Source organism: Muntiacus reevesi, chromosome 1 (genome assembly GCF_963930625.1).
Source record: "Muntiacus reevesi chromosome 1, mMunRee1.1, whole genome shotgun sequence".
In the NCBI taxonomy this organism is placed as follows: domain Eukaryota; kingdom Metazoa; phylum Chordata; class Mammalia; order Artiodactyla; family Cervidae; genus Muntiacus; species Muntiacus reevesi.
This window is the reverse complement of record NC_089249.1, coordinates 183,161,608-183,299,744: the sequence shown is the minus strand read 5'-3', so window position 1 is coordinate 183,299,744 and position 138,137 is coordinate 183,161,608. Positions and strand designations below refer to the sequence as shown.

At 53.8% G+C, this 138,137-nt stretch overlaps 5 protein-coding genes across 10 annotated transcripts; 2 read left to right on the top strand and 3 right to left on the bottom strand.

Annotated features, from left to right (window-relative positions):
- The first annotated feature begins 23,445 nt into the window (after window positions 1–23,445).
- On the top strand, window positions 23,446–57,355 carry UPF1 (UPF1 RNA helicase and ATPase). 2 transcript variants are annotated; one of them, XM_065917388.1, is made up of 24 exons: window positions 23,446–23,944; window positions 35,666–35,808; window positions 37,442–37,531; window positions 39,832–39,999; window positions 40,443–40,623; window positions 42,144–42,305; window positions 42,930–43,014; window positions 43,198–43,296; window positions 43,776–43,884; window positions 44,029–44,188; window positions 44,291–44,409; window positions 44,829–44,993; window positions 45,086–45,200; window positions 45,974–46,117; window positions 46,478–46,691; window positions 49,691–49,808; window positions 50,203–50,359; window positions 50,557–50,699; window positions 52,057–52,231; window positions 52,776–52,857; window positions 54,118–54,279; window positions 54,398–54,615; window positions 54,922–55,044; window positions 55,520–57,355. In XM_065917388.1, exons 1-23 carry the CDS (start codon window positions 23,723–23,725, stop codon window positions 55,039–55,041), a joined length of 3,351 nt encoding a protein of 1,116 aa, XP_065773460.1. In that variant the 5' UTR covers window positions 23,446–23,722; the 3' UTR covers window positions 55,042–55,044; window positions 55,520–57,355. The 2 variants fall into 2 exon arrangements, with proteins under 2 accessions (XP_065773460.1, XP_065773458.1); XM_065917386.1 differs by having other exon boundaries at window positions 42,930–43,047.
- A 983-nt stretch (window positions 57,356–58,338) lies between these two features.
- CERS1 (ceramide synthase 1) lies at window positions 58,339–79,062 on the bottom strand. 3 transcript variants are annotated; one of them, XM_065917383.1, is made up of 8 exons: window positions 78,624–79,062; window positions 76,241–76,400; window positions 71,102–71,282; window positions 68,915–69,076; window positions 68,120–68,267; window positions 67,795–67,904; window positions 59,138–59,554; window positions 58,339–58,528 (listed from the first exon to the last, which is right to left on the bottom strand). In XM_065917383.1, exons 1-8 carry the CDS (start codon window positions 78,861–78,863, stop codon window positions 58,477–58,479), a joined length of 1,470 nt encoding a protein of 489 aa, XP_065773455.1. In that variant the 5' UTR covers window positions 78,864–79,062; the 3' UTR covers window positions 58,339–58,476. The 3 variants fall into 3 exon arrangements, with proteins under 3 accessions (XP_065773455.1, XP_065773456.1, XP_065773457.1); XM_065917384.1 differs by lacking the exon at window positions 58,339–58,528 and having other exon boundaries at window positions 59,355–59,544; XM_065917385.1 differs by lacking the exon at window positions 58,339–58,528 and having other exon boundaries at window positions 59,468–59,846.
- A 2,628-nt stretch (window positions 79,063–81,690) lies between these two features.
- COPE (COPI coat complex subunit epsilon) lies at window positions 81,691–99,406 on the bottom strand. Its single transcript, XM_065917382.1, has 10 exons — window positions 99,231–99,406; window positions 92,396–92,458; window positions 90,555–90,655; window positions 87,287–87,439; window positions 86,080–86,133; window positions 85,576–85,657; window positions 84,363–84,518; window positions 83,162–83,230; window positions 82,035–82,109; window positions 81,691–81,884 (listed from the first exon to the last, which is right to left on the bottom strand). Exons 1-10 carry the CDS (start codon window positions 99,354–99,356, stop codon window positions 81,837–81,839), a joined length of 927 nt encoding a protein of 308 aa, XP_065773454.1. The 5' UTR covers window positions 99,357–99,406; the 3' UTR covers window positions 81,691–81,836.
- A 277-nt stretch (window positions 99,407–99,683) lies between these two features.
- On the top strand, window positions 99,684–107,487 carry DDX49 (DEAD-box helicase 49). The gene is made up of 13 exons (XM_065917378.1): window positions 99,684–99,849; window positions 100,955–101,078; window positions 101,731–101,816; window positions 101,906–102,027; window positions 102,600–102,787; window positions 102,929–103,069; window positions 104,035–104,110; window positions 104,397–104,473; window positions 104,627–104,724; window positions 105,917–105,991; window positions 106,621–106,709; window positions 106,817–106,888; window positions 106,987–107,487. The coding sequence occupies exons 1-13, from the start codon at window positions 99,735–99,737 to the stop codon at window positions 107,173–107,175; spliced, it is 1,452 nt and encodes a 483-aa protein (XP_065773450.1). The 5' UTR covers window positions 99,684–99,734; the 3' UTR covers window positions 107,176–107,487.
- Window positions 107,488–108,118: 631 nt separating this feature from the next.
- HOMER3 (homer scaffold protein 3) lies at window positions 108,119–116,496 on the bottom strand. 3 transcript variants are annotated; one of them, XM_065917380.1, is made up of 10 exons: window positions 116,250–116,496; window positions 114,522–114,603; window positions 114,280–114,436; window positions 113,690–113,821; window positions 111,924–112,031; window positions 110,718–110,839; window positions 110,058–110,214; window positions 109,614–109,724; window positions 109,418–109,504; window positions 108,119–108,584 (listed from the first exon to the last, which is right to left on the bottom strand). In XM_065917380.1, exons 2-10 carry the CDS (start codon window positions 114,533–114,535, stop codon window positions 108,393–108,395), a joined length of 1,080 nt encoding a protein of 359 aa, XP_065773452.1. In that variant the 5' UTR covers window positions 114,536–114,603; window positions 116,250–116,496; the 3' UTR covers window positions 108,119–108,392. The 3 variants fall into 3 exon arrangements, with proteins under 3 accessions (XP_065773452.1, XP_065773451.1, XP_065773453.1); XM_065917379.1 differs by having other exon boundaries at window positions 116,287–116,496; XM_065917381.1 differs by having other exon boundaries at window positions 116,318–116,496.
- Between the last annotated feature and the right edge of the window lie 21,641 nt (window positions 116,497–138,137).

Sequence of the window (138,137 nt, the reverse complement as noted above, 5' to 3'; positions counted from 1 at the left end):
TCCAGATGTTCAAGGTGGTTTTAGAAAAGGCAGAGGAACCAGACATCAAATCGCCAACATTCACTGGATCATCAAAAAACCAAGAGAGTTCCAGAAAAACATCTATTTCTGCTTTATTGACTATGCCAAAGCCTTTGGCTGTGTGGATCACAATAAACTGTAGAAAATTCTGAAAGAGATGGGAATACCCGACCACCTGACCTGCCTGTTGAGAAACCTATATGCAGGTCAGGAAGCAACAGTTAGAACTGGACATGGAACAACAGACTGGTTCCAAATAGGAAAAGGAGTACGTCAAGGCTGTATATTGTCATCCTGTTTATTTAACTTATATGCAGAGTACATCGTGAGAAACCTGGGCTGGAAGAAGCACAAGCTGGAATCAAGATTGCTGGGAGAAATATCAATAGCTTAGATATGCAGATGACACCACCCTTATGGCAGAAAGTGAAGAGGAACTAAAAAGTTTCTTGATGAAAGTGAAGGAAGAGAGTGAAAAAGTTGGCTTAAAGCTCAAGATTCAGAAAACTAAGATCATGGCATCTGGTCCCATCACTTCATGGGAAATAGATGCGGAAACAGTGGAAGCAGTGTTAGATTTTATTTTTTTGGGCTCCAAAATCACTGCAGATGGTGACTGCAGCCATGAAATTAAAAGATGCTTACTCCTTGAAAGGAAAGTTATGACCAATCTAGATAGCATATTAAAAAGCAGAGACATTACTTTGCCAACAAAGGTCCATATAGTCAAGGCTATGGTTTTTCCAGTGGTCATGTGTGGATGTGAGAGTTGGACTGTGAAGAAAGCTGAGCGCCTAAAAATTGATGCTTTTGAACTGTGGTGTTGGAGAAGACTCTTGAGAGTCCCTTGGACTGCAAGGAGATTCAACCAGTCCATCCTAAATGAGATCAGTCCTTGGTGTTCATTGGAAGGAGTGATGTTGAAGCTGAAACTCCAGTACTTTGGCCACCTCATGTGAAGAGTTGATTTATTGGAAAAGACCCTGATGCTGGGAGGAATTGGGGGCAGGAGGAGAAGGGGACGACAGAGGATGAGATGGCTGGATGGCATCACCAACTCGAGGACATGGGTTTGAGTAAACTCCGGGAGTTGGTGATGGACAGGGAGGCCTGGTGTTCTTAGGGTCGCAAATAGTCTGACAGGACTGAGCGACTGAACTGACTGACTCCCAGTTTGTGATACTTTGTTACAGGAGCTGCAGGAAGCTCATGCAGTCTCCTCTAATTCGGTCTTCCGTGCTCACCTTCCGGGCACATCTGGGCAGTGATTTGCAGTTACACATTTGATCTGAAAGTGGCTCTGCACCCAGCTTACTTCCAGGTGTCCATCTTACCCCTCAGGGACCTATTTTTTTCTCTCTTTTCTGGAAAAAATTTTTTGGGGTCACAAAATTATTGCATGTGAGATCTTAGTTCCCTGATCAGGGTTTGAACCCACAGCCCCTGCACTGGAAGCTCGGAGTCTTTTTTTTTTTTTTTAGTTGGAGGCGAATTACTTTACAACATTGTAGTGGTTTTTGCCATACACTGACATGAATCAGCCATGGATTTACATGTGTTCCCCATCCCGATCCCCCCTGCCGCCTCCCTCCCCACCCCATCCCTCTGGGTCTTCCCAGTGCACCAGCCCCGAGCACTTGTCTCATGCATCTAACCTGGGCTGGTGATCTGTTTCACCCTTGATAGTATACTTGTTTCAATGCTGTTCTCTCTGAACATCCCACCCTCGCCTTCTCCCACAGAGTCTAAAAGTCTATTCTGTACATCTGTGTCTCTTTTTCTGTTTTGCATATAGGGTTATCGTTACCATCTTTTTAAATTCCACATATACGCATTAGTATACTGTATTGTTCTTTATCTTTCTGGCTTACTTCACTCTGTATAATGGGCTCCAGTTTCACCCATCTCATTAGAACTGACTCAAATGAATTCTTTTTAACGGCTGAGTAATATTCCATAGTGTGTATGTACCACAGCTTCCTTATCCACTCCTCTGCTGATGGGCATCTAGGTTGCTTCCATGTCCTGGCTATTATAAACAGTGCTGCCATGAACATTGGGGTGTACGTGACTCTTTCAGATCTGGTTTCCTCGGTGTGTATGCCCAGGAGTGGGATTGCTGGGTCATATGGCAGTTCTATTTCCAGTTTTTTAAGGAATCTCCACACTATTCTCCATAGCGGCTGTACTAGTTTGCATTCCCACCAACAGTGTAAGAGGGTTCCCTTTTCTCCGCACCCTCTCCAGCATTTATTGCTTGTAGACTTTTGGATAGCAGCCATCCTGACTGGAGTGTAATGGTACCTCTTTGTGGTTTTGATTTGCATTTCTCTGATAATGAGTGATGTTGAGCATCTTTTCATGTGTTTGTTAGCCATCTGTATGTCTTCTTTGGAGAAATGTCTGTTTAGATCTTTGGCCCATTTTTTGATTGGGTCATTTATTTTTCTGGAATTGGAAGCTCGGAGTCATAACCACTGGACCATCAAGGAAGTCCTTTCTTTCTTCCATCCTCCCTACCTCCTTTCTTTCTTTTCTGGTGGTAAAATACATGACACAAAATTGACCATTTTAGCCACTTAAAGTGACAATTCTGTGCCACTTAATACATCAACTATGTGTACAGCCATTATCTCTTTCTAGTTCCAGAGCATTCTCATCACCCCAAAAGGAAACCCTGTACCCTCTAAGCAGTCACTGCTCATATCCCCTCCCCCAGCCTCTGGCAGCCACTGATCTGCTTTGTCTATGACTTTGCCTTTTTGGACATTTCATAGAAATACAGTCATATACTGTGTGGCCTTTCATGTCTGGTTTCTTTCACTTAGCCTAATGTTTTCGAGGTTCAGTGCATTGCAGCATGTATCAGAGCTTTGCTACTTTTTATAGCTGAGTAATATTTCACAGTATGGAGGCACCACCTTCTGTTTATCCATTCATCAGACACTTGGATTGCTTCCACCTCTTGGTGATTGTGCCTAATGCTGCTGTGAATGTGTGTATACAATCACCTCTTTGAGACCCTGCTTTCAGTGATTTCGCATACACATCCAGAAGTGAAATTTCTGGGTCATACGGCATTTCAGTGTTTATCTTTTTGAGGAACAGCTGAACTTTTCTGCAGCAGCTGCACTATATCTGTGAAGTGGGGAGAGTGACCAGGGCCGGGGCCCACTGGGAGATGTTATTTAGTTTCCCACCCCAACACCTTCTAAAAGAGCCACAGTGAAATTCCACCCCAAATATATCCCAGCCTGCAGCCTGATGTGAGAAGGGATGGGGTTCCCTGGAGGCTGCCTTCTTCCCCGGAGCCTTGCCACCCACAATAGCAGGCTTGAGTCTCTTTGGGAACTGGACCTTTGAGGCCGGGCCAAAACTCACCTCCTCAGACATCCCAGTGTATCCCCCAAAAAAGCAGCTTGTGGTTGAATCAGAATCAAGGTGACCGCCTGCTGTCCCCGCACCCAAGGCCTGCTATGACCCATCGTCACCTTCAAAGAGGCTGTTCAGAGAGCAGAGGAAGGCCATGAAATATATACACATGCCTATTTTTCTTTCCTTACCAGCATCGCCGGGGCTTTGGCCACAGGTCTGTGTCCCACAAGAGGCTCCTTTGAAGCAAGCATGGGGCTGCGAGGCGGGGGGGTGCCCAGGGAAACCCACAAGCACCCACTGTTCCTGGGGAGAGCCCCCAGTGGGGTCCATAGTCAGCCCAGGCTGGCCACATCTCAGCAAGCCATGGCTGGTGAGGGCCACTTCTGCGGGAGCCACGACCCCAGCAGATGGGGTTTCAGAGAGGCTGGGCTGGGGGAAAGCTAAAATCCTAAATGCCTTTTTTCCCCCCAAAGTCATGGAATTTCCCTGGAGCAGCCATGGCTGCTGCTTACCCTCGAGGGACCTCTCTTGGTATGAAAGAAGAATTCCATTTTCCTGGACTTGGAGGCTGGCATGGAACTCAAGGAGGAGCTTGACTGGGATGTGGGGCAGAGTTGTGAATTCAGGACTGGCGAGTGAATTCCGCAGTGTGATCTGTGCTGGGTTAAGTCACTGAGTGGGACAGCCCTGGGGTTGGCTGAGATCTACCTGGAATCCAGCCAGGGCTGTGGTGGAAGCCTGTGAGGACTTTGGCATGGTCTAAAATAAATTAAAAAAAAATTTTTTTTTTCTTTTTGGCCATACCATGTGACATGTGGGATCTTAGTTCCCAGACCAGGGATTGAACCTGCAGCCTCTGCACTGGAAGCACGGTCTTAACCACTGGACCACCAGCAAAGTCCTTTTTTAAAAAAAATTTTCAATGGTGAATTGTGAAAATGTAGACAAAGTAAAGAACAGTGAGAACTGGTGCTTGATGGCTGCTGGCCAGATATTGCCTTATGCCCTTTGAGTAACACACTGTGGGGGTGTTGAGGCCACAAGAGTCCCATTCCACAGGTGAGGCACAGAGAGGCCAAGATACTTTGGAGAGGTCACACAGCAAACCGAGAACAGAGCGGCAATGCAAACCCAGACTTGCTTTCGTTAACCCAAATCCATCGGCATGGGGGATCTAGTTCCCTGACCAGGGTTGAACTTGGACCCCCCTGCGTTGGGAGCGTGGAGTCTCAGCCACAGGACCACCAGGGAAGTCCCTGTATTATTCTTTTTATTTGAAATTTACCTTGTTCACAGGCGCAGTAGTTGTGGCTCACGGGCTTTGTCACTCTGCTGCATGTGGGGTCTTCCTGGATGAGGGGTCAAACCCTCATCTCCTGTGTGGGCAGGTGGATTCTTCATCACTGTGCCACTAGGGAAGCCCTCTTTTTAGACTTCTTTTTTTGTGGAAAAATATACCTAACATAAAATTCGCCATTTTATCTGAACAATTCAATGGTATTAAGTACACTCATGAACCGTAGTGCAAGCATCACCATTTGATACTTCCAAAACCTTTTATCTCCCCAAATAGAATCCCAATGCTGATTAAGCGATAACTTCTATCACCCCCTCCCCTACCCCCTAGTTAATCTCTAATGTCTGCTTTCTGTCCCTGTGGATTTGTTTGTTCTGGACATTTCATAGAAATAGACTCACGCAACGTGCAAGCACACCGCCTTTAGGGTCTGACTTCTTTTACTCAACATAATGTTTTTAAGGTGTATTTGTAATTCATTCCTTTTTATGGCTGAGTACTATTCCACTGTGTGAACAGAGCACAATTGCTTTACCCGTTTGTCCACTAATGGACAGTTGGGTTATTTCTACCCTTGAGGCATTGTGAACAGGGCTTCTATGAACATGCACATGCAAGTATCTGTGAGTCACAACTTTAAATTCCTTCGTTACATTTCTTTCTTTCTTTCTTTTTTAGTTATTTATTTTTGGCTGTGTTAGATCTATCTTCCTTGCTTGGCAAGGGCTTGCTGCAGTTGCAGCGAGCAGGGGCTCACTGGTGCACGGGCCTCTCACTGTGGGGGCCTCTCTTGTAGAGCGCAGGCTCTAAGCAAGCGGGCTTCAGTAGGTGTAGCATATGGGCTCAGCAGTTTCCGCTGTGGGCTCTAGAGGGCAGGCTCAGTAGTTGTGGCACCTGAGCTTAGTTGCTCTGCAGCATGTGGAGTCTTCCTGGACCAGGGATCAAAACTGTGCTCCCTGCATTGGAAGGCAGATTCTTATACACTGCACCATCAGGGAAGTCTCCTTTGTTATAATTTTTTTTCTTAACATACACATTTCTTACCACATACATTTTTCCTATAATACTCTCAAGGACATTGCTATTTAAAACAGCACTATTCAGTTAAAGTGGACATACAAAAACCTGCACATTTTTAAAGTGTACAATTTGATGTCTTTGATATATGCTTACACCTGTGAAGCTGTCTCTGCATCTAGTGAACACAGCCAGCACCCCTAGAGGTTCTCTTCTGCCCTTGACATTCCTCTCTCCCTCTCATCCCTTCCCCTGAAACCTCTGTCCTGTTTTCTGTCAGTTTACATTAGTTTGCACTTTCTAGGATGGGATATAAAAGGAATCATGCAGTATGTAGCCTTTGGCATCTGGATTCTTTCACTCAGCATAATGGGCTGGTGGTGCATCCCAGTTGCTTGAGTGTCGACAGTTCACACCTTTTCATTGTTGAGAAGTATTCCACGGTGTGTTCATCTCTTCCCTTGAAAGTGAAATTTTGGGTTATTTCTGGTTTTGTGTGATTGCTAATAAATAAAGCCACTGTGAGCATTCATGTACCAGGTCTTCCATGAACACCTGCTTTCATTTCTCTAGGGTAAATACTGAGGAAAGGGAGTGACTGACTCAAGTTAACTTTTGAAGAAACTGCCAAATCGCCTTTCCAAGTGACTGCAGCGGTTTGCATTTCCAGCAGTCTGGATGGGAGTTCCAGTTCCTCCCGAGATCCTCGCCAACACTTGCCGGTGTCGATCTTTTTCATGTTAGCCAACTAGGGGAGGGGATCATGGTGGGCACTGTGTTCTGGGCTGTGAGACTCCAGGTAATTTTATATTCTTTCTACTTTTCTATTTTGTCTGATTATCTTCTTTTCCAGCATCAAGAATATGATACTTTTATAGTCAAGGATCCTCTACCCCATGTATACATTTTGTTTTTTCCCAAATAGGAAAAACAAATAAGAGTTAAATACTGGGCTTCCCTGGTGGCTCAGTGGTAACGAATCTGCCTGCCAATACAGGAGACATAGTTTTGATCCCTGATCCCACATTCCTTGGAGCAAGTAAACCCATGTGCCACAACTACAGACCCTGTGCTCTAGAGTCCAGGAGCTGCAACTACTGAGCCCACCTGCCAAAACTACTGAAACCCATGTGCCCTACGGCCTGTGTTCTGCAACAAGGGAAGCCACTGCAATGAGAAGCAAGTGCACTGCAACGAACAGTAACCCCTGCTCACTGCAATTAGAGAAAAGCCTGTGCAGCAGTGAAGACCCCACACAGCCAGAAATAAACAAATAAGAAAGAAATTCAAGTATAAAAAAAGGATTAAATACCAATCAAACAGTTACTTAGTTTTGCTCCAAAGTTGCCTTGAAGGTATGTTTTGAGGTGATGAAAATGTTCTGCAACCAGAGCTGATAGTCACACAGCAGTGTAAGTGTACTAAATGCCACTTAAGAAAAATAGCCAAAGTGGTGAATTTTACGTTAACTGAACTGCATTTAAAAATCTAGAATAACCTGAGAAATAATGCTGCATCCAGCTAGCTGGCAAAAATTGCCCAGTGTGTTGGGAATGGGGCTTCTAGGAAACTCATAGAAAGCTATGAGGGGGCAGTCATGTTGTAGTGGCCACCCTGGATCTTCCTCCTCTAGTGGAATATTCACATGCCTTGTGACATGTCCTAGAGAAATTGCTAGGTGTATTGGAGATGTCCACACCCGGAATCTGCCTGAATGTTGGCTAGTGGTGATGGAATATTATACAGCCATCAAAAATCATACCTGGAGGGGGACTTCCCTGGTGGTCCAGAGGTTAAGAATCTTCCTGTCAGTGCAGGGGATGTGTGTTCAGTCACTGTTCTGGCAGCTAGGATCCCACATGCTCCTGGGCATATGGGCAACTGGGACCATGTGCCATCATTACTGAGCCCACTCTCTAGAGCTGCTCCTACTAAGCATGTGAGCTGCAAGCAGAGCCCATGCTTCACAAGAAAAAAAGCTGCCGATGAGAAACCCGCACACAACTAGAGAGTAACCTCAACTCGCCTCAACTAGAGAAAGCCCATGCAGCAACGAAGAGCCCATGTGCCTCAGCAAAGACCCAGTGTAGCCAAAGATAAATAAACAAATAAAAATAATTTTTTAAAAATGTATGCCCGGAGGGATGAATGCCAATATGGCCACAGCTCAGAAATAGAATCACCATGAGAAAAAGAGTGACCTCAAGATCACAGGCAGCCTGGCGCCTTTTATATAATTAAAATAAAGGTGCATATGTATTTTAATAATTATTAGAACTATGAAAAAATACAGTACAAGAGTTGAACAGGGGGTTTGAGATGAGGCTCATCTGGTGGAATTGTAATGTCCTGGGAGTCCTGTAACAAGCTACCACAGACTGGATGGCTAAAAACAACAGGACTTTTTATTCTCTCATAGTTCTGGAGACCAGAAGTCCAGGATCAGGGTGTTGGCAGGGCCGTACTCTCTCCAGAGGCTCTAGGGGAGGAGGCTTCCTTGCTTCTTCCAGCTTCTGGGGACTCCAGGCATTTCTTAGCCTGTGGCTACATCATTCTGACTTCTGCCTCCATTATCGCGTGGTCTTCTCCTCTGTGTTTCTCCTTTTCTCTCATAATACTTGTCCCTGGATTTAGGGCTCACGCTAAGTCCATGATGATGTCACTTGTAATCTTTCACTTAATTACATCTGCAAGGACTCTTTTATCCAAATGAGAGCATATTCATAGATTCTGGAGGTGAAGGCGTGGACATATCTCTTGGGGGAACACCGGACAAGCCGCTGGAGGGGCAAATACTAATGGCTGCTTGGTAGGCTTTTAAAAATGACTAATAACCTGATAAACAAAAGTGGCCATGGATACTCCAGTGCTGAGAATGTGGCTAGATCAAGTATTATTTTATTTTTCATCCTCTTCGTGTGATATTGTGAAGAAGTGCTCTGGGTAGAGTGTGTTTTTATATTGTAATACAGTTAATTAATAATGTTGTATTAGTTTTGGTATACAGTGAAGTGATTAATTTTTTTAAATTTTTACCTACTTGTTTATTTTTGCCCATGCTGGGTCTTCAGTGCCGCGCAGGCTCTTCTCGAGTTGCGGCAAGTGGGGGCTACTCTCTTGTGGTGCATGGGCGTCTCACTGCGGGGGCTTCTCTCGGAGAAGCTGTACCACATGGGCTCTAGAGCTCTGGCTCAATAGTTACTGCAGACTGGTTTACTTGCTCTGAGGCACGTGAGACCTTCCCGGATCAAGGATTGAGCTCATGTCTCCTGCATCAGCAGACAGATTCTCTGCCACTGAACCACCAGGGGAGCCCAAGTGCCTCAATTACACATGTACATATATCCATTCTTTCCCAGATTCTTTCCCCATATCGGTTATTACAGAATATTGAGTAGAGTTCCTGGAGTTGTGTTAAGATGTAAGTGCCTGGGTCTGCCCACGATCTTCTCAGGCTAAGTGTCTGTCAGAGGTGGTGGTTGGCATCCTCGGAGACTGATCTGAGATGCCTGCACCCATAGGGGGTAGCCCAGGTCCTTTTGAAAAGCCCCTTTGTCCCTTTTGGGACAGACTATCCTGGATGATTAAAAAAAAACACAAAACAAACCCAAGTGAATCCCACCCTCAGTGTCCCCTGGGTTTGCTTTACCTGCTCTGAACCTGTTTCCACTCCTGGAAGATGGATGACTCACCTACTCTTAGAATTTCTGAGGTGCTGGTTGTCAAGCAATGCTATCCCTGTGTCTGTTTCACACCAGGGTTTCTCAACCTCAGAGTTATTGACATTTTGGGTAAGATTTCTTTTCTTTTTTTTTTTTTTTTTGTGGAGGGCTGTCCCGAGTGTTAGAGGATGTTTAGCAGCATCCCTGCCCTGTACCCACTAGATGCCAGTATAGAGTTGCAGGATTCAGAAAATACAAATGCAGAAGACCCAGGTAAATTTGAATTTCAGACAAACGTAGAAAAAACTTTTAGCCTAATTTATCCCAATTATTGCATGGCATACAATTATACTAAAAAGGCATTTGACAAGGGTGCTCAGTGAAAAATGAACAGTCTTTTCAACAAAAGGTGTTGGGATAATTGGATACCTACAATGTGAAAGTATAGCGTTGGATACCTGCTGTATATGGGGAAAAATATCTATGACCTTAGAATGGAGTTGGGTGGGCTCATGCTCAGTCGGGTCCGGCTCTTTTCGACCCCATGCACTGTAGCCCTCTAGGCTCCTCTGTCCATGGAATTTTCCAAGCAAGAATACTGGAATGGGTTGCCATTTCCTACTCCAGGGAACCTTCCCAACGTAGGGACTGAACTAGCATCTCTTGCATCTCCTGCATTGGCAAGCGGGTTCTTTACCAACTGAGCCACCTGAGACTTTAGAATAGGCAATAGTTACTTAGCTATGATGGCAAAAACAAGGCAACAAAAGGAAAACCAGGTAATTTATACTTCATCATAATTAAAAAGTTTTGCGCTGCAAATGATATCATCAGGAAAATGAAGAAGACAGCCCCCAGAATGGAAGAAAACAAGCGCAAATCATACAGTTGACAAAAGACTTACATTCAGTATACAAAAATAACTTTTTTTATCACTCAATAATAAAAATATAAATAACTCAATTTTAAAAGGGCTAAGGACGTGAGTAGACATTTCTTCCTCAAAACAACCACCCTGAGATAGAAGAACAAAGTTGGAAAACCTCACTTTCTGATTACAAAAACTATTCCAAAGCCACAGTAATCATGACAGCATGGTATTTGCATAAGGATAAATAAACATATCAATAGAATAGAACTGGGAATCCAGAAATAAAGCCTTCCATTCGTGATCGATTGATTTTTTAAAAAATATTTATTTTTGGCCATGCTGGGTGTTCACTGTGGTGTGGGCTTTTCTCTAGTTTTGGTGAGCAGGGGGTGCTCCCTCGTTGGGAGGAGAACTAGAGCGACAAGTAGCTGAACTAGAACCACTCTCTGGTTCTCATTGCAGCGGCTTCTCTCGCCGCAGAGCACAGGTTCCAGCGCACAGACTCAGCAGCTGTGGTGCGTGGGTTTAGCTGCCCTGCAGCAAGTGGAACCTTCCTGGATCAGGGGTTGAACCCATGTCTCCCGCATTGGCAGGTGATTCTTTACCACTGAGCCAGCAGGGAAGCCCAATCAATTGATTTTTAACAAGGGTGCTATTTCAGTCTGCTTGGGCTGCTATAGCAAAATAACAGAAGACTGGGTGTCTTAAGCAACAGGCATTGATTTCTCATAGTTCTGGAAGTTGTTAGGTCCAAAACCAAGATGCTAGCCAAGTCAGTTCCAGGTGAAAGCTCTCTTCCTGGCTTGTAGATGGCTGACTTCTTTTTTTTTTTTTTAAGTCTTTATTGAACTTGTTACAATGTTGCTTCTGTTTTATATTTTGGTTTTTTTGGCCCAGAGGCATGTGGGATCTTAGCTTCCTGACCAGGGATGGAACTCACACCCCCTGCATTGGAAGGTGAAGATTCAACCACTAGACCACCAGAGAAGTCCCGTTGGCTGACTTCTTGCTGTGTCCTCACCTGGCAGATAAAGAGAGAAATAGAGAGACAGAGTGATCTGGTATCTCTTCTTATAAGGGTACTAATCCCCACTATTAAGCCCCATTCTCATGAATTCATTAAACTCTAATTACCTCTCAAAGGCCCCACTTCCTAACCATCATATTGGGGGTTAGGGCTTCAATTACACATTTAGGGGGGATACAAACATTCAGTTTATAAGAGGTGCCAAGACCATTCAATGGGGAAGGAGTAGTCTCTTCAGCAAATGGCACTGGAACTGGATATCCTAGATATCCACGTGTAAAAACAAAGGAGTTAGACCCCTACTTCACACCATACACAAAAATTAACTCAAAATAGATCAAAGACCTGAACATAAGATTTAAAGTCATACTACTCTCAGAATAAAGTCAGTTCAGTCACTCAGTCGTGTCCAGCTCTTTGCAACTCCATTTGGACTGCAGCATGCCAGGCTTCCCTGTCCATCACCAACTACCAGAACTTGCTCAAACTCATGTCCATACAGTTGGTGATGCCATCCAACTATCTCATTCTCTGTCATCTCCTCCTCCTGCCTCCCAGCTTTCCCAGCATCAGGGTCTTTTCCAATGAGTCAGTTCTTCGCATCAGGTGGCCAAATTATTGGAGTTTCAGCTTCGGTATCAGTCCTTCCAGTGAACATTCAGGACTGATTTCCTTTAGGATGGACTGGTTTGATCTCCTTGCAGTGAATTTCTTCTCCGTATAAGAAAACACAGAAGCTAATCTCCATGACCTTGGATTAGCAATGGTTTCTTGGAAATTACACCCACAGCACAAGCAACAGAGGAAATAAGTAGATCAATGTGCCTTCTTTTCTGAGGGGCCCTCAAAGCATGTGAAGGTGTTGGTGGATCTTGAGTTTGCAGGAGAAACGCGCCAGAGATAGCAGAGAACGGAAGATCTTGACAAAGCATGTTGATTCTTTAATCATCCCTTTATCCTATAACCATGGTAATAGGATTCCTCCCTGTTCTCCCCGAGTGCTAATGTGGACTGGTGACTTGACCACCAGAACGTTTACGGCGTACCTACTGTGTACCCAGCTTTGTGTCAGGCCCTGGGCATACAGCGGTGAATGAACAGTGAATGAGATGGACACAGCTCCTGCCTTCAGAGGACTGATTTTTGCTCCCACCTGGGTTGGGTTCTCAAGAAGCCGAGCCTGAGATGGGGATTCAAGGTTGGGTGGGTTTGGGAGAAACCAGTGAGGGAGAAGACAATGCAGGACAAGTTAGAGAAGGAGCAGGCAAGGAACTGGGCTCAGCTGGAGTCAAGACTCCACTTCTTTAGGGTGGACCTGAGACTGTGAAGAACAGCAAAGTTGGTCTCATTCTGCTGGTTCCCCACGCCAGTTGGTCGTTGGTGCGGGCTTGCCTAGGCTGTGTGTGTTTTGGGAGGTGTAACCTCCCCACTGAGGCAGTTAGGATGAGGGCGATTCACAGTGGGTGACTGTGAGCTGTTAGCAGACAATATTTGCAACAGCTGAGCTAGGTGCACTAGCTGGTAAAGGGGATCTGAGTGAGGCACTTACAGCATCCTGCACATCAAAAAACCACACTAACAATAATTTAGTCACAATTATAATCAATGCGTTATGGGACCAAACTCGGGTCCACTTGCCCACTCACAGTAAAACCAATCTACTGACACTGGGTTGTGATGAACGAAAGTACAGCATTTATTGCAGGGCGCCAAGCAAGGAATCCCGGCAGCTAGAGCTCAAAAGGCCTGAACTCCTTGATGGCTTTCAGGGAGAGGTTTTTAAAGACAGAGTGAGGGAGGGGAGTTTGGGGTGTGTGATCAGCTTGTGGACATTCTTTTCATTGGCTGGTGGTGAGGTAACTGGAAGTAAACATCATCAACCTTCTGGTTCCAACAGGTCTGGGGTCTATGTGCTTGTGGGCAGCATGCAACTAACTTCTTAAGCCTGGTGGGGGATCGGTATCTGCAAACTAATTCAAAGGACACAACTCAGAGTGTTATCTATAGCCCTTGAGGAAGAACTAAAGTTTCCTGAATCTGTTTACTGAACTGTTACTATTTTGTCTCCCTTGACTGTTTTCCTTTCTCGCTACATTTTCTCACTTCTCTGATTAAATGTATTTGGAACTTGGGCAAGGCCTAGGAGGCTAAAGTTATTACTATAGAGGAGAGGCAGATGAAGGACATGGGAAGTGGGGTCTGTCCTGTGAAGGCCCTATAGGGTACTGCTCAGTTACAAACTGTGGTTGTGAAAAGGGCTCCATAAGAGGAAGGGAAAGGAAGGTCTTGGGGTGACAGGGAAAAGAGGAATAAGGCATAGATCTGGAATTCTGGTGACCATGTTGCCAAAAAAGCTAGAAAACCAAAGTCCACTGGAAGGGCTTGGGGCTCAGCTGCTCCAGGTCACATTCTAGGGCTGGCTTCCCTCCTGAGGCACCTCAGTCAGGATATCTTCCAGCCCATGACAGCTGTGGCTGACCTACCTTTAGGGGTGTAACACCCCAATCTGAGGTTGGGACAAGTCATTTGTTACTACTGACGAACACTTAAGGTGTTTTGAATCTTTTGCTTTTACCAACTAACCTGCAATTAAATATCTTGCAGGACCTTCCCGGGTGTCGCGGTGGTAAAGAGTTTCCCTGCCAATGCAGGAGACACAGAAGATGTGAGTTTGATCCCTGGGTCGGGAAAGTCCCCTGGAATAGTAAATGGCAACCCACTCTAGTATTCTTGCCTGGAAAATTCCATGGACAGGGGAGGCTGGCAGGCTACAGTCCGCGGGATTGCAAAGAGTCAGACACAACTGTGCGACTGAGCACACGCACATGTAAATATCTTATATGTCTGCATCAGTTATCCATTGCTATGTAACAAATTATACCCAAAGTTAGTGATTAAAATAATAAACACTTGTTATCTCATAGTTTCTATAGGTCAGGAATTAGGAAGGAGCTTGAGGTCAAGATGGCGGCTAGAACTGGAGCTAAAGGACGCGCTCCTGAGGCTGCAGAGTTCGCCGCCGCACATGGGTGGCGCCAGGGGCTGGCTGACGGTTACTGTTTCTCAGTTGCTCCGTCATGTCCAGCTGTTTGCCATCTCATGGACTGTAGCACACCAGGCTCCTCTGTCCTCCCTTACCTCCTGAAGCTCGCTCAAACTCATGTCCACCAAGTCGGTGATGCCATCCAACCATCTCATCCTCTGTCACCCCCTTCTCCTGCCCTCAGTCTTTCCCAGCACCAGGGTCTTTTCTAATGAGTCAGTTCTTCGCTTCAAGTGGCCGAAGTGTTGGAGCTTCAGCTTCAGTATCAGTCCCTTCAATGAATATTCAGGATTGATTTCCTTTAGGATTGACTGGTTTGATGTCCTTGCAGTCCAAGGGACTCTCAAGAGTCTTCTTTAGCACCACAGTTCAAAAGCATCCATTCTTTGGTGCTCAGCCTTCTTTATGGTCCAACTCTCACATCTGTACATGACTACCGGAAAAACCACAGCCTTGGCTATACAGACCTTTGTCGGCAAAATGATGTCTTTGCTTTTTAGTACAGTGTTTAGGTTTGCCATAGCTTTCCTTCCAAGAAGCAAGTGTCTTTTAATTTCATGACTGCAGTTACCATCCACAGTGATTTTGGAGCCCAAGAAAGTAAAGTCTGTCTCCACTTGAGGGGTCTTAGTTTCCTCTTCCTGGTCCTCAGGATGTGGTAGCTTGTATAACCTAGAGTGAGTGACCAGGAGAGGGCAAGGCAGAACCCCCAATTCCTCCAGCTTCATGCAGTTACTTCTGTCACCTTCTGTATTGCCCTCTATTCATTAGCTGCAAGTCACTAAGTCCAGTTACACTCAAGGGGAGAGCAATCAAAAAGAAGTGTCAAAGAATTTGAGGACATATTTTAAACTTCCAAAATGTTGATGAGGGGGCAACTTTTAAATTGAAGTAAAATCCTGTAGCATAACATTTAAAGTAGACAATTCATTGGAAATTCCCTGGTGGTCCTGTGGTTAGGATTCTGGGCACAGGTTTGATCTCTGGTTGGCAAACTAAGACCCTACAAGCGATGCAGTGTGACCAAAACAGACAAACAAAACAAAACCAAAACACACAAAAAATAGGCAATTCATTGATTTTTCGTATACGCACAATGTCACACAACCACCACCACTATCTCATTCCAGACCACTTTTGTCATCTTCCAAAGAAACCCTATATATTTTGCAATTCCCCCTCCCCCATATCCTGGCAACCATCATTCTATTTCCTGTCTCTATGAATTTGCCTTTTCTCAGTATTTCACAGGAGTGGAATCATATGGTATTTGGCCTTCTTGGCCTGACTCATTTCAGGGTTAATATTTGTATGTTAATCTCATAAAAAAAATACCTTCATAGAGATCTAGAATAATATTTGACTGAAAATCTGGGTACTATGGCCTAGTGAAACTGACACTCAAAATTAACTATCACAACAAGTCCACCTCTTGTCAACTTGGCAATCATATACATCTCCTTAAACCATACTTAATTTTCAAAAAAAGATGCTAACCAGGTCATACTTTTACCTAACACAATTACAACTTTCCTGTGTACAATGAAAATATACTAACCCTTTCTCTTGCAGAGAATACAAAGTCCTTGGGTGATATTTACTTTTGTCCTTGATATCCTGTAAGTTAAATACTATGATGTGAAGTTCAGTTCAGCTCAGTCATGTCCAACTCTTTGCGACCCCATGGACTACAGCATGCCATGCCTCCCTGTCCATTGCCAACTTCCGGAGTTTACTCAAACTCATGTCCACTGAGTCGATGATGCCATTCAACCGTCTCATCCTCTGTCATCCCCTTCTCCTCCTGCCTTCAATCTTTCCCAGCATCAGGGTCTTTTCCAATGAATCAGTTCCCTACATCAGGTGGTCAAAGTATTGGAGCTTCAGCTTCAACATCAATCCTTCCAATGAATACTCAGAACGTTGTGCTATAAAGTCAATATACTGAATATTGGGACTTCCTGGTGATCCAGGAGTTAAGACACTACGCTCCCAATGCTGGGGGTTTGGGTTCCATCCAGTCAGGAAACTAAGTCCCACATGCTGCAACTGAGTTCACATGCTACAAATAAGTGTTCACATGCTACATTGAAAAGATCCTACATAAAAGATCTCGCATTCAGCAATGAAGTTTGAAGATTCCGTGTGCCAGAACTAAGACCTGGCACAGTCAAATAAATAAAGAACTATATCATTACATGGTCAGAGGATAAGATGAGGAAAGCAAAGATATTTGCTATATAGATATTATACACACATACACAGCAAAAAAATAAAGGAATGGTATGGCAGAAGCAACACAATGTTGTAAAGCAATTATCCCTCAATTAAAAATAAATAATTTTTTTTTTTAGAAAGGAAGAAGTACTCATGATGATTTCAGTCCTCATTTCTGTAACTGGTCATATGGTCATAGCTGGTATTAACTACCTTCTTCTACTACCCGTTCCATATTCCCTTTGCCCTCAGCAATCATCTGAGCGATCATGGTTCTTAACCTCATTGAGTGACACAAAACTTCATTCCTGAAGGGTCTGCACAATTAGTAGTCGTGACTGAGCTGGGTTGTTGTGGTTCTTTATTGACTTTAATCACACGACCACAATACTACTACTGTGAGAGTTGGACCTATAGAAGGCTGAGCGTCGAAGAATTGATACTTTTGAATTGTGGTGCTGGAGAAGGCTCTTAAGAGGCCCTTGAATTGCAAGGAGATCAAACCAGTCTAAAGGAAACTAAAAGAAATCAATCCTGAATATTCATTGGAAGGACTGGTGCTGAAGCTCCAATACTTTGGCCACCTGATGCAAAGAGCTAACTCATTGGAAAAGACCCTGATTCTGGGAAAGATTGAGGGCAGGAGAAGAAGGGGACAACAGGGGATGAGATGGTTGGATGGCATCAGTGACTCAAAGGACATGAATTGGAGCAAATTCTGGGAGATAGTGAGGGATGGGGAAACCTGGTGTGCTGCAGGCCATGGGGTCTCAAAGACTTGGACACAATTTAGTGACTGAACAACAATAACAACAAATGACAATGCTAACAGATGCCTTCATGGATCTGTTGTGGTCCAGACATATTCTTCCTCACTTCCATTGTGGAGTAGAAGGCTACTTTCCCTCTTGGACATCATGATCCATCATCTCAGTCAACACAGTAACCCCCTTCCTTGCCTGTTGATTCAGAGGCCTGAGGAACCCAAAATGGCCAGGTGGCCAGGTAACTGTAACTTCCAGTTCAATAGAATCATTATTTTTATCCCAGTCTAATCACTCCTCCCTTTGAAATAAAGACCTTGGGATTTCCCTGGTGGTCTAGTGATGAAGAACTGTGCTCCTAGTGCAGGGTTGAGGCTTCGATCCCTGATTGGGGAACTAAGAGCTCACATGCCGCATGAGTGCAACCAAAAAATAAATACAAAAATGAAATGAAGACCTCTAGGCCAGGAGAGCATAGGTCACAATGACAGGAAGCAAAAATTTTGTTAGGTGTCCCTAATGGTAATAGTGGATGATGCCACTCCCATATCCATACCTCGTTCCTGGGTTCATTCATCTTGGCTATCAGATTCAGACCATATGCAGCCTCCTGGACAACCGTGCCTCAGCCCTGCACCTTGCTGGTACTGTACCTGAGCCTTCAAATGGCCATTCTATAACTCTATCAAACCAGTTGCTCCAGGATGATGGGGAATATGGTAAGATCAGTGAATTCCTTGCCACACTTCATTTTCATTTGCTATGCAGTGAGCTTCTCAATCAGAAGAATGCTGTATGGAACACCATGATGGTAGACAAGACTTTCTACAAACCCACAGGTGATAGTTTTAATGTGTTCTATCTATTTATTTTTGGTTGTGCTGGATCTTTGTTGCTGCGAGTGGACTTTCTCTAGTTGTGGTGAGTGGGTGCTGCTCTTATTTGCATTGCATGGGCTTGTGGCTTCTCTTATTGCGGAGCACAGGCTGTAGGCACAAGGGCTTCTGTAGTTGCAGTATGAAGGCTCAGGGGTTGTGGTTCACAGGTTTAGTTGCCTTGAGGCAGGTGGAATATTCAAAGGCCAGGGATTGAACTTGTGTTCCCTGTGCTGGCAGGCAGATCCTTGAACTAAAGAGCCTCTTGATGAAAGTGAAAGAGGAGAGTGAAAAAGTTGGCTTAAAACTCAGCATTCAGAAAACAAAGATCATGGCATACTGTCCCATTACTTCATGGCAAATAGATGGGGAAACAATGGAAACAGGGACAGGCTTTATTTTGGGGGGCTCCAATTTCATGACTGCAGCCATGAAATTAAAAGATGCTTGCTCTTTGGAAGAAAAGTTATGACCAACCTAGATAGCATGTTAAAAAGCAGAGACATTACTTTGCCAACAAAGGTCCGTCTAATCAAAGCTATGGCTTTTCCAGTAGTTATGTATAGATGTGAGAGTTGGACCATAAAGAAAGCTGAGCACCAAAGAATTGATGCTTTTGAACTGTGGTGTTGGAGAAGACTCTTGAGAGTCTCTTGGAGATCAAACCAGTCAATTCTAAAGGAAATCAATCCTGAATATTCATTGGAAGGACTGATGCTGAAGCTGAAGCTCCAATACTTTGGCCACCTGATGTGAAGAACTGACTCACTGGAAAAGATTCTGACGCTGGGAAAGATTAAAGGTAGGAGGAGAAGGAGATGACAGAGGAAGAGATGGTTGGATGACATCACTGACTCAATGAACATGAATTTGAGCAAGCTCTGGGAGTTGGTAATGAACAGGGAAGCCTGGTGTGCTGCAATCCACGGGTCACAAAGAGTCAGACACAATTGAGTGACCAAATGGAACTGATAGTTGTGCCGGCCTTAGTGAATGGAAGTCCATGTGGCCGAGCTCGTGCATAACCTCTACTCCTGCCACCATGGTCACTGGTTGATGTGGTCCATTGTGTTGTGGCAGGAGTGACTGGGGAGAGAAGCTAACTTGTATTCACAGAATGGGTCACTTTGTCCTTTGATTATTGAACTCCTCCTCTGTTGAGTTTAGCCTTTGTGAACATTCATATCGGGTACAGATATCTTCACATCCCCCACCCTCTCATTCAGGGAGGTCTATCCACACAGTCTTCCCCAGACTTTATAGTCCTCAAAATTCCAATCATGTTCCTTCCAAATCCCTGACCATCCAACAAAACCACTGGCTGCAGCCTATGAATCAGTGTGCAATCATACATTTGGCCATTTCTCCCTCCAAGCAAAATAAACAGCTAAGTGCACTGGTTGAAGTTCCGCCCATTGGAAGGACCCCCCTTCATGGCTGTCCTTCAGGGCTGTCACAGAGAGGCTGTAGCTTTGCAGCTGTCCACTTCTGGTGGTATCTGCATATTTTGCAGGATCATCTGGAATCTAGGCCCAAAGAGAAATCTTGGGTCAGTTGAATATAAGAAAGACTTCTAAAAATATCACTGAGCTAGAAGAGCCCTGAATTTTTGCTGAATTTATTTCCTACTCTCTGACATACCAATGTCTTACCAGTAAGTTTGGAATCATTGCTACTTCTCGTTCATTAGGTCCAATCAGCATAATGTCATCAATATAATGGACCAATGTTACATCCTGTGAAAGGGTAAGTTTATCAAGATACCTGCAAACTAAATTATGACTTATGGCTGGAGAGCTGAACCCCCGAGGTAGGTCAGTGAAGGAATATTGCGGCCTTGCCAGCTGAAAGCAAACTACTTCTGGTCTTGGACAAGGATGGAGAAAAAGGCATTTGCCACCTCTGTAGCTGCATACCAGATACTGAGAATGTGTTTATTTGCTCAAGGAATGAAACCACATCTGGTGGGGCAGCTGCAACTGGAGTCAACTACCCAGTTACTTGTGATAACCCACTGTCATTCTCCACGCTCCATCTGTCCTCAGCACAGGCCCAATATCAGAATTGAATGGGGATGTGCACTCAATTGCATCTTTCAAGTCCTTAATGGTGACACTAATCTCTTCCACCCCTCTGGGAATGCAGTATTGTTTTTGGTTTACCATTTTATTAGGAAGAGAGAGTACTAGTGGCTTTCACTTGACCTTTCCCCCCATAATAGCTCTCACTGCATAGGTCAGGAAACAAATGTGAGGATTCTTCCAGTTGCTAAGTGTATCTGTTCCAATTATGCATTCTAGAACTGGAGATAAAACACAACATGAGTTCAGGGATCCACTGGAAAATGAACCAGATAAAATTCCATTGATAACTTGACTTCCTAAGTCCCTACTCTGACTGATGGGCCACAGTGATGTTTTGGGTGTCCTGAAATTTGTGTTGGTTCAGAGCCACTGTCTAGTAATCTGTGAAAGGCCTAAGGATTTCCTTAAGCCCAGTGCATGTTCACCTTGGCAAAGGGCCAAAGGTTCCATTGGAGAAGACTGGGAGAAAAGTTAACATAAGAATTTTTGGAAGTGTACTGGGTCTTTCCTCAAGGGGACTCAGCCTCTTCTTCATTAAAGATGTTCTGGGTTTGTGAACTGGATCAAGTCTAAGAATTGACTGACATGATACTCCATTTTTAAGATTCAAATTAGACTTTTATTCACATGATCTAGAACTTTTCTGCTTAAACAGATCAAGTAAGAATTTAGTAGGCTTCCCAACCATTTTACTTTTAAGAATGCCATGATCAGCTAGTCAATGCCATAGGGCTCTGTGAGTCAGACTCTTCTGATCGCTGCTTTTTTTCCCTCCTGATTGCTACTTTGACTCTGCTGTCCATTATGGTAACCACATCCATCTTCAAAAGCTTAGGGAGGTGAGTAGGTTTTAAATGATAAATCTACTCTAATGTTTTCATCTCCCTAAGCTTTTGACTCCTTTCCTTGAGAGTAAACTATAGTTACTGTTGAATTACTTCTCCTTTCAATTTATCACATTTTTCTTAATGTATTTTTGGGTTTTGTTGTTAGGTACTTTCATGATTACAATTATTTCTTCCTAGATTGAAATTTTATCATTATCATTATACAATATTCTTTGTCTCAAGTAACGGTTTTTGTCTTAATCTGTTTTACCTGATACTAGTATAGCCAATATAGCTCTCTTTCAGTTACTATTTGCCTGGAGTATCTTTTTCCATCTGGTTACTTTTGGCCTTTTTGCCTTTGACTCTAAAGTGAGTCTTTGGGGACTTCCCTGGCAGTCCAGTGGTTAAGATTCTGCACTACCAATGCAGGGAGCATGGGTTTGATCCCTGGTTGGGGAACTAAGATCCCACATGCCAAGTGGCAAAGAGAAAAAAAAAAGTGATTTTTTTTGCAGACCGCATAGCTGTACCATGATTAAAAGGAAAAAAAAAAAAAAAAAACCTCTGAAAATCTCTGCCTTTTAACTGGAGAGTTTAATTCAATTTCATTTAGTGTAATTACTGATAAGGACTTATTTCTGCCATTTTGCTATCTGCTTTCTGTATGTCATATCTTTTTTCAACTCTTCCATTACTAACTTCTTCTGTGTTAAATTGATATGTTTTAGTGTACCATCCACAATGTTATTTTGCAAATGTGAGGCTATGTAGGAAATAAAAGGAGATCCTTAGAAGTGGAATTACTAGGTCAAGGGCAGGGCAAGGCATGCACTGAAACTGCTAAGTTTTACCAGATTGGTCTTAAACAATTCTACCAATTCGACTGGATACTTTCCATACAGGGCTTTGCATTTTATTAAAAGCATCTGTTAGCTCGCTAGGATTCTCCCTTAAACTGTGTCTTCCTGTAGAGGGGGACCTAATTATTCATTTTTTATATTCCCACGTTTTCATGCACTGGAAGCCGGAAAAGATGTGAAGAAAGAAAAAGGAATCTTTTATCATGTCATGACAGGAATATTGGAAAATGAGGAACCATGCAGCATCTGGAACTTTAGGAACGGCCATGCAAACCGGGAGCCCTGTGAACTGACTTCAAGTACTTAGTCCCAGAATCTTGGGAAGTGGGGGGTTCTCCAAGACACTTTACAGAAAAGGAAGCTGTGGCTAGGAAGTTAGGAGATTAAGGCTCATAAACTAGTAACTAAACTTTTACTGAGCACCTTTCGTGCGTGGGCGGTTAGTCTCCCCACAGAGAAGACCATGTGATGAACAGTCAGCCCCTGTCCACAGGAAACTTCTCTTTGTAAATGCCCGGGATCATTTACTCCTCATCTCACCTTTTTATTTATTTATTTTCGGCTGAACTGTTGGGTCCTCAACGATTTAGCAGGGCTACTCTCTAGCTGTGGTACACGTGCTCCTCAGCGCAGTGGCTTTCTTTCTCAGAGCACTGGCTGCAGGGGGTTCGGGCTTCAGTAGTTGTAGTCCAAGGGGCGTAGTTGCCCCACAGCATGTGGGCTCACCCCAGACCAGGGATCAAACAGTGTCTGCTGCATTGGCAGGCAGATTCTTAACCACTGGACCACAGGAAAGTTCCCCTCATCCCGTCTTAATGGCTATTATTCCCCTTTCCCAGCTGAGGAAACGCTAGGCTCAGAGAGGTAAAATCGCTTGTATAATTAAAGTCACACAGACAGTAGGTGGCCAGGTTTGGGTTTCAACCCAGAGCAGTGCTCCCAATCGCTGTTATTTCATGCCTCTGAATAATACCATTGTCCAGAGCAGCAGCAACCACTTTTTCTGTGCGCTAGGCTCTGTGGTAAGGACTGTCCCCATTCACTTATTCAACCAGTGCAGACTGAGCAGCTACTATGCGCCACGCGCCCTCATCTTAAAAGATTTGGCGAAATTAGCCCCGGGAGTTTCTCCGAGTGAAGGGGACGCAACCACTCTTTCCTCGCCAAGCCTCCCCAGCTGGGTGTTCCACCTCGGGAAAGCATCCAGCTGGCGCTCAATTAACCCATGGCACTGTCGCCGCTTCTAGGGACACAGACGACCACGGCCGCACCATCCGCTGCCCGAGTGCCACAGAGAGCGGTGGAGGCGGCCCCAGGAACTCGTGTGGTCGCCGGGACGGCGGTTGGAAGCCCCGCCCCCCGCGCGTGCGCGCTGCGCGTCCCGCCTGCCCGCTGGGCTCCGGCAGTGCGGGCGCGGTTGAAGGCGTCCTCGAGGAGCGCGCGCGCCTGCGCCGTCGTCGGACTCGCGCACGCGCACCTGCGCCGGCGCCGGCCTCACGCACGCGCACGGCGGCGGCGACGGCGGCGGTGGCGGCGGTTCCTGACGGGGGCTGCGAGGGCGGGCGGCCCCGAAGGAAGCGGCGGAGCTGAGGGGCTCAGTGGCTCGGCGCGCGTGACTCTCAACCCGGCTCGCTCCGCGGCGGGCGTTTTGAGCCTGTCCAGGGGCGCGGACGCGGCGGCGGCGGCGGCGGCGACCCGAGGCCTGCGGCCTAGGCCTCAGCGCGGCGGCGGGCTCGAGTGCGGCGCGGAGCCGGCCAGAGGGCCCTACGCGGCGGCACAATGAGCGTGGAGGCGTACGGGCCCAGCTCGCAGACGCTCACCTTCTTGGACACCGAGGAGGCCGAGCTGCTCGGCGCTGACACCCAGGGCTCCGAGTTCGAGTTTACCGACTTCACCCTCCCCAGTCAGACGCAGACGCCCCCCGGCGGCCCCGGAGGTGGCGGCGCGGGGGCCCCGGTTGGAGCCGGCCCGGGCGCAGCGGCCGGACAGCTCGACGCGCAGGTGAGCGGCACATGGCGGCGCCGGAAGACGGGGCCGGGCCTCGGCGGCGGGGGACCTGCTCGGGTTTCCCCTCCGGCCCGGCCGGGGCTGATCTGCTCGGCTCCTGCTCCAGTCCCTCCTGCTCCAGAGTGACTTGTCCGGGGTATGTCCCGCTTAGTCCAGGTCCGAAGTAACCTGCCTCCAGTTTCTGCTCTCCAGCCGCCCCGGGTAAACCTCCTTCAAGACCTTCTCTGGTCTCTCTCTCTCAGGATCTAGTTCCACACTGAGTCTTAGCTGATCGGTCCCAAGTCCCCTTCCGGGCCTGTCCGAAGTGACCGGCCCTAGGTACGTCTCTGGCCTGGACGGGGGTGACTTGTCCCCGAGTTCTCCTTCAGCTGGGTCAGTGCCCCGCTCAAGCCAGCTTCTGATCTGCGCCGATTCCCCCTTCAGTCACATCCGACCGCTGCCCCACCCCCTTACCTGTGGTCGCAGTCTGGGCACCCCTGTCCTCATTCTTGCCCAGTGTCCAGTGGGTTTATATTGCATCGGGCCCACGGACGCTGGCGAGAGGAGGGCTGAGGCTTCTCCAGCAGAAACGGAATTTGTGCATTCAACAGAGAGCCCCAAGCTCGCAGACTTTTAAGATTATTCAGGAGAGTGTTTGCGTTTTGTTTTTTCTTCTTGAATTGCCTGTTGCTGAAACCGACCTGTTACGTAACTCCGCAGCCCTGCCTTGGAAAAGTTGGTTTTGAGTTTGTTCCTCCAGTTGGTGAGTGGTAGTGGGTTTTATATACGTGGCTCTGCCACGTCAGGAACTTTTGTTCTTAATGATGTCAACATTTAGCAAAGGCTGCTTGGTTATTTTAAATTTGGGTTTGTGTTATGAGAGTGTATCCGGCATACACTTCCTGGATCTGGGTCCCTGACCCGGGATGGGAGAGGGCGCTGGCTGTGGTCTTGGGCTAGGCTCCCCAAGGAATGTAGCCATCATCCTGTGGGTCTCAAATTCCGTTCCTGTGCCTGGCACCTCCCTCAGATTTATTTTCCTGAATTCTCAGCCACAGAGGAGCTATAGGCTTCACCTTGTCACAGGTGTCCCTTGGCATGAGGACCCACTCCCAGAGTGGGGGGACCCAACCCAGCCTCAGCCAGAGTAAGCTGAAACTGTCTCCTGGAGGAAGGGGCTTGCATTCTAGTTGATTGAGTCACTCCCTGTGGGTAGACCACCCACTTGGACTTTCTTTTAGCTCCTAATAGAAGCAGAAAACATTTGACTCATTCTAACCCCAGATTCCTTAAAAATAGAAGCTTAATGGGTGGGGCATCAGGGAGAACAGGTGTGCACATATCTGTGTTTTTTCCCTTTTGTTGACATATCATGGGGGCAGGGAGAGTTTGCTTGGGAAATAAGTGAGCCGCTGGAAGCTCATGTTAACACCTGTTATCAGAGTAGTTTCATACTCTGTAGATGCTGTTTCCACAGCTGTAACATGGGGGTAGCAGCTGTATTTTTGTTACTTTTAAACATACTGAAATCTGGACTCATGTATGAATGGATAGACCAGATATTACTGTCTGTTATTTGTATCCAGTGTGTCCAGAAGACTGAGGCTAAAGATCTCTTGGCTGAGCAGTGTGCCATGACCTGTGGCAGTTCAGGGTGGTTTTGTGGAACGTAATTGTTTTATTGCAAATCCTTTTTAAACTGTAGACTGTAAAACAGCAAACTTGGGTTCTGCTTCAGCTCTGAGTTCTAATTTTGTCCCTTGGGTTCTGTTTTTGATTAATTGTGGGGGCGTGTCTTTCTCTTTCAGTTGAAGTAATTGATTTCTTTTTTTAAAAAAATAAATTTACTTATTTTTTAATTGAAGGATAATTGCTTTACAGTAATTGCTTTCTTTTACTGCACCTGAACACTGAACTGTATTGAATAAGAGCATTAAAACACTTCACCAGAGGGAAACATTATGGTTGAGCTTACTTGTTATGACATCAAAAGGGTTTCTCCTTTTTTACTTTTAAGTAACTCTGGTGACCCACCCACCTGTAGCCTAACTCTGGATTTGTCTTTGGGTAAGGGGAGTGAAAAGTTGATTATCTCCTGTGTTAGTTGGTGGCATTGGCTGCCTGCGACATTTGGGAGGTTTTCCCTTATTTGTCCTCAAGACTTGCCTGTATAACCAGATGTCCGGTGGAGCTTCTATTATGAGTGCCTTTTGATTTTATCTTTTTGGATGAGTGGCTGTGAATTGTCCAGTGCCGTGCAGCGACTTTTGTTTCACAGCTTTACTGAGATAGAATTTATGTACCGTGCGCCTCAGCGTTCCCAGTGCTGCCCAGTGCCTTTAGTACAGGGCTGTGCAGCCACGCCCACAGTCGCTTTCAGGGCCTTTTCCTCACCGTGGAAAGAAACCTGGTGCCCTGGAGTCTGCCAGCCTCCCTTCTCTAACCACGGGCAGCCGCTGATCCGTCTCTGTTGACCTGCTCTGGGCTTTTCACGTAAGTGGACTGTATGTGGTCGTACTGTGCCTGTGGTCATTCGCTCTTTCACCGAGCACGTTTTCAAGGCTCATCCACGCTGTAACATGTATCTGCTGCGTTCCTTTTTATGACTGAATGATGTTCCACAGCATGGACAGACAACATTTTGTTTATCTACTTGTCTGTTTGTGGACCTTTGGCTTAGCCGCTATGGGAAGTGCTGCCCTGAACATCTGTGTACAAATTTCTGTGTGGGTGTAAGCCTTCAGTGAAATTCTGGGTGGTCTGGTAACAGCTGCCTGTTACCTTTTCAGGGACTACCAGAAACATGCTACCATGTTTTCTAATGTGTAGCTTTCTACGTCACTGATTCCACTTTTAATATCAGTCTTGACTGCCAGTTTTGGTTTTGCCTGAAGGTTTAGGTAACAAGTGTGTGTCACGGGACGGTGGGGAGAATGGAGCTGAGGTGAACTGAGTTGGTTCAGATAACACTTGCTTTCTTATTTATGAAATGAACTGATATTTTTCCCAGCCCTGCCAAATGTCCTTAAGATAAGGCAACAATTTTCTTTTGAGTATTTGACCCTTTTTTGGGCCTGTCTCCCAGCGTCTCAAAGGGCAGGGAAAGGTGATTTCAGAAGTCCTGTGCGTAACAGCTGGTGTTACAGACCTTCTGGCCTGCTTAGTTGTAATATTCCCCTTTGGTGCTGCTATCGTGTTTCCTCCAAACTTTGGAATTATGATGATGAAAATCTTGAGTTGGGAACACTACCAAACAAAAAAAGGATTGAACCACTGATGCACACAGCAGCATGGATGCATCTCAAAATAATTACATTGAGTGAAAGACACACTTTAAAAAAAAGGTATATACTCTATGACTTTTCTTATATAAAACTCTATAGAAAGTGCTGGGTAACCTATGGTGATAGAAGGTAGAACAGTGGTTGCGGGGAGGGGAGGAGAGGAGGGAGGGGATGACAAAGGCAGGAAGAGACTGGGGGTGATGGATGTGCTTGTTATCTTGATTGATGGATTCATGAGTATTTAGATACATCAATGTGTGTCAATTTTAAAAGCTGTAAAGAGCTGCTACCTTGTCTTAACTCTGGCTGCCTTCAGAAGTTCTGACATGTCCTTGACTATCTAGGTAAACAGATTGTCTTATGATTCCTGGCCCTTAGCTTATGATGAGGAGTGAGTTCCTTACAGTTCCAGGGTTCCTGAAAGTGGTGAGTTTAAAATTTGCGTGAACTTTTTTTGGTTGTGTGAACACTCGGTTAGTACAACTGTGACATAGTACGCCTTGAGAAAATTGGAGATGAAATCCTGCACACTTCACAGGGGCTCTGGCAAGTATTCTATAGCACTTGTCTTTTACTGGATTTCCGGGGTTTGAAAACCAAAAGGGAGGAACTAAGTGACTTAGTGCTGAATAGCCGAAATAGCTTCTGCCTCTGTTTACCCAGTTAATTTCTTTACCCAGATTTAGCGTGATTGGGGGAAGTTAACACTAACACAATAGCAAAATTGTCTGTCAGCCTAGGTCCCACAACCAAAAAGGAGACATCTTTCAAACAGCTTCACTGAGGTATGATCGTACACCATGGAGTCCTCTTGTTCTTCAGTGTTTGATTCAGTGGGTGTTTTTTTAGTAGCTTTACTGAGCTTGCAGCCATCAGACAGTCACTGTCTTCTCTTCTCTCTCATGCCACCGTTCTTTCCTCTTCGGTTTTGCTCCTGCTGATCTCGGTAGTCTCTGGTTAAAGCCCTGAGGTAGGGAATCGGGTGAACCCACACTTGGCCACTTGAGCCCGCACGTCGGGGACGTGTGCTGCCTGCCCTCTGTGGGCTTTCGTGCCAGGGTGCTGAGACTTGGCCCCCCGCTCAGTGACGAGCCTGTGCGCTCGTGTGTCTGTCTGCTGGTTCTTTGGTTCCTTCCACACAGGTTCCCAGGCTGCCCTCCCTGGCCTGATTCTCGATGGCTGCCCCTCGGTGCTCCCCTTTCCCCGTCCTGCTGTGCTCCAGGAGCGCTGTGGGTAGTGACTCCTGCGAGGAGGCAGAGTGAGGCCTTTGTCCGCTGCAGCTGCTGTGTTAGACATGGCGGGTGCTGCCCAGTCTGCAGGTGACCATGCGGACAGTGGGCGTCCAGAGGAGGGAGTGGTCTGCCTGGCAAAGTGAAAGCCTTTATGAGTGGTGCTCCTGGAGTCTGTTAGGAAGCTGCACCCACTTGGCAGGGAACACAGGGCTTGGCATGGAGGGCTAGTGGGTGCAGGCAAGGGCCAGTGTCTACACCAAGGGGCCTGGCTCGATCTGGGAACCTTGTGTTGCTACTGAGGGGTGCCGTGACCTCACTTGAGAGTGGGGCCCTTAGATGGCGGGAGGTCTGGCAGAGTGTGGCTGAAGCTGGAAGGGGGATTCAGACAGAGAGTGCTGGGGTCAGGTGTGTGTCCTTCCGTGTGTGTGACAGAGAATGCTCATGGTACCAGCTGGCCCTTCCTCCTCCTGGGGTCCCACAGCTAGCATCAGATCCTTTTGTGCCTTTTTAAACGTGTGCTGGTCCAGTAGCAGCTTGCGAGCTGGACAGCCAGACCCAGCTTCTCGGGGCCCCTGTGGACTGGACCGGGATGCCTTTAGACCTCCAGTTGGCTTAGGCCGCCTGGGGAGCTTTGGGGACCTTCGTCACGACTGAGGATAGCACCTTCCTGTCTACTGCAGCTCCTCTCGTAGCTCAGCTGCTGGGGTGACATGAGCCTGGCAGCGCCACTCTCCTCATCCCCAGGTGGAAGGCGTTTGGCTGTGCTCTCGTCTTCCATCACTCCTCTCAAGGGCGTGGCTCTGCAGAGCTGACACAGTTTCCAGGCAGCACTTTGTCCACCTGTATTGTATAAAAATGTATGTTATGAATTCTCTCGTGTATAAGTAAGTAAGGCAAACCCTGCCCTTCTTTTTTCTTGATTTGATGATTTTGAAGATTTTCCTCTCTCTTTTTCTTTTCCTTCTCTGACGTGTTTTAAAGCAAATCCAACCTATTTTGCTCTTCTGAGGTTGAGCCATATGAGTTAGTAATACTCAACCATTTAGACTTAGAGTATTTAGAATGCATTTCTAAAAACAGGAAAAGGGCATCCTCGTAGCCTCACTGCTGTTGTCAAGTGAGCAGCGCCAGCGGTGGTTGTTCGGGATCGTCTAACACATGGGACTCCCTTCCTCCACAGTCGCGCCGTTTACCTGGTCCTGAGCCCTGCCAGGTCTGGTGTTAATGGGACCGATTGTCGTGTCTTCAGCCCTGCTCTCCCAGGCAGCTCTCCTCTCTCCTTTCCCTGCCATGGAGCCAGAATCCTGTCCAGGTCACTGTCCTGTGAGGTGTCCCGCCTCCTGAACTGAACCTCTCACAGTCTGGCGTCTCCCTGCAGATGTGGGTGGACCCTGTTTCAACCTGTGAACTCTGAAAAGTGGCTGACCCCAGAGCTGGGTAGTTAGGGGCAGGGTGAGCCTCAGCCACCTCAGACAGGTCAAGGATACTCGTGAGCTTTGGAATGAACTGCAGGGGTGGACTCAGCCCTCGATGAGAACAAAAAACGGGGGAGGCAGGTGGGGCTCCTTTAACTCAGAGCTTAGGGACTGCTGTGTTGGGTGGGACCATGTGAAGTCCCCTTCATTGTAGGTCAAAAATGGTCAAATCGCAATAATTTCTTGTGGTTAAAACAGAATAAAGAAGGCTGAGAGATTATATCACAATGTGTAATCATTGGATCTTGAATTTAAAAAACTATAACATGTTATTAGTGCATTGGGGACATGTGTGTATGTGTGTTAGATAGCAGTATTATATTAGCATTATTCCTGAGTGTGATGCTTATATTGTGGTTATGTGGCGAAAGCTCTTGTCCTGGGGCCTGTGACTCCGAAATGGATCAGGAAAGTAAAAGTATGTGTGTGTGTGCATGCTTGTGCAGAGCAAGAGAGGGAGGGAGCAAGCCTGGTAAAATGTGAGTGGCTGGTAGATCCAGATTGAGGGATGAGTGGGTCATTCATTCTCTTTGAAACTTTTTCGAAAGTTGAAGAAGGGATCTTCTGTTAGGCTGTCCTGAGGTCTCAAAGACCCAGTAGCTCCTCTCTGCCTCAGGCCACCTCAGGAAAGGTGGTTTCCCATTCACTCTTTTTTACTTAGACTGTGGAAGAAAAGAATAAATGATGAGTCATTTTACATCACAACCTTTCTATCTTGGATGAGAAAATGTATTCATTGAGCCAGTACTGTGAGAGCATACTGGGGTGTGGGCTCAGTTCTAGGTGCTGGGGTCATAGCAGGACACAGAACAGGCAGAGTTGGCCCCTCTGGCACCCCCAGATGGGGTCAGGGGTGACCTCCCTTGGAGGTGCCCTCTGGATGGAGACTGAAGGACCAGGAGCTGTCTGTGCAGAAGCCACGGGGGTAGTGAGTGCAAAGGCCAGGGACTGAGGGCAAGGTCCATTTTATGGTGAGTGGTTGACGCTTACAAGGTTTGAGATAACGCGTGGTCTGAGAAAGTTCTTACCAACACATTTAGCGGTAATTTTTAATTCACGTGCTTTTCCTCCCGGAGAATGAAGTGACTTTTCTTCCTGCTGCTCTGATGTGCACAGAATTCTGCAGTGGGTCATAAGAAACTCTCTTGGCAGAAAATCCCTGCAAGGCCTTGATCATAGTGTCCAGAGCAGGGGTGGAGAGCAAACTGTTTCTTTGGCTTTCTAGACCCAGTGACCTGGTACCTGGGGGTGTGCGCAGAGAGCCCGGGGAAGGCTTAGGGAGGCCTTTGCCCACTTGAGCCCAGCAGGACCCAGGGGTCCTGGCTGTAGTTGAGGGGCTGATAACTTCAGTCAGTCCTGTGCCAGACAAGGACCTTCCCCTCCCTTCTTCTGTTACGTTGCCTGGCTTGGGCTGTGTGCCTTCTCTGTGCCAGGCACTCTTTAGTGCTTTAATTCAGTTAATTATAGTTTCTAAGGTCAAATGTATTTTTGAAGTTAATGTTTATCTTAAAACTTTCCAGAAAGTAGAGAGAGAAACTAACAACCCAGCTATGGAAGTCTGTATTGTGGTCAGGTCACAGTAGGGCAGGAGTTGGGCCTGGCAGGGGTTGAATATGCCCATGTACGTGTGCAAAAGTACTTGTAAGAAGGGGCACACCCACACTCCCAGCCACACAGCTGAGAGCCTGTTGGGGAATCTGGCCTCTTCTCTCTGGTCTCCTTGCCTTAGAGTGTGAGGGAGAGTTCATCTGACCTTGTGTTATTTGCATTGCATTCTCTCAAGAGGCTTCCTAGAGCAGACTCAGATTTTCTGCTCCTTATGAAGCCTGAAGGGTTCATAACAGTGATGCAGAAAAAAGATTGCCACTTTCAAGAGTCTCACACATCCCCGAAGCTGGTTCTCTCGGTGAGGGGAGAAGGGTGGGGTCTGAGGCCTGGGTGAAGCAGGATGGGCAGAGTGAGGGCCCCTGGTGGCACGCAGGTTTCTGTATTACTCCACACACTAATTTTGGTATTTCAGGGAAGTAAAGATTCACATCACTAATGTTTCTTTGAACAAAAAAGTTTATGCAGCCTGATGACATATTTTAGGAGCTCCTCCTCTAGGAGTTGGCGAGATTTTCATTTTTCTTTTCTTTAACCATTTTTAACTTGAGTATACTTAAAATGCTGTGTTAGTTTCAGGCATACAGCAGAGTGATTCAGTCACACACACGTGTATGTATATTCTTCTTCAGGTTCTGTCCTGTCACAGGCTATCACCAGATACTGGATATAGCTCCTTATGTCATAGGTCTCTGTTGTTTACTTGTTTTATGTACAGCCGTGTGTATGTGTCAGTCTCAGAATCCTAGTTAACAGCTTCCCGCTCAACCCCTTTGGAAACCAAAAGTTTGTTTTCTGTGTCTGTGAGTCTTTCTGTTTTGTAAATGAGTTCATTTGTTTCATTATTTGTTTTGTTTTGTTTTTAATATTCCAACATATAAGTGATATCATAAGATACTTGTTTTTTTATCTGACTTCATTTAATATGATACTCTTTCATCCATCCATGTTGCTGCAAGAGGCATTGTTTCATTCTTTCTAATGGCTGAGTAGTATTCCATCATGTGTGTGTACTGCATCTTTATCTGCCCTTCTGTCAGTGAGCATTTAGGGTGCTCCCGTGTCACGGCTATTGTGAATAGTGCTGTGAACATTGGGGTGGATGTATCTTTTCAGAGTTTTCTCCAGATATATGCCCAGGAGTGGGATTGCTAGATCATATGATAACTCTAGTTTATCCTCCATGCTGGCTCTACCAGTTTACATTCCTACCAACAGTGTAGGAAGGTTGCTTTTTCTCCACACCTTCTCCAGCTTTTATTATTTGTAGCCTTTTTAGTCATGGCCATTCTGACTGATGTGAGGTGATACCTCATTTGGTTTGCATTTCTCCAATAATTAGCGATATTGAGCATCTTGTCATGTACCTTTAGCCATCTGTATGTCTTTGGCAAAATATTGGCAAACATTTTCTTAAAGTGCTAGGTACTAAATGTTCTAGACTTTGTGGGACAAGAAGCAAATACCTACTATTAGGTAGTAAAGTCAACCGTTTAAAAATGTGAATACCGTTCTGAGCTTGAGATTGTGGCCCACATCCTTCTATCTTCTGTAGCATGATATATGTGGCTGTTCCATTGCCATTGACTGAAATCCAGGTACTGTAATCTGGCCACACACTTTCAGAAAACTAGCATTTGTGTGCTGAGGCAGTCATCCCGAGAGACGTATTGGTCTCTGTCAGCAGCCTCATCCCAATGTTGCCACTGTGCGTGTCAGGGGAAGTGTTGCCGGGAGGAGAGGTGACTTTTGGAAGTGGTAATCTGCTATCAAAATTTCAAACAAAGCCCAGCAAGAAAGTTAGCAACCTGATGAAAAATGGGCAAAGCGCTTAAATAGACTTTTCCTCAAAGTGAAAGTGAAGTCCCTCAGTCGTGTCTGACTCTTTGCGATGCCATGGACTGTAGCTTACCAGACTCCTCCATCTGTGGGATTTTCCAGGCAAGAGTACTGGAGTGGGTGGCCATTTCCTTCTCCAGAGTGTCTTCCCGGCCGAGGGATCGAACCCGGGTCTCCTGCATTGTAAGCAAAGAAGATAAACAGTTCCTCAAAGAAGATATACAAATGACAGACAAGCATAGGAAAAGATACTTAGCATCATTATAATCCACGAAAGGCAAATCGAAACCACAGTGAGTTACTGCCTCACACCCATTAGGATGGCCACTGTCAAGAACAAACAAAAATCACAAGTGTTGTCAACGATATGGAAAAATTAGGACCCCTGTGCACTTCTGGTGGGTGGGAATGTAACATAATGTAGCTGCTGTGGAAAACAGTAATAACTTCCTCACAAAGTTAAACAGAATAGCTATATGATGCAGCAACTCCATTTCTGGGTATATACCCCAAAGAATTGAAAACAGGGACTTGAAGAAATACTTGTACTATAGTAACATCATTCACAACAACCAAAAGGTGAAAGCAACCCAAGTGTTCATTTTCAGATGAATGGATAAGCAAAATGTTGTGTCTGTACAACGGAATATTTTTAGCCTTCAAAAGTGAGGAAATTCAGACACAGTTATGACATAGATGAACCCTTAACCACTTATGCTAAGTGAAATAAGTCAGTCACAAAAGGACAAGTACCGTATGACTCCACTTATGTGAAGTCCCTATAGTAGTAGTTAAATTCATAGAAACAAAGTGGAATGGAGGTTTGCCAGGGACTGAGGGAGGGAAAACGGACAGAGTTTCAGTTTGAGAAGATGAGAAAGGTCTGGAGATGGATGGCGGTAGTGGTTGAAGAACCATGTGGATGTACTTAATGCCACAGAACCACTTAAAATTTTTTAAAAAGGAGATCAGGGATTCAGAAAGAGGTGCTTGTGATGATGTTAACAATGTCATCTTCATGACTTTAAAACCCAAAAGTTGATATTGATTTTTCGTTTTTAAAAAAAAAACAATTTCCCCAAAGCATACAGTCTTCTTACATTTAACCTGGACCTTCTGAAAATGCAAGTATATTAAAGTGGTGGCAGGAACTGTGAAATGGGGTTCTGATCTGGGTGAGACCATTACAGAGACAGGGATTCCTGTAACGGGTTCTTGGCTTTCTTGACAACCCGAATACATCTTTGAGATTTCTGGGGTGCCCCCTCAGGAGACGTGTTGTTCTTCGGCTCAGATAGCTGACGGAGCAGCGGCTGGGGTGGCCAGGGCCCGCCCTGCATGGTGTGCATGTGGGTTATGGTATCTGTCTGCCAGCGGCGTGTGGCAGGGGCTCTGCGAGGGAGCCAGGTCAGTGTCCGACCCGTCTCACAGCTCAGAGAAGCCTGGGGCTCCTGTCACTCCCTGTCCTTCATCACAGGCCGCTCCTACTGCTTGATCCAGCTCCGTGTGGGCTGTGGCCCCTGGGGGTGATGATGGGGACAGTTGGCTTCCATCTGAGGGGGCAGTTACTGGAGGGCAGCTACTAGGAGTGTCTCTTCCCCTTGGATGAGCTGTCTGTGTACCCGTGAATGGATGTGTGAGCTCAGCAGAAGTGCCTGTGAAGTTCACTGGTTAGTTACTTAAAGTTACCTGTTTGTATGTTTTTGCTGTTACAACATGTAAAAGGTAGTATGTTTAGTACAATTGTATCCTGAAACTAGAAGATTGTCTTAACATTCAGTTTCTAATTCCTGCTTAAGGGCTGCCTTCTGGAGGGGGAGCTGACAGTGAAGAACATTTGTGGACTAGCAAGAGAACCACACTCCTACGTCTGCAGGAGTCACAGCCGCCTCTGGTGCTCAGGCAGAGGAGTGGGGCGGGGCAGGCCCTTGCCATGGTGGGGTGCCTCCCTGTGGTGTGGTTGTGCATCTGTCCTTGGGGACCACACTGGGCTTGTGCCATGTCACCTTGCTCCTTGTGGCCCCCCGCGCCCTGGTGGTTGTGGCTCGGTGGGGTTTGGCTAGGCTGTGCGCGTGGCAGGGCGGGTGACCTCGGCCACTCGTGCCCTGTTTCTAGCCAGGTAGGTCTGATGGGGAGGAGAGTGCGAAAAGTCAGATCAGCAGAAGCTGGACTGGCGCAGCAGAGAGCAGGCCAGTGCTTCACGGGAAGGTTGCCATGGCTGCTCACGTGGGGAGAAGCCAGGTGCCTGGGCTGGGCCCGGAAGCTGCCGCCTCTCATGATGGTGCTGCCCTTCTGCCACAGGTCGGTGGGCCCGAGGGCATCCTGCAAAATGGGGCCGTGGATGACAGCGTGGCCAAGACCAGCCAGTTGCTGGCCGAGCTGAACTTTGAAGAGGATGAGGAAGATACCTATTACACAAAGGATCTCCCTGTACATGCCTGCAGGTGAGTGCTTCAGCAGAGGGGGGGGCCCGCCTCCCAGAGCATCCACCATCCACATGCATGCTCTGACTTTACAGAGGCCCATCTGAGACCATGGACTGCTGCACTTGGAAACACTGTCCTTGGCAATAAGGTTGCTCACGCCCTTGTACGCACATAAATCCCTCACCCTGGGCAGGAGAGTGGGATCAGCACCCTCTGTCATCTCTGATTCTCCCAGCTGGAGGGAGAAAGAGTCCCCTTCTCTGCCTTCCTCAGGCCTTAAGGTTGTTTCCCGGAACCTGCCCCCTCACTCATCCGAAAGAACTCAGCACATCGGGTGAGCATCTGAGTCCAGAGGGTAAAGAGAGCAGCTGACATTTCGCTTACAACGAGGTTCCTGTAGGGTTCTTTAAAATAGCTGCCTTGGGGACTTGCATGGCGGTCCATGCTGCCAGTGCAGGGGGTGTGGGTTCCATCTCTGGTCTGGGAACTAAGATCCCACATGCCGTGTTGGGCAGCAAAAAAAATAATACTAATGGAAAGACCTGCGTGTTGACCAAATTTGGAATTCTGGTCTAGAGGAGGACCCATCCCTTGTGTTTGGACTTACTCTTGCTTTTTTGTTACACACACACAAGGAAATTGAGACCAAAAGAGGTGTAATAATCTTGCTCAGGGCACTCGGCCAGCCAGGGCCCTGGGCCTCTCAGCCCTGCCCACCCTCGGGCACGCTGCCTCTCCACAGTCGGCACCCACGGTGGCGCAGAGGGCTGCTCCTTCCCCGCTTGATGGGCAGGCTGTCTGACCTTGTTGGGTCTGTGTTCCCTCGCATTCACAGTACATTTTTACATCTGTACTAGTGTTCCTGTTCTCTACAGGCCCATGAAGTGGTCCTGGTGAAGGTGCAGTGGTTAAAGTCTGCACACCCCCTCGTACTCCTGCCGTCCACGTGGAGTGAAGGAGGGAGAGCTGTCCTGGCATGAGGTGCCGCCGGGAAGGTTCTTGGCCAGAGCACATTCTGGTTTGAGACGAAGTCTTGGCTTCATGCACATACAGAACTCTGTGCAGAGCCAGAGGCGGTGCTTTTGTTTTTGGCGTATTGATTTTCAGAAAAGGGAGTGCGGGGGCTCTCCCGAGGAGCTCCTTGCGGGACCCTCCACTGCTGGGTTGAGCTGTGTTCCCAGGAGCATGGCGCCCTCTGCCGGAGCGTCTGCAGCTCTGAATGCAGCGTGGTCTCCACTTACCTTCTGTGTGCCCAGAGTTAGGGATGTTGACTTCCTTGCTCACAAGTCACAGTTCCTGAAACTTGAGACCAAGGGAAGTGACCCCGTCACCTTGGGGGTGTTAGGTCTGCGTTGCTGGGCTCACCTGGCACCTTGCACTGCTCTCGTCCCCACTCCCCCAACCGTGCCTGCAAGGGTCTTTGCTGCCATCTGAGGAGCCTGCACAGCACCCTAACCCCTTCCCTGTGTTCACAGGGTCAGGAAGCCTCTGCAGTTAACTGGTTGGATTTTGTTAGTGGGATCGTTGGGTTTGAGTATGTGTTTAATGAAAAACTTAAAAATGTTGTAAGAGGAAAGAATTTTACATCCTGCCAAATTAAAACCAGAGAGCAATCTTCCAACTTTAACTGTTGATGTTTTGACTTTTTTAGTTACTGTGGAATACACGATCCTGCTTGCGTGGTTTACTGTAACACCAGCAAGAAGTGGTTCTGTAATGGACGTGGAAATACTTCTGGCAGGTAGATAACCAAACCGCGCATGTGTCTTTAATCAGTGCTGTGTCAGATGTGTGTGTAAATTATGGAAATGTTGAAGCAAAGCACAATATAAAATCATGCTAACAAACCTGGTTTTTTCCCCTCCTCTGTGACTGGTTTAACTTGAAACAGATGGTGGTGTGTGAATGCCTTAATGTATTTACCCTTGATTTATTCTCTGCGGTTCTTTTTATTATGCAAGTAGGGTTGGTTTAATTCTCATTCCCAGTTTTTATTTATATTTTTCTGCAAGATGAGCTCCTGGCACGCCCGTTCATCTACATTACTGGGTGCCTGGGGAGGATGTTCCCAAGACAGTCATGGGCATCCATGGGAGCCGCTTCCTGAGAAGGCTCTCCCTCTGGCCTTAGCTCATCGGAGCAGTCCTGAGGCTAATATGGGCCAGATCCTGAATCATCAGATTAAATTAAGTTCACTTGACCGTCGACTCTGGGCTTCCCTTCCTGTTGTTGATCAGCAGCAGCTGTGACAGGGTCCCTTTTTTTGGGTTTGGGTGAGACCCGCATGATGCGGGTACTCAGATTCCAGGGGAGAGTCTGTTTGTCTAAGCTCGAGTGGTGAGATTCCTCAGCCCCCACCACTGGCACGGGCCTGGTCCTGTTGGCTTCTCGGAGGCTGCCGTGAGGTGAGGACTCAGGCCATTGCCACAGAGAAGCAGAGCAGTCTCTGTGGGACAGGGCTCCAGGTCACCAGCATGGAAGCAGCATCTTCCTCTGAGACTCCTGTTTTATAGAAACAAAGTGACCAAATTCCGTAGGCAGTTTTTTTCGTACGGAGCCCCTACCCTTCCTATGTCTTCGGCAGCTGTGGACCCAGGCCAGGCTCACGATCTCGTGCAGGACACAGAATGGTCAGATCTCATGTCACCTTGGAGTTAGTAATGCAAATTATGGGCTTCTGAGTGAGGCAGGAGAGGGAGCTGCGGTTTTTTTAGAGATATGGAAGGAGAAGCATCTTTAGGGTACCCAGAAGAGATTGGTATCCCACTTTCCAAATGTTCTGGGTAATTTAAGTGTTCCTGTGTTTGCATTAGTTCCTCTGCTGCAGGAAAAGCAATTAAATAAAACTTTCCTTAGTTGGCAACCCCATCTTCAGGTCAGCAGAGCCCAGATCAGGGAAGTGAGCAGAAAACCTCTAAGAGAAAACAGACTTGGTCAGCCAGCACTGTGTGTTCTGTGCAAGGTCAAATTGTGGAGGTGATGGGGCAGCCACCCACGTTCAGGAAGCTTCCAATGTGATGGAGTGTTCTGGGCCTAGAAAAGACAGGAGGAAATCACTGAATCCGGTAGAATACCCAGGGGTGGCAGCTCCAGGAGGGGAGGAGAGGGGTGGGGGCTTTGGAGGTAGAGAGAGCTGTGGTGATTAGCTAGGTAATCTGACAGTCTTTGTGGGGCCAGAGAGGATCAGGATGTTGGCCTCTGAGCCACAGCTTGCACAGGAGGGGTTTCCCAGGGTGATGCGAGGGGAGCAGCAGGGAAGGCTGGAGGCCCAGCAGGCACGCTCAGCGTGTGACAAACCCCACAGCAAGGCTGGGAGAGCCTGGGGCGGAGCCAGGCCCTACCTGGGCCCCGAGTGAGGCTGGCATTGGGGAGGGTGAGTTCAGCCCTGGTTTAGGTGAACCGTGCCCCGGAAATGAGAAGGGCGTCAGAGTTCTGGCCACGCGCAACAAGGAAAGAGCTGGGACAGCGGGGCTTCCAGGCAGCTCAGAGCTGGCCCTGCGCTTCCCGAGAGTAGCCTTGACCTCCCCCTACTCCATATTTGTTTGCTGTCCTCAGGTTTCTAGTACATTTGGTTATCAGGTTTCCTGGCCTGCAGTAAATGAGAAGGGGTGTTGCTTCTGGAAGCAGGCGAGGGGGCCAGGAGAAGTGACTTTGAAAGGAGCAGCGGAGAAACTACATTGAGTGAATAGGAGCAGTGAAGGGGCAAGCCTTCCTCTCCAAGACAGCAGCCTTGGCACCCGTGTTAGATTCAGTCAGCCTCAATAAGCTGGATTTAAGAAAACAGGAATGGGGTAAGAGGGAACTGTGTGAAACATGTTAGGAAAGTTTTCCTTAGAAATGGTTCAAGTCGGATCAGTTTTTGCACTCACTGGGGAGCCAGTTCAGGGGCAGGCTGGTCCCTCTGGATGCCAGATGGATGAGGTGTGACCACTCCTGCTAATGGACCGTGAACGGTACCGGAACTTTTAACGGAGCTCGAAAATTGGAAGTGGTGAAAAGCCAAACTTTGGGTGTTAACTATTTATCATTTCCTGGTTTCAGCCACATTGTAAATCACCTTGTGAGGGCAAAATGCAAAGAGGTGACTCTGCACAAGGATGGGCCCCTAGGGGAGACGGTCCTGGAGTGTTACAACTGCGGCTGCCGCAACGTCTTCCTCCTCGGCTTCATCCCTGCCAAGGCCGACTCGGTTGTGGTGCTGCTGTGCCGGTGAGGGCAAGACCCCAGTTCCCTTGTTTGGCGGGGGGGGGGTTGCCTTTCAGGCAAAGACTCAGTCTCCATGGCTCCAACTTTCTGGAGCTTTAAAATAGTTTTAAATGGTTTCCGCCAACTGGTGAGGTGTAAGGAGGTTTGGAGGGTTGGGGCTTGTTACAGAGCTAGGAATGTCATAGGACCCTTTTGGGGTGTCTTCTGGTTAAATCATAAAATTCTGTAAAAGCAAAGTCTGTTCTGAGTTTTAAGAATTCAAAAAAAAAAAAAAGAAGTTCAGAGCTTAAGTGCATGGGGAGATGCAATTTATTGCTAACAGTTTGAAGGTACTCTGTCCATACCGTAAAATGTAGGGAGCACCACTCTGAGGTGAGAGGTAATAAGCCTCTGGGGGGCAGAGGTCATCCTCATCTGGGCTCTCCCTGCCCTCGGGGCTTCTGCAGGCAGCCCTGTGCCAGTCAGAGCAGCCTCAAGGACATCAACTGGGACAGCTCCCAGTGGCAGCCCCTGATCCAGGACCGGTGCTTCCTGTCCTGGCTCGTCAAGATCCCTTCTGAGCAGGAGCAGCTGCGGGCGCGGCAGATCACTGCCCAGCAGATCAACAAGCTGGAGGAGCTCTGGAAGGTGAGGGCCTGCCGGCAGTGCACATGCCCCTCCGTACCGAGTGTTGGTGGGGAAGGGGGCTTGGACCGGGACCGGAGTCCTCAGAAACAGGAAGGAGGGTACCCGGGATGCCTCCTGCCAGGCCTCTGGGAAAGGAAAGCTCTGGCCAGTGGAGTTTTTCTCTTGTCAAGGGCAAGGGTGGCTGGTGGGAAGGAGGAAGGTGGGGACTGGCTGTCAGTGACTGCTGGTGGACATGTCTGGAGGAGCCGGGCCTGAGGGGACAGATAGGACTGCAGTATACTGTGCAAAACCTGGTTGGGCTTGAGGCGTGTGATGTGTTGGAGCCAGGGTGACACCAGGTTAGGGGCTAGCAAGGTTCCTGCCCTGCCCACAGGCCGCTTCTCCACGGGAGCCCTTCTCTGGTTCTGGACGTGCGCACACATGCACACACACACACGCCCACAGGCCGCTTCTCCACGGGAGCCCTTCTCTGGTTCTGAACGCTTGCACACATGCACCCGCACGCACACACATACACGCCTACAGGCCACTTCTCCAAGGGAGCCCTTCTCTGGTTCTGGACGTACGCACACGCCCACAGGCCGCTTCTCCATGGGAGCCCTTCTCTGGTTCTCGACGTGCGCACACACACACACATACACACCCATAGGCCGCTTCTCCACGGGAGCCCTTCTCTGGTTCTGGACGTGCACACGCACACGCCCACAGGCCGTTTCTCCAAGGAAGCCCTTCTCTGGTTCTGGACGCTTACACACACACACACACGTGCGTACACACACACAGACACACGCGCGCGCGCACACACACACACACACACACATTTTATTTATTTTTGGTGCAGGATGTGGGATCCTGGTTCCCTGATCAGGGATTGATCCTGCAGCCCCTGTAATGGAAGCTCAGCATCTTAACTAATGAACGGCTGAGAACTCTAAATTGCTGTTTTTTAATTAGGCTAGAAATTTTAATTAGGCTAGGCACCCATATAGTTAAAAAAAATGTGAATTTATCTTCTCTTCAGCTGCCGGGCAAAATATTTTTGAAGCATTGGCTAGCAAGGAACCTTTCCACCTTGATTTTCAGGTTGCTGCATATCTCACTGTTCTTGTTTATATCCAAACAGCCCACTTACTGCCAAGAGAGAGTGGGCTTCTTTTGGCTCAGCGTAGTAGGATCAGGAGGAAATGGGGAGATGGGCCTGCCTTTCTGTTCACACAGTCAGGGAATCCAGTGCTCTTTCTGGCAGCTGGGAGGAACACACTCTCACATGTCGGGGGCGCCGTGTTTGTTGAAGAAGGTGGCCCTGGTGGGAGGAGTGTGTCAGGCTGTGTTCCTGGGGCGTGCACAGTGTGTGCCACGTGGGCTTCCTGACATGGGGGCTCGGCCGCTGGGTGCCCTGCTTGTCCTGAGAAGTGATGGCGGGTGTGCGCTGCGCCTCTGGAGACGGGGGAGCGCACAGACAGTGCGTTTTAAGTAGAGAAGGGAACGGGGAAGAACGTGGTCCCGGCCCTTGCCTCTAGGAGAACCCGTCAGCCACCTTGGAGGACTTGGAGAAGCCTGGAGTGGACGAGGAGCCGCAGCACGTCCTCCTGCGGTACGAGGATGCCTATCAGTACCAGAACATATTCGGGCCTCTGGTCAAGCTGGAGGCTGACTATGACAAGAAGCTGAAAGAGTCACAGGTGATGTGTGTGTGCAGGAGGGCTTGTTCATTTTAACAGAGCCTCTCTCCTCAGGTCTGGGGGGGGTGGGTTTCTCTGCAGACCGCAGATGCTGACTTGGGCCACGGTGCAGCTCCTGAGAGACGGAGCCGTGGATTAAGGACAGGCTGTGGGCAGAGGCCCCCTCGCTCAACGGTCAGACATCCACATGGGTGCTGTCTGATTTAAAATCCAGCAAACATTTCTTCCAGTTGGGTTTGTAGCCTTTGCTGCAGTGGGGAGAGTCAGACCCCAGGAGCCAACAGCACCCTGAGGACACCCCTGTGCCCATTCCTTGGAAACTGCATGGGAATCAGGAGCCCTGAGGCTCACGGGCCGTGTCCTCAGCCGTCAGCTTCCTTCTCTCCCCCCGCCGGCCACAGATCAGCTGTCTTCAAGAACAGACGTCGTGTGGGGGGGTCTTCTGGTCGTCCTCTGCAGGTTTTGGGGTCCTCACACCTTCTCTCCCGGATGTGCCCTTGTTGGCGTTTCAGGCTGTCGGGTGCCACTCGCCATGGGGCACCTGCCTGTGGAAAACAGACACGAGGAGCCCAGACCCATGTCTGTGTTGCGGGCTAACAGGGCTCTTATTTTTTATGTGCTCAGACTCAAGATAACATCACGGTCAGGTGGGACCTGGGCCTTAACAAGAAGAGAATCGCCTACTTCACTTTGCCCAAGACTGACTCTGGTAATGAGGATTTAGTCATAATTTGGTTAAGAGGTGATTTTAAGTTTTAAAATATTTGTGACTCTAAGTAGCATAAAATTCCTAGTTTCACCCTTGTAAAGTGTCCCTGAATTTGAACTGTTGGTGGTGGTGTCTGTGGCGCGTGTGAAAACACCGACTCTCCTGTTGTCTTCTCCCTGTAAGATATGCGGCTCATGCAAGGGGATGAGATTTGCTTGCGGTACAAAGGGGACCTGGCACCCCTCTGGAAAGGGATCGGCCACGTCATCAAGGTCCCTGATAGTATCCTTTGTGTAAAGAAGGGACGGCATAGGCACCCTCTGCCCCAGTCTCCAAAGGGCTTGACCTGTGTGGGTCACCATGGAGAGCGGTTTTGGGGCCTCAAAGGCAGGGGAGGGTGTGTGCAGCCCCGGGGGCAGCCCCTTTGACTCTGGTTTGTTTCCAGCCGTCAGGCTCTTCACTTGTCCTAGCTGATACAGAGCTGCTTAGACAGAAGCCAGGGGCTCCAAACTGTGTGACCGAGGGCTCTGTGGAACCTGGACCCTGGGCTTGGCTGTCCTTGCTGGGTGCCCCCCGGGCTCCTGGGGAAGGCAGCCTTGGCTGCAGTGGCCCGGACTTGCTCCCAGAGTCTGTCGTTGAGAACACAGGCCCCTCGCTACTTTTTCTGCGTCTGGTGCAGAGGAGGGGCTGTCTCCTCAGTGACTGAGTGAGGGCTCCTCATGAAGGCTTTGACAAGGGTGAAACTTAACTCGGCGGTGCAGATTATGGTGATGAGATTGCTATTGAGCTCCGGAGCAGTGTGGGTGCCCCTGTGGAGGTGACTCATAACTTCCAGGTGGATTTCGTGTGGAAGTCAACCTCATTCGACAGGTATGTCCGCCCCCTCCCCGCCCCCACTTGCCTGCGTCTGCTTGGCAGGCCCCGGCCCTTGGTGTGGCTGCTGCCTCCTGCGTCTCCCCACTGCTCCCTGGCAGCTCCAGTGTGCCCGCTGCTGACCCGGAGCTTCCCCTTCAGAATGCAGAGTGCACTGAAAACCTTCGCTGTGGACGAGACCTCTGTGTCCGGCTACATCTACCACAAGCTGCTCGGCCACGAGGTGGAGGATGTGATCATCAAGTGCCAGCTGCCCAAGCGCTTCACGGCACAGGGGCTCCCTGACCTCAACCACTCTCAGGTTCTCACCCGTCCCGGGGCAGGAGGGTCCCGGGCCTCAGGGCCTACGTGCTCAGCAGCCATCCACCTTGCTTGCACCCCTAACGGCCGCTTGTATCCGAAGGTTTACGCCGTGAAGACTGTGCTGCAGAGACCGCTGAGTCTGATCCAGGGCCCGCCGGGCACAGGGAAGACCGTGACCTCAGCCACCATCGTCTACCACCTGGCCCGGCAAGGCAACGGGTACGGCTCTCCACAGCCCAGGTTGGGAAATGGGGAGCCCAGGGTCCCTGGCGTGCTGCTTCCTGCGCCGTTGGTAGTAGATCTGGCCTTTGTGACTGCTTTTCACAAGGAAGCTTGCACAGGGTGTGTTCATCCTCAGTTGTGTTGTGCCTATGTGCTCCTCGGAGCTTGGAAAGTCTTAACAGCACAGTCAGGAAGTGATGGCACTGGAATCAGGAGTTAGCGGGGAGAGGCATGCACAGTGTGAAGATCAGGAAGCTCCAAACCATCTACCTTGTTGCTCCTTCAGCACCATGTCACTCCTGGCTTTAGTCGTAGAGCTTGAGTCGGCTGCCCTGTCACCTGTGATCCAAACAGTGGTCTTGCTGATTAGGCTCTTCCCTGGGTGAGCGCTGACGTTCGCTCACATTGTATTGAAGGCCCGTGCTCGTCTGTGCTCCGAGCAACATAGCCGTGGACCAGCTGACCGAGAAGATCCACCAGACTGGGCTGAAAGTCGTTCGGCTCTGCGCCAAGAGCCGCGAGGCCATAGACTCCCCCGTGTCCTTCTTGGCCCTGCACAACCAGATCAGGAACATGGACAGGTGGGTGTCGGGTCCTTCGCCTTAAAGCGAGACACGTCTCCTCAGGCAGGCCGTGGCGGCAGCCCCCTCCCGCTCACACGCTGTATTTGCAGCATGCCCGAGCTCCAGAAGCTGCAGCAGCTGAAGGATGAGACCGGGGAGCTGTCGTCAGCAGACGAGAAGCGTTACAGAGCCCTGAAGCGCACTGCCGAGAGGGAGCTGCTCATGGTGAGCTCCTCACCTCCCCTGCTGCCCGGGGACGGGCCTGGGCTTTGGGCTTTTGTCTTCTTCACTTGTTTGCTGTGGGCTTCCCTGGTGGCTCAGATGGTAAAGAGTCTGCTGGCTGTGCAGGAGACCCGGGTTTGTTCCCTGGTCAGGAAGATTCCCCTGGAGAAGAGGATGGCAACCCACTCCAGTATTCTTGGCTGAGAAATCTCGTGGACAGGGTCCATGGGATTGGAAAGAGTGGGACACAGCTGAGCAACACTTCCAGTTTCACTTGTTCACTTGGGCCAGGGGACCTGTTTGGATACATTAAGTCCATGTGAGCGCCTTTAGTGGGTTCTTTTCCATTTGAGAAGAGAACTGTAATACCGTTCTCCATGTGCTTTCTCTGAGGTCACACAGAGACAGCTTATTGTCTGAAATGCATGAATTTTTGAGGTAGATTCCACTCCCTGCCAGCCTCCCTGTTGCTGGAATCTTGGGAGCCTGGTCTGTGCCTGGGGCGGGGGCAGGTCCGGAGCACCGTCTCCCACTCTCGGTGGTTTCCCTGGCTCAGCACTGCCCCTCAGCGGCTGTCTTGAGGCACCACAGCCTCCTTTAGGCGTGACTCCCAAGCACGTAGGATCTTGAGAGTTGGTGTCGCCACAGCCTGGATTGAAGATGCTGTCAGGGAGGGTGTGGGCCACAGCGGTGTCTGTGTGTTGTCCTGCCTGCCCTATGGGTCTGGGAAGCTTGACCCGCAGGTGCCCTGAGGCCTGGCGCACTCTCTTCCCCAGAACGCAGATGTCATCTGCTGCACGTGTGTGGGCGCAGGAGACCCGAGGCTCGCCAAGATGCAGTTCCGCTCCATTCTGATCGACGAGAGCACGCAGGCCACCGAGCCAGAGTGCATGGTCCCTGTGGTCCTCGGGGCCAAGCAGGTGGGCCACAGCGTGCCCCTGGCGGCCTTGTTTGAGACCGCGCACTTGTGTTCCCATCCTACGCGGGGCTTGCTGCTGGAGGCCCGCCGCAGTGCCCTGTGCTCTGCTCCATGCCCTGGCAGAACACACACGGGCGCCTAGCAAGCCTTTGAGGGGGCTTCCCTCGGTGGGCGTGGCGCTCGCATGGCGGCTCTGAGAGCGCGCTTCGTGTGCATGCTGGGCGGTTCTCCCACCCCCGGTCAGTATCTTGCCGCTTGAATCAGTGTAGTTCGGGGGGTGTATGGACCCCAGTCCTCTTAGTCCCCGAGTGGCTGTGTGGGCTGTCCATGTTTGAACTGTGATGTGGGCCTCTTATCACAGCTGATCCTCGTGGGTGACCACTGCCAGCTGGGCCCCGTGGTGATGTGCAAGAAGGCGGCCAAGGCCGGGCTGTCACAGTCGCTCTTTGAGCGCCTGGTGGTTCTGGGCATCCGCCCCATCCGCCTCCAAGTCCAGTACCGGATGCACCCCGCGCTCAGCGCCTTCCCATCCAACATCTTCTACGAGGGCTCTCTCCAGAACGGCGTCACCGCAGGTAAGCTCGGCCCAGTGCCGGGAGTCTGGGGACAGTGCCTGGTCTCACTTCCTTCTCAGGGGGCCTTATGTGGTGACCGTTTGTGTGTAGGGGCCCTGCGGGAGGCGCAGTGGGCAGAACGTGTGCTCTAGAGTGCAGGACATTCTTGTGGCAAGGGCATGGGGGGAGCCCACATCTTGGTAAGATTTGCAGAGTCAGCTGTGAGGATTCCCACCAGTGGTGCGTCACACATAGAAGAGGGGTTGGCAGAGACAACCCCCGTCCCACTCCTTTCTCTGTCGGTGGTTCTCAAGGTCTGGGCCCTGGGGGTCTCAAAGACTTGTGCACACCCAAGAGCAGACTGCTTCCTCGGTAACCCTGGGGTGTCAGGCGCCTTCAGGCTGTGCTGACGCTTGCGGTGTGACCAGACTGTTGTGTATCATCTCCACCACACACCTGTGGCAAGCCCCGTCCTGAGTTCAAAGTGAAGAGTACCCCATTCCCTGGTCCCTGAGGCATGTGCTTGTGACTCTGTGTGGGGTGGGAGAGGATGGTCTCGAAGACACTTGGCAGGTGTGTGAGGTGCTAGAAAGCAGGACTCACACACTGGTTACACAGACTGGAACGGTTAGTAGGCAGTTTCTTCAAAGGGATCAAAGCTGGCCTGTGGCTTCAAGGAAAATAACTCACAGTATTCATCACCAGTGATAAAATCTGAGACTTCACACCGAAATGAGAATTTTGGAAAACACGTGTCCCGTAGTATGAGCTTACCATGTCTTCCAGCTGCTGAGTAAATTTTCTGATGAGGTCTGTGGTGGTGACATGTGTCAGATGTGTTAGCCTTTGGAAGCCCTGCCTGACAGGGTGAGCAGCATGTCCCATTCCCACAGGCAGCAAGGGTGCTTCCAAGTCCCTGGGGGTCAAAGGCCATGCAGGTCAGGGCAGGGTAGAAAGGCCATTGTCCCGGAGCTCCAGGGCAGCCTCCCATCCAGTTTTCAGATAGAACTGAGGTAATTCCACAGTGGTGGGAAAGGTCTTAGAAGATGCTTCCTGGGACTTCCCTGGTGGTCCAGCGGGTAGGACTGTGTGCTCCCAAGTTCAGGAGGCCTGGGTTCCATCCCTGGTCAGGAAACTAAGATCCCACATGCTGTGAGCAAGAGTTCACGTGCCGCAGCTAAAGATCTCAAGTATGCAACTCAGAACTAGCACAGCCAAATAAATATTTGAAAACAAATGTGTTTCCCTTTTCAACCACTTGCATCTGTGAGCCCTGTCCATCCTGACATGCTGCGAGGGCTCACAGGAGACTGGGGGCAGGAGTCGAGTAAGCTAGAGAGTGAAGTGGGTTGATATATATTTCAGTGAAATATTATTTTTCATAAAAATGTTTTAATATATTCATCTTTAAACAAATTTTTAAAATTATTTTACATTTTTGAGTTTTAAAATACAATAAATATCAGTAGATGTAATGCATAGAAATAATAGCTGTTTGGACTGCTCTGCTTGCAGAGTGTAAAGACACGCTGAGAGCAGCATTCGTTTGAGAACTGCTGGTTTAGAGTCTTGGTAACGCCAGCGGCCCAGTACATTGGCTTTGCTCAGCCCACTTTGTAGATGAGGAGACTGAGGCAGAAAGTGCGAGTGCCCGTCCAGGGCCACGCGGCTGCTCTGCGGTACAGTCTTGACACTTGGGGTGCTGCTGGCCTGCCGGGCGGTAGGGCTAGGAAGGCCAGGTCGTGAGGAGCTTGTAGGAGACGCAGCTGACACTTATTGGGAAAGCCAGCACTCAGCACTGGTGCAGACCCCTGCTGGCCTTGCTGCATCGTCCCCATGGCCTTGGCTCCACAGGATAGAGGCTGCTGGCGATGGTTCAGTGCTGGACCGCCAGTGTCTCGGGCTTGGCACCCCTGAAGGAACACTTTTAAAAACTCTGAGGAAGTGTAAAGAAGTGCCCAGATCCTGAGGGTCCGACTTAGTGAGTTTTCAGTAGGTGACCGTGTCTGTTACCAGCACCTGCCCCTGAAAGCCCCGCCTCACCCACACCCTGCAGCCCAGCCGTGAGCCTATTTGCCACCCCGGGGTGGCCGCCAGCAGTGTGGGGGGCGTGTCTACAGTGTGGAAATTAGCCGGCACTGTGTGCTCGCCCCTGCCCTGTCCCTCGCAGGTGGTTAAACATTTGCCAGCCTTGGGTTCCCGAGCTTGCTCTAGCCACTGCGCTCACTTGAAACATTGAGTCATTGCCTCAATTTCAGCTTGACTTAAGAGGGATCATAGCATGTGTCCTCATAGCTTAGGCTTTTCCTTCATCTATGGTAGTCTATTTTGGTGCAAAAATTCCAGTTTTCTTACATTAATCTGATTAGGTGTAACTCCAGTCAGAGATTCCCAAAAGAATGAGTGGACTGTCTGATTGGACAACTGATTTTCTGCATCGTAAGGTCTTGCAGATGACTGAGCACCTAAGATGAGCATAAAGAGCTTGAGGAAGGTGGCAGCTCGAACTCGGGGGTGTGACGAGTTACCATTCAGCTGCGGTCCTGAGACGCCGGGCACAGGGTCTGAGATGGAGGCCAGAGGCAGACCCCCCCTGTCCACACGCCCTGGTTTGGGACAAGACGGGTGGCTCAACAGTGTCATTGTTAAAAACCAGTTGCAGGTACACATAAGTCCCATCATAAACCTTCTGGAAGGAGATAGGACATCTTCTTTACCCTGGGGCAGACTTAGACCGCAGAGAACACTAACAGTGAGATCTGTTCAGTGAGTAAGCCAGCTTTGTACCAGGTAGAGTGCTAAGTGTTCCTGGGAGTTCCGGTCAGAGGACTCCCTCCAGTGGCCTCCCCTGGGACCCACAGACCTGGGTCAGTTGCCTGGAGCCTGCCGTTTCCTGCTCTGCTGTGTGCCTCTGCCCAGGATGGAATGGCCTCCAGTCTGCTCTCCGCCTCAGCTCACCCAGGCCGGCTGCACTCTCTTCTCTGACAGGATGTTTTCTTTTTTCTTCTCCACGATGCCAGCGGATCGTGTGAAGAAAGGGTTTGACTTTCAGTGGCCCCAACCAGATAAACCGATGTTCTTCTATGTGACCCAGGGCCAAGAGGAGATTGCCAGCTCAGGCACCTCCTACCTGAACAGGTAAGCAGAGACTTGTCTGTGGGGCCTGCTGGCTTCAGTGACAGCTTTTCTAGTGACTGCACACCTGTGGTCTTGTTTAACGTGGTGGTGAAACTTGTCCTCATTTTCCTTGTCCTTGTGTTCAAACACTTAAACCAGCAGCCTACCTAGGTCCAGCCTCACCTTGTCAGTGTGTATTTCCTATTGAACAGATCCTTTAGGAGCCCCGTGAACCTTTTCTGTCCCTCCTGACTCAGTTGGTAAATGCTGGGCTGCCTGACCCTGGGTGCACCACGCAGGGCCTCCACAGGGTTGTGCTGGAGGTGAGGCTGCCCCGAGCCTTCCACAGCCTCTGGCCTTGGGGGTCTCAGGAGCCCAGAGATGGAGCCTGAAAGTGAAAGCCTGACTTTCTTAGGACGGAGGCTGCAAACGTGGAGAAGATCACCACGAAGCTGCTGAAGGCGGGCGCCAAGCCGGACCAGATCGGCATCATCACGCCCTACGAGGGCCAGCGCTCCTACCTGGTGCAATACATGCAGTTCAGTGGCTCTCTGCACACCAAGCTCTATCAGGTGTGCCTGCCACCCCGCCGGCTCCCGCCCTGCCCGGCTGCAGGGCTGCCGGGAGCCCACGGCTGGACCCCGGGGCTCTGCAACTCCCGGTCCCAGGCACACCTGTGGGATCCCATGGCGCGTCTTGACACAGTTTGTGCGGGCTGAGGGCTCCTTGAAGGAAGCCTGTTGGCTGACCGTGATTATTGCCCCTGTAGGAGGTGGAGATAGCCAGTGTGGACGCGTTCCAGGGGCGTGAGAAGGACTTTATCATCCTCTCCTGTGTGCGGGCCAATGAGCACCAAGGCATTGGATTTTTGAATGACCCCAGGCGACTTAACGTGGCCTTGACCAGAGCACGGTACGGAGAACTGAGTCTTGCTGGGCCTTGCGGGGCGGCCCCTCCTGCATAGGAGTCTTTCTGAGGTGCCGGGAGGGGTTGGCCCGGGAGCTGCTCCCTGCCTGCTTCTCTTCCTGTCAGTTCTCGCACCCCAGGCACACCTTGGGCTGTGGCACACGGCACATAGAGGGGCCTCGGCAGTGCCCGGGGCAGAGGGCTCCCAGCAGCAGTCTGGAAAGAACCTCTCACCTGTGACTTGTCTTTGTATCTGTGTCGTGGCTTTCTATCCAGTTGCCTTGTTTAGCTCTGGAATGTAACTTTTGAAATAGGGACCCAGAGAATCAGGTGGACCCCGTGTCACCCCACATGAAACCAGACAACAGCCACCGTTGTACCAGCTGCAAGCGGGACTCAGATTCACATGCAAGCGGGACTCAGATTCCCTCCCCGGTGAGGGCACCTTGGCTTTCACTTGGTAGCCAGCGTAGGAGGGGGAGCCCTGAAACAGCTGATGAGTGTAAGCTTCCCCCCAGGGACTTGGCCTGGGCATCGAGTGCGTGCCCGGCCCAGCAGAGTGCCCCAGGCACTGTGGAGTCTGCCTCGCCATGACTTGGTGCCCGGGAGGCCGGCTCGTCTGGAGCTCATCTTCCCACAGAGATGTTTTGACATCTGGGCTCAACAGAAACCTGCCCTCACAGAAACCCAAGCGCAGGGTCGGCAGCTTACAGGATGGGCTCCAGGGAAAGTCACCTCAGTTTGCAGTTACCCAGCCATCCCCAGCATTCCCAGTGGGTGCTGCACAGGCAGGCCAGGCGTTTAGGCAGGGAGGTGGAGGGTGGCTCTCGATGCTCCTGTGTGGTGAGGAGACAGGGGCGTGGTGGGCAGTGCCAGGGGAGCTGCCTGGGCATCTTGCACTTTCAGTTCAGTTGCCCAGTCGTGTCCGACTCTTTGACCCCATGGACTGCAGCACGCCAGGCTTCCCTGTCCATCACCAACTCCCAGAGCTTGCTCAAACTCATGTCCCATCAAGTCAGGGATGCCATCCAACCATCTCATCCTCTGTCTTCCCTTCTCCTCCTGCCTTCAATCTTTCCCAGCTTCAGAGTCTTTTCAAATGAGTCATTTCTTTGCATCAGGTGGCCAAAGTATTGGAGCTTTAGCATCAGTCTTTCCAATTCAGGGTTGATTTCCTCTAGGATTGACTGTTTTGATCTCCTTGCAGTCCACGGGACTTTCAAGAGTCTTCTCCAGCACCACAGTTCAAAAGCATCAAATCTTCAGCGCTTAGCCTTTTTTATTATGGTCTAGCTCTCACATCCATACATGACTACTGGAAAACCATAGCTTTGACTAAACTGTCAGGGCCTACCTCTTGCAGATATGGGGTCATTATCGTGGGCAACCCGAAGGCCCTGTCCAAGCAGCCGCTGTGGAACCACCTGCTGAACTACTACAAGGAGCAGAAGGTGCTGGTGGAGGGGCCCCTGAACAACCTGCGAGAGAGCCTCATGCAGTTCAGCAAGCCCAGGAAGCTGGTCAATACCATCAACCCGGTGAGCGCCTGCCTCGGGCCGGGGGAGAGCTGGGAACCCCCCCTCCCCAGGCCACTGTGCTGGGCATGTGGTAGTGAGTGATGGCAGGTGGGACTTGTGACTTCAGTACCAGCTGAGGGCGAGCTGAAGTGTGTCAGTGTGTGAACATGAGCGATGCGTGCTAGCCTGTCCCCGCGGAGCTCCGCACGCCAGGCGTCTCGAGTGTTCTGAGGCTTTGCTTTTCTTGGCCCTTGTGGAATACCATCTCACAGGCAGCACCTAGCAGCTCGCAGTCAAACCCAGGCAGCTAGGAGCTTGATAAACCCATTGTGGTCTGGGGCTTAAGGAGTGGGTGCTGCTTGAGGTGAAGCTCAGAAACAGAAATGGTTGGCATCAAAGGCCAGCTCAGGCGAGGACAGCTGGGCAAAGGCCAGAGCGCACGAGTGGCAAGCCTCAGGGTTGTTGTCTGTGTGTGCAGCTTGGCCACCTCCCAGGCACCAGATGTTTGGAAAGTTCTTCTTTGTGTCAGCATGATAAATTCCTCACTGACCTAAACCCTTTGCAGGGAGCCCGCTTCATGACGACAGCCATGTATGATGCCCGGGAGGCCATCATCCCAGGGTCGGTCTATGACCGGAGCAGCCAGGGTGAGTCTCTGCGGGGGACCGCCTGGCCCCGTGCTTGTTGACTGTTCCCACGCCCACACCTGCCAGCCCCGTCAGTGCTGAGTGACCTCTCGTGCCTCTGTCCATAGCAACCTGTCTGGCAGGGAGAGTTCTTTCTCAGCTTCGCTTGCTAGGGATCACATAATTGGTCTTGGGCAATGTCTAGAGAGACAGATGTTTCTAAAATAACGCAGCTGTGTGCTCAGCGGTGTCTCAGCAGATCTTGTCAGTTTGCTTCCACGCCCTCACCCCACCCTGCCTGCCCTTCGAGCTCCTTCTCCCGGAGCATCACACCTACAGCCTCAGGCTGTGCTGCTTTCCCTGAGCTTCAGCTCCATATGTCAGACCTCGGAGTTGGGTGCACCGCCTCTTTAGCTGGGTGAGACTTCTGTGTACTAAGGCCAAGCCTGGCCCTGCTGCCTGGGGCTCCTCCTCTAGCCTGAGGCAGGCTGTAGCCGGTTCCCATTCATCCCACAGATCCCTGCCTCCCGGGACCTTTCCCTGTGCCAGCTGTCATGGAGGGCCAGCGCCTCGCCTGTGTACTCTTTGCCACCTGCCCAAGTCTCGCAGTTGCCTTTGACCTCCCGCCTGCTTGCCATTCCCCACCAGGGCAGTTGTACCCCAGCTGCTCCTCTTCCGCAGGAAATCGTTACAGACCCTGTCCCTGCCCCAGTGTTCTTCTGGTCCTTAGGCTCAGACTGGGGGTTGTGTTCTTAAATAACAGCAGATCTTGTCGTCATATCTGATGAGTCCTTGTGTGGCTGAGGGTGTCCTGGGTCCATCCCTGAGGCCCCCACGGATCTGCCTTTACCAAAGGTTGCCCTGGGGGTTTTGTCCTCAGTGAGATGCACTGGTCTGTCAAGCTGAGGCATTTTCTTGCTTTTGGTTGGGGGTGGCAGTGGTAGATGTAATATGAATATAACATTGGAACTAGAAAAGGCTGTTTAAAGAAATCAGAAATGCAGCATGGTTTCCGTCTTTCATACCCCCATAGGCCAGTGGTTCTCAGAATCCCCCAGGAGAACAGGTTCATTGGCAGACACCGGTCTCAGGAGGCTGTCGGGGGTGGGGAGGATGTGCTGTGAGATCCTGCAGCAGGTGACTGTGCTGTCGGAGCATTGTAGGAGACGCTGGGACAGACAGCAGCGAGAGGACAGGACAGACGTTTCCGCTGTGGGCCGGCCAGCGGGCGGTGGGCTCTGGGTGCGGTGTGACGCCTGCTGCTCATGTTGTGTCTTACAGGCCGGCCCTCGAACATGTACTTCCAGACCCACGACCAGATTGGCATGATCAGTGCCGGCCCCAGCCACGTGGCTGCCATGAACATTCCCATTCCCTTCAACCTGGTCATGCCACCCATGCCACCACCGGGGTATTTTGGACAAGCTAACGGGCCAGCCGCGGGTGAGCACTGAATGGTATCCCATGGGGAAACCAGCTTGGCCTTGGACTTTGTTCACATCCTGGGTTTGATATGAGGCTCAGAACCTCCTTCAGGGAACCCTGGACTGCTGTCTTTCAGGCCGAGGCACCCCAAAAGGCAAGACTGGTCGTGGGGGACGCCAGAAGAACCGCTTTGGGCTTCCTGGGCCCAGTCAGACGAATCTCCCCAACAGCCAGGCCAGCCAGGATGTGGCGTCCCAGCCCTTCTCCCAGGGCGCCCTGACCCAAGGCTACATCTCCATGAGCCAGCCCTCCCAGATGAGCCAGCCCGGCCTGTCCCAGCCTGAGCTGTCCCAGGTGAGCACACAGCCATGAGGTCGGCCAGCCCAGGGGCCCCCCTGACACACACAGGTCCTGGGGCCCTCTCCCCTGACGACCGCAGCTGGGGCTGTGGGTCTAGAGCACCCCACACACAGTGCTGCCCTGGGTAGCACGTTTCCGGTGGTGAGGTAACCAGCATGGGTTTCCTGCCACTGGGCTTCAAGGTAGGCTTCCAGATGATTCCTTGGGCTGGTGACGGGTTGGACACCGAGCAGGTTCTCAAGACTGGGAGGATGAGTGCGCCTCCTTGGCTCAGGGCTCATCTCTCCACCCTTGTTACAGGACAGCTACCTTGGAGATGAGTTTAAGTCACAGATCGATGTGGCGCTGTCGCAAGATTCCACGTACCAGGGGGAGCGGGCGTACCAGCACGGTGGAGTGACGGGGCTGTCCCAGTACTAGAAGGCAAGCTGGCCTCTGGAGGAGGGGTGGGCCTCTGGAGGAGGGGTGGGGTCTCGAGTCCTCGCCTGTTGCTCTGGGTCCCTGTGCCTCTGCTGTGTGTGGGGGTGTGAGCTTCACGCGCTCCTCTGCTGCAGTCTTCTCCAGAGGGTCTTAGCGCTGCTTCTGGTGGGCAGCCAGGAGGCTGAGGGTCCCCTCAGTCACAAGACCAGAGTGGCGTGAGAGAGGCTGTGGACCTACCCCCCCCCCCCCCCCCCCCCCCCCCCCCCCGTCTGGCCTGTGACCAGGAGCCGCGGGAGCTGGCGACGCAGGGAGCAGGGGCGGGCTGTTGATTGCACAGGCCCAGCAGCCGGGACTCTCCGGGTGGGAAGTCTGTGGTCTGGGCCCCCCAGCGGCCCCTGGAATGGGACCAGGGGGAACGGGGAGCTGCCCTGGCTCCCGCCTGTTCTGAAGCCTCTTGCCCTCCCTCTCTCCCTGGCAGGTGGCAGCGGAAGAGCTAAGCTATGTGGCTTAGTCCATCAGCATCTTATTCTGGGTAATAAAAAATAAAAATAAATGGATACCTGTTTTCCACTGCTAAAACTGAAGCACCACTGCGAGCAACAGGAGAGGGAGAGGAGCCCGAGGCAGAGCGAGCGCCCTCTGCTGGCGCGCGGCGGCACGGAGACCGGAAGGGAGAGCGGGAGGCGGGGCGGCCACGGAGGACCGCCCGCCAGCGAGCCCCGCCAGCCCCGCGCGCGAGGGGCCCAGCTCGCCCGCCGCGTCCACACCTGGGTCTGCAACCGGGGCGGAGGGAGGAAGACCCTCATCTCAGAGTAGCCCTTTCCTCTGTTCTTTTCTTTCTTTTCTCTTTTACTGAAAGGGGACTACGTTTTAGCAGGAAAAAACTTCGCGATTCTGTGCTGAGCAGGCTGCTTGCAGTGGCGGCCGTGCCGGGAGAGCCCCGCAGAGTGTGGGTTCTGTCCACACCGGCTCTGATACCGCTGCGCTCATGCTGCCTGCGTTTTAGGAGGGTTTTCATTTCAAGAAAATATGGTGGTTTGTGTTTTTCTGTTTGTTTTTTAAAAATTCTTTCTAAGGAGTACTGAAAAATATACTTTCCTGAGTTTGTCTCTCAAATCTTAGTGGTGGACCTGGGAGATGCGACAAGCTTCCAGAAACGAAGTATAAACATGCCAACACAACTCAAGATTAGAATCAACACCTGCGATGGGAGGAGGATTTTTTTCAGTTTTTAGCTTCCAGCAGCTTCTCCCAGCGCATCAGGGCAGTGAGGTAGCACAGTCCTGGGCCGGGCAGGCAGCTCCGAGGTCTCTGCTGGACTCCCAAGAAGCAGAGGGCTTCCCGTGCACCGTGGACTTGGCCCCACAGGAGGGGCTTCGGGCGGCACTGGCCATGAGGCCAGAAGGCTGGAAGGTGGCTGTTCCCTGGCCAGTTGCTTCTTCCCCAGGGTTCTTCCTGAGGATTTGGTGAAAGGCGGCAGTCAGGAGGACCTGTACCCGTTCCCAGGCTGCCACAACCCCTGAGGCCAGTTGGATTCACTGAACACCCCCCACCCCCACCTTGTTCCCCACCTGCCCTACTAGTTTGGAGCCGCTCTACACGCGGGCACAGCTTCAATGAGGTAGGGTCGTTTGTGGGGGGAGAAGGGAGTAAGTTTCCAAAATAAGTTGGTTCTGTGCTAAAGGGCTTGAAAGAGTTTGTCACATCAGGCGTTACATGGGGCCTCTGCCTGGGTCTGAACTGCAACTTGAAGTTATTGTTGCTGGCAGAGGCCCCCCACGCCCAGCTCTTCGCACACCCGTGGGGTATTAGCCTCCCTGGCCGGCCCTGGTTGGGGACCATCTAACCCTAACCCTGCCTGTCCAGGCCCTGGTGCCCCTGACCCTACCACCCTGCTCCCAGTGTGCCTTATCCCACAGCCTCCAGCTGGCACACGGGAGAGAGGGAGACGCAGGCCCCCTTCCTCTGGCACACAGGAGGGAGGGGGACGCGGGCCGCCTTCTCTGGCAGGCCTCTTATCACCTTCGCTGCAGGGCCTTCGGTCCCCACTTCTTTTGGTAGCTGCATAGTTTGGATAGGTTTCTGCTGTGACCCCTCGTGCGCCGTCCCCATGGGTGACACACCCACCCACCCTGTTTTGTTCCTTGGAATGCTTTGCCTCTGCTTTGTGCTGTTTGCTTTTTTTCTCCACCTTCTTAGCAGCAGTTACTATAAGTTCCCCAAATTAGAAAAACATCTGTACCAAGGCAATGTAACTTTTGGTTTTTGGTCAATTTGTTTTAAGCTCTTTTGTCACCAATAAAATCTTAATAAACATCTCTTGCTTTCACACTGGGGTTGGGTAACTGCAGGGGTGTGTGCAGAGCACTTGGCCTGGGGGTCTGGCTGGTTGGGGATGTGGGGTTCAGAGCCACCTTGATGACAAAGCTGAGATGGCTTGAAAAAGGGGGCCTGGGCCTGCGCCCGGCGGTTCCTAGGATTCAGACTCGTTCGATGTTGGGCTCTGGGACGGTTTGTCTGGTGGCATCACTGTTGGGAACGCCCACCCATTACCTTCGTGGTCAGCGGTGATGGTCAATGGCTGCCAGCATCCCCTGCCCCGCCCCACCCCCCCAATCCTGGCCACGTAATAAGACCAGAGGAGCCAGCAGAGCGGACGACGTAGTGTTTATTGTTACCCCACCCCAGCCTGCCCTCCCCAGTCAGCGACAGCCGCACTCATCCACCACCATGTCTTCGTAGTGCCGTAGGACTACGTTGTCGCTGTTGTCAAAGAAGAGCACGGAGATGGGCGACAGGCGCGCGGGCACGCAGCAGGGCAGGCCGGCGGCGCCAGGGGCGGCCGCGTGCATGAGCGTGCGCAGCACCGCGTGGTTGAGTGCAGGAGTCCCGCCGGGTTCAGACAACACCGCGGGCAGCGCGCACTTGCCCTGGCAGTAGTTGGCCAGGAAGCCGCGAGGCGCGATGACCCAGTGGTGCCAGCCCACTTCGCGGAAGCTCACATAGAGCCGCCGTGCACGACACGCGCCCCCGGAGCCGCCGCCCACTGGGGGCTCGGCCTCGCGCCGCGGCCGGGCCAGGGGGTGGCACAGGCGCTGGTCGAGGGTCACCAGCAGCAGCGAGGCCTCGGCCAGGCGCGCGCAGGCCGCGGGGGTCCGGTGACGCAGCGCCAGCGTCAGGCGGAGGCTGCGGGGCGCCGAGGCATTGCGGGCCCAGACGGAGCCCAGCAGCTCGGCACGCACCGGCAGTCCCAGCGTGGGCACCACCTGGCGGAGCCCCACCGGCCCGAGGCCTGCTCCCGCCGGCGCCACGCTCAGTTCCCAGCCGCCAGTCGTCCCCGCTGTCGCCTCCGCAGCCGCGAAGCGCAGCTCCAGGCGGGCCTGGCTCGGGCGCTCGGCTGGTTCCACGGCCGACAGGTCGAAGACGACGGTCCACTCAGGGCACTGCCCTGCAGCTGAGGCGGGTTCCGGGGGGCGGGCGGCCGCTCCTGGGAAGAAACGGAGAGGGCGTGGCTGGCGCTGGGGCCCCTCTCGGTGCTGGCTGGCCCACAGGGGGTCTGGGTTGAGGACTGCAGAGAAAGGTGAGCGTCTGGAGATGGGGCGCACCGTCTGTTAGAAGGCGTCAAGTGGTGTGAAGCACCAGGGAGTGGGGGCAGGGCATCACTTGCGAGGAAGAGGCCCTACCCATTTGGGGTCTGCCCGCGGTTGGGGACTTAGGCAGACAGGGGGCGGGCGGGGGCGGAGTGGAGATCGGCAAGTGGGGGGTGAACGAAAGCCCGCCTCGGGCCAGGGGAACCGATGTTGGGGCGGGGTGGCATCGGCAGGAAGACATCAAGTGGTGTGAAGCGGCAGAGGGGCTGCAGTGGAGTGGGGGCAGGGCTTCAGCTGCAAGCCAGGGGGCCCGGCTCAGAGTAGAAGAGCCTGGCTTTCGGACCGCTCCCTTCGCTGTCCGCCATCCCCTGTCCCCACAGGTGTCCACGCCCAGGACCGCATGGAGTACTGAAGCCCAGGTTGCTTGCGGGCTGGACGGGATGGGTGGGGATCCTCAGGGCTCTTCGGCCTCCCAGACCCACGCCGCCAGCGCAGACCCCACTCACCGCGGTCCAGGACGTGGCGCACGATGTTTCCGGCGACCCCCAGCTCCTCCACGTGGCATGGCAGCAAGGTGGCGCCCGGAGGCATCCTCTGCGGGTCCGCCCTGGCCTCCTGGTGGTCCCGACGGCGGAACAGGCGCCACATGACAGGGGGTACGGGCCGCGATCTGGGGGCTCCCCGGGGCACGTCGGGCAATCCGAGAGCCTGGAGCAGGGCGGCGGCTGGGCCCGGGGGCGCGGGAGCGCAGGCCGGGGGTGATGAGGGCAATAGCAGGGCCAGTAGGAGGAGAAGGACTCGGCGGGCCGGACGGCGGCACAGAGGTGGCATCTTCCTCACAGGCAGCGGCCGGGCGAGTGCTCAGGGCCTGTCGGGCTCCCTGACCTGTGGGCTGGGGGCGGGACCGGGGTCCCTGGAGAGATCTGGGCTGGGTCATGGTCCCGGGGGGTGTGGCCGCGATCCTGAAGCCGAATAGGGACCAATTGCGGGGGCGGGGTCTCTGGGGGGCGGGGCAGGGGTCTGGGGAGTGGCCAAGGCGGAGTGGGTTGGGGAGGGGGCGGAGCCTGGTAGAGTTAGGGTCCCTGGGGCGGGCTGGGGAGCCGCGTGGCCGGTCTCCTAGGGCGAGGTTGGGTGGGACTGGGTCCTGGGCGGCGAGGCCGGGGTGGAGGGGTTCAGAAGCGTTTGTCCTTAACCAGGCCATTCCTCAGCGGCTTCCTGTGAGCCAGAACCGGCCCAGGTTAGCCTGGGGACCCCAGGCCCTTAAGCAGCAACCCCCACCCCTCTCCCGCCCTCCTGGCCTTTCACATCTTTTTTCCCAGCTCCGCCTCCATTCTTCCTCCCAGTCCACAAGGCCAAAAGACCCTGCCATCTGCCTGCCAGGCAAGTGGTCCCTGCTCCTCCCCACAATTAAACCCTTCTCTCCCCTCCCCAACTCCTGAGCCACCCGCGGCTGCTGGAGGGCAAGTTACCTACCAACTCTACCTGAACCAGGACCTGGACCTCTGCCTCCACAGGAGGCAGAATTGACTAGAGCCCCCTGCGACCCCACTGGGGCAGGGCAGGCTCTTTCCCACCTCCAGGAGCCTTACCAAGAAAGGCTTCCCAGGCCACGATTCTCCATCCACTGCCCGCTGTCTACATCTGCCACAGCCCCTATTTTGCTTCCATGTCCTTAAAACAAGTTATGTGGTGTTTTAAAAAAGAATCAATACTATAAGTGCCCAGCTTGAGATCCCAGAGAAAGACCCCTAACTTCTAAACAATGTGCATGGTTTGCATCTTTCGAACTGTCTATAAAGATGTGTGCTCCTGCACTTCAATTTTCCAAATGGTGCAGCTGAGATGGCACCCATGTGCCCTGGTGCTCTCCTTAATTCCATCTTCCCTGCCTGTGTTCGTGGCAAGTCTCTGGGCTTCCCACTGGGAGGGGACCTGTGCTCTCAGCGGTCTACCCAGGCCCATCTTACTGGACCCAACAGGTCTGCCCCTGCTCCTCACCGCTACTGCCAGCCCTTGCTCAGAGTTACGCCCTGTTTAACTGCCAGTCTGCTGATGCCAAGATGGACCTTACTGCAGCCTAATGGTCACGGCCATTGGCCATTCCTGTTCCCACATATGAGAACTCTTCATGCTTTTGCACGTGATCGATCCATCAGTCTCTGCTGAAGTGAGTTCTGCAGTCCACTTACACACAAATGTATTTTTTTGAGCCAGTAATACATTCTTGGGCTTCCCTGGTGGCTCAGTGGTAAACAACCTGCTTGCCAATGCAAGAGATGTGGGTTTGATCTCGGGGTCAGGAAGATCCCCTGGAGAAGAAAATGGCAACCCACTCAAGTATTCTTGCCTGGGAAATCCCATGGTCAGATGAGCCTGGTGGGTTACAGTCCAGGGGATCGCAAAGGAGTCAAACACGACTTAGTGACTAAACAACAAATACATTCTCATGATCTAGACATCAGAAAGCACAGAAAACTCAGTTTGACTGGATGACTCCTAACAATCCACCACCGTTTTTCTGAGAATCCTGCCCTCTGGTTTGTGGAGCATTCTAGCCCACAGACCCTTCCATGTGAGGACACAGACTTTCCTGAGGAGGCTGTCTCAGTCACTGTGATTCGCTCTTCCCTTGGGCTGGAGCCCTGGATGCCCCTTCCTGGGAGCACGTCTCTCCCCCTCGGCCCACTTCTCCGTGGGTCACTGCTTCCTCTCACTGCCACCACAGGAGTCCTTTATCTAGGAGATCAGAGATAAGCCCCCCGTGGACGGCCCATCTGTCCCATAGCTTCTGGCTTTGCCTGTTGGTCCTTTAGACGGAGCATAGGTGGGATTCCTGGCTTCTCGAGGCTTCTCATAGTTCCGTTGTTGGACGACAGTCTCTCGTTTCCGCTTGTTTGACTGCACATCTTTCATTTCTGCACCGACATCTTTGATCTTTTGGAAGTTTGTGCTGGGGGCTGATGTGAGATAAAGATGGTTACCAAGGAAGCGTCCCACTGACACTTCTTCCCTCCCGGGGGTTCCTTCTTTGTTAACGTTTGATGGGCTCAGCTCTGTTCCCGCTGTTTTTAATTCCTATACTTTTATAGGTTTAATACCTCCAAGGATCTGTATCCCCTGCCCTGGGCCTTTTTATCAGAGCTTTTCTGGGGTTATTCAGGTTTGTTTTTCTGCGCAAGCTTCCAAGTGCCCCCTCCTTCCTCAAAAACCGTGTTAGTATTTGTGGGGGGAGGGGAGTACCCAATTCTGGCAGGATGGCCTCTCTGCAGTATCAGATTTACACATTTTTAGTCTCAGTGCAATACTGCAGGGAAAGAAAAAAATCAGAGTGAGGGTGGAAGCTGGAGGGAGATGTGGACAGGCAGAGACCCAGGTGGTTTCTGGATATCTCCTTGAGGATAAGGAGAAGGGAGAGAAGGGGGTCTCTCAAGGGTTTTGGAAGGCTTACACCTTGAGTTGCCATCCGCTGTGATGGGCAAATGTACAGGAGAGGTAGTTTGGGAGTGGGGCTGGGGGATGATTTTGGATATTTGAGGTGGTGAGAATGTCAAGCAGACACTGACACAGAGGATGGCGCTCAGAGGGGCCCTGGGAGGTGGGAGAGACACCGGGAAGTGGGGTTGGATTCAGTGACGTGGGAGGCGGGAAGCCAGGCAGATGAGCAGGAAGGCGGCAGGAAGTGAAGCGGGGAGCAGGAGAGCCCGGTGATTGCAAAGGAGGGCTGGGCTGGGTATGGGGTTTCTTTTGGGGGGGTTGACAAAAATGTCCTAAAACCATGGTGAGGGTTGCACAACCCTGTGGATGGGCCAAAAACACTGAATTCCACATGGTAAATGGGCAAACTGCATGGTGTGTGAATTCCATCTCAATAAAACTGTTTTTAAAAAGGGGAGGGGTTTAAGTGGCCGCCAGGTTTGTTTAGCATCAGTGGAGCAGACAGGAGTGGTCTCGGGGTGAGGGGGGCAAGAGCCCAGAGGGAGCTGGGTTTGGGAAGGGAGGGGAGGGGGGTGCTGTGCTGTAAAGGGGGGTGGGGTGGGGAAGAAGCTGGCCAGACTGGCAGAGAAGGGCAGAGAGAGAGGCGGCTTCTCTCCTTGATCAGAATGTCCCTGAGCAGGAAAGGGGGTGGACATCGGTGGCCCAGACGGTGGCTTCAGGAGACAGATCAGCTACCAGACAGCCAGCCAGGCAAGAGGGTGGACGTCCTCCTCCTGGGGACACAGGGGCCAGTCATTGGGGGACGATGGTGAAGACAGCTGGTGGCCAAGGAGAAGGGAGAGTCCCAGGAGCGCAGGCACCACCCCGGCATCACTAAGGACCCTTGGCCCACGTGGCTGCTGTAGCCAGATGGGGGGTCTCAGCTCTTCGGATACTGCAGGGCCTGCTGAGAGCGCGGCGAACACCAATGTCTGGGGAGGTGGGGCTGGCAAGTCAGCAGAGCCAGAGTGGGGCAAGGGGCCTGGATGAACGGGGGTCCCAGCAGCCTGAGGGGATGACGGGGGCTTCAGGCCAAGGTTGTGCGTGCCCAGGGCGCGGGGGCCACTGCAGGGGCCGGGAGGTGGAGGCCCAGGAGGGGTCCCGTGGAGGCGGATGAGAAGAGAGAACCAGCAGGAGCCAGGGAGGCATCGGTGCTGCCCTGCCACATGATTCCACTCCGAGTCCTTCCAAGTGATTCTCAGCTACCGTTTTCTTACTGTTTTCAGACCTAACTGAATTTTCTCATCATACATGGTCTGTGTGATTCTGGTTCTGAGCAACGGAGGTTGCTCCCGTGGCCTGTTTTTTTTTTCTTCAATTTTGAAAAGTGTTCTGTGCTTTAAAAGAGCATCTGTTCCTGGGCTTCCCTGATGGCTCAGCGGTAAAGAATCCTCCTGCCAATGCAGGAAGACATGGATTCGATCCCTGAACTGGGAAGCTCCCACATGCCTCAGGGCAACTGAGCTCATGCACCACGACTAAAAAGCCTGTGCGTTAGAGCCTGGAAACGGCAGCTACTGAGGCTGCGCGCCCCAGGGCCCACGCTCTGCAACAAGAGGAGCCAGTGCAACAAGGAGCCCAAGCACCACAACTAGAGAGTAGCCCCCGCTCGTCGTGGCCAGAGAAAGCCCCAGCAGCAACAAAGACCCAGCATGGACAAAGATACGTCATAAAAATCAAGTTTAAAAATACAAAAAGGAACATCTTGTTCCTGCTTCTGAATCGCCTGCTGAGGAGCACGGACTTAACCCCCCAGGGTCCCCTCTTGCCATGGTTTAGGGCTGCATTGTGCAGATTCCTCCAGATCAAAGGTCACACCTGAATGTCTCTTCCTGTCCTTTAGTTGCAACTTGCATTTATCCTGGAGTTGAAGTCTTTAACCAGGTCAGAAGTGGAGAGTCTGCCTGCAATGTAGGACACCCGGGTTTGATCCCTGGGTCAGGAAAATCCCCTGGAGAAGGAAATGGCAACCCACTCCAGTATTCTTGCCTGGAAAATCCCGTGGACCAAAGCACCTGATGGGTTACAGTCCACAGGGCTGCAAAGAGTTGGACACGACTGAGCGACTAACACAGATTACCCGAAGGTAATCCCCTGGGACGCGCCAGGTGGCGCTAGTGGTAAAGAACCCACCTGCCAATGCAGGAGACATAAGAGATGCAGGTTTGATTCCTAGGTTGGGAAGATCCCTGGAGGAGGGCATGGCATTTATTTTTATTTTATTTATTTTATTAAGCTTGACCCAAACATGGCATCTTTGTGATTCTTTAACATTTTTTTAAATGTTTGGCTGTGCCGCGTGTGGGACATTGGTTCCCAACTAGGAATCAAACCTGCACACCCTGCAGTGGAAACTGCAGAGTCCTGACCCCTGGACCGCCAGAGAAGTCCCAGTTCTAGTTTTTTTTAATCTCTGAGATGAGGCATTTAAAAGAATTTTACCCAGATACGTGTCAGTTTCTCTGCTTATGTATCTCTTGGGTATAGTTTTCCTGTTTTCTGAAATATTCTTGTAGAGAAGGTCAGCAAGTGGTAAGCATTCTTAATTTTTGTTCCTGTGGATATTCTTTTTTTTTTTTTTTTCTCTCTTGATGGGGATACTGGGGACAAAACCCAGGATCTCATTTAAGCCAGCAGGTATCTTCTCTCTTGAGTAACTGTTTTCCAAGTTGTATACAAGAGTCCTGGTTTCTTGTTACTTTATTTCCACGTTGGAGGTGATACCTGACTCTAGTCTTCCAGTTTCCCTTGTTGCTGTTAGTCTGTCACTGTTTTGTAGGTTGTCTCTTCTTTTCTGTGGTTGTTTTACATTTCCCAGGCTCCTCTGCCCATGGGATTCTCAGGCAAGAACACTGGAGTGGGTAACCATTCCCTTCTCCAGGAGATCTTCCCAACCCAGGGACTGAACCCAGGTCTCCCACACTGCAGGCAGATTCTTTACCATCTGAGCAAGCAGGGAAGCCCCATGTTTGGGGCAAGGATGCTTTCTTCTTCATCCTGCTGATGACTTATGGTTTGATATTTTCTGGAAGAATTCTCAGTGTTATGTCTTCTCATTGTTCTCTCTCCGTCTGTCTCTTCTTAGAACTCAGCCAGATAATTCTTACCATTTGAGTTGTCATATTTTCCATGTGTTTAGCTGCATTCTGGATAATTTCTCCACAGCTTTCAATTTACTGATTCTCCTTTAAGCTGTATCTAATTGTTGGAGACAACTTCTACAGTAGGTTGAACCGTGGTCCCTAAAAAGATACGTTCCCATCCTAATCTCTGGAACTGTGAATGTGACTATTTGGATAAATAGTCTTTATAAATGTAATTAAGTGAAGGAAATTGCAAAGAGATGATAGTGGTCTAAATCCAATGACAAATGTCCTTATAAGAGAAGAGCTGGAGAGAAGAGACCATGTGAAGACAGGAAATGGAGACTCGAGTGATGTAGTCACAAGCCAAAAGGAACACCCAGAAAATGGAGGAGGCAAGCGGATCCTCCCCTAGACCTTCAGAGAGAGTTTGTGGCTCCTGTTGACACCTTCATTTCAGATGTCTGATCTCCAGATCTGTGAAAGAATAACCTTCTGTTGTTTTAAGCCCCCTGGTTTGTGGCACTTTGTTACAGCAGGCTCAGGAAAGTAACAGAACATCCAAAGCTGTTTTGGCTGGTCTCTCATGTCTTTTACATTTTTCATAAACTTACAACTTTAGAATAATTTTTAGATTTGCAGAGATAGCATAAAGAGTTCCGGGGCAGACCTTGTCCAAGCTTCCCCGAATGCTGAGATTTTATATCTCCACAGTGTACTTGTCACAACTAAGAAACCAACGCTGGGGACACTGCTATGAGCTAAACCGTAGACTTTATTTGAATTTCACCAGTTTTTCTACAGATGTCTCTTCTGGTCCAGGATTCCACAACTGCATTCAGTCAGTCTGAGCTAGGACAGCTCCTCCATCTCTTGTTTTCCATGACCTGACAGTTTGGAGGTGTCCTGACCAGCTCTTTGGGGGCATATCCCACATTCTCATTGCTTTTTATCCCCTTGTTTGTACTCAACTGTGCTAATTCTAGTTATCCTCAGGGATTAGGTTCTTCAGGTGGTGCCCACGAGGCAGCATTCCCTGATTCCCTGTCATCTCTGTATGGAGTTTGTTCTTTGCCATCCTAGTGGGAATGCTGCCATTTGGGGCTGGAGGTGCCAGCCTCCCAACCCACATTCTGGCTGGACATTCCTGGGGGAGACAGAACAGGGAACGGGGTGTGGCTAGGGGGTCTGAATTTCTCTTTGCCTTGGGCTCTCCAGGAGTTCACCGTCTTACAGCAGAAAGAGCTTTCAGAGTTTTGGACTTGGCCAAGCAAGTGCTTCCCTGACCTCATCCCTGAAGTTATCTTTAGTCCCTGCTTCTTCCAGAAGCCTCTGAGGGTTGGTCAGACTCCTTGGTGAGACCTCACCAATCTCTATGTTCAATCCCCAACTCAAATTCGCTGGACATGGACAATCCAACATCCTCAGAACTAGACTCCCAACTCCCAACCCCACGGGTGCACACAGCCCTGCCCCGAGTCCCAGCTTGGTGAACGGCAGCTCAAGCCAGAGGGCTTGGATCGTCTCTGATTCTTTTATTTCTGTTTCACCTACATCCAGAGCAAGCCTGGTTAGTTCTCCAACACCGCTGGGATCTGACCACTGGGATGACCTCACCTGAGGTCCAGCCTTCTCGTGTCCACCGTCCCCACTCCCTGGCCTGACCCCTCTCTCGACCCTGGGTGCTGGCTTTCTGGCCTCTCTGACCATCGCCCAGTTCTCTGCTCCCCTTCCCACATCTGTTTCTCTCTTCTTCCTCACTGCCGATGCTGACCCACACGTCACTGCACTCTGAGCCCACTGCTTCCTGGAAACCATCTTCCCCAGCCTGGTGCCTCATGATCTCCCAGAGGCCAAATCAGAGGGTCTGCAGGGAAGCACCCTGGGGGCCTTCAGCGGCCCCCCTCCCCCACCTCACTGCTGCTCAACCACTCCTCACACTGCCTGTGGGGTGCTGCATGCCTTGGACCTGGCTGGTCACCCCAGCCTGCCTCCATTCACCCCTGGGGCCCCTCTAGGCCAGGGCTTTGGGTGCCATCTGGCTCACATCCCAGGGCTGGCAGCCCCCAGGCCCACCTCCAGAATGCTTCAAGAGGCCCCTTTTGCTCTCCGTCCCTATGGCTCCCACCTGGGTCCAAACCCCAAGCCCCGTCTCCTGCTTGGCTGACCAGTGGTTGCCTCAAGGGATCTTGAAGCCAGGGAGTATCAGCATGAACAGAGTGCAGGCTCTCTGGGCCGCCCACAGCAGCCCCTGCTCCCCACTTAGAGGTTGTTGTCAGGCCTGGCCAATGGCCACCCCTCACCACTGGACTTGGCCCTTACAGCTCCCACACTGAGACCCTGACCTTACCCCTCACCCCTCTGCCCCGACCAGGCACCTCTCTGCCCCCACCTTCCTCCCTGTCTGTTCTGACAGCGTCTAACTCTGTAGCTACATCGCCCATGCCTTTATTGCAGTCTCTCTTTTGAATGGAGTCTCCGGATGCGGGGCAGCGTCCACCTGGGCTTCATTGGCCGCCGCGTCTCCGGGGCCCGCCCCTCAGCGCGCGAGTCAGACAGAAGTAACTAAAGGAATGAACCAGGGCCGCCGGCCCCTCCACACTCACTCAGCTTTGCGGGGCTTCGGGCTCAGGGCCTCTGCCGTGTCATATTCCCGCACATCCTTCAGCTCCCGCACCTGGCCCGTCAGCACCTTGGCAGCAAAAGCCACGATGTACTGTGGGAGGGGAAGGCAGAGGTGAGACGAGAGCCCTGCGCCTCCTGACCGCCGTCTGCTCCTGCCACAGGCCCTCTGCCCCTGGCCTAAGGTGGCCCTCTCACTGGGCCTGTGAGAAGACAGCCTGCGCCTGGAGGGCTCCTCGGGGACGGGGACCGGAACAGGACCGCGTCTGCGGAGGGCCGGGCGGTGAGGCGTGGCGGGCGTCCACTCACCAGGAACCAGTAGAGGTTCATGAGGGTGAGCAGCAGCAGGAGCGCGTTGAAGAAGAAGTAGAAGGGGATGTCAGGCACCGACCGCAGGCTGCAGTAGCTCGTGGCGTACAGGACCTTGAGCGGGAACCAGTAGAGGCGGAACCAGAACCTGCAGGAGGAAGGGGCGGCTCGGGGAGGCTGTGGGAGAGAAGCGGAGGACGGCCCCACCCCGTGCCTGACCTGTCCCGGCTGGACTCTTCCATCTGTCCCCGTCTCCTCACCCCACCCTTGTTCATTCCTGCCCCTATGTTTCCATTCCTGCTCTGTCCTTTCCGGCCCACTGGCTTCTTCCCGACTCGCACCGCCTACTGCCCCGCCAGGCCCTGCCCGCCCCCACCAAGCCCCACCTGCTTCCCCGGCCAGGCCCTATCCCGTTCCCAACTGGCCCCACCCACCTCACCAACCCTACCCGCTACCCGGCCGGACCCACCTCCTCTCTGGGACCCGCTTACTTCCGGCTCGGCCACGCCCACTCATAAACCCCACCCCTTCCCTGCCGGGCCCACCCCCTCTCTGGGACCCGCCTTCTTCCAGCTCGGCCACGCCCACTCCTCTAAACCCCACCCCCTTCCCTGCCGGACCCACCCCCTCTCTGGGACCCGCTTTCCTCTGGCTCGGCCACGCCCACTCCTCTAAACCCCACCCCCTTCCCTGCCGGGCCCACCCCCTCTCTGGGACCCGCTTTCTTCCGGCTCGGCCACGCCCACTCCTCTAAACCCCACCCCTTTGTGGCCTGGCCCCGCCCCCTCCCCGCACCAGCTGAGGCAGAAGCTGAGGCAGCCCAGGTCGGCAGCCAGGGCGTGCAGCCTGTGGTGGGCGCCTCCGCGGGACTTGAAGTAGACATTGAGCTTGGTGAACTCCAGCTGCACGTCGCTGATGTCATGCAGGAAGAGCACGAGGATGCCCACCTTGTGGTACCTGGGGAGCAGAGCGGGAGAGCAGAGGGCCAGTTACAGGGGACCCCTCCCCAACATCCAGGCTCCCAAGCACAGGCCCCCTGGCCGCCCCCCAGGCCTCCTGTGGGCCGTTCGCAGTCATCCTCCCTGGCCCGGCTGCCCTGCCCATCCCTTCACGCGGCTAGGTCAGCAGGAGCGCCCAGACCGCATCCACCCTGTGGCAGCCCCACCCAGGCCCTCACCCTATCCCTCGTGACTCAGGAACCTCTCTGCAAGTACTTTCTCTGATCCTTCCTTACCTCTGTGACCCCTCACCCCTCTGTAACCCCTGACCCTGACAAGTCCAGATCCCTCAAACTTTAAACACGACTGCCTCACTGATGTTCCCAGGTTTATACATTTAACCTGAACACGGCCACAATCTGCAGGCTTGCCTGAGACGGGCTGGGTCCCCACCAGGATCAGCAGAAGCCTGGAGCCCCGCTCCTGACCGCTCACTGCTGTGTGGGCCAGCGGCCTGAGTCCAGCCTGGACGTGGCCGTATGCCTTGGTCACATCTCCGTGCCCACTCTGTCCTCCTGACAGCTCAAGCTCCCGAGTCACAGGCTGTGCTCACCACCTGGCATCCCTGGTGTTCCTGGAGCCTTCCTTCACCGCCCTTCAGTCTCTGCTCACCTGTCACCCCCAACCCCCCACCTAACCTCACCACCTTGGTAGTCCTCATCTTTCCACTCGAGTTTTCCAGTTATCACCTTCAGATAAGTGTCAGTTTTTTTGGCGGGGGGGGATGAGGGGATGTTATCTGACTCTACCCTCTAGATCAGGGCTGATAGAATTTTCAGGAATGGTAGGAATGTTCTAAACCTGCACTGTCTGAGACCCAGAGTCACCAGCTACAGAGTCACCAGCGCTGAAGTACAGAATGTGTGACTTTATTTAAGTTTAATTAACGTTAACAAGGCCACCCGTGGCCAGCAGGTACTGTGCTGGAGGGCACAGCTAGTCCAATAGGAACAGAATATGAGCTGTATGTGTCATTGTTAGTTTTTTTACTTTATTGAAGTACAGGTGATTTACAATATTGTGTTAAATTTATGCTGTAGAGCAAAGTGGTTCAGTTTTATATATATATGTATTTTTATATATATAAAGGCTTCCCTGGTAACTCAGCTGGTAAAGAATTCACCTACAATGCGGGAGACCTGGGTTCGATCCCTGGATTGAGGAGATCCCCTGGAAAAGGGAATGGTAACCTACTCCAGTATTCTTGCCTGGAGAATCCCATGGACAGAGGAGCCTGGCAGTCTACAGTCCATGGGGTCACAAAGAGTCGGACACAACTGAGCGACTAAGCACATTCTTACATATACATATACATTCTTTTCCATATTTTTCTATTAGGATTTATCACAGGGTACTGAATATAGTTTCCTGTGCTATACAGTAGGATTTTGTTGTTTAACCCTTCTATATGTAATCATTTACATCTGCTAATCCCACTTTCATTTTAAATTTTCCATCAGCCACGTTAAAAAAAAATAAAGTGGAAGAGGTAAAATTCAGCATATCTGAAATATTGTCATTCAACATGTAAATGAGATAACAAAGGGCTTGCAAGGTATTTTCACTCTCCTTTGCCTTGGAATCAGAGTGGCTTTTACATACACAGCAGCTTGTGGCTTGGACAGGCTCTGCCTTGAAGCCTGTGACCCCATGTGGTGGCCACGGTGGGTTCTGGAACATCAGGGTCTGTCGTGCTCATGATCGCACCCCCAGCAGCACCTGCCACATGGCAGGTGTTCAGTAAACACTTGCTTTGTGACCCAGCCAAGGATGCCATCTAGGAGGGGTTAGAGTGGCACAGATGGGGTGGGGGCAGGAGGGCCTCTCTGCACCTGTCTCACCCCATCACTCTAGAATCTCTCTCCAGAAGCCTCCCCCACTGACACTCCCATGCCTGACCCAAGGATCAGCCTCTGTCCTGGGCCAGCCTCCTGCCACTGCTCACACCAGCACCCTCTACCCTCCTGTCTCCCCCTGGACTCACCGGAAGGCGTAAGAGGAGACAATGAGGACCAAGGTGACCACGTGGTGGACAAGCATGACCACGGAGTCCTTGCGCCAAGCATCCAGGTACAGCGTGGCATAGATGGAATGGCCGTAGAAGCTTCCCTGTAGCAGGTAGGCCACTGCAATGTCCCGTGGCACTGCCATGCCCGTCTTCCAGTCTGGGGAGGGCCGCACCGTGCCGTCAGGGACTCACAGGGCCTCTGGGACCCCCAGTGACCCCACTCACCCCCTCAAGCAGGCGTGTGCCGCATGTCTCTGCAGGTGCACTGGTGACCGGGTTTCTGTTACCCACTCTCCACCCGTCATTGTTTAGGAATAGGCATTACCTTCTAGACTGATTCTACATCTACAGAAAAAAGTGCTCCTACCCTCAAAGCAACTCCTACAAGTCCATACTAAAGGAAACCAACCCTGAATATTCATTGGAAGGACTGATGCTGAAGCTGAAGCTCCAATACTTTGGCCACCTGATGTGAAGAGTCAACTCACTGGAAAAGACCCTGATGCTGGGAAAGACTGAAGGCAGGAGGAGAAGAGGGTGGCAGAGGATGAGATGGTTGGATGGCATCACCGACTCAATGGACATGAACTTGGGCAAACTCTGGGAGATGGTGAGGGACAAGGAAGCCTTGTGTGCTGCAGTCCATGGGGTCACTGAGAGTTGAACACGACTGACCAACTGAACAGCAGCCCTGAAACTGGTCCTGTGCAGAACTTCCAACTCTGCCCCAGGCCCCCTTCCTGTTGTCTCTTAGTTGCCAGGCTTGCTCGAGACCCTCCCAGCAAAGTCCAGACTGATGGAGGTACCCCCTGCCTCACTGTGCCGGCCAGTGCCCGTGAGTGTGGGTGCTCCCGCACAGAGCGCCCAGCTCCGCTTCGCTTCCTCCTGTAGTTCCCCCCGGCCACCCCCAACACACGCGCCCACCCACACTCCAGTCCTGAGCCTTCCCAGGGACACTGACCCCCAGCTACTTCTACCACCTGCGTCCCCTCCTCAGCCCATCACCAGTCTCTGCCTGGCCTGACCGAGAACTCTGGGCTGTGTCCTGCTGTCTGCAGCTCCTGCTCACCCCACCCTGAAATGGCCTCCGCGGGCTCCGTCCCAGGTCTCCTGTCCCCACCCCCGGCCTCCATGACCTGGAGCTAGACCCTCAAGTCCCCCTGGAGCCCTACCCCCTAGCTGCCTCCTCCAGTGACAAGCCTTCGCCTGTGCCCCAGCCCCTCCTGCAACAGAGACCCACTTGGGCGCCTCTCGGAGGGCCCCTCCTTGGCCCCTGCCCCCACCCCCGCCCTGGACCAGGCACTGCCATCTCCTCCCAGCACTGCCCCAGCTTCCCGGCCTCCAGAGCCTGTTCCTGACTGTTTGACGGTCCGTTCTCCCCGCAGCCACCTCGATGGCTGGGAATACACAGACCCCATGACCTGGCAAGCCCGCTCTTGGCCTATGGTCAAGGGAAATGAAGACAGGAAGACGCTTTACACCCATGTTCACGGCAGGACTAGTCACAGTCATCAAAAGGGGAAGAGTCCCAGTGCCCGTCAGCAGGTGAATGGATGCACAAAATGGGATAGATTCACACGTTGGAATATTGTGCAGCCACAAAAAGGAAAGATGCATTAACACACACTACAATGTGGATAAACTTCAAAAACATGATGCTGAGTAAAAGAAGCCAGACGCAAAATAGTCACATATAATCACAAACCAATGATTCCATGTAGAAGAAATGACCAGAACAGGCAAATCCGTGGGGACTGAAAGCAGATTAGTGTTTACCTGGGGCTGGGAGAGGGAGGATGGGGAGCTGCTAATGGGGATGGGTCTCCTTTTGGGCAAGATGGAAATGTTCTGGAACTAGATAGACATGGTGCTTGGACAACACGTGACTGTGCTGTCACTGATTTGCTCACTTTAAAATGGTGAATTTTTAAAAACTGTGCTAAAAATATATATATAACATAAAATGTATCATCTAGGCCACTTTTAAGTCAGTAGCACTAGGTATATTCACAGTGTTGGGCAACCAATCCCCAAAACGCTTTCCATGTTGTAAAACTGAAACTCTGTTCCCACTGGACACTCCCACTGTCCCCGCTCCCCCAAGCCTCTGGCCCCCACCATCTACTTTCTGTCTCTGTGGATCTGACAACCCTGTGCTGTGCTGGGCTTAGTTGCTCGGCTGTGTCCGACGCTTCGAGACCCCATGGACAGAGGAGCCCAGGAGCCTGGTGGGGTCCTCTGTCCATGGGGATTCTCCCGGCAAGAATACTAGAATGGGTTGCTATGCCCTCTTCCAGGGGATCTTTCCAACCCAGGGATCAAACCCAGGTCTCCCGCATTGCAGGTGGATTCTTTACCAGCTGAGCCATCAGGGAAGCCCATGAATACTGGAGTGGGTAGCCTATCCCTTCTCCAGGGGAATCTTCCCAACCCAGGAATTGAACCAGGCAGATTCTTTACCAACTGAGCTATCAGGGAAGCCCTAAGTGCCTCATATAAGTAGAATCACACAATATTTGTCTTTCTGTGACTGGTTAAAATCATTAATTCTGGGAATTCCCTGGCAGTCCAGTGGTTAGGACTCTACACTTTCATTGCTGGTGGCAGGGTTTCAATCCCTGGCCAGGGAACTAAGATCCTACAAGCCACATGGGGCAGCCAAATAAATTAATAAATAAAATTAGATAGTTAATTCTATGTTATGTTTAACTAATTTTAAAAACGCAAAACACCTGACAGATCACTTCTCACCCCCAACTTTAACACGTCCAGGGCTCCCGAGACTCAGCAGCCACACTCAGCCTTGGGAGCGTCTCTCCTCACGCTGTGTGTGCGGCCGGGCAGCAGTCAGCAGAGCGAGCCCCCTACCCCGCCCCTGCCAGGGGCCTCTGTCCCTCTTGCGAAGGAAGGGACATGGAGGCACCCTCTGTGGAAACTGGACATCCACTTTTCCACCTATCGCACTCAAGACTGGTACAGTGGGGAGCATCCCCTCTCCAGCCGTGGGCCCTGGATCTGGGCTAGAGGGACATGGGGAGCAGATAACTCCCCATCCGGGCGGCGTCTGTGCCTCCTGGCACATTTGGAGAGGGGCAGGCAGGGCACCTCGTCTCCACACACACTCCCTTGCTGCTCTGGACTCTCCACATCACCCTCACCTCATCCCCCTCCTCGACCTCCAGGATCAGCTCCTGGTCTCCCCACAACTGCCCCACCTCCACCCCCTAGACCCCAGCATCAGCCCCACCCTCCTCCCCTCTCACACCCACCTCTGGTTTGGCAGTGAATCCTACCAATTCTGCTTTCAAAAAATTTCTTAATGATGTGACCTCTGTCTCTCTCTCTTTTTAGTTTTGGTCATGCCGAGTGGCACGCAGGATCTTAGTTCCCCGACCAGGGGTCCAACCTGTGCCCTGTGCAGGGGAAGCACAGAGTCCTCACCACTGGGCCACCAGGGGGGATCCCCTTAAAACATTTCTTAACCACTTCTCTCCCTGCTTCAGCCCTGTTCTGGGCACAGACACCAGCTCCCGCCCTCAGCCCCTCAAGTCATCCTGTCAGTGTCCCCCCCTTCTGCTCTCGGCCCTCTGGTTAAGGGCTCCACTGCCCCGGCCCCAGCTGACTGGGCTCCTTGCTGTTTCTGGTCAGCCAGTAGCGTGTCTGTCTGACAGTAGCCTTTACATCTCCTATCTGCCCCAGGCTCCTCCCAGTCCCCACATATAAATCACCTTGGTGGGACCATTCCCATCCCTGTGGCTTTCCTGGTGGCTCAGATGGTAAAGAATCTGCCTGCAATGCAGCAGACCTGGGTTCAATCCCTGGATAAGGAAGATTCCCTGGGGAAGGGAATGGCTACCCATTCCAGTAGTCTTGCCTGGAGAAGTCCACGGACAGAAGAGCCTGGTGGGCTATACAGTCCATGGGGTCACAGAGAGTTGGATACTAGCTAATACTTTCCCCATCCCTGTAGAAAATGCCCTTCTCCCCATCTCCCAGACACCCCATATCCCCTCTCCTCTCCTCACTCAAGATTTCTCATCTGTGTTTGTCACCATTAACAGATTTCCTATTTCATGGTCTGTTACCCCAAGACACAGGGGTAGGGCCCTTTCTCTCACCTGCCCACAGTTGTGCCAGCACAGCGCCTGGTACAGAGTAGGTGCTCAATAAATGTGCAACCAAAGAAGCAGCTAAGTTGCAAGTGTGATCGCACAGAATAATTTATAAGGAGGAGCCAGAGGCAAGTCCATGCCCGAAACTTTGAAAGAGTTCAGTTACAGTTCATTCTCATAAAAGAAAATTGAATGACAACTAAAACCTCCCCCCAGGGATTTACAACATGGGAAACGCGGTCCTGCGGACAGCAAGGTCCCAGAAAGAGACACACAGGGGTTCCATGCTCAGCTCCCTGGGGCCACAGGAACCCTCTCAGGATGTTTATATCACATGGCAGGAAACATGTCCATGTGTGTCCCAGACGCACGGCCTGTGTGGTCAGCACAAGGGTAGCGAAGTCTGACCCCTCACTGCAGACTGTTCTCTATCAGCCTCCCGGCTGGTGACAGACGGCGCTGCAGTCACCTTCCTGCCCATCCCCCACCCACAGCTCAGACCTTCATGAGACTTCCACATCGAATCCACTCAACGGATGCAGTCACTTCCCCCCACCTATATCTCCTCGCCAAGCTGGTCCAAGCCACACTGGTCTTTCACCTGCCCCCTGGGCCCGGCTCCCCTCCTTACCCAAGGTTCATCTCCTGGGAGCCAGAAGCTTCTTATAATCCACAAACCCACCCCATTTAGGATGAAACTAAATCTCCTGCTGTCCTCCTCTGGCCTTTAGACATCGCGCTCATGCAAGCCCCAGGGCCTTTGCACGTGCTGGACTGCCTGCCAGGGCCCACCCAAGGGGTCACCTCCTCTAGGATGTCTCCCTGAGTCCTGACACAGGGTCAGGTGCCCCCTTTCCTGGCCCACAGGCCCCTCGATTGCCACTGTCTCAGGGCCGACGTCCAGTATGGGATGTCTGATGAGCGTCGGGCTCCCCGAAGTAGCTTTCTCTGAGTTCCGAACACAGCCCTCCCCCAACCTGCCCCACCCTGGGAGGGGCCCTACCATAGAAGACGGAGGGTGGGTCGTGAAAGAAGGGGTAGTCAGTGCCGAAGAGCAGGTAGGTGCTGTAGCTCCAGGCGCCCAGGTAGAAGAGAAACTTCCAGGCGCTCTCAGGCATCTTGGCGGCATCTCTAGGCTGGAGGCGGCACCGCTTGGCTAGGGGCTATGGGTGAGAAGGCGGGTGGGCCATCAGCGCTGGGGGCCCAGGTCCACCCCTCCAGGGAAGGGAAACCGAAGCCCAGGGACTCCCCAGGCCAGGCAGTGTTGGTGAGGGCCGGGCCAGGTCCCCACAGCCTCCTGGAACGTAACCAGAGCCCACGAGCGCCTGCCAAGGGCTAAAGTTAGTGCCCAGCTGTCCAGCCGCAGTGGCCTGGGGAGGGGAGTGATGGGGGAGACCTGAGAGGAAACGTGAGGGAGGCTGTGAGCAGAGGAAGGGGACGTGTGGGTGTAAAGCCAGGGAGATCACTGGGTCAGTCCAGGGGACTGGGGGTGGGGGGTCTCAACAGGAGCTGGGGGCATGACAGGGAGGAGGGAGGATTAAAGAGAAGATTTGGAAGGGGAGGTGGGGGTGAACCTGTGAAGAGAGCATGGAGGCAAATTTGGGGGCATTTGTGGGGGACACAGGGAGCTGGAACCCAGTGATCCCCAGGGGGAGAAACTTGAGGGGAAGGGGGTGCCTCAGAGGTGGAATCTGGGGAGACCTGAGAGGAACAGAGGGCTGTGGAAGATGGGGGAGGGATGTGGGGCAAGACCTGGGGATGCAGGGCGACAAAGGAAGGGAGGATGCAGCAGAGGAATAAAGAGGGTCAGGGCAAGTACATCAAAGACAGGCGGACCTGAAGGGACATCGGGGAAGGCACATGGGGGCATGCAACGGTGAGACGTGGAGGAATCTGCGGGGCTCAGAGCCCCTGGAGCCCTGGGAGCAGAGCCTCAATCTCCCTGGGGGCGGGGCTCCACAGCTTCCGGCCAAGCCCCGCCCCCTCCCCCTAGAAGAGGCTGAGGGGGCTGGAGCACCAATAGTCGCCATGGAGACAGTTGGAGCCAGCTCCAGTAACCCCTGGCAACCAGACAACTGCCAAGAAGATGAGCTTTGGAGGACGAGGCAGCCCACCCGTTTCTAGGGAAGGGCGAGCCACAAATTTGGAGTGAGTGCCAGACCTCCGGGGATTCCAAAAGTGGGGGCGCTGGGTTCTTGCGGTCCCCTACCCAGCTCCCTCAGGAAGTGAGGAGGAAGCCTGCTCCAACCTGGTAGTCCCAAAGTGATCGTATCCCCGCCCGGGCTCTGGTGTTCCTGGACTTCCCACCTCCCAGCTGGAAACTTGCAAGGTGGGGGAGCAACAACGCTGGACTGGGCCCAGAGCTGACATGTGGAGCGGCTCCGGTCGTGCCGGCCGCCCCTCCCTGGAGCAGGATGGTGGCTGGGGTCTCTACCCACCATGTGGGTCATATGGGGGTGGGGACAACGGCAGCCAGACAACATCCCATCCTCGACTTAACAAGGGCCAGCCTCTTCCCTGCCTGCAGAGAAAGGCCCCTTTGTTGGCTCTGGGCACTCTGTCCCTGCACCCCCTGCCAGCTCTGGTCAGACGGCCAGAGTGACCCCAGCTGGTCCTCGGGGGAGTCACAGCCCAGCGATGAGTCCAAACGCCTTCCCACAAGCTCCCACAGCAGCGACCCCTCCCCAAGGAAAGGAGGGAGACCAGGCCCCAATGTCACCCCCGGTCACTCTCCAGGTGGGGGAGGTGGCCTTCCCAGACTCGCCGGAAATTCAGTAGTTCGGTCGCGACCCCTTGGGGGCCGTACAGTCCGGTTTCGAGGACCCAGGCCGCGCGACCTCTCCCAAAGACTGAGAACGCGGCGTCGCCAGGGAGCCCCAGCTTTTGCATCCCTTGATCGGAGGGTGGCGCTGACTCCAGAGAGACGAGCTACAGCGAACAGGCAGCTCCGGCCTCTTCCCCGTAGCAGCGGACAAGCCAGTCCCGCCGCCGCACCGACCCGGGACACCAAGACGGTTCGGAGAGCGCCCCGCACGACCCGGAGAAGCAAGGCGCAGACGGCCCCTGTGCGCCGAACCTTCTCCTCCTGCGTCCTCCGCTCCTCGGTCTCCGGCTCCACCGGGTCCGAAACAGTGCGCAGCAGCCAAGGCCCTCCCACCTCCCGGGGCCTCCTTGTGCCTCACTGACCGGATCTGTTCCCCCACATCTTGAACACCCTACCCGAGTCGAGGTCCCCACGTCCCACGCTTCCCCAGCCCGGTCACACCCCCGCATCCACCCCCACTCCTACCCCGCCCTGACCGATAAGGCACCCGGCGGCCCACGATTCCGCGGCCCGAGCTTCTCCAGCCCGGGGCCCCCACGTCCTAACCCCTTGCAGCACTGACCCGAAAGAGGCGCGAGGTGGCCGCCGAGCGCAGCACGGTCCAGCCGAGCGCGCCGAGGGCCAGCAGCAGCAGCTCGGGCGGCGCCAGGTGCGCGTGCTCGGCCAGGCCGCGGCGAGCAAGCCCCCAGCCGCAGTCCGCGCAACCCCGCGCCGCCGCCAGCGCGCTGCCCCAGCCGCGCTGCACCAGCTGCGCGTAGCTCGGCATGGGCTCCGGCCCCGCCGACCCCGCCGCCGCCGCCATGCCGCCGCTCCCTGCAGTCCCGGCAGTCTGCGCCCGCCCACGGTGGCCGCCGGAGCCGCGCGCCCCGCGTCACGCGCTGCAGTTGGGCCGGGGGGCGCGCTGGCGGGAGTTCTTGGGACGGAGGGGCGGGACCGGCGCTAGCTCCGCCCCTCAGGGACGGGGCGCGGCGTTTACGATTTCGGGGCGCGCGGTAGCTGGGTCCCGCGGAGGCAGCGTCGGCGTCGACCTCGGGTGTACAGGTCCCGGCGTTGTCGCGCCGCGTCCTGGAGGCGGGCCAGCGCTCGGGCTCATTTTCCAGTGGAGGAAACCCAGGCGCGGGAGGGCGGAGCAGAGGTGAACTGGGTGTCTTGCCTGCCGCCCGCCAGGCCTAAAACCAAGAAGGACCGGAGCGGCCCCGTGCCCCCATCCCTCGTCCCCGCTTGCATGCCCTTGCTCAACCTGGGCCCCTTCACCCCACCAGGCTGTGTCCTCGACATGGGGCACAGCGGGCACCAGCAAGCCGCACCCGGGACCCGCCATTCTCTTTCCCAGGCCCTCCAGCTTGTCTCTGTCGCCCTGTCCCACATTCACACCTCACCACGTCCCGGCCTGAGGGTCACCTGCTGCCCTCCGTGCCCCTGAGGACCCATCAGGCCACTGCAGCAGGTTAACAGACCTTCAGGGAAGCCAAGAGAGTGGGTGCCCCAGGTGTGTGTGGGGGGGGGTGGCCCACTTGGGTTGAATCCAGACCACTGCTTCATTGGGACCACCCCTGGTGATCTTCCATTATCCACCCACCAGGCCTCGTGTCCAAAGCCCCCAAAGGCCATCACCAAAGGTCACCTCTTGGGGACATCGTCTCTCCTGCCACCGATGGCCTTCATTCCAGCCCCTGGGATTCTCATACACCTGTGCCCCTCCCTCCCCCCGACCTTTCAAGGTGCAGAGTTAATCTGCGTGGGCCGTGCAGGAGCCCAGCTGGGTTCCATTCGGCCACTAGCCTGACCCGGCCTTCACGCACACAGGTGAAAATGGAAGACAGAGGGGCCAAGCAGACCCTCATCCCTCGTCCTTTCCCTTACTGCCTATCCTGACCCCTAGTCTTCCAGCACATCCAGTTCAGTCCACCTTCAGACATTTCCAGAATCCAGTCAAGCCTCTGCATCTGTGCAGCCTTGTTCAACCACCCTTGTGCCTCCTCCTTACCCCACACAGAGGCCAGAGGAGACCTACCCGCTCCTCCTCTGCTCACAGCCTTCCATGACTCCCATCACCCAGAGTAAAAGCCCACCTTCTCACTGTGACTCACAACCCACCCTCAGGCCTCCTCGCTTCACCTGGCTCCTTCCATTCCAGCTGCACTGGCCTCACAGCTGGAGGTAGCTCTCCAACAGAAGCAGTTCTGCCTCAGGGCCCTCGCACCGGCTGTTTCCTCAGGTACTGGCAGGGCCCTTGCTTCCCCAGCTTCAGGCTTTACCTCCAGTGTCACCTGGTCGTTGCACCTCCCTGATCCCCCTGCCCCCATCAGCCTTCTTCTTGGCATGAGTCACCATCTGTCCTGCTCTGCCTCCTACTCAGTACTTTTTTAATGTGCTCTCCGTGTGGGCAAGGATTCTGTCCGTTAAAGATACCCAATTCTATAGCCAGCCTGGCAAGCTGAGGGGAGCTAAGGGGTCCCAGGACAAGCTGCTGGACAAGCCTCTGTAAGTCCAGTCGGGCAGCCCTGCACCACCCCAACTACCCGTCTCTGCCCTCCCCCCGCCCCAGGCACTATCTGGTCACTATGGCACCCATCAGTAAGGGGAGAGCTGCGCCCCCACACCAGCCCCAGCCCAGCCTCAAGTTTCCCTTTGGCACGGCCCAGGCAGGAGGCTGCCAACGGGTGGGTGCAGAGGAGAAACGCAAAGTGGCCCCTGGTGCTGGCAGCTGGGAACCAGGGCTCCCAGGCACCAAGGGCTCCGAGGGGGCTGCCAAGGTCCCAAGAAAGGCACTTGTACCCTGCCCTTCCTGAAAGGGCAGGCCTCCTCCTCCCCAGGGAGCTTACCCCAGCCCTCACCCTTGTACACACCACTGCCCCTGCCCTGGAAGGCCTCTGCCACCTCAATCCCCTGCTGACCTGGCGGGGAGGGGCTGGGGGTCCCTTGCTCTCTGTCCTGTCTTGGCAGTCAAGGGCCACCTCTGAGGCAGATGAGGTCAGGTTCTGGGAGGCCAAGTATCTTCTTTCTTTCCCTCCCCAGGCAAGGGCCCAGAGACAAAGCCCCATCCGGCTTATTGACTCTAGTGCGGCCCTAGGATCTTTGCACAGGCTGTCCTTTCTGCCCAGGAGGCTTGACCTCCCAGAACCTGGGCTGACCGATCCTTCTTGTTCAGGAGGACACGGCTCAATGGTGACCTCATCCCAGAGGCCCTGGCCACTCCCGCCCTCTGTTGTCCAGCTTCTACTTATCAAGGGGCGCTCACTGGGCACTCATCTTTCGGGGCAGGGAGCTCGCTGCTTTGGCCACAGCAGTGCTCTGGCACCCACGCCCCATCACGGCGGGTCTGTCCTGACTCACCACACGGCAGCAAGGAGCAGGGGCTGGTGTGGTAGGTTGATGTTTACTCCTCTGAGGACCCAGCAAGCTCCCTCCCCACTTAACTGAGCTGAGGCCTGAGTACTTCTGGCACCCTCACCACCTCCAGACCCCCCAGGGGTGCTGCATTTAAATCCTGGTACCCCTTGTGATGGCTGTGACCTCCCAGTGCCTCAGTTTCCCTGGATGTCAACTGAGTGTAGGAGTAGCTGTTTGGTCACCAGGGGTCCCTCCCATCTGCCCCCTCAAAGTGACTGGAGCAAACACGGATTGGGTGGGGATTCCTGGAATGGAGAGATTTATTGAAAAACGGCGGGCTGGGCTGGGCTTCTAGCCAAAGGGCAAGTGCCTGGCGGAGAGGGCAGCAGAGCCCTGGCCTCGCATTCTCACGGCTCCTCCGGAAGTGCCTCTGGGGCAGGCCTCAGGCACTGGGGGCATACTGCAGCACCAGCCGGTCAAAGTCGTTCTCCTTTGACGTGAATTGGGGGTGCAGGGGTAGGGGCAGGGGGCGGGCAGAGAGAGAAACGGGAGAACTTGTGAGCCAGGCCCCGAGTCCCCCACCTTGCCGAGCAGAGCCTGCGGGCTCTGGGGCGGAGCTGGGCCACCTGCAAGGGCTCACCTTGGCCTGGTACTCCCTGATGAAGGGGTGGGACCTGTGGGCGTCCTTCAGCTGGGACAGGTAGCGGTTTGTCACCTGTGGGAGGAGGCAAGGTTAGCTAAATATGGGGACCCCACTTTGGCTCTGACCTGAAAAGAATGGGATGAAACAAGGGCCACCCAGCCAGACCCAGGCAAGAGCCCCGGTTTTTCCATCACAGCACACCCAGGAATCATGCTGAAGTAGAGGGGACCCTGGGGGGTGGGGCCAGGAGCCTGTACTTGGCACATGATTGAAGGGATGCACCGGGTTCAGGGATGTGGGCTGGGGGGGGGGACCCAGGCCTGGGGAGAGGCAGGGGGCCAGACGGAGTGGACGGCAGGTCAGGGGGACGGGGCTGGGAAAGGAGATGGGCTTGTTCTGGGCACACTGTATGGAGACGCCTCAGAGGCCTGGGGATGGGAACTGGGGCCAAGGCGGAGCCTTGCGCCCAGCCTGGCCCTACCCACCCCTGGCCCAGCCAGACATACAGGGCTGTGGGTGTCTGTGCAGCTCTGCTTCTTCCAAACCGGAAGTCTGGGGGTGTTTCTGTGCTGAGTGGGGGGGCTGTCCTATCTGTCACACACCACCCCAGCCCTGAGGCTGCCAGGGGGCCCTTCTCTAGGCACTGGGGACAGACCCCCATGAAGCCCTGGGGAGGCGGGCCCCTGGCTGCCTGGGCCTGGCACCTAATGGGGCAGTGCCCCGCATCCGCCCCCTGCACCCTCAGATGAGACAGGCTCCCCAGGATGGCTCCCCTGGGCCTCGTTTCTCTGTCCCATTGCCTGCTCCTGACTGTGAGGTGACACAGGCCAGCTCCCACCCTGGGAGCCCTGAGCCTCAGTGTCCAGAGGACTCGCAGAGCTCCGGGCAGGGTGGGGGCCCTGGGGGACTGCCTGCACCACCAACTTCCCAGGGTCAATGGCAGCCGCATACACTCACAGGGAGCAGGTTTCTGCCCCAACCCCAGGCCAGCCTTGAAGTTCGACCCTGTGGCCTCGAGCTCCCAGGGGAGCCAGGTCCTCGCTGGAGACCCCGGCCCACCCCAGGCTGGCACTGTGAGGGCTGGAAAACCCTGCGGCACCTGCTGGGGGCGGGGAGGGGCCTACCTCAGGAGGCTTGCCCAGGTGCTGGGACAGGACGACAAGGTTGATCAGCGTCTCAGGGTGGCTGCTGTCCTGGCAAGAGAGGGGACGGGCAGGGTCAGCTTCTCCAGGCCACAGCCCCAACTCAGGGCTGGGGCTACGAGACGCAGCATGCCCCGTGACCGGATGCTTGGCCAGGTGGCGGCCTCGGAGCCTTCCCTTCTGCCTCCCCACACCAGCTGCTTTCCCCAGGGGCTTGGTGCTTCCTGAACAGGCCAGACTGACACGGAGACCCCGCTTGCTGCAGGTTCCGAGGGGCATGTTTATTTATCACAAATCTTAAGGTGACAGAGTCTAGGCCCAGGCAGCCTCAACGTTATCACAGCCCAGCGAGCTGGTCCTGCTGCTGCAGCCGTGAGGCCTGAGACTGTGGGGTAGGGCCCGCCCGCCCACTCCCCAGGGGACTTGACAGGAAACTGCAGGAAATTACCAGAACCTCCAAGCAGCTGACCTCCCCTCACCCGCCCATACTGGGCGCTGAAGCCCGGGGAATGCTGGGAACGGGCTTGGCTGTTGCCTTGGAGGCCCTGATGGGGGGCGAGGCAGGGACATGCTGCACGGGGTGTCGCAGGCTCAAGGAGCCGCGAGGACCCTGGCTGCCTGCACGGGGCACAGCTCCACACAGGCGCCCTTCGGCTTGTCCTCTCCTGGCCAGCAACCTGCTGTCATCGCTTGGCCCCTTGCAGCGAGGAAGAGGGGGACGGCTGGCCACTGGGGTCAGTTTCTCACTGTATCAAGAGCCGCTTCAGCTGTTGCTCGGGAGAAGGCAGGCCGTGGCGGCAGCCCCAGCCCCCTGGCGGGCGGCACGCCCAGGCCCTCTGCTCAGCGAGCATGGGCACCACGTTGCGTGTGGTCCGCTCGCTCCTCAGCAGTCATCGGTAGGATGGCTTTCTCTCAAGCACAGAAACAGGTCAGGGATCATCACCCTGAAAGGCCCCAGGCCAGGCAGCGGCGGCATCAGTGAGGAGGAGACAGGGTGTGTGTCTGCCTAGCTCAGGCCTGGGCTGACGGGATCCTCCCATTTCCAAGAGAAGTCAGAATGAGGACTGTGGTTCACAATCCCGATTTTCAGCTGAGTCAGCGTGAGAACCCCGACTCGGCCAGCAGGCAGGCCATGGGGTCCCTGCCGCACCTGTTTCGGGGGTGGGGCTGGACCTGCCCGTACCTTGTCCAGTGCCTCCTGCAGCGCGCCCTCAGCGGCCTCCCAGCGGCCCTGGGCCATGTGGCAGGCTGCCTGCCCGTTGAGCAGCAGCAGGGTCGGCGAGCACTTGTCGGCCATCTCCTGGAAGATGTAGTAGGCATCCTGGAGCTTCTCACCTCCCTGCGGGGACAGGTGGGACATCGCGGCCTTGTCACCCTGCTGCCCTGCCCTGCCCTGCCCCAGCCTGCTCCCTCCTGGAGGGCCCTCACGGCAGGCGGCCCAGGGCAGGCACCCTGGGGACACCGCCCCCTTCCCCACAGAGGCCCCTGAGCAGCCGGTGCCGTGAAGGGGCCGAGGCGGTGCGCAGACCCCTCAAGCCCCAAGGCCTCAGTTTACGGACTTGAAAGGCTCGGCTTCGGGAAGGAGGAATCAACGCACAGGCAGCGGGGCCGAGGTCTGGGCTGGGACACATGGCCCCCCAGCCTCCGTTCCACGGTCGGTCCTGAGCCCGCCCGCCTGCATTCTGAATGGCAGGTTCTGTCTGCTTGGCAGAGACAGAGAGTCACGCTGGCGGGAGAGCCTGACACGAAGATGCACTTGTGAACAAATGCAAGGCTACCAGACAGGACTGTTGGGGCGTGTCCCCTATACTGAATAGATCCTACAGGGTGAGGCCTCAGCCGTGCAAAACGACGTGCAGATGCTCGCAGATGAAGGGCACGTTTTAAAAAGCCCAGACAAGAGAGTGAACTCAGAGAAAGGAGGTCAAAAGCCCAAGACAGAAATGGGGCTGCTGCCCAGGCATGTGGGGCTAAGAGGGCTGGGCTCGAGGAGGGAGAGTGCGAGGGGGGACTCGGGCACCAACTCTGTGTCAGGAGCCTGGAGAGAGCTGAGCAGCAGCCGAGCCTGGGGCCAGGCCCCAAAGGAGGGTGTGCTGCCAGGCTGGCTGGCTGGCTCCCTGCAGCCGGGGTGGGGGTGGGGGGCGCGTGCAGGGAGAGGCAAGCCGAGTCTGGTTCGGAGCCCCCGTTGGTGCACCCTGGCTCTGGCCAAGCTATCGTGCTATAGGAAGCCAGGAGGGGTCAAGGCTGAGTGACAGAGAAAATGTGCTGGGGCTCTTCTGGGCGACTGGCCCCCAAGGAAGCACGAAGCCCGGGGTGTCCGTGAAGCCCAGTTACAGCCTCGGGGCACCTGCATGCTCCTGCCCTCGTGCTCCCGCCCAGGCTGGGCAGGGGCTCACCGCAGCCAGGTTGGCCCAGGCGGTGGCCAGCTGGGTGAGTGTGGCGTCCTCATCCTGGTCCTGCATCTTCTTCAGCTCCTTCCTGGGGGCGGAGGAGAGGGGCCCAGTGGCTGCGGGGCCCGGTCACTGCCCCCCACCCCGGCCCGAGTTCCTTGCTCACGAGGCGTGGCACCCCCACACCCCCGCGGCCACACACGTCTGAAGCCTGCCCCCACCCTGCAGGCCGGGCCCCGCTGCCGGTCTCACAGAAGGAAGCTACGCCCCCCGTCCCAGGCCACACCACGCAGGGAAGGGCAGGTAAGCAGTGGTGCCCTCACCCCCATGGACCAGAACACGCTACGTGAAGAAACATTCACGTTGCTGATCATCTGAGCCAGGGGGCATGCTCAGAGTGGTCCCCACTGAAGACAGAGGCCAGGTTTCTGGAAAACTCAAGAGTCCCAGTATAGCCTGGCCTTTACTAAGATACCCTTCCCTCCCACCCGCCAGTGGGGAGGGGCTTACCGGGCTAGGTCCAGGCGGTCAAGCTTCAGCAGGATCTGCACTGTCATGGCCATGCTGCGGGAAAGGTATGTGGTCCGTGAACCCTCGTCCCACCGTACCTTCCTACAGGGACCTCACTCTCATTAAGCACCACCTTCCCGAGACTTCCTGTTAGTGCTCGGGCCACCAGTCCCACTTTGCAGAGGGGAAAACCAAGGCTGACCATAGCCCAGTACAATCAAACTCTGTGGGCACTGCTCGCCGCAACCAGTGCCCCATCGCTTCTCGGGCCTTGTGCCTCTGTCGAGCAGGATCAGGCTGAGAGCTCCGCGGGGTCCCCAGGCCTGTGGCCCACTCCCTGCCCACCCCAAGGCCAGCCACCGGTTTGCAGCCCCCTCCTCTTTCCAAACCCAGTCCCGGATGAAGTGCTGCAAGGACGCATGTGCTCCTTGCCTTCAGCGCCCACACCCACCACCCCCTCTCAGGTCTAGACAGTTGGGACGCCAATCACTAATGTGGGCTCTTGTTCCAGAGCTTTCCCGCTGGAACGTGACCCAGCACCCAGAAGAGCCCGGGGAGGGGCATGAGAGACATTCGTGGACCCACTGCCACCTCAGCCACGCACCAGGCCGACTGCAAACCCCCTTCTGCATTGAGGTGGGACATAAATGGAGAAGGAAGACTAACCAAGGGAAGGCAGAAACCAGAGCGCTGGTGGAGCCCCGGCCGCAGCGAGGGTCACAGCACGGCCCAGAGCCACCCACTGGGGTGGGAGAGGAGCCAGCTGCAGGCTGCACGGGGCTCCAGCACCCAGGCCTGCCATGCCCAAGGGCCGGCCTCAGGGGAGGGTGGTGGGGGCCCAAGGAAGAAGTGGACAGGCCAGGGCCCTGGGCAGAGGAACACAAGGCTTTGTGGAGGGAGGGCGGGCACGGAGGCCTCAGGCAGAGACAAAGGTGCTTTCAGCTCCGCTGCCGGGAACAGAGGGTTTTCAGCTGAGGGTGCCATGTCCTCAGAGCTCAGCCCAGCCGTGCGGAAGAGAGTGTCTCTGGAACTGGGAACAAGAGCTGGAGCCGGAACGAGAGGCCTGCGCCCCACCCCAGGCCCACTTTCAGAGCAGCCCCCCTCACCGTTCCTATGACAACAGCTGATGAGGCTCTGGATGGCCTGGACAGCAGAAGGGCCACTCAGGAGGCAACCCCCCAAAGCCCTGTGCAGGACGGCCACTCACCACTCCAGGCTGTCCCCCTGGTGAAGGGTGCGCAGGGCTGCGTCTGGGTTCTGGTCGTAGAAGTAGATGGAGGCGGCCATGAGCAGAAAGGTGGTGTTGGTCACATCCACGCTCCGGCTCATCTCCCGGTCCAGCTCGGCCACGATCGCGTCCCTGTGAGACACAGCTGCTCGTGGCCCAAGGCAGGGGCAGCAGGTGGCCGCACCCCCCGGGGGAGCAGACAGGCCCAGAGACAGAGAGTCAGGCCCCCGCCGGCACACAGCAGCAGTGGGCAGGATGGGCCCAGCTGTCTGTGCCAAGCCCCCTGGGTGCTGGTCTCCCCACCTCCTCAGGCACTTCTCAGCCTTCACACAAACAGGAAAACCGAGGCCAGAAGTGGGGTCAGGCGCGCCAGGCCCCATGGGGAGATGCGGTGCAGGAAGGGTCGTGCCTGGCCCTGCCCACAGATGACATCCCAGGCCCCGCACTCCCCTGGCTGCAGTGCTCAAGGGCTGAGGTGTGCACACCACCCCAGTGCAGAGGGGTGGGCTGGCTTTGCCGGGGGCACCTCCCACCGCGGGGACATGAGGCTGCACAGGTGGACCTCCTTCTCATGCCGCCGCCAACTTCCCCAGGAGGCTGGTGGTCTCAGCAGAGGATCCAGATCTACCTCGGTCAGCACTGGTCCTGGGTCCTGAGGCCGGCTGTGAGGGAGACGCCCCACGGCCACAGTGGCTGTCCCTAGCTCCCCAGCCTGACTGCTTCCGACAGGTGGGTGGCGTGCTGGGCTGGGGCCTGGGTGCTGGCGCCAGGCTGGAGTCCAGGCTGGCCTGAGGACCAGCTGGGTGCACCCACACGTCACATTACACCAAAAAGGAACTGCTTAACCAAATCGAGGAGTTGGGACTCTTGTTTCAAAAGGGCTGCTGGGCAATTAACAAGAGAAGGTCCCTGTGTCACTACCGGACAAACGCTATAGCTTGGGACCGACGCTGTCTCAGCAAATGCCTACATTTCATGTGGGTTTCAGGGGGTAGTGGCCAAATGTCTGTGTACCCCAGGGTCCCTGGAGGCCAGGGACCTGTCTGTCACCCTCTCCGCACCCACCAGAGAGGGGCCTGACGGACAAACAACTTCACAGCTGAGTCTGCTGCCCACGGTGCACGCGGCAGGACTGTGCAGGGATCCCACGGGGCTGGCATGAGCCGCCCCAAGGCCACCTCACAAAGCTTCCCGCCTGCTTCCCAGCGCACAGGCGGTGGGCGTGCGGCCTGCTCTTGTCCTCGTGACGTCGGCGTCATACGCCGTTACTGGAACGTGCTGTGATTATCCCGTGGGCTCTGGCGCTTTCTCCACCACCTGCCTGCCAGGCAGTCTGCACTGTCAGGATGGATGCCCCATGAGCACCTCTGCTTTTCTGAGCACCAGCTCCATGCCCCGGCTTCCCGTGGGTTCTTTTCTGTAATGCCTGCAGCAGTCCCGGAGCTCCTTCCCCTTCCCAAAGGGCTCATCACCCAGGCTAGTGGGGTGCAAAGAGGGCGCCTGTCTTAACTGCCCCAGGGCTGCCATCACAAAGCACCAGGAAGCAGTAAAGTAACAAGGATGTATTCTCTCACAGTTCTAGAAGACAGCAGTCTGAAATCAAGGTGTTGGCAGGGGACTTCCCTGTGGTCCAGTGGCTAAAACTCTACACCCCCAATGCAGGGGGCCCCGGTTCAATCCCTGATCAGGGAACTAGACCCCAAGTACCGCAACTAAGATTTCGCAGGCTGCAACTAAAGACACTGCAGTGAAGATCAAAGACCCTGCACGTGGCAACTGAGACTCAATGCGGCCAAATAATTTTTTTTTTTTTAAGGCGTTGGCAGGACTGGTTTCTTCTGCAGTACTCCAAGGGACAATGTGTCCTGGGCCTCCCTCCCGGCTCTTGGCACTGTGGCAGTTCTTGCCTTGTGTCTTGTTTTATCCAGATCTCTGCCTGCGTCTTCAGGTGGCCTCCATGTCTGTCTTCTTTTCCATTTCTTCTGAAGACACCCGTCACTGGCTTCAGGGCCCACCTTACATCCAAGATGAGCCCAAGGTCCTTAACCACTTACATCTGCAGAAACCCCGCTTCCAACGAGGCCAGGTTCACAGGTTTTGGGGGTCCCCATTTGGCGGCCACTGCTTTCGGCCTCTTTGAGGAGACCCCTCTGGTCTCTCTGTAGACCAAGGAGTCAGATCAAAGGAGGTTGCATATGGGGTGCTGCCCTCCATGAGGAGCAGAAGTGGGGGTCACAGGAGATATCCACACTTGGGACCCACAGAGGGCTGCAGCAGCCAATGAGGGAAGCGTAGTATCAATGAGGTCATGACCACATCCTGGTCTAACAAGCTCCACGGGGCAGAGTTCAGGAGAGGACCCCCTGAGACCCCCGAGGGATCACAGTGCTGTGAGAAGGCCCCGAGGCTGGGATGGGCAGGTGGGGGCCGGCTCTCAGCAGAGCGTCTCCATCATGGGCTGTGCTGCCCCAGCTTTCTAGCCCAGCCACCCTCTGGGGAGTGCTTCCCCTCTGAAATCCCAGGGGGCTTTGTGACCAGTCCATTCCCGGGGGTGAGGGAACCACAGGGCCTGCTGGGTCAGGCTGGTGCTCCACACACAGGCGAGGCAGGACCACACAGCTCCCAGCAGAGGCTGAGCTCACAGGCACCTGGGTGAGCAGCCCAGCCCAAGACCTGCCTGAGCAGGAGCCACCTGAAGCCAGCAAGGCCAGACCATGTGCTGTCTCAGACCCCACGCCGGGCAGCAGAGAATAGGCAGGCCTGGTCCTGGAAGACCCAGCGCTTCCGGGCCCCTACAGCCCTGCCCCACGCCTCTCCCGGCCACCGCCTGAGGGAGCCTGATCCTACGGGTCTGCGGCACAAGGTGGTCATGCAGCTCAGAGTGAGGACTCAGTGTCCACCCTCCCACCCGTCTGCACAGAGATGAACGACAGGCGGTGCAGCCGCCAGCGCCTCCCGCAACACAGGCGAGCAGCAATGGGAGGTGGGCAGCAGGGTCCCACCACGCGCCCCGGGGAGGCGCTCTGGGCAGTGAGGCTCCCGCAGCCCCTAGGCACCTGTGCGTCGGTCCCCACCTCTGGTCTCCCGCCCCCGCAGAGGCCTCCCTGAAGCAGGGCCCCACACTGCCCCCCGTGTGGGTGAGGGGAACCAAGGCTCAGTCAGGTGAGAGGACACAGGAGGGATGCTGTCCAGACATCCCTGCTCACCCAGGCCCATCCACGGTGCCCCAGCCCCGCCCCAGCCTCACCGCCGGCTGTCGCTGGCCAGGTACTCAGCAAACATGCGCACGGCCTGCAGCTCGGGGGCGGAGGAGGGCTTGATCTCATCCAGCACCACGCCGTACTTCCTCTGCGGGTAGGACACGGACACCGTCAGCCCCACTGGACCTCCCCGTGCCGTCTGTGTCCCAGACCCCGGGGAACGTATAGGGGCTGTCTGGCGCCAGCATCGCCCTGGGGAAGCCCCAGTGCCTGCCGCTCCCAGGGACGCCCCTCGGCCCACGGGAGCAGCACCGCTACAGCGCACTGTGGCAGCCGGCACAGCGTCACTTGTTAGCCGCATGGCCCACTGCTCCAGCTGGAGACCCTGGCTGGTCACTGTACAGCCCCCAGTGGTGAAGTGACAGGGAGAGGGCCCCCAGCTTCGGGGAGGGGGTCACCAGGGTCAGGGACCCTGGGTGCGTGCTTCTGCTAAAGCAGAGCGCACGCCCTGCCCACAGACATCCAGCAGGGAGGTCACTGCCAAGGGAAACGAGAATCAGGGACCCTTTTCCTGTTTCTTTCCAAGCAGCTGCAGTGAGTTCATTGCTTCTGCGTGTGCTTACCTTTCATTTTTTGGTCTTGCCATGCAGTATGTGGGGTCTTAGGTCCCTGACCAGGGATCCAACCCACGACCCCCGCACTGGAAGCCATGCAGCCTTATCCACTGAACCGCTGGGGCGGTCCCTACACGTGTTTATCTTTTAAACACACACGTGCCTACATGAACATGTCCGAGGAGACTCTGGAGTGCACTGGGGCACCTACTCTGATGGTTTGCACGCAAACCCTGGAGGTGGGAGGTGGCGGGGAGGAGCACCTGGGCCACAGGGGAAGTCCCCTCGGGTTCTAGAATGCTCCATAGAGGGAAGGATGCAAACGGACCTGGGAAGCCAGCTGGGGCCTGATGTGAGGTGGGGGCACCTGTGGAGCCACGTGCCCACCGCACAGCAGCCCAGGCCTGCCCTCTCCCCGCTGCTCCAAGGGGACATGGCTGGCGGGAGGCTGGCGGTCCCTCCTGTGCAGGGAGGCTGGCGGTCCCTCCTGTGCAGTGGGCCTGGGGCGGGAACACGGCGGGCACAGTTCAATCCTCTCTGCAGAGCCCGGGTTGTTTTTAAAACAGGGGGATGAACTCTCACTGTATTATGTGCCAGGGGAATGCTGCTTTTTAAGCCCCAGGTAAAGAACCTGCCTGCCAATGCAAGAGACGCCAAGAGATGTGGGTTCCATCCCTGGGTGGAAAGATCCCTTGGAATAGGAAATGGCTTCCCACTCTAGTCCTCTTGCCTGGAAAATCCCATGGACAGATGAGCCTGGTGGACTACAGTCCAAAGGGTCACAAAGAGTTGGACATGACTGAGCACAGCATGTAATGCTGCTTTTAAAAATTTAACTGTAGCATAAAAATTTAACTGCAGTGTCTAAACTGCCAGCTCTAGTTAGCAACAGTATCAACACCAGTGCATCAATTGTAACAAAAGCACCCCACCAACCCAAACTGTTAATGAGAGAAACTGCCTGTGGGGTGGGGCTGGGGATTTGGAATTTTATTATCACCTGCTCGGTTATTCTGTAAACCCAGAACCCTGGTCTTCTGAGCTGGTGCTGCGGGGCCTCAGTGACACAGTCACCTTACTTGTGGTGGCCACGCCGGCTGCGGGGGTCCTGCCCCCGCCGACACTCTGCTCCTGACTCCCCCGTCCCAGTGCGCCAGCCCCGCCAACACTCTGCTCCTGACTCCCCCGTCCCAGGGCGCTGGCCCCGCCGACACTCTGCTCCTGACTCTCCCGTCCCAGGGCGCCAGCAGTCATGGTCAAGGGCCCATGCTTACCTGTGCAAGGTACGCTCTGTACAGGAAGACGTCTCGTTCCACATCTCTCTCCGGGCTGGATGGCTGCGGAAGCAGAGGCAGGTCAGGACTCACGGGGCCGTGTGGCCAGCAGGCCCACAGAGGCCGCCGTAGGCAGCCTTCCCAGGAGTCTGGGCCTAGCCCCCGCCCTGGCTTCTTGCTGCCTCATGACCTTCGGCCGCAGGAAAGCAGCCGCCACGGACGGCATGTGGCATGCTGGGCACCCTATTCTGTCCCCCTGGGACAGCCCCCTGGGCAAGGTGGCTTGACTGTTACCCCCATCCGGCTGGGTGAGGGACGGGGACACTAACAGGCTGAAACGGCCCCAGCCACGCAGAAGGGGCCAGGGCAGAACCCACGCTTCTGACCACGGGACACTGGGCTGCCCATCCTGATGGGGAAGGGCCCCAAGGTGCAGCCGACCCAAAGGGAAGCGGCTCAGCAGGCCAGGTGGTCCGAGGATGCCCGCAGTCGGGGTGGGGTGGGCGTGCACTGCCGCCTACGTCTGCACAAGCCCGGAAAGCAGGCCTGGGAAGACTCCTATCTGGAGGTGGATGGCTGATGCTGGAAAGGGATGGGACCTGGCGGGAGATGTGCAAAGGGGACTTTACTGTCTGCAGCCAATACTTCCATCCCGCTTTGGTTTCAAACGCTCTTTAAATGTGACCAACAGGAGAGACAAAGGTTCATCTCACTCAGAGGACCTTTCTGGGAAAGCTCAGTTTGGCTGCCCCAGCACAGTGATGCTGGGGTCTAGCCAGGCGGGGGGAGTCCTTGGAGACCGCCATGTCCTCGGGGACGAGGTCCACGGGCCACGTTCAGCCAGCCCAGTCACCACACAGAACCCAGAAGCAGCTGTGAGGCGAGCTCATGCAGCACCCTGAAGAGGGCCCCAGTGCAGCTGCGGGCATGCGAGGGGCCCTTCCTTGGGGGACAGCCTTGGACCATGACCTGAGAGCTGGCCGACTTTCTGGAGACCCCACGGTGCCTGCGGTGAGCAGGCACAGAGCAACTCAGCCCAGCGGGTGCGGGGGTGCTGGGACAGGTCGCGCAGGGGCCAGGAAAGGGGAGTGACCTGGCAAGGGGGCCTGGCCACCTTGGAGCCGCCACTCCAAACCACAGGGCCCGGGGACCAGCAGGGAGGACGGCCTGCCAAGCTGCCCGAGCTGGGGGACAATGGCCTGGAGCCCCACCAGAGGGAGCATGCCAGGACTACCCTCCCCCGAGGTTGAGAACCAGGCTTCAAGTGCCCAGGCCTTCTTCCCAGCCCGAGGGTGTGAGGGAGGTGGACATGTCCTCCTCTCAGGCCACCGGAGACTGCAAACAAGAAGCCTGGCTCCTGGCCCCTGCTAGACTCCAGCCAGCTTCGCCACGGGGTCTCGGCAGCTTGCTCCAGCCACGGTGGCCAACCGGGATCTGGCCAGGACTTGGAACACAGTGTCTTCTAAAGAAGTGACTCTCAAAAGACCCTCAGAGCTGGACACTGGTGAAGACAACCCAGCTGGGGTCCCCACACCAACTTCAGTATAAACAAAGAGAGAGAGAGAGAGACAAGGGGCTTCTCTGGTGGCTCAGTGGTAAAGGACCCACCTGCCAATGCAGGAGACATGGGTCCAAGCCCTGATCCGGGAATACCCCACAGGCTGCAAGGTCACGAAGCCTGTGCACCACAGCTACTGAAGCCCGAACCCTAGAGCCCGTGCTCCACCAGAGAAGCCGCTGCAATGAGGCCCACACACCAAGTACCCCTGTTCACTGCAACCAGAGAAAGCCTGCGTGCAGCAACGAAGACCCAGGGCAGCCAAAAATAAAATAAGTAAGATTATTTTCTTTAAAAAAAGAGAGGGACAAATGCTGGCTCTTGGTATTTTTGAAGCAGGGACACAGTGAGATGCCCTGCGAGGGACCAGGGGACCAGAGGCCACTCTGTGCCTCAGCTACCCTCTGCATCTAACGGGCACACCACTGACCCTGCAGGATGGCCGAGGGGGGTCACCGAGACCCCACACGCAGACCTCAGGACCTTCCCAAGCAGCCAAAGAGAAGAGCTTCTGGGAGGCATAAGAACGAAGACCGGTGTACAGGCCAGGGGACCCCAGGAACTGTGAAGCGTGCCCCCAGGGGAGTGCCCCAGTGCCTAGTCCTGACGGCTCATCAGCACCAACTGGGAGGTCAAAGACCAGAAAAGCTAGGAGGCTCACATCCACCAGTGACATCCAACCACGGGGGGCCCCCAAACTGCCTGCAAGGAGCTCAGAGGTGCAACCAGGCCGGAGAGCCAGGGGAATGGTCCAGGGAGGCCAGGGATGGGGTTGGGGAAGAGGACCACATCCCATCCTCTGACTGGCCATCAGTGTCAGCTGACCACACCAGACTGTTGGCTCCTGGAGGCTTTCTTAGCTGCTTCATCCTTAACACCTGTGCGGTGCCTGCCATCTTGTGGGCACTTGAGAAACAAGTAGGGAAACAAACATGATGGCACCAGCGTCGCAACACACCAGGGGCTCCACCTGGGGCCACCGCTGGGGGTGCCTGTCTGAGGTTGCTATAACCAACCACCACCTAGGGTGGGGTTCAAAACAACAGAAACTTGTTCTCTTGTGGTTCTGGAGGCCAGAGGTCCGAGATCAAGGTGTCAGCAGAGCTGTGCTACCTCCACAGGCCAAGCGGATCCGCCTTTGCCTCATCCAGCTGCTGGCGGTTCTGGGTCATCCTTAGCTGGCGGCTGCATCACCCCAAACTCTGCCTCCACTTTTTCTGTCTGCCTCAAGCCTCTCTCTGAGAAGGACACCAGTCACTGGATTTAGTTGCTGTTTAGCTACTAAGTTGTGTCTGACTCTTTGGGACCCCATGGACTGCAGCACGCCAGGCTTCCCTGTCCTTCACTGTCTCATGATTTTGCTCAAACTCATGTCCGCTGAGTCAGTGATGCCATCCAACCATCTCATCCTCTGTCGTCCCCTTCTCCTTTTGCACTCAATCTTTCCCAGCATCAGGGTCTTTTCCAGTGAGTTGGCTCTTCATATCAGGTGGCCAAAGTACTGGAGTTTCTGCTTTAGCATCAGTCCTTCCAAAGAATATTCAGGGTTGATTTCCTTTAGGATTGACTGGTTTGATTTCCTTGCGATCAAAGGGACTCTCAAGAGTCTTCTCCAATAGCACAGTTCAAAATTCTTCAGTACTCAGCTTTCTTTATAGTCCAACTCTCACATCCAAACATGACTACTAGAAAAACCACACCTCTGACTATAGGGGCCTTTGTTGGCAAAGTGACGTCTCTGCTTTTTAACATGCTGTCTAGGGCCGATCCTAAATCCTGGCTGATTTCATCCAGAGATCCTTCATTGGAATACAGCTGCATGTGAGTGTGCTCAGAAATGTGTGACTCTTTGTGCCCCCATGGATGTAGCCCGCCAGAACCCTCTGTCCACGGAATTTCCCAGGCAAGAATACTGGAGTGGGTTGCCATTTCCTCCTCCAGGGGATCTTCCTGACCCAGGGATGGAATTCCAGCTCCTGTGTCTCCTGCATCGGCAGGAGGATTCTTTCCCACGCACCACCTGGCAGTGTGCAAAGACCCTTTCCCAAATAAGTCACATTCACAGGTTCCGAGTGGACGCATCTCATCAGGGACACCATCTGACCCAATCCACGCTGCCGAAGGGGGTTTAGGTAGCCGGCGGACCAGTGTTAAAGCCCATCAGAGGGCTCGGCAGGGAACGCACTCCCGTTATTCTGGCCATGGCAAGGAGGGTCTCTTGGTTTGGTGCCAGTGCATCTTTACCATGTTGCAGAAGAGGGCACACAGGCCCCAGTTCAGAGGTTGCACCGCAGCCTTGCCTCCAACAACAGTGATCTGACAGCTGATCTGGCTTCCTTTGCTTTCCATAGCTCTCTGCATACAGCAGGTTGTGCTGTTCCCTTCAGCAGGGAGGTAAAATCTGCATATTATGACACAGTAAGACTCAAAGAACACACTGCTATAACACAAACAGAACAGACACACAAGAGAAGACAGAAGGTGGATCGCTGAGTATGACACAGACCCTCACAGGGCCCTGCTGAGATCAAAGTCATGGCTCCCGTCTGACAGGAGGGAAAAGCGAGGCTCAGAGGGGTGCTATGACAGCCCTGGCTGCAGGGAGAACTCAGAAGAGCCAGAAGCTGAGGCAGCCAGGCCTGGCCGACCTCCCTGCGGTCTACTCGACCCAGCAGAGAGGCACATTAACAGCTGCGACGCCGAGCACGTAAGGCCCCCAGACATGCCCACAGCAGCCCTAGGACAGCTTTCCTTATGTCACCAAAGGGACTTCCCAGGTGTCATTAAGATTATGGACCTGAACATGGGGAGGCCATGCTGGGCTATCTGGGAGGGTCCAGTCTAATCACAGAACCCCTTAAAAGCAGAGGACCTTCAGACAAAGGGAACGAAGGGGAAGGGGAAATCTGCAAGACTCCAAGAACCCCCATGCCTGGATCTTTTCTTCTCTTTATTTATTTGGCTGCGTCAGATGTTAGTTGCAGCACAGGAGATCTTCACTGAAGCATGTGGGATCTAGTTCCCTGACCAGGGATCGAACCTGGGCCCCCTGCATTGGGAGCACAGAGTCTGAACCACTGGACCACCAGAAAAGTCCCTCCGTGGCTGATTCTGAGATGGAAGGGTGATGTGGGAGATTGAGGACTGGAGAGAAGCATCTAGAAGCCTCCAGGAACTAAGGGTGGCCCTGGCCGAGAGGCAGCAACTTCAATGAGTTAGGAAGGTGGTTCTTCCCCAGAATCTCCAAAAAGGATACAGCCGGGCCGATACCTTGATTTTAGCTTAGTAAGAGGAGGGTTGGACTTCTGACCTACAGAAGTTGCAAGATAGTAAGCTTGTGGTGCCTTGAGCTGTCCTCTGTCACACTGACAACGGAAAACTAATACAATCATGCAAACATTGTTTCAACGAATCCAAACCAGGTTTTACCCTCCATACCACAGATGACACTCAGGGACACGGGGTTCACTGTCAAAGGCCAAGAGGGAAAGCAAGCCTTCTCCACTTCAGAATCCAAACTCCTCCAACACCTCAGCTGCCTCCATGAAGACGTCTGCCACTCCCCTTGCATGGTGCTCCTATGGCCTCCCACACCTTGGGAATAAACTCCAAACCCTTGCTGTGGCCCCCTCACCCCAAGCCCTGCCTCTCACTTCATTCTTCATCTCCCCCACTACGCTCACCCCACTTCTGAGACCCCAGCCTCTTAGGCCTTGACTACACAGTGCTCACCCCTGCCTCAGCACCTTTGGGACTCTCACCTATGGAGTGAGAGCCTTCTCCAGGTTTGGTCACAGGGTTAGATGACAGTCACAGAAGCCTGGTCTGATTTGACCATTCCCACATGAAGCAGACCCCCGTTCCCATGCCCCCCATATCTGATCAGCACTTTCTCCTATCCCTGCAGGGCTCAAGTTGTAATTACATAATCACTCAATTCTTTACTTGTTTACTCTCTTCAGAACACTAGACCGTGAGGGCAGGCAAAGACCCTGTCACATTCAGATCTCTTAAAAATCCTCGGGATTTCCTGGTGGTCCAGTGGTTGGGAGGGAGTCTGCCTGCCAGTGATGAGTCAAGGAAGATTCCACATGCTTCAGAGCAATGGAACCCGTGTGCCACAACCATTGGGCCAGCACTCTAGAGCCTGCAAGCCCCAACTACTGAAGCCCTTGAACCTAGAACCTGTGCTCCGCAACAAGAGAAGCCACTGCAGTAAGAAGCTCATGTGGTGAGTAGTCCCCACTCTCCACAACTAGAGAGACGCCTGAGCAGCAATGAAGGCCCCGCAGTCAAAACTAAATATTAAAAAATTTTTTTAAAAATCTCCAATAGCTCACTCTCAAAGTGACAGTACCATCCATCTTCTTCCTAAAAAGGTGCTGCTAGCAGTCTTGGCTGCCCCCTCTCCTGTCATTCACTCATTGCCTGGCTGCCTGGGCCCTTCCAGCTGCATTTTCTAGCTCTCAGTCAGGCTCACTCCCACCACTCTCCATCACACCACTTCCTGACACCTTTTAAATAACTTAATTTTATTTATTTGTATTTGTATTTGGCGTGGCATTCAGAACTTCCCCAACCAGGGATGGAACCATGCCCCCTGTAGTGGAAATGCCAAGTCTTAATCGCTGGATCACCAGGGATGCCCCTGATACCTTATTTTCTTATTGCCTATCTGCCTCCCTTGGGAGCTGAGGTTTCCAAGAAAGATAGGAGTTTTATCTATTTTGTCACAGCTTTGAGCCCAGTACGAATACACGGCCTGGCCCATACAGATGGCCAGTGAGGAATGAATGATGAGCAAGTGTGGGGAGAAATAACCTGGCTAGAGGGGCAGGGTAACAGGCGAGAATTCATTTATCTCTTAAGCCTCCCTGTTCTCTCACCTGTAAAATGAGGATAAATAATAGTCTCTAGGGGTATTTGGGAGCATGGCGGAAACGAATGAGAACTATTATTGCTATTACTATTATTACTACCGCACCGCACTATCATTATATTTGTTACTATTACTATAGAAGCATGAACCTTTCTCTTACTCAAACGCCTCCTAAGGTACAGAGTGAGCGGTCCAAGTAAGAATTATCATGAAATGTTACTGCTTTGAGTTTTGTCAAGGAACAAAGACAATTCCTCATCGCGCTCTGAAGAGGTGTGGGGGGTGAAACGGCGCGAGGAGACAAGATAGGGTTTTTAAAATCAGAGCCCGACCCGCGGCCACCAGGAAGCATCTTCCGTCTCCGCCCCCAGCGTCTCCCAGCCCTGGAGACGCCGCACCTTCACCCGCTGCGCCTCGTTGATGCACTGCTGATAGCTGCCAATGTAGAAGGCGTTCTTCACGTCGAACAGCTCGTCCACCTCCCCGGAGCCGCCAGAAGCCGGACCAGGAGCTGGAGGAGCCATGTCGCTGCCCTCTCACTCGCTCCTCTTCCTGAAAGACACGTCGACCGGAAGGAGGCAGCCACTTACGGGCACGCCGGAAAATGTAGCTTACTGGCCCCTGGAGATGAGCCAATGGAAGACTCTTAAATGGGAATAGAGGGGCGGGAGACGCAAGTGCGTCTCGCAGGGCATCTTGGGAACTGTAGTTTAACCTGCGGTTGAGACTCCCGCGGGATTCCGGGAAACCTTGGTAAGGATGAGGTCGAGGCTTTGAACTGAGTTGGAGAAGGTGTGACCAAGCAGGAGGCAGATCCAATAAACGGTAACGCTTTCGTGACGTCATCCACACGCGCCGGAAGTACCGTTCACACGAGCGCTCACACTGCCCTGGCTGCGAGGATGGCAGGCTTCGCGGAACTCGGGCTGTCTTCGTGGCTCGTGGAACAGTGTCGGCAGATGGGTTTGAAGCAGCCCACGCCCGTGCAGCTGGGCTGCATCCCTGCCATCCTGGAAGGTGAGTGTGGCTTGGCCTCTCCAGGAGGCTTCCCCGCTACTGTCGCTTCTCTTGTCTTCTCTCAGCTTTTGCCCACGCGGGTCCCGTGAGGCAAGGGGCAGCCCTGGACTTTACGGGCGATCCTGGGTTCCGGAGGACGACTAAGGTAATGTTGACGTTTAGGCTGTACTACTGACTCGCCTGCACAAGTGATGTAATCTCTGAAACTTTCGTAGTCTCATCACTGGGAGGGTTTGATGAATAACTAATAGATAGTACTGGGAAAATTCGGTAGAACTTGCTTTACTGTCTTCATTTTACAAATGGCAGTTGAGGTTGTCAAGATTATGGGTAAATCCAGGATTCTGGTCCCTAGACTGCTCCTCTCTCCACCCCTTTGGTTCAACCCAGTTTTGCCATTAAAGAGATGCCTTCAGGAAGCCTAGGATGTGACAAGTTAAGGCAGTAAATAAACAGGGATGAAGAGTCAATAGGGAGAATAGGATGCAGGTTGGGGGAGGGCATTCTGGGCTGAGGAGGACATTCTGAGTTTCCCAAGCTCTGATCCCTGGGAAGGAGTCAAAATGAGATCGTGTTTAGTAGCAGGTATCTCAGATCAATGGATGGGGGTTCCAGTCCAGGCTGTTATTCACTGGCTGTATGTCCTGGGCAAACCTTTGACTCTGTTTTCCCTTCTGTTAAATGGGGATGATAATGGCCTCACCCTCCTTAAATTTGTCAATTACTCTAAATGGAAAGTTGTCATAATGTCTTCAACAGAAAGGGTGCAGGCTGGTACTGAGAATACAGTTTTTGTCATTTTTGTCAAGTTGCTAAGACGAGCCCAAGTCTTTTGTGACCCCGTGGACTGTAGCCTGTCAGGCTCCTCTGTCCATGGGATTTCCCAGGCAAGAGTACTGGAGTGGGTTGCCATTTCCTTCTCCAGGGGATCTTCCTGACCCAGGGATCAAACCTATGTCTCCTGCATTAGCAGCTGGATTCTTTACCACTCAGTCACCAGGGAAGCCTGAGTATATAGTCATTGCTCATTAAATGTTAGCTGCTGTAATCTGTGCCTGATGGAATACCTGTCTGCACCTGTGACACTGCTCTGTTCTCTGCCCAGGTCGGGACTGCCTGGGCTGTGCCAAGACAGGCAGTGGCAAGACAGCAGCATTTGTCCTGCCTATCTTGCAGAAGCTGTCTGAGGATCCCTATGGCATCTTCTGCCTTGTCCTAACACCCACCAGGTGAGTCCCACACCCCACACACAGACACATGCTTCTCGGGTGAGTTAACCAGCTGGGTGCTCTTGAGCACGTGCCTTTACCTCTTTGAGTACACTTGCCATGTGTGCAAAATGGGAACAGAAGTTAGCCCAACCCTTAGAGGTGCTGAAGAATTCGCAAGATGGTGTATGAAAAGTGCTGAGCACAGGGCTTGACTCAGGGCAAGCAGGAAGGCCGGGAAGTAGGCACATGGGCAGAGGAAAGGCCTGGACAGAGCTGGGAGCAGAGAGGAGGGGATATGGCCACTGACCCACTGACCAGCCTTGGAGCAGGGCGGGGTGGGGGGGTGGGGGTGGTTGACACTTAAGTCTCGGGCTTTGATAACTGTGGTGTCAAGGTCATTGCTGAGGACGTGGGATGAGGAAAGGCCAGTTTGGGTGGGACTGGCCGAGGACAAGCCATACTCTGTTCGGGCACCCAGCTTAGTGAGAGGGCAGGAGCCACAGTGGGCCTCCAACAGTCCATATCAGAACCTTTGTCCAAAGGGGATTGGGAGCCATGGAGAGTGTGTGAACAGGAAAGATGCAAGCAGGAGGCCCTATTAATGGAGACGGGAATGAGAGGCAGGCACAAAACCCCTATCTGGCTCAGTCTGGCCCCTTCATGCCCATAGGGAGCTGGCCTATCAGATCGCAGAGCAGTTCCGGGTCCTGGGAAAGCCTCTGGGCTTGAAAGACTGCATCATCGTCGGCGGCATGGGTATGGGGGGACCCAAGGAGGCTCTGGGCATGGGACTGCTGCAGCTTCAGACCATCTACCTAGCCCCATCTCTCGAATTCCACCCACAGACATGGTGGCCCAGGCCCTGGAGCTCTCCCGGAAACCACACGTAGTCATTGCCACACCGGGGCGCCTGGCTGACCACCTCCGCAGCTCCAACACCTTCAGCATAAAGAAGATCCGCTTCCTGGTGAGTCAGCTTGGGGCCCTGATTCATCCGTTTGGGAACTGTGTGTCCCATAGACCATCCGTTACCAAGTTAGGAATGGTGACAATGACATCTCAGGGACCAACGAAAGGGGGCCTGTACTGGAAAAGATGGGCTCCCCAGGTGGCTCAGTTGTAAAGAATTTGCCTGCCGATGCAGGAGATGCGGGTTCGATCCCTAGGTGGGGAAAATTCCCTGGAGGAGGAAGTGGCAACCCACTCCAGTATTCTCACCTGGAAAATCCCATGGACAAAGGAGCCTGGAGGACTGCAGTCCTTGGGGTTACAAAGGGTCAGACACAATTGAGTGCGTGTGCATGCACACACTAAAAAGTTAGTAGAGGGCAGGGCCTCTCTGAGGAGTTGACGTTGAAGCTGAGATGGGCAAGACGGCAGGCCTCCAAGACCTCGAGGGAGAGTGCTCCAGGGTGCATGTCTGAGCCCAGGAAGGAGGCACGTGGAGGAGGTAGGCTGGGCCTTGGGCTGGTGGTCAGGCCTTGGACAGCGGCCTCACCTCAGGTCCCCACCCCCTGCCTGCTTCGGCTGATGCTACAGGTGATGGATGAGGCGGACCGGCTGTTGGAGCAGGGCTGCACTGACTTCACCGTCGACCTGGAGGTCATCCTGGCAGCCGTGCCCGCCCGCAGGCAGACGCTGCTCTTCAGCGCCACGCTGACAGACACACTGAGGGAGCTACAGGGCCTGGCCACCAACCAGCCCTTCTTCTGGGAGGCTCAGGCCCCGTGAGTCCATAGCTACTTTCTGGCGGCGGGATGGGGTAGGGCAAGCAGGAGGCAGGGGTGTCCAACAGAGGTCATTGACCATGGGTGAGGCGGGCAGTGACCTCATTCAACAGAAGGGGAAACAAATCTGCCCGTGCCCAGGGTGCGCACCGTGGAACAGCTGGACCAGCGCTACCTGCTAGTGCCTGAGAAGGTCAAGGATGCCTACCTGGTCCACCTGATCCAGAACTTCCAGGACGAGCATGAGGACTGGTCTATCATCATCTTCACCAACACATGCAAGTGAGCATGGGCGGGCCTGCCGCTTCCGTCCCCTGGGCGTCCCTCCCCCTGCGCCTCATGGAGGTCCAGCAGGTGGTCTGCAGTTGGAGGTGTCAGGCACATGGCCAGTCTTGGCACTCCAGGGTCTCTGCTCCGACCAGCAGTTTCAGAGGATCCACTCAAGGAGGTTCAGAGAGGTCAAGTAGTTTGCTAATAAGGTCATCCCCATGAAGACAGAGCCAGGATTTGGGAGTCCTCAGACCTGCCTTTTCTTGGTGGCTCAGATGGTAAAGAATCTGTCTGCACTGCAGGAGACCCAGGCTTAATCCCTGAGTCTGGAAGATCCCTTGGAGAAGGGAATGGCAACCCACTCCAGTATTCTTGCCTGGAGAATTCCATGGACAGGGGAGCCTGGTGGGCTATAGTCCATGGGGTTGCAAAGAGTCGGACAAGACTGAGGAACTAACACTTGCACTTTTTCAGACCTGCCCTTAACTGGAAGAGCTGAGGGCCTTGGGCTCTCCCCAGGAGACCCCTGCAGCCAGCTGGGAAGGCCCTGGAGCAGCCAGTTTGCTGTGGTCTCAGGGGGGCACTGAGGCCCAGCACATCACCCCCATGGCTGTCCCCTCCACAGACCCAGGGATTTCAAAATCCTTTGACATATTTGGGGAGAGCATCAAGGAGCTGTAGGCTGGTCTAGCCTGAGCCAGCATAGAAGGGCAGCCCAAAGCATGTGGAGGAGACCTCCTGACCGCTGCCCCCCAAGAATTTCTTGGGCTACCAGAAGAGAAAAGCCTGGACGTAGAGTGCTCTCTTGTTGGCTTAGGCCAGGGAAGGGGTCAGCAGGCAGGACGCGGGACCCCTTCTCCCGCTGCTCCTTCCCCTGTCATGCAGGGTCACTGCTAGGGGTCTCGAGGGGGCGGGCGGTGGAGCACCCTCTCAGGACCCCAGCACTAGATGGACTGACAGCCTGTCCTTCCCACCAGGACCTGCCAAATCCTATGCATGATGCTACGCAAGTTCAACTTCCCCACCGTTGCTCTGCACTCCATGATGAAACAGGTGAGGCACCAGGTGGCCACCCAGAGCCCTCCCCGACCAGCCTCACCCTGGGGACGCCTCCCAGCCCCGGGGCTTTTGCTCAGGCCCTCTCCTCTGCCTGGAACACTCTTCTTGCTGCCCCATCTGCCCCGTTCTGGACTCCTCAAGGTCATCTCCCTCATTGGGCTGTGAGCCCCTTGAGGGTGGAGACTGTCCTGGCCTCTGCCATGCGTGTCCCCAGGCCTCACACAGCAAGCATAAACTCTGAAACAGTCCCCTGCCCCAATTTTCTCCCAATTTGGCACAGAAAGAACGCTTTGCCGCCCTGGCCAAGTTCAAGTCCAGCATCTACCGGATCCTGATTGCAACAGACGTGGCCTCCCGGTGAGTGGCTCCAGGGTGCTCCCTCCCCCACGGTGGCCCCCACAAAAGGGCCAGAGAAGGACCGAAGGCCACTTCACCACCGAGTGGCCCTGGGTGAGTCCCGACCTCAGTTTCCCCACATGGACAGAGGTGCTGACTGACCTCTGCCTCCAGGGGCCTGGACATTCCCACTGTGCAGGTGGTCATCAACCACAACACCCCCGGACTCCCAAAGATCTACATCCACCGAGTTGGCCGGACAGCCCGCGCAGGTGAGCAGAGGCGGGGCGGCCTTGGGGCACCCACCCTCCTGCCCGCACAGCATGCAGAGCCAGTCACGAGCTGGTGGGGCAGGCACGCCACAGGCTGCAGCTGAGAGAGACTAGAGGCAGTGCTTGCAAGCCGGGGGAACCCTCCTTTCAGAACTGTGGGCAGGACTCCCCTGGCGGTCCAGCATCTCAGACTCTGCGCTACCCATGCAAGGGGCACGGGTTTGACCCCTTGCTGGGGAAGATCCCACGCACCACAGCCAAAAAACCCCCCCAAACAAAAAGACACAGGTGGGGGTGGTGTGTCTTCTCCACATGATCCAGGCAGCGCTGAGCTGTCCCCTGGGGACACGGCACACACAACCCCCCTCCCCACCGCTACCTCTTGCCTCACTCGAGCCCCCTCCACCTGTCAGAGCTGGCCGCCCTAGCCCAGCAGCAAACAGGTGTATGGGTCCTGATGGGTTAAGATGCTGTCCTGAGGGATTCAGCATTCAAGCTCAGCCACTTGCTGTGACTCCTGGTAGGAGCCTTGCGTCTGCTCCCCAGCCCCACCCGGAAGGGACACAGAGTCCGGGAGATTTTCTCACACCTGGAGCGGACAGAGCCATGGTCTCTGGAGCCAGACTGGGTTTGGCCCTTCTCTCCTGCCCCGTGGCCTCAGGCCGGTCACATCAGCTCTCTGGGCCCCCACCGCCTCGTCCAGCAGTGGGTAACAAGAATGTGATGCCTGTTTGGGGCCGCTCTGAGGGTCTCAGGCCGGGTCAGCTCCCAGGGCTGTTCTAGTACATTGTCTCATGGAAACCGGGAACAGAGAAGGTGGCATGTAGAGATCGGAGCTGAAGCCTGTCTGGGCTTCCTGCTGACAGAATTGGGCTTGAGCTCCCTGGCAGCCATACCGAAACGGGAAATCAGCCACGTCACCGGTCCCTGATTAAGGCCAAACTGGCAGGACAGCCGCCTCTCCCTGGAGTCCTGCTACTCCAGTGGGACAGACCTGCCTACCACATAGAGATCAAGCAGGGGGCTGAGACCTGACGCTCTAAGCTTCCTTCGTTTCCACTCATTCCTCCACCCACTGAGCTCCTGTGCAGTTCCTCTTGATCAAGAGGAGCTCTGAGCCACCTAGCAGTCAGGACCTGCTTGTATCGGCCCCTTCTGGTCTCCAACACATAATCTGGGTGTGTCCCCACAGGGCGGCAGGGGCAGGCCATCACGCTGGTGACGCAGTATGACATCCACCTGGTTCACGCCATCGAGGAGCAGATCAGTGAGTGGGGGTGGGGGGGGAGGGTAGTGCCTCCAGGTGAGACGTCCACTCATCCTGTCAATGCCTGCCTGTCCGCTCATGGGAGGAGGCTTAAACTGCACTTTCCTTCCTACACAACCCCCATAGAAGTTTCTTTGGCCCAGCTATTGAAGCAGAAACTCCGTCATGGCCTCCAGCAGCCGAAAGCCACATCTGATGGGAAGGGACTCTGGTTTCTCAGACCACAGTGTGTGGGTGGTCCCTGCAAATGAGTCAGGCCCCAGAGCTATGGCCTAGGCATGTTTTCAAAAATCCCCTTGGGTGGTTTAATGTATATCCAAGACCGAGAAGCTCTGGGGCATCTCCAACCACTGCACAGACTGTCCTGAGATTCAGAAACATCTTGACTTTAATGGACACTGTTTTCAGAAAAAAAAAAAAAACTCCTAATCAAATTCATAGTGTTGTTAACAACCAGAAAAAGAGAGCAATCTGTACCTAGCTCTTGCCCACCTGATCTTTATCTGATATGACTCTCTATGGCCTCACATGCCCTGCTGCATGGAGAACTACATGGTTGAAATCTTTCTCCCTGTGGTGCCTGCCCCTCCCTGCCCCCTCCCAACCCCAGGTCCCTGCTGTCCCCACAGAGAAGAAGCTGGAGGAGTTCTCAGTGGAGGAAGCCCAGGTCCTACAGATCCTCACACAGGTCAACGTGGTGCGGAGGGAGTGTGAGATTGTGAGTGTTGGGGAAGGGGCTCGTCCTCGAGGACCCAGGGTGCTTCCTCTAAGGTGGCAACCCCCGTGATGGCCTCTCCCTCCCCCTACTCCTTCCCCCCTGCCCAGAAACTGGAGGCAGCCAACTTTGATGAAAAGAAGGAGATTAACAAGCGGAAGCAGATGATTCTGGAGGGGAAGGTGAGGGCTGGCGGAGCTGTCTGTGTGGTAGGGGCAGGGCGCAAGGGTCCCCAGGGAGGACAGTCAGCTTAGCCAGCTTCCGGTCCTCCCTGTGCCAGGACCCCGACCTGGAGGCAAAGCGCAAGGCGGAGCTGGCCAAGATCAAGCAGAAGAACCGGCGCTTCAAGGAGAAAGTTGAGCAGACACTGCAGCGGCAGAAGGCCAGCAGGGCTGATTGCAGGGGGCGCCCGCCCAGGGCCCGGCCTGAGGCCTCACTGTGCCCAGCACCCGCTCAGGGTTCAGCCTGAGTTCCGCAAAGTGCCCACTGGCCTAGCGTGGGACTCCTCCATCAAGCTGAGGGTTGGAGCGCCCTCCCCTGAGGATAGGACCCTCTGCCAGCCTGCCCAGTGCCTCTCAGCAGAGCCCGCTGACACCCACATACAGTGCACAGCCCTCCACCCTGCATCCTCTGGCGGCCGCTTTCCAGAGCCTTGGCCAAGAGGCAGGCTGCTGAGGAAGGAAGAACACTGGCTATCAGGTTGGGCCCCAGTCCACCTGGGGTACAGTGACCCCAGCCCAGGGTCACCCTGGATGTGTGATGAGCAAAGGTGTGTCACTTGCAGGAGGTACTTAATAAATGAGTCTTTTAACTTCTGCAGTCTGACTCTGGGGAGCAGGGGCAGCGAGAAGAGGGTGTGGCTGCCTGTACTTCTCAAGTCCCCTGGAACATCATGTTGCCACCCCACCCACTAGTTCTCTTTTCCTGTCGGGCCAGGCCCAAAGCTTTGGACTGTAGTGTTGACCATTCCAGCCGAGTGACCTTGGGTGGGTGAAGTCCCTTATATGGGCCTCAGTTTCCTCATCTGGAAAATGGGTATAGCAACCGCTCTACTATCCGGATGTAGACATGATGTTTTGGAGAGATCGTTTCCATGCCTAGTGAACACAGTCACTTTCTAGGAGCTTCCCCATTTGCCCACTTGGTTGTACTTGGGGTTTGTGGCCAGAGTGAAGTGAAAGTAGGGGGCTTAATCAGGGTCCATGTTAGTCCAAACTGGTCCAGACAACATGGGCAGGGCTTAAGGAGATGGGGAAGCAGAGACATGTGTCCTGGACATGCTCCCTCAGGCTTTCTGAACCTCACCCTCTAAGTGGCTTACCAAATCCTACACAGACTGAGGGCAGATGGACAGAGGGTCCAGTGATGGTGGTTAGGAATACCCAGCTGCTCAGACACCACACATACACAGCCACGCTTAGAAATGTAATTTGGGCACCAGCACACGCCCTGGGGAGTCTAGAAATTCTACACAATGAAAAGCTCAAAAACAGCCTCTGAGCTGTGAACAGCCAGGGCCGGCTGGAGTCCTGTGGACAAGCCCTCCCCAGGCTGAGTCGGGCCCCAGTCCCTGCCAGGGGGCTTGGCCCACCGTGCCGCCTGCGGCCTGGCCTGTGCCCCAGGCGGGAGTCGTTCGTGTAAAACCAGCTCCCACAGGCCCCCTCTATGCAGACCCGGAGGCCAGACTCAGGGCGCGCCCTCGGCCAGGCGGGCCAGCCCCTCCCGCAGCTCGCTCAGCTCAAACAGCCTGACGTCCAGCAGCTGCGCGGCCCGGCCCACCTCGGCCCGGGCCCGCTCCCGCTCGACCCGGGCCTCCTCCAGGCTGCGCTCCATGGCCCGCAGCTGGTGCTCCAGCTCCGTGTTCCGTGTTTCCAGGTCCTACAGGGAGAGGGTAGGCAGTGTCGGGGGCCCCAGCGAGTCTCAAGGGTCCAGCATCTCAAAGCGGGTGCCGGGGACCACAGCCCTCACTCTGGGCCAAACTCTCCCTGTCTGCTGGCTTTCTCCCAGTTACCTGTACCCAAGACACTCCCTGGTCCCCCAGCCAATTTGAAGTGACCACATTCCTCCTCAAAATCCTGTCACCCATTGTTCTGGGAATGAAATTCAGACCCCTCCCTCCTCTCCTTGCTCATTCCTGCTCAGCCTTTCTGGCTTCCTTGTGGTTTCTTGAATACTTTCTCCCCACCTCAGGGCCTCTGTATTTGCTGTGCACCCTGCCCAGGAGACAAGAGGGAGCATTCCCTCAAATACTCTCTCTTTGGGGCACCAGATCCTTTAACTTCTCCACCTGCTGGACTCACAGGACATGCCCCTATGAATGTTCCTCATAAAGTCTTCAGTGAAAGCCAGGCCAGCCACATCTGGGTACAAATGCAAGCTTCTGGCCTCAGACAGGGATGTGTGAGGATTTCATAGGGCTCAAGAATGGAAATTCAACAGAGACTCAAAAACTGCTTGTTGAATGAATGGAAGAAGATGAAACATTGTCCTAATAACCATCATTTGACTCAGTCCTTCCATTCACCTGGTTATCTGAATCATTCACAACCTTAGATGTCTTCCTGACTCCACGTATAGATGAAGAAACGGAGGTTTGGGGACGCACACGGCTGCCCAGAATCCGTGGGAAGGGGAAGATCATGTCCGTCCCACAGCAGGGTCTGGCTGCCGCGAGTAGTCACCACACCCCACCCCACAGCAACCACACATACCTGCACCTTCTGTTGTGTCTCCTCACGTTCAGCGGTGTCTGCGGCCTCACGGGACCCACTAGTCTGGCTCCTCAGAGTCTGGATCTCCTAGTGAAAAAGTTCCCAGAATCTGTTCTGAGGTCCTTGGCTCCTCTGCAGGAGATCAAGGAAGGCAAAGCCCGAGGAAACACACATGCACACAGATGCCTTCACACACCTGGTCTTTAGTTTGCACCAGTGCCTCCAGCTGCTCCAGTGACTGGCCAGGTCCCTCCTTCTCACTGCCTGCAGGTGGCTCGGCGGCAGCCTGGGCTTCCAGCTCAGCCACCTGTGCAGACAGGAAGGTCGGTCCCTGATGGCTCAGTCTGTACCCTCCTCACCCCGGGAATACGCCTCTTGATCAGTCAAGCCCAGGACTGGGAATTCATCCCTTCACATCCAGGCCACTACCTCACCTCGGGCAGGCAGGACTTTAGGGTTTGACGACCCTCTGGGCCGACATCACTTCAGACCCACACTATGGAGCGAGAAACTAAGACTCTGGGAAGTGACCTGCCGAGAGCACGCATCCAGCCAGGTGAGCCCAGGACAGACAGGGGGCAGGGGCTTCACAGTCACCTTTGGGCCACCTGGGGTCTTTGGGAGGGTGGGGCTTCCTCACCCGCTGCCGCAGCCGCTCAGCCTCTGCACGCTGGGCCTCCAGCTGCTGCCTCCACTGGGCGGCGGCCGCGTTGGCCTCTCGCAGGGCGCCCGCCAACTTGTTGTTACTGTCCTGCAGCGCGAAGAACTCGGCCTCCCACTGCACCTCGCCCACGGAGCTGAGACAGCACGGGAGTCGGCAGAGGGCGGGGCGGGGCCTCACTGGGCCGGGGGCGGGGCGGGGGCGGGGCCGGGTCTGGGGCGGGGTTGTGGGCGGGGTCAAGAGACAAGGGGCTGGGGACGTCCCGGGGAGCTGGGGTTGTCCCGGGGAGCCGGGGTCAGAGTAGGCCCTTCGGTGTCCGCTCCGCGAGACACAGCCCGCACGGCGAGCAGTATCAACGCATGGGGTGTGGACAGAACCCGTGGGTTTAGAACTAGCTGGGGGAGGTGTGGACAGGCCAGGGTTAGCCCCAAAGAATGGATGAGGCAAGCGGGGTCGGCTCTGGAAGGGGCGTAATCTGGGTGTCTCCTCTCCAACCCAGGCCTGTACTGGGATCCCAGGCGTGGATCCACTGTCAGATTCCGCCACTTGAACGAGTCCCAACGGTTTCTGAGAACCTCCTCTCGCCTCCCCCACCCTTTCGTCCTGCCACGCCCCTTGTACCCTGCGCTACCCCCTCACCCTTCGGACAGCATCTTTTTGAGCCGCTCGCGTTCAGCGGGGCCCGGGGCATCCGCGCTCTGGCTGCGGAATAGCTTCTCATCGCCGGGGCCGTTGGCGCTGACGAGGGGGCTCGGAGGCACCTAAGGGAATGGATAGAAGTGAAGTCACAGTAGGGCGTGGCTTCCGTTAAGGGCCAGTTAGGTCATGGCTGGGGTCAGGGCTGATGTCAGGGGTCATGACTGAGAGGGGGCAGGTTCTTCCCAGCACTGGGATCCGATCGTTCCTCTCCTCCCTCGCCCACCATCCATGGCCCCCGCATGGCCCCTGGGCTGTAGTTTGGCGCCCTGTCTCGCCTCCTTGCCTGCTGGGCTCTCACCAGCCCACCAGGAACAAACCTGATGTAGGCTAGCCTAAACCCAGGGAGAGAGATACTCATCATCTGCAAATCGGGGAGCAATCTGAAGCCTCGGTGCTATTCCCTCACCGCAATGACCTTTCCTGGGGCCAAATTTCAACAGCTATTTAAAATTCCTACAGGAAACCTACTCCATTAGGTTAAATTTATTATGAATCTACCTGGTTCCTGGACCACAATCCTGAGGGCAGGGACCAGCCTACTTTTTTATCTTCTTAAGCCCTGTGCCCAGTCCTGGGCCTGGCACACAGTAGGTGGTCAATAAATGATGTTGAATAAGTTAGTGGGGGGAAATGCTCAGGGACAGTTTTTTATCCCACCCCACTACTTAGGGTTTCCCAGATGGCTCAGTGGTAAAGAACCCGCCTGCCAATGCAGGAGACATAAGAGACACAGGTTTGATCCCTGGGCAGGGAAGATCCCCTGGAGGAGGGCATGGCAAACCACCCTAGTATTCTTGCCTGAAGAATCCCATGAACAGAGAAGCCTGGCGGACTATAGTTCATACGGTCACAAAGAGTTGGAGACGACTGAAGCGACAGTACGCAAGTATGCACCACTACTTGGCCATTTCAACTTTCACATTTCAACTCTGCCACATGAGCTGGTTTTCTGGCCTTCCTTTATCTAACTTTCAGACAGGCCTATGACATGCTCTTATGGCACCCACACGCTTTTCCATGGCCCCTGCCATGGATCTAGTTTTACATCATCAGTGAGCATTTGGTCCTGAGCACCGGCATAGCATTTAGACCCCTCCCCTCCATAGCAGTTGAGTTCTTGGCAGGCCTGGGACAAGGAGTGCTGACCTGGTGGGCAGTGAGCCCCAGGGCTGGACTGGTGAGTTCTCCCCCATCCTGAGATTTCTCCCGTGCCAGCCTTGCTGCTTCCTTCACTTCCTGGAACTTCTCAGCAAACTGAGGGATGAGGGATAGGAACAGACAGTCAACAAACTCCCAGCCCCCTCCACCAGGGCCCCACCACACGACTCCCACCCAGCACCAGCCCTGTCTTTGGAAGAGAGGGAACAAGGCTTGGAAGATGATGCCCAAGGAGCAGAGTGGGTATCAGGCTAGACGGCTGGGGTGGGATGTTCACAGAGGCCACCTTGAGAAAGAGATCCCCTTTCCCTCTCAATCAGCTTATCTCAGTAAGGAGAGCCTCAGGTGGGTGCTAATCTGTCTTTCATGCCTGGGACGCTTGTGAATATCCTTTGTGACAAAGAGAAAGCAGGTCTTGGACTTGGAGCCTCTGACAGGCACCTGCAGCCAGTGGGAAAGTAATCACTCTGTTCTCATTTTTGTTATATTATAGTTTACATTAATCTCCCATACCTGTTTTCCAGCTAGGGTAGGATTCACTTTTTTTTTTTTCTTTTTATTTATTTATTTTTGGCTGCACCAAGTGGATTGTGGGATCTCAGTTCCCTGACCAGGGATTGAACCTGGACCATGGCAGTGAAAGCCTGGAATCCTAACCACCAGGCCACCAGGGAACCTTTTTTAAAGAAATGTGTTTATGTATTTATTTATTTTGGGTTGTACTGGGTCTTCATTGCTGCTTGGGCTTTTCCCTGGTTGCAGCGAGCAAGGGCTACTCTCTAGTTGCGGTGCCCAGGCTTCCCATTGCAGCTTCTTCTGTTACAGAGCACAAGCTCTAGGGCATGCGGGCTCAGCAGTTGCAGCTCCTGGGCTCTGGAGCACAGGACCCATGGTCATGGCGCACGGGCTTCATTGATCCACAGCATCTAACATCCTCCCAGTCCAGGGATTGAACCTGTTTCTCCTGCATTGGCAGGTAGAGTCTTTACCACTGAGTCACCTAGGAAGCCCCTCACTTTTTTAAATTTTAAAATAAATTTTCTTAGCTTGAAAGTAATGTTAAAAATATTTACAGATATACAGCCCCTTGGTTTGTGCAAAGGGGCCAGTGCAATTCATTGGGGGTATTGGGGGTAGGCAGTGTTTTCAAAAACTGTTCCAGGATTTCTCTGATGGCCCAGTGGTTAAGACGCCACACTTCCAGCACAGGGGGTGCAATCCTCAGCTGGGGAACAAAGATCCCATATGCCACATGGAGTGGCCAAAAAAAAAGTCCCAAGAGCAACTGAATACTCATATGTGAAAAAATACTCCTACTTCATACCGCCTGCAGAAATTAATTCAAGATCTAAATTTGAAAGGGAAACTAATGCTTCTAGAAGAAAAGAGAAGAAAAGCATCTCAGAGAGTATGAACCATACAGGGAAACAATTAATAAGACAATGCCGAATTCCAGAAACAGCAGAGGGTGGAGGGAGGTGGTAATGAAGGAAGTGCCAGGGGTGTGGGGAAGCACTCAGCCCAGCAAAGGCACCCATAGAGGAGCAGTGTGTGTTCAAAATCAAAGCAGGTGGCCAAGTGAGCTGGGATGTGGACCAGGGAAGTGGGAAGGGCTACAGGCTAGTCCAATTCTGTATGCCCATTCTGTCGCTGGGAAGACAGAGGCCCAGCATCTGTCCAGGGTCCCCCAGTACACACAAGAGAAGACCCAACCCCAGCCCTGCTCCTCCCACCATGTACCCCCGCAGGCCCACCTGAGTCAGATGCTGTTCAGAAGCAAAACCAAGGCCATAGACAGTGTTGGCGCGGCTGTCTGCCCACTGTCCAAACTTCTGGGAGGTTTTAGTGAAGGTCATGTTGGGAGTGACAGTGCTGTTGATGATGGCCTGGGGGAAGGTGGGGGGGTGGGGAGAAAAGTTCATGGGTGATGGAACTGGTAATAATCAATAGGAAACCCCCAGAGAAAATCGCCTTGCGTTAGTCCTTCTGTGCTAAGTCGCTTTAGTCGTGTCTGACTCTTTGTAACTCTATGGACTACAGCCCACCAGGCTCCTCTGTCCATGGGATTCTCCAGGCAAGAGAATGGGAGTGGGTTACCATGCCCTCTTCCAGGGGATCTTCCTGACCCAGGGATCAAACGTATGGCTCTTACGTCTCCTGCAACGGCAGATGGATTCTTTACCACTAGCACCACTTGGTTTGAGCCATTTCAGGAGGAAGATGGAGACCCAGGAAAATTGAGAGTATCCCCTGGCCCCCAAGGCACACAGCAAGGCAGTAAATGGACCCAGTCCTGTCCCTGGGATCCTTGGGACCTGCCACACCACCCAGGCCCCACCAGGACCTTGGCACCCCCAAGGCTGATGATTCGGTAGACGTTGCGGGTGGCATCGTAAAAGTAGGAGACAGTGAGTGCGTGTTTGCCCGCAGGGATCCAGTTCCGCTTGGTGGCCGGGTCGATCTGGAACACGTGTGCCCGTGTGCTGAAGATGGGCTGCTCCCTGTGTGGGGAGAGGGTGCTCAGTGGGAGCCAGACACACCCACCCCCGGGGACACAGGGTCAAGCTGGCAGAAGCAGGGGCTGACCTGGCTGTGGACATTGGTCAGGCTGGTCTGGGTGGGCTCCAAGTGGCAGCCAGTGGGATGGTAGGAACTGCTGGTTTGGCCTCTGGAGGGAGAGGGGGTTTGTGAGTGTCTCCCCTGCCAGGATGAGGGAGGCCAAGCACGTCTAATCCCAGGACCGCACTAGCAAGTACACCATTCACAGAATTTCGATCCAAAAGTGAAGGGAATGTTAGCCTGCCAGGTTCCTCTGTCCATGGAATTCTCCAGGAAACAACACCAGAGTGGGTAGCCATTCCCTTTTCCAGGCGATCTTCTGAACCCAGAGATCAAACCCCGGTCTCCTGCATTGCAGGGAGACTCTTTACCATCTGAGCCACCAGGGGCCATCTCCTGTCCTGAGTGTTGCAGGAACATCCTCCAGATGGAGATGGCCTCTGACAGGAGCCAGGTGGCACCTGACATCCCAGCATAAATCTCACATCTTCCTGCTTACAGGACTCCCAGTGAAGTCTTCTCTATCTCTGGGCTGGGCCCAGGAGGCCAAGGCCAAATCCTGTGCAGTACCTTCTGACATTCATCCATCACTCTTCAAAGCAAGGCCTCCATCAAAAGAGTGGGGGTGATAGCGGGTGCCTACTGGGACACCCGTCCCCCACAGGACCCCCAAAGAAACCCCTCAGCTTCCACTCTAGAGCAGAGGCACACCTTGGGGTCAAAGACCAAAAATCCCCAGGGAGCCTGCAACCTAGTTAAAAAGACAAGATGCGGCTGAACAGGTTCACTGGGCTGGCCACCCATCACCTCTGAATCCCAGTACGTGCGGCTGGGTGGGGGCCAGTCCTGGAGAGACCCGGGGGAGGGCAGGCAGACCGAGGGAAGGGAGGCCGGGACTCTGGAGCCCCCGTGGTCAGAGGGGGGAGTGCACCCCCTCCCTCTGGGCAGCTGCTGTTCTGGTCACAGGGTCTGAAACCGGAGCTCGGGGTGGGGGAGGGGCGGTGACTTTGGCCGGCGTTGGGGGTGGGTCCCCGGTTGAGCCGGGGTTCCGGAGGCTCAGGGGTCTCAAACACTCGGGTCCCTCCTGCCCGTCGTCCGGACGCTTCTGCCGCGACTTGCTGCACTAGGGAAAGTTACTCACCAACTAGTCATGCGCCTCGGACGCCGCCGGCCGCGGGGCTCCCCAAAGGGAGCTCGACCCCGCCCGGTGTCCGGGATCCAACATTGCATTTGGTGATCGAAGCCCCACCCCACGAGCCCCAGTCCAGGGAATCGGATATTCATTCGGGATCAAGACCCCACCCGCGTCAGGACCAGGACGCCCCAACTTCGGGAAGTGTCGCCCCCAGTCCTGGAACTTCCAAGATCCCTTGCCACGGCCCTCCAACACTCCGGGTCCAGAACTTCGGGGACACGTTATCTATCTCCTGCAACCTCAGGTCCAGAACTTAGGGGATCCTTCGCGCTTTCCCTGACTCCTGAACTTCGGGGACCCCCTGCCACCCTTCCATTCCCAGGTCGGGAATTTCGGGGTTCCCTCGGGTCGCCCCTCCACCCCAGGTCCGGAACTTCGGAGACACCTTCACAGCCTTCTCCAACGACGGGGCCGGAACTTCGGGACCCCCTCCCAATGTCCCCTCCCTGACCCCGACTCCGGAACTTCGGGGTCCCCTGCCCTCTCAAGCTCTGGCACTTCGGGGTTCCCCCAGCCGCCCCCAGCCTCCGTATCCCGAACTTCGGTGACCCCCCCAGTACCCTCTCCGAGGCTCTGGAACTTCGGGGCCCCCCGCACCTCCAGCGCTGGCTCGGTTGGCCGGGCTCACCCTGCCGGCTCGGCGCCCCGCAAGTGTCCGGGCGCGAGACGGGTGCCGCCCCGCGGCGCCGACTCCCCGCAGCCCGGCGCCCCGCTCGCTCGCTGGCTCCGGGGCCCGCGCCCTCCGCGCCGCCCTCCGCGCCGCCCGCGCCTTTGTCTGCGCCGCCGCCGCCGCCCGCGCCGCCTCCGGTCCCATCGCGGCGGGTCCCGACGCGGCCGCCGCCCGCCCCGCCTCCCCGGGCCGCCGAGGCCGCCCCGCAGCGCCCCCTGCCGGCCCTCCGCGGCGGGGGGGCGGGAGAGAGGGAGGGGCAGGAGCAGGGAGGAAGAGGGGAAGAATGGGGGGCAAGAGGTTAAGGAGGGTGCGGAGGGGGACGGTCAAAGGGGCAGAGCCAGAGACGCGGACCCAGAGACAGAGAGATGGAGGAGAGAGGCAGAGACACAGGCGACAGCCAGACAGACCTCGGCGGACAAAGGAGAAGGTGGCCTCATCCCCCTTTCAAGGGTGTATGTGGGGGGTGTCCCCGATCCTCTGGGCCACGGCTGCTTTTGTCTGTGATGTGGAGTCAGGTTCCTCTTCACCCGAAGGGAGTCCAGGTGCAGGGCGCATCTGCCCCTAGGTGGACGGACCAGGCGTGGCTGGTCCTCCGTGCCTGTATGGGGAAATGAAGAAAGATACCTTGGCGAGAGGAGGCTGGAAGATGAGAGAGAGGCGAACAGTAGGCACCTAATGGGTCTTGACCCTAGGTGCCCTCTCAGATCCCTTTCTGCCTGCTCTCCCACCCCACTCTGATCCCCAGGGGCGAGCTTTTGTCCACCTTGGGGCTTCTGTGTCTCCCCAAACAGCTGTCACAGTGTTGATGAGGTTGGATTAGGATTATCATTGCTGTTAAAGGGTCCCCAAATCCCAGGTGGGGGGAATGTCCATGTCCACTTGCCACCGAATGGGTGAATTGCCTGGAGGTCCACAGGCCTGGGCTTGTCACTACTGCTCGGAGTCCATGCCTTCCTACACTTCTGGGAGACGGAACTTCTAGAGCTGAGCCAGGATCTCCTGGTCCAAGCCTGCGGAGCCCCCTTGTCAGTCCCAGCTCCACTCTCTCTCTGGAGGCTCCTCCAGAGTCACACAGTGCCACCGGGTTTGTGGACAGGGGCATTGAACCAAGGAAGGCCTGCACTTCCGCGAAGCTCTGAGCCTCACCTACGTGACCCCATGGACTGTAGCCTGCCAGCCTCCTTTGTCCATGGGATTCCCCAGGTAAGAATACTGGAGTGGGTAGCCATGCCCTCCTCCAAGGGATCTTCTCCACCCAGGAATGGAACCTGCATCTCTTATGTCTCCTGCATTAGCAGGTGGGTTCTTTACCACTAGCGCCACCTGGGAAGCCCACATTCGAGGTTTTTTGCTTTTTCTCTCCTCTGACTCCTTTCCTTGTTCTTGTCTGTCTGTTTCCCCCACATCTGAGGTGGTCGCTCCCTTCAAATTACCTTTAGGTGAATCCTAGGTCGTGTCGTTTCTGGAGCCTTCATCCCTGGCCAAGATCTGAGTTTTCCTCTCTCCCAGCCTTTGCCGAAGCTGTTCCCTTCAACTAGAATGCCCGTCTCAAAGACCTGTATTCTGTTTTGTCCTTCTAGGTTCAGCCCCTCTGCCCCCTCACCTCCCAGATGCTTCTCTGACTATCCTGAGCTTGGTAGGGACCTCGCCCACCCCTGCTGCACCACCCCATCCCTTTCTTTGGGATCCCTGATTGATTTACTGATTCGATTGTGGCCAGGACTGACCCATCCTAGAGCCTGAACCTCTCTCAGCGTGAGAGGGACTATCCCTCCAGCTCAGGAAACAGAGCCACAGACTCACTTTCTCCACCTGCCTCTAACTTCACACGGCATCTGCATAAGCAAGGGATTTGGCTTCGCTCTCAGGCCCAAAGCCACAAAATGCTTGAACACTGTAGGGAACAAAGAAAATACCGTCTGTTCCGTGCAGAGAGTGACTTTTCCTTATAACCAAAAAAAAAAAAAAAAAAATGTAACTGGGAAGGTGCTGGCAGGGCCGAGGCTTTTGGAAGCTACTCAGCGTGTGCTGAGTACTGGCCGGCTATAGAACTGGGGCCAGGTGGCTGTTCTGCGGGGGCGGGTGGGCGAGGAGCCTCGGCAGACTTTACCCCTTACGTGGGCAGGAGGCGACAGCATGACGGAGAATGGGGTCCCCTCTCAAGTCTCCAGGAAGGATTGGGATGGAGCTGGCCTTGAGCAGCCCTGACCTGCAGTTGTCTTAGTCCAGTTCAAACTGAGAGAATGATTCTGTCAGTGTAGACTCGGCTTTCTCGCCTGGAGAATGGGCTGATGCTCGTGGGGCTGGGGTGAGGGGAAGGAGGCAGGAAGAATCCAGGCAACACCATCAGCCTCTCGCTTTTCCCTGGGCATAGATGAGGAGGAGGCTGCCCTGAGCTGCCTCTGCCACCTCAGCCTGAGCCCTCTTCTGCGTGGTCCTTGGGCCTCTCTTACAAAGGACTGGGAATGTCCTTGAGGGATGAGCAGAGGCCGCCAGCCCAAGGTGGTGACTAGAAACGACAGCTTCCTCTTGGGGCTGAGGAAGGACTTGAGGGAACGCACTTCCTGCCACGGGAGGAACCAAGCAGGAAACAGAACAGCTCATTCGGCTCTCAGCTCAGCTCAGTTCAGTTGCTCAGCCATGTCTGACTCCTTGCGACTCCATGGACCGCAGCACTACAGAGTAGCTCTTATAGGTGAGGCTCTGGCCTCTGTCTCGTCAAATCTGACCCAGACTTTGGGCTGAAGTTATATTGTCTCTCTTCCCTGGAGGGTTCCTGTCCCACCAGAGCAGCAAAGGGGAGAGAGTGTCTGTCACTATTCCCCAAAACCACATGCCCAACCTCTTGGCCTGGATTACAGGGACCACTCAGGTCTGTTTATGTCGTGATTTGGTTACTGCCTACTTTGTTCAAGCCTCTGTCCCACCACCTAGAGCAAGTCTGACTTACAGCAGGCACTCTGTAAATGTTGCCAGCAGGAAGAGATCCCAAGGGCCCTGCCTAGGTCCTTGGTGGCCTTCAATGTCACATGAGCCAGGGTGCCTCTTACCAGCAGAGTGATCTTAAAGAAGTCACTTTCCTTCCCGGTATTTTAGTTTCCCCATCTATAAAACATGCGTTAAGAATGGTACCCACTTCTGAGGCTTCCTGTAAGGCTCCAATATGGCCTGGCGTGAAGAGGGCATGACCCTAGGAGCTTAATAAATGTCTGCTCGTTATAAACATCATAGTTATTCTTGGCTATCTGGACAGGCAGTTTTGATATGAGCCAAGTTCTTAAGACTTTCAGGGTTTGAAGGGTCCCAACCAAATGTGAGCTCCTGAGGGCAGAAATGGGTCCAACGTGGCATGATATCCTCTAAATCTTTAGCTCTGGGCCTTTCCTCTAACCACCCTCCTTCTCCTACTCCCTATGGCCCCAGGAGGATCATATCCTCCTAGCAAACTCCTATTCATTCCTCAAACCCCTACCCACCCCGCCCATTCCCTCTTCTCTAAGAACGCTTCTTTCCTGCTAAACCCTCCCTAACACACTCCCTCCTGGTGGAAGTGTCTGTGTTCACGGCTGACTCCCCCAGCCCGAGGGAATCTCAAGGGCTCAACTGAGGCATCTCTTGGATTTGGCGTCTTCCAGCATGGGTTAGCTGCATGGGATTCATGGCAGAGGAAAGTTTGATGATTCTCAACTCACACACAAAAACTGACCCCACCTTAAATTCAGATCTATTTCAATTTCTGCCAAAGGCCAAGGTTAATTCATTAAACAAACAGCCCCCAGGAAGTAATGAAGACAGGTACCCATCTCCCCCACCCCTGCCCACCCCAGCCCAGCCCAGCCCCGGCACGAAGGGGCTGGGGCAGGGTGTCTGGCACTGGATTGTGGACTAGACCTCCCAGGACCAGGGTGGGTTGGGGGTTAGGGAAGCAGAACTTGAGCCCCCTCCAAACTCCAAACCTGGATCCGTGGTTTGGTTCCCACAGACCTAATTACCCTCATTTGCCACATGCACTAATTACCTCCGTTGTACCAGGTGTCTGGGCGGGGCTGCCCCACTTTCGGGAGGTAGGTCGGGCCCGATTATTTTTGGCTGTGCCGTCCTTGAAGGCTCTACCATCCGTTCATGTCAAGGGCAGTAAGTGGGGCAGAAAAACCAGGACCACATCAGGAGAGACAGTGGGAGCCTTGAGAGTCAAGTTGGCCTAGGATTCCCCTGAGCAGGGATTTGGGCCTGAGACTGAGGGTCTTTGGCACTTATCTGCAGCAAAACCTGGAGAGGCTGAGACTCATTCATCTCCATGGTGGATTGGTCTGGAGGCCTGTTTTGAATGTGAAATAATTGGTGAGAGAGGGCTTGGGTTGCGAGTGTTAGTCAGACGGGTCTGGGTGTAAGTCCGGAGTCATCCCAACTTGATGTGTGTTCCTGGGCACATGACCCTCTCTCTTTGCTTCTTTCCTGAGGGACCCAACAGGGACCATAAGTTACAAAGAGTGCTCTGGGCAGAGTGTACGGCATGTGCAAAGGCCCTGAGGTGAGGGAGGACTCGTGTGTTGGAAGAACAGCCAGGAGTCCAGGGTGGTCAGAACAGAGTGAGTGGGAAGAAAGCAGGGGGATGCTGAGGGCTCAGGAGGTCACAGGAGCCAGGTGGGACCTCATGGGTGGTGGTGAGGTAGGTGGATTTCCTTCTGGGGGTACTGGGGAGCCATGGGAGAGTTTGGAGCCAGAGAGGGAAAGATGTGATCAGATGTGCATTGCAGACTGGTAGGATCTGAGATCCCCAACAAGGGATTAAACCCAGGCCCTTGGCAGTGAAAGTGCAGAATACTTACTACTGGGCCACCAGAGAGTTCCCCAGGGTTTCAACTCTTAGGAAAGAACGAAGTATCTCTGTGGGCATCCCAGGTGGTTCCAGTGGTAAAGAACCTACCTTTCAGTGCCAGAGACACAGGAGATGTGGGTTTGATCCTTAGGTCAGGAAGATCCTCTAGAGAAGGGCATGACAACCCACTCCAGTATTCTTGCTTGAAGAATCCCCGTGAACAGAGGAACCTGGTGGGCTACAGCCCATAGGGTCACCAAAATCAGACACTACTGAAGTGACTTAGCACACATGCAGAACACTATACAATGTGCAGAACAGCGGCAGGCCCTGGGCCTCAGTTTCCCAGTCCCGGCAGAGTCCAGAGGCTTTGGCAGCCCCAGGACACTCTGGACCCTCAGCCAGGGAACCTCCCCCCACCCCAAGCTCCCACATTCCGGCCAAGCAGCCTACATGGACTCCCTTCCGCCTGCCCTCTCCTCCTACTCGCCTTCTGGGGCCGTGAAGGAACAGCTGTGGGAACAGAGAGCGGGAGGCCTCGGGAAGGCTGCGTGGAGGGGCTCCGGGGGCCGTGTTCCCGCTTGGCGACAGCCCCCGTGGGGCCGCTGGGTGCCGAATGTTCTTGCAGGAACTGGGTGACTCAGATGCCTCCTCCTCCTCCCTCGGTCTGCCAGGGGAGGTCGTTCCTGGTCCCCAGGCACAGGCTAGAGTCAGCATTCACCCCTCTGGGCCGCCCCCAAACCAGCATCTCCACCCCCGGGACCCCTTAACTGGTGGCATGGCTCACTTTCCTGCTCCAGCAGCTTCCGTGACTCTCTTGGAGGTTTCAGAGGGAGAATCTAGAAACTTGTTCCCATTGGCCAAGCTCCTGGACCCCATCTCTGAACTTATGCACTTGGCCTCGTTTCTGAGCTTTTGTACTTGACCCCATCTATGGCCTGGAATATGAGCTCTGCTAAACTTCCTCCTCCAGGAAGCCTTCCCAGCCTCCCTCCACTACGCCAAGCCTGACACAGGGGTATCTCTCTCTGGCTTTGCCCCTACCCCAGACTGGGAGTCCTTCAGAGTCTTGATTTGAGTAAAGGGCTCTCAGGGGCTCCATTGTCTCCAGTGTGGGGTACAAAGAGAAAGGGAGACACCCGCTGTGGCAGCCCGAGGCAGGACCCCACAGGCGGCCTCCTTGATCTGATCTCTAACTTCATTTTTTTGTTGTTGGCCACACTGTGGGATCTTAGTTCCCTGCCCAGGAATTGAACCCACGTTTCCTGCAGTGGAAGAGCTGATTCTTAACCAGTGGACCGCCAGTAAAGCCCCTCTTGTTGTTCAGTCGCTCAGTCGTGTCCGACTCTTCGCGACCCCATGGGCTGCAGCATGCCAGGCTTCTTTGTCCTTCACTGTCTCCCGGAGTTTCCTCAAACTCATGTCCACTGAGTTGGTGATGCCATCCAACCACCTCATCCTCTAGCTTTTGTTTTTATAGAAGAGGAAACTGAGGCTCAAGGGACTCAGGCCAGTTCCCCAGATTAAAAACTAGCTGAGTGGAAAAGCTTGGCCTGAAACCTGAATCTGACAAGCCAGACTCTGCTACCTGCAACCTTCAGAGTCTTATTTACCCAAAGGAATGGGGCGAGGGTGGTGGTGGGGGGTTGGGCTTTCACTTGCCTGTGAGTAGATTTGGTATAATCTAGGCTCAGACTCAAATGTTCCAAATCGTCCCATCACCATGGATACCCTGGGGACTTCCCTGGCCCTCTGTTTCCTCCTCCTCTCTCTCTCTCCCTCTCTCTTTTTTTTTTTTAATTTTTATTTTTTGGTCACATCTTGCAGCTTGCAGGATTTGGTTCCTGGACCAGGGGTTGAACCTGGCCCTCGGCAGTGAGACCTTGGAGTCTTAACCACTGGACAAGACTACCAGGGAATTCCCTGCTTCCTCCCCTTTAAGAAGGAGGTTCTTCATTTTTCAAAAAAAAATGATTGATTTGGCTGTGATGGGTCTTGGTTGTAGCATGTGAGAACTTTAGTTGTGGCATACAGGCTCTTGGTTGCTGCATGTGGGGTCTCGTTCCCGACCAGTGATCAGACCTGGGTCCCCAGCGTTGGGAGCTCAGAGCCGTAGTCACTGGACCAGCAGGGAAGTCCCCTCTTTTTCTGACTTATGTTTATTGAGCGCCTACTACATGCTAGTACTTTGGGAGGCACTGCCCTCAGGGGACTCACAGCTATCTGGTGGACGAAATGGATGACAACCAAAGGACAGAGCAGGCTGGCTTCAGTCAGCATTATGAGAAGGAAAGAAAACCAAGCAAAACAATGGACAATGACAGCTGGTTGGCAAAGGCTGCTCTGAGATGATAGTTCAAGGGGAAAGAGCATGTGCAAAGACCCTGAGGTGGGAACGCACTCAGCCTCTTAGAGCAGCATCAGGTGTGGCTTGAGCAGTGAGTAGGGGGCACAGTTGGGGGCCGTGTGGGCAGAGTTCGATAGGCTTGGCGTCAGAAGGAGCCTTCTGGGCCCCAGTGAAGAATGGAGACTGGGGCGCCACGGGAGACTTTTGAGCAGGAGAGTGACAGGGTTTGCTTTTATAGGTTGAGGTAAGATTCACCAGGATGCCACGTGGCAAATGGACTGAGGCGGGCGATTCTAATACTTTCCTCTTTGTTTATCATGAAGCAGAGGGCATCCTGGACTGTGCTTGACAAACAAGAGACGTTGTTATCAGCTATCACTATTTCTTTAGGGATGGCCACAGGCTCTGAGCACATGTCCCTCCCGGGTCCTCAAGGAGGAAGCTCATCTCAGCAACCCCCTTTCTGCTTTGTCTGGCCTTCCTCTTTCTCTTTCAGAAACTCTTGACGCTGGCTCTGGTCTTATCACTGAAATCCCAGGCCTCCAATAGTCCGGAAACATCTGGTTTCCGGAGCACACAGATCCTCTAGTACCAAGGGAGGTCACAGAGGAGCCTGCTTTACCCTGGGCTGGAGGACAGGGACCACTGAGGGATGGAGAAAGGGTCACACACTGGACACCAACCACATACAGGGGAGACACTACCTCCAGGCTGCAGTCAGGGGCCTGGGTTCGAATTCATATGTGCGTGCTAAGTCACTTCAGTCATGTTCGACTCTTTGCAACCCTATGGGCTGTAGCCTGCCAGGTTCCTCTGTCCGTGGAATTCTCCAGGCAAGAATACTTCTGTGGGTTGCCATTCCCTGCTCCAGGGGATCTTCCCAACCCAGGGATTGAACCCAGGTCTCCCACATTGCAGACAGATTCTTTACGATCTGAGCCATCAGGGAAGCCCCCAAGGTCATGTCCAACTCTTTGCGACCCTATGGACTGTAGCCCGCCAGGCTCTTCTGTCCGTGAGTGGGTTGCCACACCCTCCTCCAGGGGATCTTCCCAATCTGGGGATCAAACCTGTGTCTCATGTCTCCCGCATTGGCAGGTGGGTTCTTTACCACAAGCGCCACCTGGGAAGCCTGGGTTCAAATCCTTCTCTGTCTTATTCTGGCTGGGAGGCCCGAGAGTAGCGGCCACACACGTCCTAGGAGGAGAACCATGGCTTGGCTCCGCTTGCACTCACCTGGCACAGTTTAAACGCTTGTTGATTAAGGCAGCGGAGCAGCGGAGCCTGTGTGGTTAATGGGACCCAGTGCCCAAAGAAAGTGCAGGGCCCCTTGTCAAAAAATTAGTCAGGTCTTTAAAGACTGTAACATCAGAGCTGTAAGCTCGGAAGCTGACCCCCTCAGCCTCTGGAAATGGTGACACGTGTGATGCATGTAGCAGGGGCCTTCTTGTCACATCCTGGGGACCCCCAAAGATGTGGAATTCTTCTCAAAATCCTTTAATTCTCTACTATTACAATCCCCAAATTGCGCAGGGAACTCAGAGTCTGGGAAAGGGGTGTTAGTCTTGCCACATCAAGACTTGAGGTCTCTCAGACTTCCTTGCTGGTACAGTGGATAAGAATCCCCCTGCCCGTGCAGGGTTCAATCCCTGGTCCGGGAAGGGTCCACATGCTGCGGAGCAGCTAAGTCCGTGTGCTGCGAGGATTGAGCCCGTGCTCTAGAGTGTGGGAACTGCAGCCACCCAAATGCCCAAGTGCCTAGAGCCCACGCTCTGCAACAAGAGAAGCCGCTGCAGTGAGAAGCCCGAGGACTGCAATGAAGTCGTCTCTACTCACGGCAACTAGAGAAAACGCGTGTGCAGCAACCTAAGACCCAGCACAGCCAAAAATTTAAAAATTAAAAAAAAAAGACTTGGGGTCTCTCAGTGCATCCTCTAGAGAAGGAAATGGCAGCTCACTCCAGTATTCTTGCCTGGAGAATCCCATGGACAGAGGAGCCTGGCGGACTACAGTCCATGGGGTTGCAAGAGTCAAACACGACTTAGCGACTAAACCACCACCATCATTGCACCCTGGGGCCCATGCAGGATGTGTCTAGTTGCTGGACTGAGTCCTTGAGGGTGTCTCTCATGTTCTGGGGGCAACTTCCAGGGAAAAGAAGAGCAGAGACATGAGAGAGGAGGGGCTGAGTGACCCCCACAGGGTTGGCCAGGTGGTCAGTCAGTGGTTCGGAGTGGCCTGCCTTGTCTCATTCACCCATCCACCCTTTCACTCACTGTCTGTCCATCCGCTCATCCATCTATCCATCCATCCACCCACCCATTCACCCATCCATCTACCTACCTTCCAGAAATGATCCACCATCCATGATCTGACCCCTACTCCTCTATCCATACATCTATCCAGCTAACCTTCCACTTCTCAATCTAGCACACTTCTACTCAATCTTCAAGCCCCAACTCTATGTCCCCTCCTCCATGTAGCCCTCCAGATTTTTCAGACAGAGCACCTGGCCCAGGCCTGATCCCATGGAGCAGAGAGCAAATGTATCTGATTTGGCATCACCAGGCCTGGCGCTGAGGCTTCTCAGGGAACTGGCAGTACCAGTGTGAGGTGTTGATGAAGGAAAGTTGAAGCCAAAGTGTTCGTCGCTCATGTTGTATCCGATTCTTTGCCACCCCGTGGGCTACAGTCCAAGCTCCTTTGTCCAAAGGATTCTCCAGGCAAGAATACTGGAGTGGGTTGCCATTTCCTTCTCCAGGGGATCTTCCCGAACCAGGGATCAAACCGGGTCTCCTGTATTGCAAACAGATTAGCTACCAACTAAGACACCAGGGATGCAAAAGACCAGCACTTTCTGCTCATGACCCACTGAGAAATCAAATTCCCTGTGGGCTACAGTTCCCTCTATCAATAATAAAGCCATCATCATATAAGCCTAATGAAATGGCTGCAGGGACGGAAGGAATCCAGGCTTGGCCTGGGTCCTTTCCAGGGAGCAGGAGCTCTAGGAGCAGACAACTTCCATTGACGCTTATGTGCTGTGTAACATTAAACAGGCCAGACAGGCTCTCTGAGCCTCAGTTCCCCCATATGGAAATTTCTCCATCTCAACCCAAGCCTTTTGGGGTCTTAGTTCCCCAATCAGGGATTGATTCCGGGCCTCAGCAGTGAAAGCTCAGAGTCCTAGCCCCTAGACTGCCAGGGAATTCCCTCTCCATCATCTTAATTGCATATTTTCTAAAAGCCCCAGCCCAGCCCCAGACCCCAGGAGCTGGGATGTACAAACTTTACTCTGGATGAGAGGCCAGGAAGAACTAGAGTGGAGGAAAGGAGAAGGTGGCTGGGAAGATAAACAACAGTGATGACGGGTGTGGAGGGGGTGAAAGATACCCGCATACGTTTTCTAATGGAATTAGCTTTATGTATTTTCTCTCCTGATTGCCAAAGTAATATGCTCAGTGTAAAAACAGTTTCAGAAAACACAACAAGCATAACATAAATAATCTAAGTAGGTCCTTTGTTATAGCATTTAATTTCCTGAGTGAATTTTTATTATGTGCCTATGATATGCCTAGTGCTCACTGTTAACTTAAAAGAAACGCTGGCCAAGTGTTGAGTGAGTGAAACGTTTATTTGTTTATCTGACTGCACCGTGTCCCTGGCGAGGTTGCTGTGCTGTGGGTTTCTCATGCGGTGGCTCCTTCTGTTTCGGAGTGCAGGCTCTAGAGCTGGAAGGTTTCAGTAGTTGCGGCTCACAGGCTTAGTTATCCTGCAGCACGTGGAATCTTTCCGGGCCAGGAATCGAACCCATGTCCCCTGTTTGATAATGGGTTCTTTTTCTTTATTTACTTGCTGACATTTTTTAAAGTTTTCTAATTTTTATTTTTATTGGTGTATAGTTGATTTACAATGTTGTGTTACTTTCTGTGGTACAACAAAGTGATTCAGTTATGTATATGTATATATATATATACACATAATATTGGAGAAGGAAATGGCAACCCACTCCAGTATTCTTGCCTGCAGAATCCCGTGGTCAGAGGAGCCTGGTGGGCTAGAGTTCATGGTGTCGCAAAGAGTCAGACATGACTGAGCGATGAAGCATGCGTATATATTATATATAGAATTTTTTCAGATTCTTTCCCCATTTAACTTTTATAGAATATTGAGTAGAGTTCCCTGTTCTATACAGCAGATGACAGGCAGATCCTTAACCAATAGACCACCAGGAAAGTCCAGTGAATGAAATTTTAAAAATAAAATCAACACTCAGAAACCACTGTTACTAACATGATTGTCTATTTCACTCTAGGTTTTTTTTTTTTCCAGCTACAATGGAATCACACTGTACACGTGACTTGTCAGTCAAGGCCTACTTCCCACACTAATCAGTACCATTCTACTCTCTTATATTGAAAGACTTCATCATTGTCCAGCTGAAGGCTCTTCTATGATTTACTAAACTGATCCCCGATGGTTGGGCATCTAGGTTGCTTCCTCAATGAGTGCTTTTTGGAGAAAGCCTTAAAAGTGGAATCACTTTGTCGTCCATTTTTCAGGGTTTCTTATGGATACTAAGAGCCACACCTGCTTCCATATTTCCATAAGGGTACCCATATCTCATTCCAGTCCCACTGGGTGAGTGTGTCCATTTTTTTTTTTTTTGAGAGTTATGTTTTATGTGGCAGAAATTTTTAGGAGTTCAAGCTGAGGAGACTGCATCTCAAGTAACCCTGAGAGAACTGCTCTGAGGAGAAGAGCCAGGTTATAAAGAAGTTTTGCAACAAAGGGCAAGTGGTCTGAATGTCAAAAGATTTATTGCCAATTAAAGAAAACCAGGGGCTTCTTTGGTGGCTCAGGGTTAAAGAATCTGCCTGCTAATGCACGGGTCCAGTCCCTGGTCTGGAAAGATCCCACATGCCGTGGAGCAACGAAACCCATGGGTCACCACTGCTGAACCAGTGCCTCCGAGCCCAGGAGCCACAACTGCTGAAGCCCTTGTGCCTAGAGGCTGTGCTCCGTGACAAGAGAACCACTGCAGTGAGGAGCCTGGGCACCACAACTAGAAGCTCCCTCCTGCTGCAACAAGAGAAAGACCCAGCACAGCATAAATAAAAAAAGAAAATCTGAAAAGGAAAAAGAAAACAAAAAAGAAAACCAGATATCCCAAGTCAAGGAAATAGCGCTTTCTATGTATGTGAGAGACGTTATTTTGGGGGGCTCCAAAATCACTGCAGATGTTGACTGCAGCCATGAAACTAAAAGATGCTTACTCCTTGGAAGGAAAGTTATGACCAACCTAGACAGCATATTAAAAAGCAGAGACATTACTTTGCCAACAAAGGCCCATCTTGTCAAAGCTATGATTTTTCCTGTAGTCATGTATGGATGTGAGAGTTGGACTTTAAAGAAAGTTGAGCACCAAAGAAGTGATGCTTTTGAGCTGTGGTGTTGGAGAAGACTCTTGAGAGTCCCTTGGACAGCAAGGAGATCCAACCAATCCATCCTAAAGGAGATCAGTCCTGGGTGTTCATTGGAAGGACTGATGCTGAAGCTGAAACTCCAATACTTTGGCCACCTGATGCGAAGAACTGACTCATTTGAAAAGACCCTGATGCTGGGAAAGATTGAGGGTGGGAGGAGAAGGGGACAACAGAGAATGAGATGGTTGGATGGCATCACCAACTCAATGGACATGGGTTTGGGAGGTATTCTTCCTGAGTTCCCTCAGGGCTCACCAGCTCACATTGAAGGAACGGAATGGCTGATGACCGTGATATCCTTGTTGATTGATTTGGCAGGAGATATTCCATTTCTCAGATCCTCCTCTTGGTCCAAAATTCGGCCAGTGTTTGGGAGACATTGTCCATTTCTTTGAACATTTGACATTTGCAAATAAATACTAGAGACATTTACTTTGCAAAATGTGGATTAAAATCAGAGGCGCCCAATGGGACCCAAGGGGGCCTGAGGAGTGAGTGGTTAATAGATATGGGGTTTCCTTTGGGGGAGTGATTTCAGCAATGTTCTGGTGTTAGATAGAAGTGATGGTGGCAGAGCACTGTGAAAGTACCGAACGCCACGGGGTTGTATAGTTTATAATGGCTATTTTCTTTTTTGTTGGTTTTTTTAAGCTTTGTTTATTTCTGGCTGTGTTGAGTCTGCTGACGCAGTGCTCGCACTTTCTCTAATCGCAGAGGGCCGGGGTTACTCATGTAACTAGAGTTTCAGTGCCCAGGCTTCTCATTGCAGTGATTCCTTTTGTTGCCAAGCGCGGGCTTCAGTAGTTGAGTTGCCCAGGCTTAGCTGATCTTCTCAGACCAGGGATTGAATCTGTGACCCCTGCCCTGACAGGTGGAGTCCTACCCTTGAACCACCAGCGAAGCCCCACAATGGATAATTTCATGTTACATGAATTTTACATCAAAACCAACCAGTTAGCCAGCAAACCAGAGCCCCCAACCTGGTGTCTCTGGCTTCCAGAAAGTCCCCCAAGCCCTGCTCAAATTTCCTCCAGGAAGCCTCTCCTCACTACCACATCCAAGCCCCTGCACCTCTTCCAGCACTTTCCATCTGTCTTCTTTATCTTCATAGTTCTCATTACTTCCTGGCATGCATTCATTCATTCACTAGCTGTGCTGGGCACACAGTAGGTCCTTAGCGAATATTTGTAAAAATCAATGTTTATGAAAATAATATCCATGACCCAATTATGGCCACCCTGCTGCACAAAAAGATCAGACACAGAGTACCACCACAGTGAAATCCCACCCAGGCAAGAAAAACCACACTCCACCCTAGAAAGGTCACTCAGGCTAGGAGGGGTGATGGGGGGAGGCAAGGGAGTGCAGGTGCTGGAGCGCACAGTTCTCAGCCCTCCCTGATTGTACTTTCCTCTTTTTGAAAAAATTAATTTATTTGGCTGTGCCAAGTCCAGTTGTGGCATGTGATTTTTCAGTTGCAGCACCTGGGATCTAGTTCTCTGACCAGGGATCAAATCTGGGTCCCCTGCGTTGGGAGTGCAGAAGCTTAGGCACTGGACCACCAGGAAAGTCGTGTGTGTTTTCCTCATTTCTGTCTTTATAAAGGGAAAGTGAATTGTGTGTGTTTCATCACATAGAGTATGGGAGATGGGAGAAATTTTTCTAGAGTGGCTCCCCTCGGTTAAAGGGGAGGGAAAGGTGTCTTTGGTGACAAGTTGGGGGACCCTGGCCCAAGGGAGTGACTGCCGGGTCTTGAATGGCTGGACAGCGGGGCTCAGAAGGGGGCAGTGGCCAGAGAGAGAGGTGTCACCCTCTCCCAGGGCTTGAGACGATGCCCACATTGGTCCCCAAGCCCCGGGGCTCCTTGATTGTTTTTCCTGGTCCCTGGTCAGAGTTTACACTCTCTGCACAGAGAGCGGTGTGGAGGTAGCAGAGTTTTTCCATCATGTATCCCCTACTACCTGGAGGACAGCCAGACACTCTTCCTTTAGCTCAGCTAGATGATTTGAATTCCCCCCCCACACACAAAACAGGGAGGAAGCAGGCTGAGGGGTAGGGTCCCGTTGCCATGCCTCCCTTTCCACCCTGTGTTCCCAGCCTCCTATGCTTGTGTGAAAAGTGGGGACAAAGATTTCCCTGGTGGCCCAGTGGATAAGAATCGGCAGGGGACGCAGGTTCGATCCCTGGTCTGGGAGGATTCTTCGTGCGGCAGAGCAGCTAAGTCCGTGCGCCACAACTCCTGAAGCCCCAGCGCCCTAGAGCCTGCTCTGCAACAAGAGAGGCCGCCGCCGTGAGAAGCCCGGCCAGCAACAGAGGGCAGCCCCCGCTCGCCGCAGCTAGAGGAGGCCTGGGCGGCGCAGTGAAGACTTAGGGTGACCAAAAATAAATAATAAATAAAATGTAAAGGAAAGAGGAAGGAGAAGTGGGGATGAGCACGGGCGTCCGAGTCGTCACATACAAACAGCGCTGAGCCCCGAGCGGCCTGTATGCAGCAGGCGCTCCGTCAGCTCCGGAGGCGCCTATGGATCCTGCAGGGCTCAGAGCCTCTGAGACTCAGCTCTGCTCTCTGCCAGCGTGGTGACATCAGTCTGGTCACTGCCCTCAGAACCCCCGGCCCTTCCTACCACCACACCTTTGCCCCCGCAGTGCCCTTCACTTGGAATGCCCTTTCCCCTCCCTCCCGGCAAAACCGTGTTCTGTCTTTGAACCCACTCGGCGCTTGCTCCTTAAATAGACAGGATGCCCCTGGTTTCGAGGTGACTCAACGCTTGTGAAGTTTTTTTAGGTCTTTATTGAATTTGTTACAATATTGCTTCTGTTTTTTATGTTTTGGTTTTTTGGCCCCAAGGCACGTGAGTCCTTAGCTGCCTGACCAGGGATCAAACCCGCACCCCCTGCATTGGAAGGCTAAGTCTCCCACCAGTTAAGTCCCAGCACTTGTGAATTCTTGTGATGGGCTTATAGGAGACTGGTTAAGACAGCTGAGGACCCTAAATTTAGGATTCCAATCCTAGTGTGCCATGACACCATGATGGAGGGAGTGAGGAATACCCCTGGTCCCTGCCTCCGTGGGCCAACCAGAACTAGGGGAGGAGGCCAGGCCAGGGGGGTTCAGTGGGCAAAGTGCAGGGCCCTGGAACAGTAGGGAGGGAACTCAGCAAAGGGGGAGCTGGTAGCAGCTACCCGCCACTGTGCAACTCCATAAAGACACAAAGAGGAGGTCTCGGGGGACCAGGACTGGGGGCTCCTGAGCTGCAGTCTGCCTCTGACCTCCATAAACAGGCTCCCTCTGTGGCCAGCAGCCTCGGAATGAAGTGGATGACTGACAAATAACCTGTAGGAACCACAGTCTCCTCTCTGGCCTCCTCCTGGGCCTCCTGCCTCCAGTAGGCTCTGCACCCCGGGCAGGGCCTCGAGGTGGACAGGGCCGAGACAGAGCACCCTTCTGATGCTTGAGGGTGCTGGGGAGCCGTGACCCTCCAGGGTGAGCCCAGGAAGGGTGTGGGGAGGCACAGCCGCCGGCTGGAGCTGAGAACTGAGGAGGGAGAGTTGTTAGGACTAGAGGCCTGAGTGAACGTGGGTTTGGCAGTGAGAGGCATTAGGGGTTTTGGTCTCGGGGCCTGGAGTGGGTGAGGACGATGGCCTGACCCAAGGATGCTTTGGAGACATATGGCATTGAGAGAGGGACATTCAGGGAACTTCTGGCCTGGGATTCTGGGATGCAAGTCCTTTCCCAGCCTGCAATCCTGCGAATCATGTGGGGCACGGAGTTGTTACTCAATAAACCCTGGCTGGAAGAAAGTGGAGAGGGCTATATACACAGGGAGGTCCAGGCTGGGGGGGAGTGGGGGGAGGTTTATTCAGCATGCATTGAATCCTGTTGGGTTGAGCCTGGGGTGCCTCTGGGGACAAATAGAGACCTGGGTCTATTATCACATAGTAACAATTCTGTGCAGAAGATATTTGTGCGAGCGTACTAAGTCACTTCGGTTGTGTCTGACTCTTTGCAATACTATGGACCAGAGCCTGCCAGGCTTTTCTGTATATGGAATTCTCCAGGCAAGAATACTAGAGTGGGTTGTCATTGCCTCCTCCAGAGGATCTTCCAGACCCAGGGATCGAGCCCACGTCTCTTACGTCTCCTGCATCGGCAGGCGGGTTCTTTAGCACTAGTGACCCCTGGGAAGCCCACAGAAGACAGTCAGAGAAATAAATGTCTAAGTTTGAATGGAGCTATAGAAAAGAATTAGCTCCATGAGAGCTTCATCAGGTGACTTAAGCTGGGCTGGGGAGCTGGGGACGGCTTTTGGAGGATGGCTGGAGCTCAGGGATGGAGAACTCAGTGACAGAGGCAGGCACGGGAGAAGGTGTTTCTGACGAAGGGCGCTGCATATGCAGAGGCCTAGGAGTGGGGATGAGGTAGATGTCAGTGTAACCAGGGGGAGGCAGGGAGTGGCCTGAACTCCCTCGGGGGTGGGGCCAGCGGGAGGGGCAAGACGGGGCAGGGTCTTGCTGGGGAGCTGGGGTTTTATCCCTAGCAGGCTGGGGGTGCACAGGAGGATTTGGGGAAGCACCCTGAAGCAGAAGCGGGGAGGAGGAGGCAGGGCTTGGGGCCTCTGGGAAGAGACTGCGGTGGCTGGGGAGTGGGCGTCCAGGTGGAGAGAAGTGGGCTAACGCGGGATGTCTTTGGGATAAGAAGATATCCTACAGTTGTCCCTCGGTCTTCATGGGGGCGTTGACTCCAGGATCCCCCTTGGATACCAAAATCTGTGGATGCTCAAGTCCCTTATATAATATGGTGTAGTATTTGCATATGAGTCATGTACATCCTCCTGTACATTTTCAATCATCTCCAGATTACTTATAATACCTAATACAATGTAAATGCTATGTTAATGGTTGTTGCTGGTACAAAGCAATCTGGATTTTTTTTTTCTTGAATATTCTTGATCTGTGGTTGGAGAAATCCAAAGAAGCAGAATCCATGGATACAGAGGGCTGCCTGTATAAGACATCTTTGGGGATAAGGTGTCTGAAGGAGTCACTTGTTCGGAGGGGGAGGCTGGCCATGGGTCAAGCCAAGGACCGAGGAGGGGGTGGCCTTCTCTTCCGGGAGACAGCTCCACGGAGCCCATGGACTGGGGGTTAAGGAGTCTCTTCCATGATGAGTGCCTCTGAATGGTGGCCGTGAGCCTGTGCAGGTGCCCGTCCTCTGGGAGCAGGACAGAGCAGTGAGGAAGTGCCCAGGGCTTTGCTGAGAGCCAGTCTGTGCTATAGGGACCCCACGGCATGGGCGGGGGGAGCTCAGGTGTCCAGCATGACTGTGTGACGGGGGCAGATGCACACTCTCCCTGGGCCTCACCCACTTCAGCTACACCAGTGGGCATTGACACCAGGCTCAAGGGCTGGGTAAGGATTCACTGGGATGAGATGTGAAGAGGAGCCGCTGATGGGGCTTCCTGTGTAGCCCTTGCACCTGCTCAGCTCCCAGCACCCTTTCTCTGGCCATGGCTCTCTTTGCCTACCAGGGGGGATGGCCGGAAGTGCCAGGTCAGTGATACCAGGTCAGCCCAGGCCACTCTGACGTCAGCCTTGGGGTGGCACTGCTCCGAGGTGTGCCCTAGGCCATCTTGCGAGGCTCTCAGTGGACACAAGCCCCAGTTGCCCGCAGCACTGCCTGCAGAATTCCACCCTCCAGCTCCTGCATCTTAGGTCTTCACCTTCCACCAGGTCTTCCTGGGGTCACCTCCCAAGTAATCCAGGGACCCTCGAGTCCTTGTCTTAGAGTCAGTTTGTGGGGCCTCCAAATTGCCACTGAGGCTTCCCAGGTGGCTCAGTGGTGAAGAATCTGCCTGTCAATGCAGGAGACCTGGATTTGATCCCTGGGTTGGGAAGATCCCCTAGAGGAGGGCATGGCAACCCACTCCAGTATTCTTGCTGGAGAATCCCAAGGACAGAGGAACCTGGCAGGCTACAATCCATGGGGTCGCAAAACAGTCAGACATGACTTAGCAACTAAACAACAGCAAGAACACTACTGATAATGAATGGACTGGATTTGCTCGTTCTACAGCCATTTAAAGGGAACCGCACCCCCCCGGCCCTGCACTCCCCACTACCTGACCAGACCCTCCCCACCTCTGGGGTATTTGAACCTCCCAAGTTCAGTGTGATGATCTCCATAACATGGATGCAGAAACCAAACCCAAGGACTGTGAAGGTCATGGCAAAGGGCCCACCGCGCAGGAGAGACAGCGGCAGTGCGGGGCTTCGAACGTAGGCTTCCAAACCCTCCCCATCCTCCCAGCTCTTCCCAAAGGCTCAGTTTGTCTGGAGCTTGGGGTGTGAGTTGGGGTGAGGTATCTTTCTGGGGGGACAGATTGAGGAGACTCAGCAGACTCCGGGCCAGGACTCAACTTCCAGAGTTGGCTGCTCGGCCCCTCCCTTGCCGTGTGCCCCGTGAAACTGCAGGTTGAATGCGCTCTCCTCCTCCCCAGCCCAGGGCACGTTGAGCGTGCCCTACCAACAGGACGATCTGGGCTCGCGTCCCCCAGCCCACATTCCTTCTCAGCTTTCAGCTGCCCAGCACCTACCCCTCTCCCCACTCCAGCTACCCTCAACAATCTCGTCCTCAAAGGTGTCAAGCATACTCCAGGCTTTATGCCTTTGCTTGAGCAGTGTTCGCTAAGGGAACTTCTGGGGTCTGTTGGAAACCAGCCAAGGATGTTCCTAGATGCTCCTGGAGTAAGGGTGGGACCACTGGGAATGACTGAGTCGTTACAGCCTGCTTGCTAAGTCGCTTCAGTGGTGTCCAGCTCTTTGCAACTGGGTGGACGGTAGCCCACCAGGCTCCTCTGTTCATGGGATTCTCCGGGCAAGAATACTGGAGTGGGTTGCCATGCCCTCTTCCAGTGGATCTTCCTAACCCAGGGATCGAACCCGTGTCTCTTACATCTCCTGCATTAGCAGACAGGCTCTTTATCACTAGTGAGGAGCTCCTAGCAGAGGGGAATCCTTGCTTCTATTTGCTTGGTTTAGGTTTTTTTGGCTTCACCACACGGCATGTGAGATCTTAGTTCCCTAATCAGGGATCAGACCTGGTCTCCTTGCAGTGGAAGCACGGAGTCTCAACCATCGGACCCCCAGGGAAGTCCCCAAACCCTCATTGTTAAAGCACCTACTCTGTTCTGTCTCAAAGCCCAGGCTGGTAACTCCCCCTTGGCCTGACCAGTCTCACAGGCCCACCTTGCAGGTAAGGAAACAGATTCAGTGCTGACCCTGGGCGCCCCCCCCCCCCAATTGCTGGCTTCTCCCTCAGCCACAACCTTCTCCAACCACCACTTGTTTCCACATCTCCTTACCTAAGTGAACAACTCCAAACATTTATTGAGTGCCAGTTGTATGCTAAGCATCCAGTGTGACTCCTCAAAGTCCGCTCAACAGCCCATTATGAATGGGCAAATGGACACAGGGCAGTCAAGGTCCTTGCCCAGCTGGGGAACGAGAGCCTCGGTTTGGAGGAGGGAGCTCAATGTACAGAGAGGAAGACAGGTGTGCAGAAGTGAAGTGACACGCCCCAGGTCACACATCCAGGATGTGCAGGAGCAGGTTCTGAGGTGACACTATTCCTGAATCCCCCGTATAGAGGGAAAAGGGGGGAGGCCCAGAGGTCAGTGGGCTGCCTGAGGACACCTGGATGCCAGCATTGAGGGCAGGACTTGGACTGTGCACTCCTGGGCGGGGGGGCAGGGCTACCCCCACAGGAGGGCTCAGCTGGGATGCACCTGTGCACCCCTTGGAGGATGGCTTTAAAGGGGGCTCGTGGGGCGAGGCTATTCAGAACCACTGGATGGAGTCATGGGGTGAGGGAGGGGCAGATCACTCCATTTCGTGGGCAGGGCTGGGCCCTCTGTTCTGTGGAAGGGCATTAGCGTGCCAAATGTCTGCGAACACGCTGGGGCGAGATTCGGCAGAGCAGCTGCACGTGCCTGTGAGTAGACTGTGGTGTCTGCTCTGGTAGCTCCAGCAAGAAACTGCAGGGCCACGTTGTCCATGCGCTGTGGTGGGGAAGGGGCTGCCACTTTAAGCTGCTCTTCAAGGAAATGGGATCCCCACCCTCTGTCTGAGCCCCACTCCCCTTGTTCTCTCTAAGCCTCAGTTTCCAAGTCTGACAGAATATTTGCAACTTACGTCACAGACAAAGGGTTAATATATACCTAATACAGAGTTCCCAGAAATAAAGAAGGAAGTCAATTACCCTATGTTTAAAAACGGACAAAAGATCACATTAAATAAATACACTGGCCCTGAAAACATGCTCAACCTTGCTCTCATAAGAGAAATGGAAAGTTTTAATCTCAATTTCTCTTATCCATCTCTATCCCTTCATCATTCCTATACCTGGACTGCAAGTGTGATGGCTGGAGCTGAGGCAGTTATCTTGAACCATGAGACATTAGGCATGAAGACTAGGAAACAAGGCTGATTTCCAGAGGACTTTGTAAAACAGTATCACACCTGCCCTGGACTATCTATCTCTAGACTTTTACAAGATAGAAAATAAATTTCCATTTTGTTTGGGGAAGAAAGTATATAGAGATAGAAATATACCCTTACATCCTTGGTGAGGCTGTGAAGAAACAGGTACTTCTGTTCATTGCTGGTGGGAATGCAGCCTAGTGTAATGGCATGGTGGCAGTATGCAGTGAATTTATGACTGTGCTGGGTCTTTGCCGCTGCACACACGCTTTCTCTAGTTGCAGCGTTCACACTTCTCATTGTGGTGGCTTCTCTTGTTGCAGAGCACTGGCTCTAGGCATGTAGGCTTCTGTAGTCATGGTTCCCAGGCTTCGTCGTCCCATGGCAGGTGGGGTCTCCCTGGACTGGGGACCAAACCCCTGTTCCCTGCACTGGTACTCAGATTCTCAACCACTTGGCCACCAGGGATGTGTGGTGTTCATCTATCCTATGAACCAGCATCTCTGCTTCTAGGAATTTTGTCCAAAGAGATGAGTGGGAAGTGCACGATAATAAAAGAGACTGGAAGGGACCTAGAGGGGATGATGGGATGAACTATCCATGCATCCACCCAAAGGAATACACCATTGTAAAAAACAACAAGTAAAA

What these genes read in the sequence shown, in the direction of transcription:
- UPF1 (XM_065917386.1), top strand. Translation starts at nt 23,723, where the DNA reads ATGAGCGTGGAGGCGTACGGGCCCAGCTCGCAGACGCTCACCTTCTTG. An exon ending in CGTCATCAAGGTCCCTGATA is followed by an intron (nt 43,297 to 43,775) that starts GTATCCTTTGTG and finishes TCGGCGGTGCAG; the next exon opens with ATTATGGTGATGAGATTGCT. An exon ending in AGCTAACGGGCCAGCCGCGG is followed by an intron (nt 54,280 to 54,397) that starts GTGAGCACTGAA and finishes GCTGTCTTTCAG; the next exon opens with GCCGAGGCACCCCAAAAGGC.
- CERS1 (XM_065917383.1), bottom strand. Translation starts at nt 78,863, where the DNA reads ATGGCGGCGGCGGCGGGGTCGGCGGGGCCGGAGCCCATGCCGAGCTAC. An exon ending in CCACCTCGCGCCTCTTTCGG is followed by an intron (nt 76,401 to 78,623) that starts GTCAGTGCTGCA and finishes TCTCACCCATAG; the next exon opens with CCCCTAGCCAAGCGGTGCCG. An exon ending in CCCACCCTCCGTCTTCTATG is followed by an intron (nt 71,283 to 76,240) that starts GTAGGGCCCCTC and finishes GGCCCTCCCCAG; the next exon opens with ACTGGAAGACGGGCATGGCA.
- COPE (XM_065917382.1), bottom strand. Translation starts at nt 99,356, where the DNA reads ATGGCTCCTCCAGCTCCTGGTCCGGCTTCTGGCGGCTCCGGGGAGGTG. An exon ending in GACCGCCTGGACCTAGCCCG is followed by an intron (nt 85,658 to 86,079) that starts GTAAGCCCCTCC and finishes CTCCGCCCCCAG; the next exon opens with GAAGGAGCTGAAGAAGATGC. An exon ending in TGCAGGAGGCACTGGACAAG is followed by an intron (nt 83,231 to 84,362) that starts GTACGGGCAGGT and finishes CTCTCTTGCCAG; the next exon opens with GACAGCAGCCACCCTGAGAC.
- DDX49 (XM_065917378.1), top strand. Translation starts at nt 99,735, where the DNA reads ATGGCAGGCTTCGCGGAACTCGGGCTGTCTTCGTGGCTCGTGGAACAG. An exon ending in TAAAGAAGATCCGCTTCCTG is followed by an intron (nt 102,028 to 102,599) that starts GTGAGTCAGCTT and finishes CTGATGCTACAG; the next exon opens with GTGATGGATGAGGCGGACCG. An exon ending in CGCCATCGAGGAGCAGATCA is followed by an intron (nt 105,992 to 106,620) that starts GTGAGTGGGGGT and finishes CTGTCCCCACAG; the next exon opens with AGAAGAAGCTGGAGGAGTTC.
- HOMER3 (XM_065917380.1), bottom strand. An exon ending in CTGAGCGGCTGCGGCAGCGG is followed by an intron (nt 109,725 to 110,057) that starts GTGAGGAAGCCC and finishes CTGTCTGCACAG; the next exon opens with GTGGCTGAGCTGGAAGCCCA. An exon ending in AGACACAACAGAAGGTGCAG is followed by an intron (nt 108,585 to 109,417) that starts GTATGTGTGGTT and finishes CTCTCCCTGTAG; the next exon opens with GACCTGGAAACACGGAACAC.